Below are 121,896 nucleotides of genomic sequence, written 5' to 3' on the forward strand. Positions count from 1 at the left end.
TTGTTGCTTTTTATCATTTTATACCTCATTCCTTCGGAAAACCCACCTGCCCAGTGGTAGAATTTAGTCTAACCTAGGGAAATTTTCCCAAAATATATTCTTCAGAAGCATTGTTAAAAGTATTGCTGATTAGACACTTCCCTTGAGGTCCAGTGGTCAGGACTTTTTGCTGCTAATGCAAGTGGTATGGTTTGGATCCCTGGTGGGGAAACTGAGATCCCACATGCCTTGCAGCATGGCCAAAATATTTTTTTTTCAAGTATTGCTGGTTAAAATTTACACACACAACACACACATACATTTGGGGAAAACTGACTTAAAAGTATCTATACACTTTATCATTCATCTTGGATAAATTTTCAGATCTTTTAATATGCTAGTGTGTATTAATAGTTATAGAGCTCACTGCATGTTTTTTTACTAATTTACTCACAAGAAAATTTTTTTTCCTTATAACTCACTTCTGATAAAGACTCTCCAAATCTCTTTCATTTTTTAATCCTAATGTTACATGTCCTTCCTTTGACAATCAGAAGTTGATAAGCTTGGCATCTTTAAGACTTCCTATGATGAACTGTTCTGACTCCACAATCTTTTTTTTTTTTTTTTTTATGTTTCTTTGAGTTTCTGCAAGCTCTTTTTTTTTTAATTTCATTTTATTTTTAAACTTTACATAATTGTATTAGTTTTGCCAAATATCAAAATGAATCCACCACAGGTATACATGTGTTCCCCATCCTGAACCCTCCTCCCTCCTCCCTCCCCATACCCGCCCTCTGGGTCATCCCAGTGCACCAGCCCCAAGCATCCAGTATCGTGCATCGAACCTGGACTGGCAACTCATTTCATACATGATAGTATACATGTTTCAATGCCATTCTCCCAAATCTTCCCACCCTCTCCCTCTCCCACAGAGTCCATAAGACTGTTTTTATTATTAAAAAGACAAGGCTTAACATACTAAGATAGCCAAAGAACTCCAAGGACTCTGAGCCCATTATAACTTGGCCTCCAATGCTGCCACCTCATTTGCTTAGGATGGCCATTTCAAGAGAACATAATAAAGATTGTGAAATAAGTCTTTTGACATTTTATTTGTTTGTAGATAGTATGGCCATAAACCTCATAGAATTTCACTTAATTACAAATTTCACACAATTTCAGGATGGGGAACACATGTATACCTGTGGCGGATTCATTTCAATATTTGGCAAAAGTAATACAATATTGTAAAGTTTAAAAATAAAATAAAATTAAACAAACAAACAAACAAAAAAAAACAGTAGCAAACTTTTAACGGCAGCCCACCAGGCTCCATCTTCCCTGGGATTCTCCAGACAAGAACACTGGAGTGGGTTGCCATTTCCTTTTCCGATGCGTGAAAGTGAAAAGTGAAAGTGAAGTCGCTCAGTCGTGTCTGACTCTTAACGACCCTGTGGACTGTAGCCTACCAGGCTCCTCCATCCATGGGATTTTCCAGGCAAGGGTACTGGAGTGGGGTGCCATTGCCTTCTCCGAACTTTTACATAGTATTTATTATATATGGCAGGGAAGGGCATAACATACATTAAATTATTTAATTTCTACCAACCCTCTTGAGGATATTATTTGTGTTCATATTTTATGGATGATAAAACTGAGGCACTGAGGAATTTGCTGAAGTTCACACTACTTTAATGTAATCACTCTGAAATTTGAACCTGGGAAATAAGTCTATTTTAGATCAATGTTCTTAAAAATCCTAAAATTGAAACTGTAATGAAAACTTCTAGCCTCAATGAACTGACTATGGAAATCAAAAGCAAAACTATTTACAATGACACTGATATTATGTATTTATATAACTGAAGCTAGTTTGAAATACTCCAAGAGATGATCACATGGAGAAAGAATACTCCCATCATTCTAGCTCAGTGGCTTTTGCTCTCTATGGAATTTAGCATCTTGATTCCATTTTTTTTTTTTACCTGAAAAAAAGGAGTAAGATACTGCATAGTGGGTGTAGAAAAAGTAAAGTGGAAGTACATTGATCTTTAACCATATGATCAGACTTCAGATTTCAAATTCCAGTACTGCAGTTTATTGCCTGCATGCCTTTGCATTAGTTACATACTTTGTAAATGTGTAGTTTCTCCATCCATAAAGTTGGGATTAATGGCTCAATTCTTGGACATTTTAAGCATTTAATTTTGGAAAATATAAATGGCTGAAAGAGGATATCTTCTTAAAGTGACCAATGTCTTTCTCCTAGAATAAAACTATATTCTCCCCTTTTACTCTGCAAGTCTGAGAAAGATGTGATACAGGAAGACACTGCCACCTGTTGCTGCTGAGATATGACAGTGCATGCTCAGACACAATAGGAGAACCTTTTGTGAACAGCCTTTTTGTTTGTTTTTAGGTAGATAGGAGTATGAGGAATACTTTCACCACTTTGGTTTTTTTGAATTCAGTAAGAAAGAGGCGAAAAGGAATTGGAGACAACCCAAATAAGAAAGTCTGTCTTAGTAACTTTCTCTACCACCGTATATGCTTGGCCATTACCCAATTCTAGTATTGTAACCTAGAAGAGAGAACATTATTGCCTGCATGGCATTTTCTTTATTGCTCAAGATGATGTCTCTGCTATTCTGTGATCAATACAGCTCTATCAAGAGTCTTCTCCAACACCATAGTTCAAAAAGATCAATTCTTCAGTGCTCAGCTTTCTTTATATTCCAACTCTCACATCCATACATGACTACTGGAAAAACCATAGCTCTGACTAGACAGACCTTTGTCAGCAAAGTAGTGTCTCTGCTTTTTAATATGCTGTCTAGGTTGGCCATAGCTTTCCTTCCAAGGAGAAAGCGTCTTTTAATTGCATGGCTGCAGGTATATGTAGATGATGACAATGGCTTTTCGTGATTACCATTGCTATCATGTATACATATACTTATTAATGTGGGAGAACACATCTTGGTTGTGTCAAGATAATACCTTTATTATAACTCATGTGAACTGCTGACTAATTATAACTAATTACCATGCAATATGCAATCACTATAAATTTGGTTTTCAAATGTTTCAGATTAACACTTTCATGTTTTATGCATTAGATGGATCAAGTCTTTTCATATAAGCTCAGTTTTCATTCTTGCTCAAATATCATGTTTGTTGTCCATTCAGTCTTACATGCAGAGAAGGCATAACTGGCTATTTTTCTCTATTAAAATGCAGAGGGTGACCATGAGTAATGAGAAGGGATAAGACTGTATTCATTTTTCTAATGTTGCTTTGCAAATATCAGAAATGACATCCAGGTATGATGGGAACAATGCATTCATGGGTTCTGAAGTAAAATATGGAACAATTATAAATTCCTGATGGCCCAACTTTAGTATCAAATATTAAAATAGTCTATTATCCTTCATCTCTTTGACAGTGGACACTTTTACCCTATATTTCACTGTTTTGCAGATTTTGCCTTGCAAAAATAAAGAAAATATCTTAAGTTAAATCCATTAAAGTGAGAACATTCCTCTACTATTTGAAGTGCCAATGTGAGACTTAATACATGATTTTATTTAGAACCAGCACAATGACAGATGTCTCACCTATTCCTGTTTCCTCTTTGTTTATTATGCATAGTTTTCTATTTTCTTCAAATCTCTATGCTGACACCTTCAGGCTTACAATACTCTGTTCTGAAGTTTATTATTATTATTGTACTGAAGCTTAAACCCATATGTAGGACACTCTAAAGTGTTGGAGCCTTTATGTGATAATGGAAAACAAGTCAGTAATGCTAATATTCTTGCATTTGAAGAAGTCTATGATTACAAATGCATAAAAACCTGGCACTTAGTGTAAGAGTGAAATAAGGATGAAAGCTTTTCACTGTTGGTTGTCAAAACATTTTTGAAATTCTCAAGCCTGGAAAATTAGCTTACTGTCATCACAGCAGTCTTTTGCCATAAGAGCCATTATTTTAATTTCTTACTGCAATTCCTGTTGAGAAATCAAGTTCTGCAGCCTCTTGTTTTACTTAAACTAAACGTGATTATGGATATGGTATATCTCCATATGACAGCAAGAACTAATGTCAGAAATGGGAAATGAGATAGCATGTTTCTATGGATAATTATCCTGCCCTGTGTCAGAAAACATAAGCAGTATCATTTATTTCTTTCTAATGATTTTATTTTGCTATGCTCTCTTCTATGGATTAGTCTAAGACATAGATGATTGTTTAGAAAAGAAAAAGCATGAGATTGATTTTCAGTGTCTCATCTTGAAGTAGTTCTAAGAATTGGGAAAATCATGTCAGACTTCTGTGCTCACCAACCCACAATGACTCTGCTTTGTGAGTAATTTTACATTAAACCACTATAATATTGTCTTTTAGGTGGTTGATATTTATTAAAAATATTGATATGTGAGGGAAGAAGAAAAATATTCTTTTAAATATGATAAACAGAAAGATGGAAGGAGTAAAATATTAAAACCAAGTCATCCAATCTTACAAGTTTGGAAGCCGTATAGAAACACATTTTTATAGGACACCTTTTGACAAATAACAGCGCTTTCTAAATCCCTGAGTACAAGTATCTTAGTCAATAGTATTGTGATTTAAACTGCTTGCAGTATTTTCTTAGCAGAAAAATTACTCTAATGATGCTTTCAGAGAAGTATTTAGAGAAATATTCAAATGTTGTATAGCTAAAAGAATAGTCTACAATTCCGTGTTAAGTTGAGATCTTTACTTACTTTTTCTGGATTCAAAACCTGCTACAATATTGTAAAGTAATTAACCTCCAATTAAAATAAATAAATTTATATTAAAAACAAAAAACAAAAGCTGCTTCAGCAAACAGTATTGAAACCAGACCAGTGGTCTACATGGACATTTTGTTCAGACATATATGCTGATTTTTGCTTGACACAGCAAGCCAGTGCTTTTTATGTCACTGTTGTTTTACATGACGTATAGGTGAGCGATAGACATGTCTATTCCCTTAAGCTTCCCCATTTTCTTTTTCACTTTGTAAGGAACTCTGGCAGAATATGCATAAGATGCTTTGTTCCTTTAATCAGCATATTCTTGGTCTTTTACTGTGGACAGGAATCAAGTATAGGCCAAAATGTATGTCCATTATAGACCCTAGGTTATGTAGGCCCATACAAACGTAATATTATATTTTAATTCTGAAGCCAAGGTCATTAGGGGTGGTCTTTTAAATGTCCAGTTAATGATTTCCAGTGTTGATAAGAAAATAATAGACTTTGCTAGCCAACTTCTTTTGAACTTGTTTCATACTGACACTGCTGCTTTTGAATAAATAAGTTGCACGCATTCCCTGTTTATCCAGATAAATGAGAGATAAATATTTTCTTTTATTAAGAGGATACGGATTTATGTGATCATGCTCTCTGGCATTCTTAATAATAAATGTCCTTTCTTTCTAATCATCCCTAGAAAGTTTAAAAATCAATTATTCTAAAATAAATTATTTTGGTAAACATTTCTATCTTTTAATTGGCATATAGTTGACAATTACAAACCATAATCATTTTAAATGAACTTGAAAACATTTGGGTTATATAAGCTTATCTAAATAAAAATTTTAAAAACATGTTTCTATTTTTGAAAGAAATATTCACAATCTAATTTGGAAAGTCTAGTGTCTGTTATCCAATTATAACTCTAATTATTTGCCACTATCTTTAAAACAATTCCAAAATCAATTTCCAGTCCTGACTACTTAAGTACTAAATTAGTCAATAGAGGGGTATATTTTAAATATAGTAACTAACATAATTAATGCTTCTCAAGGAAACACTTTCAAATAATTTATATTTTACTATTGGGACATTCTAATCTTTCCAGAAAGACAAAAATAATTACTTCTGTTTTATGAAAGAAGTTGAAAGACTTTGTCAAACTATGTAGTAATTTATAATGGTACCTAAATATCTACTGTGCATCTCAAATTCCAGGTCAGTTCTTACATAATGTTTCTGATATTTTTACCATTGTTCACTGAGTTTTTCCAGTGGGGAAATCAAACTCTCCTGTCTCTTATTTAATATGAACCAAATATGAGTATAGAAACAATATGACAGCAGTGACTGTCAGAAATAAGATTGGGTTTCTTAGACATTTATCCTATTGTATTTCAGAAAGAAAAATATACTTCTTTTTTAAGATTTATTTTTGTGTAGGTTTTTATAAGACACAAATTATTGTTTAAGATAGAACATGGTGATTGTATGATGCTAAGTTCAGTTCAGTTGCTCAGTCGTGTCCGACTCTTTGCAACCCCATGGACTGCAGGACATCAGGCTTCCCTGTCCACCACCAACTCCCAGAGTTTGCTCAAACTTATGTCCATCAAGTCAGTGATAGCATCCAACCATCTCATCCTCTGTTGTCCCCTTCTCCTCCTGCCTTCAATCTTTCCCAGCATCAGGGGCTTTTCAAATGAGTCAGCTCTTCGCATCAGGTGGCCAAAGTACTGGAGTTTCACCTTCAGCATCAATCCTTTCAATGAATATTCAGGACAGATTTCCTTTAGGATGGACTGGTTGGATCTCCTTTCAGTCCAAGAGACTCTCAAGAGTCTTCTTAAACACCACAGTTCAAAAGCATCAATTCTTCAGCAGTCAACTTTCTTTATAGTCCAACTCACACATCCATACATGACTACTGGAAAAACAGTAGCTTTGACAGACCTTTCTTGGTAAAGTAATGTCTCTGCTTTTTAATATGTGGTCTAAATTGGTCATAGCTTTTCTTCCAAGGAGCAAGCATCTTTTAATTTCATGGCTGCAGTCACTGTCCACAGTGATTTTGGAGCCCAAGAAAATAAAGTCTGTCACTGTTTCCATTGTTTCCCCATATATTTGTCATGAAGTGATGGGACCAGATGCCATGATCTTAGTTTTCTGAATGTTGATTTTTTTTTAAATTTTATTTTATTTTTAAACTTTATTGTATTGGTTTTGCCAAATATCGAAATGAATCCACCACAGGTATACATGTGTTCCCCATTCTGAACCCTCCACCCTCTTCCCTCCCCATACCATCCCTCTGGGTCGTCCCAGTGCACCAGCCCCAAGCATCCAGTATCGTGCATCGAACCTGGACTGGCGACTCGTTTCATACATGATAGTATACATGTTTCAATGCCATTCTCCCAAATCTTCCCACCCGCTCCCTCTCCCACAGAGTCCATAAGACTGTTCTATACATCAGTGTCTCTTTTGCTGTCTCATACACAGGGTTATTGTTACCATCTTTCTAAATTCCATATATATGTGTTAGTATACTGTATTGGTGTTTTTCTTTCTGGCTTACTTCACTGTGTATAATAGGTTCCAGTTTCATCCATCTCATTAGAACTGATTCAAATGAATTCTTTTTAATGGCTGAGTAATACTCCATTGTGTATATGTACCACAGCTTTCTTATCCATTCATCTGCTGATGGACATCTAGGTTGCTTCCATGTCCTGGCTATTATAAACAGTGCTGCGATGAACATTGGGGTACTCGTGTCTCTTTCCCTTCTGGTTTCCTCAGTGTGTATGCCCAGCAGTGGGCTTGCTGGATCATAAGGCAGTTCTATTTCCAGTTTTTTAAGGAATCTCCACACTGTTCTCCATAGTGGTTGTACTAGTTTGCATTCCCACCAACAGTGTAAGATTTTGAAGCCAACTTTTTTACTCTCCACTTTCACTTTCATCAAGAGGCTCTTTAGTTCCTCTTCACTTTCTGCCATAAGGGCGGTATCATCTGCGTATCTGAGGTTATTGATATATCTCCCAGAAATCTTGATTCCAGCTTGTGCTTCTTCCAGTCCAGTGTTTCTCATGATGTACTCTGCATATAAGTTAAATAAACATGGTAACAATATACAGCCTTGACATATTCCTTTCCCAATTTGGAACCAGTCTGTTGTTCCATGTCCAGTTCTAACTGGTACTTCTTGACCTGCATACAGATTTTGTATGATATAGCTCTATTTTGTATTCCACTAAAAAAATTTTCTCAATCCAAAGATTCCACTGACTGTAAAATACTACCCTAGTTCAGACTTGTTAACATGTGGGAAAACTTGGCATTTTAAAATCAATGAAATGCAATGTTATAAAGCCTGCTTTATAAAAATTTTGTCATGTATTTCATCTAGTCTTATTCTTAGTGAATGGGTTTGATTCATATGCATATATGAATATATGAGTCTTTGAGCCGTTTTGTGAATATTTTGGTATCCCTATAGCATTGAATTTTTTTTTTGACAGCAGATTCCATAAGCTAACAAAAACAATCAAAAAAGGTTTTTAATGTCTTGTTTCATGGCTTCATTTCTCCAGAAAGTTAAAAGATTTGCTATTACAGATTTGGCTCTGAATGAGTAAAGTACTTCATGAGCATGCTTTTCTAGTTAATTTCAAATGTTCTTAAGTTCTTGCTATTGGAATGAATAATGACTAAACTGTATGTCAATGGAATTTAGACTTTGACTTAGTTTTATAAAACAACCCTCATGTTTTCCAAATTTGGAAAGTGAAAAGCAGAGTCCTGTGAAATAAAGGTACTGAACTCAAAATCTCTACTATATTAGGTGCACAGGCTCACTTTTAGTCAGAAACATGGTTCTGAACTGTCCTTGAATTCCTAAATAAGACAATTGAGCAATTTCTTTTACAGTCTTGTAGCTATTGTCCTTTAGTTTCTGAATGTGTTAGCATATCCTGTCATGTGAAAAAAGAGATCTAAATAATGGACTATTTCATCAATCACTTTTAATTTGAAATATTTTTTCAACATCTTTTAGATTGCATCTTATTTTTGAAACGGAAGATCAGTAACTCACACATTCAAAAAGTATGATTGTTCTGTCCTTGAAGTACTAGTCTGTATTGAGTTATTTTCTCTTGCCTAGTTCACACTTTATGAGGTCAAGCAAAAAACAGCTCCTTTTATTTTTCATCAAAGTTCCGAAGATATTAAACACATTCAGACTTCCTTACCTGATATCCAGGTATAATAAATAGTCTGGGAGCACAGATTAAAACACTTGCATGAATTTTCATTTCTTGTATGTTTTAGCCCCAAATTATTTTGGAGAAGGAAATGGCAACCCACTCCAGTGCTCTTGCTGGAGAATCCCAGGGACAGGGGAGCCTCATGGGCTTCTGTCTATGGGGTCACACAGTCGGACACGACTGAAGCGACTTAGCAGCAGCAGCGGCAGCAGCAGCAAAGTTGTTTTAATACAGAGTAACCTCTGTATCTCTCAAGGGGCACTGTGGGGAGGCAGAATGAGCCCTAAACAGAAATCAGAAAATTTGGTTCTAGTCTTGGAGATTCCATTTATTATTGATGTCCAGAACACAAAAATCACTCAGTAGATATTACTATGGTGCAAAGACTAATTAGTAACTAATAGAACCAACGGGTACCATAAACTCTGCCCTTGTATTGCCTATAGTGTCGTTGAGAAGGTAGACCATTAGGATATAAAGTGATTGGCTCCAAACAGGAAATATGAATGCATTTATCATTGAAGATGTTGCAGAAGATGGAGGGGGAGAGCATTAGAGTATATTGAATGAATCCCAAGAAGCACACAGGTTATAATCACCTTTTGACTAATTAGAAAAAAAGAAGGCATACTGAATAAGCTGCTTTACTCAAAGCTATTCATTTAATATATGTGGAGAATTTAGAATTTGGCTCTGGTAAAATCTGAATTTCAAGCAGTTTAGATGATTAAATTATTAACTTTCCAGTGCCTACTTCTCTAGTGATGGCTTAATTGACCTGGATATTATGTTATGTGCTATTTTGTCCTCTTCAATGTTGCCTACTTACTTTTAGCTAAACAAGTATATTGAGTCATCTAAATTATGATATCTCAGCAATTTTTAAAAACTCATTGATTTCATCATCATTTATCACTCCATTTTTCCAATCCCTCCTGTTGCCTGTCCCACCCACTATTGTTACATGCTATAGTATAATGAAAAGTTATGGCAAAGCTAATGGAATTCAAGATAGCTGTTACTATGTCGAACCTACTTTACAGATTTGGGTTCCATACTATTTCAAGACAGGAAAAAAAAAACTACAAAATACATGTGTTCAGTTCAGTTCAGTCACTTACACTTGTCTGAGTCTTTGAGACCCCATGGACCATAGAACGCCAGGCCTCCCTGTCCATCACCAACTCCCACAGTTTGCCCAAACTCATGTCCAAGGAGTCGGTGATGCCATCCAACCATCTCATCCTCGGCCATCTCCTTCTCCTCCTGCCCTCAATCTTTCCCAGCATCAGGGTCTTTTCAAATGAGTCAGCTCTTCATATCAAGTGGTCAAAGTATTGGAGTTTCTGCTTCAACTTCAGTCCTTCCAATGAACACCCAGGACTGATCTCCTTCAGGATGGACTGGTTGGATCTCCTTGCAGTCCAAGAGACTCTCAAGAGTCTTCTCCAACACCACAGTTCAAAAGCATCAATTCTTTGGTGCTCACCTTTCTTTATAGTCCAAACTCTCACATCCATAGATGCTGCTGCTGCTGCTAAGTCACTTCAGTCATGTCCGACTCTGTGTGACCCCATAGATGGCAGCCCACCAGGTTTCCCCATCCCTGGGATTCTCTAGGCAAAAACGTTGGAGCGGGTTGCCATTTCTTTCTCCAATGCATGAGTGAAAAGTGAAAGTGAAGCCGCTCAGTTATGCCCAACTCTTAGCGACCCTATGGACTGCAACCTACCAGGCTCCTCCATCCATGGGATTTTCCAGGCAAGAGAACGGGAGTGGCGTGCCATTGCCATCTCCACATCCATACATGACTACTGGAAAAAACATAGCTTTGACTAGATGGACCTTTGTTGGGAAAGTAATGTTTCTGCTTTTTAATATGCTGTCTAGGTTGGTCATAAGTTTCCTTCCAAGGAAAGAAAAGTGAAAATGAAGTCGCTCAGTCATGTCCAACTCTTTGTGACCCCATGAACTGTAGCCTATCAGGTTCCTCCATACATGGGATTTTCTAGGCAAGAGTCCTGGAGTGGGTTGCCATTTTCCTCTCCAAGGAACAAGTGTCTTAATTTCATGGCTGCAATCACCATCTGCAGTGGTTTTGGAGCCCCCCAAAATAAAGTCAGACACTATTTCCACTGTTTCCCCATCTATTTCCCATGAAGTGATGGGACCAGATGCCATGATCTTAGTTTTCTGAATATTGAACTTTAAGCCAACTTTGTCACTCTCCTCTTTCACTTTCATCAAGAGGCTCTTTAGTTCTTCTTCACTGTCTGCCATAAGGGTGGTGTCATCTGCATATCTGAGGTTATTGATATTTCTCTCAACAATCTTGATTCCAGCTTGTGCTTCTTCCAGCCCAGCGTTTCTCATGATGTACTCTGCATAGAAGTTAAATAAGCAGTGTGACAATATACAGCCTTGATGTACTCCTTTTTGTATTTGGAACCAGTCTGTTGTTCCATGTCCAATTCTAACTGTAGCTTCCTGCCCTGCATACAGATTTTTCAAGAGGCAGGTCTGGTGGTCTGGCATTCCCATTTATTTTATTAATATGCAGTGTCAAAAATACAGTCATAGCTATTCTTATTTTTGAGGGGTAATTTATACAGTGAAGTTTTCAATAAAATGCACCATTTTTAAAGTAAAATTCAGTGGCTTTTTAATATATTCACAAAATTGTGCAAGTATCACCACTATCTAATTCCAGAACATTTCCATCACTCAAAAAAGAAATGTATTTGTTCACAGCCAAACTTTAGTGAGTATATTCTATGATTAACCTTTGTGCTGAACATTTTATGTATAATTCTTTTTTTAATACTGAAAACAGTCCAAAAAGGGAGGTAAGTAAAAGTTTCTGATTTTATATATGAGGAAAATAAAATTAAGAGAGATTGATTAACTTATACTAAGTATCAGAAATGCTTAAATATTATCCCTATCTTGCAGACTTCTTGAGTTCAGTAACACTCTAGTTCTCTTCCCTTCCTGAAGATGAAGTCGACCTAGAGTCACCATCTTTCATATAGACAGAGAATTATGGGAAGCATATCTTCTTTTCCCCGTCTTTGTGCTTTAACAGTATAAAGCTTGTATTTTCTAGAGGATCTGGACTTCTAAATCTTTTTTCCTATTGTCTGGTCATAAATTAGAGGAAGTGTACTTGAAGTATACATGTATGGAAATATGTGTATCTTATGCATTTTAGAATGACTTCTATTAAAACCATATTCATTTCTTATATCACAGGTGGAAATTCCAATTACTTTTTCCTTTGTAAATTTTGGTGTTAGGTAGAGATGAAATTGCCCTGCTTAGTGCAATGCACTTTGGTAGGTGTAAAGTTCATTTTGTGAATTGTCATGAGGAATTAATCTTATAAAGCACTGTTTCCATGGAAAAAGATGACTGATCAGGACTATAGGCTTATAAATAGTCTTTTATTATTATTATTATTTATTTGTTATTTAATATATTTTAGTTGAATAAGTAAATTAATAAATAGTTTAATATATAAATTATAGTTTAGGAATTGTCTATACTGCCTTAAAGAAATATATCCTAAAGTATTGCAAACATATTTTGACATATTGAAGTATATTTGGTTGTACCTTGTGAAGAATTTATACCTTTGAAAAGAAGTAGATTATATTTGTACTCTTCAAAAGATTACACCTACATGATAAGTTATTACATTTAAGTGCAAATTTATAAACATTTCCACAAAGTTATCCCATGAAGCTTAGCTAAAGCTACCACGATACTTCCTATTTTCCTTCACAGGAAATGCTTGTTTGTTTTTCCTGTGGTGCCAAATGCTTAACTCATAATAGCTGTTGCAAGACTAAGCAGTCATTTTCTACTAGTACATTCAGTTATAAAGCATTAGATCACTTGTTTCTACCTACAAAGCAAGATGAGACTTAATTTCCTCTGGGTGTTTTGTAAAGAGATATTTTGGAAAGCTCTCATGGTACTCTAGATGATCAGTTATAATCTGTCTCTTAGTGTTACTAGATTTCTCTCCAGGCTCTTCCTTGCCCAAGTTTGATAGGAAGCTGTGGGTATAGTGGTATAGTGAATAAACTACACTCTAAAGGTTTAATATTGAGAGCAGTTTGCCATTTCTTCAGCAGCTGCTGTTTAAAAAAATGCATAATTGGAACACCTAGTAATCATACTTGTAAGTTATTACTTTTGTGTAAATTCAAAATTTGAAAGACTGAAAATTCAATCCTAATGCTGTCTTTAAGCCACAGTGTAGATGAACATTTCCATTTGGGAGAAGAAAAAATGAGTGTAACATGTATACATGAGTGTATAAAGTTTAGTTTTTAGAAAGTGTAACATTTAGCTAACTATTATGTATATTGCATTACTTTTAGTTCTAAAAAGAAATAACTTCAAAACATTTTGGGGAGAAAAAACAATGTTCATATTTTGGTGAGTGGTTTGTTTTTTACTTAAAAATATTTCTCCCAGTAACTTAAATAAGCTTTTAGAAGTTTACTTCAATGGTCTGCAAATAATATTGCTGAGGACTTAGTTAAGTTTGAGTCTTTTGAGAGACAGAGGACCAGCATCTTATTCTCCCCTAAAAATGGGAACTGCTTTAAGATTTTTTTGTGTTAATTTAGTTAGTATGTTATTAAGACCCATTTTATAGATGGATAAACTTATGCATAGAAAGGTCATTTAAACTGCAAAGACTCAATTTGAGGTTTGAATCCAGGACCTCTTAGATTGAAATCACATTTTCAAAAGAATGGTTGCCACAGAGTTGGGTGTCTTTGTTTTGTTTATTACAAAATGAAAATATTGTATTTTGTTTGTATCCCAAACAAAACACAACAAGGAACAGGCTAAAAAGTTTTTTGAAGAGCTGTGATCGATCCCTTCAACATCAATATTATAGATGTTGAATATGGGACTTGCATGCTTAATAAACTTAACCTCAATTCTCTAACCAGGAAGAAACTCTTCATGTGCCTAAAATGAAAGCCAAGCTCTGTCCTCAGAAAGGGACAGGGATGTGGAGCCAAGCACAGAACTGTCTGATCTGAAATAGATTTACTTTCCATTTCATAGCACTGAGGCAACCAGTAGTTTAAATTACTACATAAAGATTAAGCTCCAGACTATGGAGTTCCTTACAGTGGCCATCAAAGTGACTGCAAAAGAGAAGAGAGTTGGGTTGTTCTGTTGACAACTTCTAAGATACTATTGGAAACAAGACTGCCATATGGTGTAGAACTGATGGTGGATTGTTATGTGCTGTCTTTAAACAGAATTACCACATATATCTAAAACTGAAAATAAGTCTACAGTAGGTTTTATACAAATTATACCATTAGTCCTTTTAATATTAGACTTCTCATTTGTCATTATGAGATTTAACAATTTTTTCAGCTGTTATTAAGTACTACCAGTGTGTTAAACCCTTTCTGAACTCCTATAAATTTAGAGTTGAATCATTTGTTTTTATCTTTAATTGTTTTCCAGAGATCCTAACAATTGATTTCTATATATTAGGTTGAGTCAAGTTCTCCACACTATTTCAAATTATGACTGTAGTTTAAATCTGTGCATCTTCATGACATTGTCCGGTGTGTTTTTAATCCCAGAAAGCTGAGGCGCTTATTGAGATTTTCTATGCATGTTCAAATTTCTGAGTGCTTAAGCTATTATGTTCTAAGCATGTTTTGTTGAACTAAACAAAGGTGAGCATACTACAGCCTGAGGAACAAATTTTGTTGATAGAGATTTATTTTAACATTGTTGTTGTTCAGTCACTCAGTTGTGTACAACTCTTTGTGACCCCATGGACTACAGCTTGCCAGGTTTCCCTGTCCTTCACCATCTCCTTGAGTTTGCTCAAACTCATGTCCATTGAGTCAGTGATGTCATCCAATGATCTCATGCCACACCCATTTCTTACATGAAAATATCTATGGGTATTTTCACAGTGTAGGGCAGAATTGAGTAGTTGTGACTCATAAAACATGAAATAATTATTATCTAGACATTTCTAGAAAAGTTTGCTGACCTCTGAACTAAATGATCAAGTATTATGTCCAAGTGGTGATACTTGGAGAAAAATTAAAATCAGTATCTAAAAATACCTGTAAATTCAGCCTTGCCATTAATGTAAAATAGTATGTGAATGTGTTATAACTCTGGTTTAGTGATAGACAAATATATGATAAGCAAAATTAAGTTTACTCATGGATTTCAATTTTGCCCTAACATAGATCTATTTACTTTATATATGTCTGTATTTTACTTAGTCCCTCTCACAATATAGAAGAGATACAATTTGGGTTAGCTTATTATTTTATTGAAAATCTATTACGGAATTCCCAGTAGAGTGATTGACATTATAATAGGTACTGTTGAAATAAATATGAAAAGAATGTGTTTTTATACTTCAGAAAGGCTAGCTAGACATGAGAAAAAGCATTGCTGATGTAATCACTGAACTTTTTTTTTGTTTTTTTCTGACCATCATAATATAACACCTAAAATAAAACACTGTAGAGTATTGTGGTTTAGAAGGATTTTACATATGTTGTATCACTTGGTACTTAGGAGATAGTTAAGGAGCCTATTATTATCTATGTTTTAAAAATAGAGAATTAGGGATTTAAGAAACTCATCCAAAGTCACGTGGTCATTAATTGATCAAGTATAATCTTGACCCCACCTTTCTAAAATGACTATAGATTAGTATAGCCCCAGTGTTGACACATTGCTGAGGGCTCCTTGATAACATTGTATGTGTGTGTGTGTGTGTGTGTGCTCAGTGGTGCCTGACTCTTTGCAACCCCATGGACTGACTATAGCCCACCAGGTTCCTCTTTCCATGGTGTTTCCCAGGCAAGAATCTTGGAGTGTGTTACCATTTCCTATTCTTGGGGATCTTCCCAACCTAAGGATCTAACCAGCCTCTCTTGCATCTCCTGTATTGGTAGGCAGATTCTTTACTAGTGCCACCCTTATCTCCCACATTAAATGATTTATATGTATATTTGTATTTTAAGTCCCCATAAAACTTTATGCTTTTATTAGAGTGTGCTATATAAAAATCAATTTCCTGATAAGAATTATCTCCCTAAGCAGTTTGTCTAGGCTTTGAGAAACAAATGTTTCAAAAACATTATATATCCCTCCTTACACAGACCTTATGTACCATAAGAAGTTCTTTTCAAACAGCAATAAGTTGAAAATCTTAAATGTGTCTATGACATTCCTTGTGGACATTGAAGACAGCTAAGAAATATAAGACTGGGCACCTGCCTGTAAGACTTCTAATCCAGTTCAGTTCAGTTCAATTGCTCAGTCGTGTCTGACTCTTTACGACCCCATGGACCGCAGCACACCAGGCCTCCCTGACCAGCACCAACTTCCAGAGTCTACCCAAACCCATCTCCATTGAGTCGGTGATTCCATCCAACCATCTCATCCTCTGTCATCCCCTTCTCCTCCTGCCTTCAATCTTTCCCAGCATCAGGGTGTTTTGCAATGAGTCAGCTCTTCACATCAGGTGGCCAAAGTATTGGAGTTTCATCTTCAACATCAGTCTTTCCAGTGAACACCCAGGACTGATATCCTTTAGGATGGACTAGTTGGATCTCCTTGCCATCCAAGGGACTCTCTAGAGTCTTCTCCAACACCACAGTTCAAAAGCATCAATTCTTCAGTGCTCAGCTTTCTTTATATTCCAACTCTCACATCCATAAATGACTACTGGAAAAACCATAGCCTTGACTAGACGGAACTTTGTTGGCAAAGTAATGTCTCTGCTTTTTAATATGCTTTCTAGGTTGGTCATAACTTTCCTTCCAAGGAGTAAGCATATTTTAATTTCATGACTGCAGTCACCATCTTCAGTAATTTTGGAACCCCCAAAAGTAAATTCAGCCACTGTTTCCACTGTTTCCCCATCTATTTACCATGGAATGAAGGGACCAGATGCCATGATCTTAGTTTTCTGAATGTTGAGCTTTAAGCCAACTTTGTCACTCTCCTTTTTCACTTTCTTCAAGAGGCTCTTTAGTTCTTCTTCACTTTTTGCCATAAGGGTGATGTCATCTGCATATCTGAGGTTATTGATATTTCTCCCAGCAATCTTGATTCCAGCTTGTGCTTCCTCCAGCCCAGCGTTTCTCATGATGTAGTCTGCATATAAGTTAAATAAGCAGGAGCAATATACAACCTTGACATACTCCTTTTCCTATTTGGAACCAGTCTGTTGTTCCATGTCCAGTCCTAACTGTTGCTTCCTGACCTGTATACAGATTTCTCAAAAGGCAGATAAAGACCAAGTTTTATCTGATGTAAAAAGTCAAACTATTATTATAAGATGAGATATATGAGTGGGTTAGATGAAAAGTTATTATTATAAGGAATCAGAAGAGAACACTTTCTGGGGACTAAGAAGTTCAGGGGAAACTTTAAGGGTAGTATAGCATTTACATGATGCAAAGATTGTCATGCTAAGTCACTTCAGTCGTTTCTGACTCTGTGCGACCCCATAGATGGCAGCCCACCAGGCTCCCCTGTCCCTGGGATTCTCCAGGCAAGAACACTGGAGTGGGCTGCCATTTCCTTCTCCAATGTATGAAAGTGAAAAGTGAAAGTGAAGTCACTTAGTCGTGTCCGACTCTTAGCGGCCCCATGGATTGCAGCCTAACAGGCTCCTCCATCCATGGGATTTTCCAAGCAAGAGGTACTGGAGTGGGGTGCCATTGCCTTCTCCGAAAGATTGTCATAGGAAAAAGGCAAAAAAATGAGGGAAAATATATTTTAGATATGAAATATGTTTGTATAGGTTCAAAGTTTTAAAAGAGAAAGACAAATGGGGAAGAGCAAATGATTTCTAATGTTTAAATCCAAGAGTCTTCATATGTTGTTGTTTTCCATATAGAGGGGAATTAAATTAGTTTAATTTTGAGTAATCACTTATATGACCAAATATTGAAAATTGTATCACCAACAATCCAACAGCAGTGGTGTGTGTGTGTGTATGTGTTTGCAACAGGAAGAGATGGGGTTCAGTTCAGTCACTCAGTGGTGTCCGACTCTTTGTGACCCCATGAATCGCGGCACGCCAGGCCTCCCTGTCCATCACCAACTCCTGGAGTTCACCCAAACCCACGTCCATCGAGTCAGAGATGTCATCTAGCCATCTCATCCTCTGTCATCCCCTTTTCCTCCTGCCCCCAATCCCTCCCAGCATCAGAGTCTTAACTTCCTACTACAGATCCCTTGCTTTAATTTAGCAAACTCTGTCATAATTAAATAATCATATTCTATCAAAAAATGGTTTGTCTGCTGTATTTAAGCACTTTAAATTATGTTCATTGCCAAGGCTCAGGCATTATCATTGAAACACTTTTGACCTTATGAATACTCAAATGGTCAAACTCAACATGCATATGAACATTCTATTGAACATCATCTCTCTTTCTTTATAATTTGAAATCCATGGAATTTGATGGAAAAACTGACAGTAAACTTCCAGTTGATGGAATTATTTGCTGACAAGTCCTTGGAACCACAGAAAATAAATAAATAAAATCACCAGACCCCTACTCTATATCATAGTTAGTACATGCACCTTGCCAACTTGAAAGCAGCAATGTTTGCAAAAGAGCATAGTTCATATTAAAAGTTTACATCCAGGCTACCTTGTGATGTTCATAAGTTATGGGTCAAACATGTACATTTGAAAAGTGTGAAGAAGATGCTGAGAAGCGCTTCTAAATCTGTATCAACTGATCAATCGAATGCAATGTTTGCATCCTTTCACAGATATTTTTCTGACTTATGCAAGTAATTAATTCTAGGAAAGTAGATTGGTGAAAATATATAAGAAGATCAATGCTGTCATTAAATACTGGATAATAACAAAGATGTTTATTTTGTGTGGAGTCAATGCATTTGTAGTTGCCAAACCAAGTCAGCAATATGGATTTATTGTTAGTATTTCAAGGAGATAATAATTCTTATATTTGGCCCAGTTAAGTTTAAATGTTAAAATTTCCTTTTCTCTAAATCTCTCCTATGACCAAAGTTTTTCAAGTTATTACAAAACACTGCTTTTGATTCCATTATATCCTAATGGTTGTTTGAGGTGTTTAATTAATAAGTACACAGCTATATTTGTGACTAAAGAAAAGATGGCATAAAAATGGCTGAGCTAGAGATCCCATACAAAATTTTTTAAAAACAAAACCACTAATCATATGGGATTTCCATAATGTATTTAGCAACTAAAAATAAAAGTCAGAGTCACTAACATCTCCTTATAGCAAAAATACTCTAAAACTTTCATTTTACTTTATAATTGGTATGAATTTTAAGGAAAACCATCAATATTTAGGGAGCAATTTATTAACTGATGTGTATTGGAATCCTGAACAAGTGAAGTATAGTAGTGGTAGTATTTAAATAGCTATTTACTTTGTAATATTTAATACGTTTTACAAAAAATTAAGAATATTTCTTTTAAAGGAATATCTAGAAGCATGCTTACTTATATATACTCTTACCTTATCTGGAAAAGGGAGTTATTAATAGCAGTTAAATAAACAAATAAAGTAAAAGTTTTTAGTGGATATTTCATACATTATTTGGATATTCTAATTTAGGAAATATTGTAATTTACTTGACTGATATAACTATATTTTCTTAAGAGACAGTGGTTCCTAGTTTAAAAACATATATATATATTGTTAAAAATTAATTAATTAAATATAGTGTTATGATTTTTAAATTATTAGCACATCCATTTTTGCTATATATTTGCATTTTTTAGAATATTCACACTAATAACAGTATGTGTAACTCAACAGGAAATTAATATTCAAGATAATAGTCTCATAATTACCTAGAGTATAAATGGTAAATTTATCTTGTATTTTTATCTCTATTGGAATTAGGGGAAATTCTGCCCCAATTCCTCACCCCAATGCTTCTTGAATTTTTTTGGTTATTAAATTAATACAAAATTGATTAAGAGGAGAAAGAACAACAACACAGATTTAATTTGAATGTATGGAGCTCTCATAGAAACAAGACCTAAAATATAGCCAAAGCAGGCAGCTTTTATACTTTTTAGACAGAAAAACAATAAATTTGTAATGAACTGACAAGACAAATTGGAGAAGGCAATGGCACCCCACTCCAGTACTCTTGCCTGGAAAATCCCATGGACGGAGGAGCCTAGTGGGCTGTGGTCCATGGGGTCGCTAGGAGTCAGACATGACTGAGTGACTTCACTTTCACTTTTCACTTTCATGCATTGGAGAATGCAATGGCAACCCACTCCAGTGTTCTTGCCTGGAAAATCCCAGGGACGGGGGAGCCTGTTGGGCTGCTGTCTATGGGGTTGCACAGAGTCGGACACAACTGAAGTGACTTAGCAATAGTAGACAAGACAAATTAAGCTTGGTTGCATAATTAGTACAGAATCCAAACAGAGTTTGGGTTTGGGGTAATAAATCAGTAAAGATATAACAAGATTTCTTTTTACAACCTTCTCTGCCCTGAATTCCTTATCTCTAGTAACAAGAATGTCTCTAGACCTCTTGATACAGGCAGGGTGTGTTTTCAATTAGAGATTTATTTCCTGCTTTCAGAGAGACAGAGAGGAGGGTCAGAACATCCTTCTTGCACCAGCTGTTTCTCAAGTAACTTTAATTCAAAATAATCAATATGCCAGTTTGACAAATTTGGGGGCAGCCTGCCCTAAGTCCTGACACATGACTAATTAAGAAATAAAAGCCTCCGTAAATAAATAGTGTTATGAATAGTTCACTTTTAGAAACTGTCTATAATGTGTGGGATAGTAGATTTCATCTATCATTATGTACTGAGATAGGCAAAGCCCTTTACTATAGCTAGTCTATTATTTATATGTAAAACGTGTTTCCTCAGTGGTTTCAGACAGATGAATGTAAGTCTTTTGCAAGGGGAAGGCTAGGAGTATAAGCAGTTTAAGCTTGTCACCCTTTCCATTCCCAATTCTTCGTGTTTTTTCTAATACATCCCTAATTTCTCCATTCTTCTCCTTTGTGTCATGATCAAATGAAAGAGTGGCGTTGACAAGAGGTTTGAATACCAATGCCTCACTATTGCATCTAACACTGCAGAAACAGTGTTAACATTCTAGTTTAGTCTAGTAAAAGAGATGTAGCATTTTGTCCTCTGGTAAAACTGTCATTATTTCTATTTCTAGTTTGGGTTTTCCTGCTCCTGCCTCATTTCCCTTTACTGGGAACTGTTTTGCACCTCTGTGCTACCAGCTCTAATGGTGATGATTTGCAACTAATTTCCTTTAGAGGATATGCTGCCAGGCAGTGGCAGAAAGCTTCCTTAACTTACCATTTAAGCGTATGCTGTTTCCTTTGCTTTTTGGTTTTACTTAGATCATTAACGGTGTTTTCTCCTTCTCTATTTGTGTTTGGTGTCTCCACAGTACTGCTCTCTTCTGTCACACAATTCCTTGTTTGTTCTGCCCACACCTTTGGCAGTGTCATCTGTCAGAATGGAGTTGTGCACACCAAGCAAGAGAAGAAACTGGGGATTGAATTACCTTGCATGCTCTGAAATTTATTCATATACTCCCCGAGAGTTATTCATAGCAAATGACTGTGTGTGTGCTATCCATCTCCTTTAGGGGTCAGTGTAAACATGGCCTTTTAGCAGTTGGTTTCAGAATGACTGCATTTGCCAAGTACACATCCTGAAAGTGAGAAAAACCAATGTTAAGTCACAAAATGATTAAGACAGACACAGAGATTTACAACTAGAAAGACCTTTGCATTTCACAGATAATGCAGTTGAGGCAAGGGAGAGATTGGTTGGTGGCAGGGCACTGTATTTAATCCAAATCGGATAATTACTAGCAAGACCAGAATTAAAATTCTAATCTTCAGTCTCAATGTATACACTCAAGCATGTGGCAATGTTGTGGCATTGTAGAAAAGAGTAATTCTGGAGTGCCTCCCACCTCTATGCTCTGAAAAAAAGAGAAAGAAAAAGCCCCAGAGGGTGGCCTCAGGGTTTCATTCCTGCCAAGGCACATTTGGATTCCAGAGAAGTATTACCATGTATTACCATTTCTTTTAGGGCAGTCCCTCTGTACCAGGCCAAGAGTGAATTCGCCATCTGGATGAGTAAAGCCATCAGAGGAGCTGCAATGGCATGTCTACTTAGATAAGATCAATCCATATCAGATAGTCAGACACAGCCTTAAGCTAGAAACCAGCAGAAGCTTGCCAGCACCATTTTTCCTTTCCAGAACTGGCACTGGAAATTGGCTTGGAGGGAAGGATAACAGTAAAATATGATGGCCCCTTAAGAGAACATTTTAAGCCTTAAAATACGGGTAAGCCCAGAAGCAAAGGACAAAGATCTGAAAATTATCTGCACACAGTTATCTATATTTCAACAACAACAACAAAAATCTCCACTCACATTGGTGATTGGAAATACATTTAAGCTGGATAATATTCAAACAGAACAAGTTTAGAAAAAAGCAGCCAGATGGCAAGGAGTCTGGAAATCATGTCTTATATTTAATGTTGTTCAAAGGAGAAGTATAGAAGAAAATACTGAAACTATCTCTAAAATATTTATAGATGTATCAACTGGAAAAGGGTATTTTATAGGAAAAAAAAAACAAAAAAAGAAAATGGATTAAAAATTCCTAAGAAACAAATATTAATAAAGTAACTGGAAGCAAATTATAGAAATTAGAGCTGTTACACAGATTATTTCATGAAGTAGTTAAATAATGATTAACTCATAATCTAAAAAGTTAATTAGAACATAAATGATGAATCTCTTGATCAGGACTTTTAATGATGACAGCAATAAGTAGAAGACTGGATAGTGTAACATGGAGAGATTCTTTCTAAATCTAAATTTCTATGACTTTACATAATGATCACTATATGATTGTATTTAGACTGATTCTTCATGTTTATTACTCTGGAGTCATTCAGTAAGGGGTTTCCTGATATTCTTCAGGGTTCATTGAATTTTCCATCCCAAGGTATTTCTCTGTGGATAATTCATTCCCATAAAAAATCGAGAACTCAAAGTATGTCAAGTACTGGGTGTAAGGGATAGAGGAGTTACAAAATGTATGAGATTTTGATGCTCTCCACAAGTTTCTTGGAGTCTATATTGATTCTCAGATTGTAATGCATTTTACTTTCAGGTACAGACATTGAGATTAGATTTGTAGAAGAAAGGGAAAGAAAGTTGTTGTCTGGTTAGATGTAGTATGCGCCAGGCTGTATGGCTAGACGATGAGAGAACTGCTGATGCTGCAACACCTATCCTACAAATTGGCCCGCGATCTTATCTTTCAAATTGGCCTTTTTAGGGCGCAACTGACTGGAACCTGTACCAGATTTATGTAACTTCCAGGAAGAAATGGAAAGAGAATCTATAGGCCTAACTTCATTCCATAAGTTTCCTCAGAGTTCTTACCACTGTCCAGGCTCTGCTGTCCAAACCCCACAAGAGGGAGGTTGGTTGAAAGGGTTGAGTCCACATGAGCGGGTGCAGCCACCTTGACACGGGCAAGGCTCATAAATGACCACCTCTGAGAGTCGAGGATGGGCCAACTCAAGGGCCAAGCTTTTTAACAACGAACATCACACAGGAAAGACAAGCCTTGTATTTCCCAGCAGGTTTTTGTACAACTTTTGTCTCATAGATCCCCAGGATCTATATGTTCTTTCAGAGTCCTCCCAGTAGAGATGTAGTTTGCCAATTAGTAAACAATGACTGAATCTACTAACACTGTTCCCTGCCAATGCATTTTCAAATAAACAGAGCTGAAGAGATTACACCTAAAAACATCTTCCCGTGGAGAAAATGTGTAGCCTGCTGTTAATCCTTTCTCCCCAGGTGGCCTGTGGGCAGAAGAGGGTTATGATGAGTACTGTGGTTCAAGAAATCAGCTTGTCACAGGTGCATGGGGATGTAGTGGCTGTGAAACTGGCGGTGGAAAAGACAGACGTGGGGCAGTGCATGGCGTATAATAGACACTTAGATATGCACTCGAGAAAGGAGAGGGCCACTTATATTGGTTTAAGTGAAAAATAATGAGTATACGATGAAGATGCTGACAAAGAAAATGGGAAGAGATTATAGATCAGAGAACTCTTATGGAGGCCAGAACTGAACCCTTTGTCAGGAGCCAGTAATAGATTACCACATAGTCTGACCCCAAGAGATAGTATGAGTAGACCGTGAAGGTGAACTTCTTTCCTATTTCACAGGAAGAAAAAAACATAAATAATATGAAGATTTTAAAGTACTTACACATAAGATAATCAGTTAACAAGGTACAGGTTATAAAAGATGATATCTTTGGTAGATGATTCTAGAAATGACAAGACCCCAAATTATTGGTCATTTCCCACTTGTTAGGTAAGTGTAATTAAGTTTAATACAGACTCCAAAACTTTAATTGTACAAAAACCCTAAAAACAGTATGTGTGTAATATCTCACCTTTATCATAAACACAACCACCCATAATTGAAATATACATGAAAGAAATAATTTATTCATTGAGCAAATACTTATTGGATGATTTCTAAGCATGAAGCAGTGTTTAGGCAGGTATGAATATCAGTGAACAAAACTGGTAAAAATCCACTTTAAGCATAATGATAAATATTAAATTTATATGGTATAATGTCGTGAGTGCTCTGGAAAATGTGTGAGTGCTGTTACATGAGTAAGCATGTAACAGAGACCAAAAGTTTTAATAAGTTCTCATCATGAGTTAACATTCATTTTTAGTCATTTTTTAATATATTTTTCTAGAGATTATTAAAAATGAGAAAAATACATATTTCAAATTACTGGATTTTTAGTTTTATAGTTAGAAACTATATCTAACTTCAGGGATGCTCTTCTTCAACAAATACATTTTCAGTAATAAAAATACATGTAAGGTATTGCAATTACTCAGAAAAGAAGCAAATCTTGTTCTGCTGTGTTTTTTCCCTTGGTAGAAATGAAAGTATATTATTAATACACTAGAAATATTAATTTTATTTCCATATCAATATTTGCATCAATGGCTTATTGCTTCATTAAATCCACTGAGTATATATCTAGAGAATGAATTTACACACTTGGGATTTATTCAGTTTTTTTTTTTTCTCTCTTCTTATTTATGGAAAGGAATGAAAGTGAAACTTGAATTGTTTGACTACATAAAGTTGATCCAAAAGTCCTGGGAAAAAAGTGCTCTCATGTTTTTGGAGGTCTTAAATGGCAGATATATTGCAACATTTCAGATGGATTCAGATTGATGCTATATATGCCATGTGCATTTTAGCACAGCTCATCAAATCCCTCGTGCTACTCTTTTCAGAAACATTCACTGGATGCACATGGTATGCAAGGAACCCACAAGAGCCCACTCTTTACTCTAAATCAGATCCAGTACAGAGGGATTTCTGAATAACCCCAAAGATGGACAACCTTACCTTGGCATCCATGGCTTTAGGAATGTCAGAGAAACCAACATGGAAGTCAAAGTATAGTGTGATTGTCCATTCTTTTTGTTTCTGAAAAGACCATCCAAAGCATTCATCAGAGTCTCAAAAGTTCCCACAATTTTAAAAAGCTTAAAAATTATATTCCTCTGTCATTTTTAGAAGTTCCAGATATCCAAACTGAGCCAATAACATACTGAGGAGACAGGTACATAAAGAGAGTCTGTAATTGAGCCACATTCTTTGATTTTCTGTCTTTTTTCTGGATGTAGCACTGGCTTTGGGCTTGGACTGAAAAACTTCAAGGTATTTTGCATTGCTGTGAGTATTGTTATCTACACATTCTCAGGCCGCCATAGGAACTCGTAGGGACGAGAAAGAAGCCAACTGGCCCATGTTATCAAGTGCTGTATAATCAGGCTAGTGGGAGGAGCCAAATACTCTCTGACACCATAATTCAGTCCAGTGAACTTAGAGCAGAGTCAGCCATTTGAATAACTGCAGTTGTGGTAGATATCTGAAACACCTATGCTAGACTCCTGACTGTAAGATCTGACACAATCTGTGACAACTTATTCTAGGTAAACATTTTGTAGAATATTTATTTGAGTCTTATAAAAAAGGTTATGAATATCACAATATTTTATGTATATATTACTCTTTAATAAGAATAATAAATTTCTTTTATTCCATTTTCTAGCTATGCTGCTTTTAAAAGCTTTTAGTCCTTCAAAATTACAAAGGTATTAATGTATATTTTAATAAAATCAGCACTTGAAAAACCTTTCATAAGGCACCTAGATGCAATAGAATGTTTCACACCTACTTTATCATAAAACCACCACAAAAATGAGTGAGTGGAATGTAAAGTAAATAGAATCTAGTTGAAAAAGTCTGGCTCTTGCCAATAGGAAACCTTTTAGTTCCTTGACCATTATCAATTGTCAATGATGTGGAAATCTGAGGCCATGGGATACAGAGTGATGTGGCCTCTTCTCTTGTAGTATTAATAAAAAGAGTTCCGGACTCAAAGTCAGAGGATTTTTTTTTTTTTTTTTTTACTTTATTTAAGAAGTCAGAGGAATTGATCTCCAGCCAGTGTATGCCTCGAGGTTTGTGTGTGTGTGTGTGTATGTGTTTGTTTGTTTGTTTGTTTAATTAGCTAAAGTGCATACTTTTACAGGTGACCCACCCAGTATTATTTCCTGGAGAATCTCATGCACAGAGGAGCCTGGCGGGCTATGGTCCATACGGCTGCAAAAAGTCGGACATGACCGAAGCGACTTAACACACACATAGGCTCTCTTGGCTGTAACCCTTCTTCAGACTTTATTTTTGATGACCTTTACAGTTTTGAGGAATAGTAGTCACATGTCTTGTTAAAGGTCCCTCAGTTGGTGTTTGTCTAATGCTTTTCTCATGTCAGACTAGCTTCATGAGATTGGGGAGAAAGTAAAGCGCCATTTCTTCACATCATATCAAGAGCACATTCTATCAATATCAGTTATAACTGTTGGCGTTCATCTTCATCACCTGGCTGAAGTAGTGTTTGTCAAATTTCTCCATGAAATGAAAATCATTTCATTTTCCCTTTCTACTGTACTCTTTGTAAGGATGTATCACCCCAACTTAACAAGTGGAAATCTATCTTCTATAACCTCAAGAGTAGAATATATGAGCAAATTTCTTGACTTTCTTGTGCATGAATAATTTGTCTCTTTTCCTTTATTTATTTATTTAATCATTTACTCATATTAGTGTGAATACATGGATGTTTATGTTGTGGCTCAGATTATGTCAGCTGTGAAAGTTTTTTTCAGTTGGCTTCTGTGTCCCTTTGATATATTCCCATCATTGTGGATCTTTTTGAACACTTTCTTCCTCTCTGGCACTAAAGCATGCTCTTGGATCATCTTTTATATTTCCTTGCTCAGTCTTACAATTAGTAATTTCTCTAAGCAATCCTGGTTCCTTTTACTGGAAAATGACATTTGAAACCAAGATTTGGGTGCTAAATGTTGTTAAACATTTATATACCGACTTAATGGACATGGGTTTGGGTAGACTCCGGGAGTTGGTGATGGACAGGGAGGCCTGGCATGCTGCGATTCATGGGGTTGCAAAGAATTGGACACGACTGAGTGACTGAACTGAACTGAACTGATATATATATACACACACATACACATATACATACATACACACACACACACACACACACACACACACACACACACACATTTTCCCCCCTGAATCTTTCTTTGTTAAGCTAACATGAATTCACACAGATACCTCAACTTCTAATACATTACCACACAGATCATTTTGCATAGACTCTTGCCCTTCCTTATCTACAAAGTTCTACCCCAACAGTGAGTGATGTGGCTGCCACTATTCTCCATCTAGTTAATTGCTCAGTTCTATTAAACAGTATTGTAGTTTCTAAATTTCTAACCCATACTCCTATAGAAACCAAAATTATAATATATTGTTTATGTGCAGTTTATTTTTCTGCCTTTAGTCTAATAGACTACATTTATTTCCAAAATTCATTTCCAAAGTTACTTCAGTAAACTTCTCTTGTCCCCCCCTCCCTCTAACAATGTTGTTTCATAATTTGTAAGGCAGATTCTTTTGTCAATCCGTACTCCTTTCTGGTGTCCTATGACCACCTAAATATATATTGTCTGTAGATGATTTATGATAAGTGACATCTTAGCAATATTGGGTCTTCCAATCCATAAATGTGGAAAAATCTCTTTAGTTATTTAAATTTTATTTGCTTTATTTCATCAGTTTTATAATTTTCCATGTACAGATTTTATACACCTTTTGTTGTATTTATGGCTATGTATTTTGTGTTTTGTGCTATGTAAATAGTATTTTTTTTTTTTTTACATTTGACATTCCAATTGTTTATTGCTGGTTTGTAGGGAAGCATCAGATTTTTACATATTGACCTTATATCCTATGACTCACTCATTAGTTCTAGGATTTTTTTTTTAATAGATTCTTGACTTTTTTTCCTGATCCACAAAATAAGAGTAATTACAATTCTTGCCTGTTAGTTCAGCTTAAAAATCAGCTACAGTATCATATATGGCAGTGAGTAACACAGAACCTCATAAGTAGTAAGAATTTACTACATAGTAACTAAAAATTTAATTTCAACAAGAAACTTTGACATAGAAACTGTCTTCATAATTTGTTTGAAAACATCCTAAGTATTTTTTTTCTTTTCCTAACTACTTCTGTTATTAATGAAAAAGTAATCAAGGAAGTATGTAGCAGTGTGATTTTATGCTCTCTGTAACTGATTGTCTTTTTCTTTTTTGAGACAAAGATAATATTGTTAATACATGTGTTTTTTTTTAATTTTCTTGGTATTTCTGTCACAGAATTTCTTATGTAAAAAAATGAAAATCTTTCATACATATCTGTACTATTATACTAGATTTTATCTATAATACTACAGAGATGCTGAGTCCAACTCAAATATATTGCAGTCTTTAATTTTATTAAATGAGAAGTACACATAAAGTTTTTAAAAAGTTACATTTCTTTCTTTGACCTTTTATTTGTTTGAATCACAACTTAAATAATGTATTCAGCAATGAGGGAATAGAAGCGTTTTAAAACTGTATTGAGACAAAAATGATACAATAGAGAAAACTGTTGAATGAAGAGATAGAATGATAAAGAGTCAGTATGATGTCTGAGCCAGAAGGATAAATGCACAAGCTCTTCTCTGGACTCAACTGGCCTGTATATTACTCCTGTAATAGCAATTTCCATTTTTATTGAGCAAAATAATCACTTTTTTGTTTTATTAATATTTCATATTCCCAAACTTGACACTGGAAATTTTCATTCAATATATCTTGATTTCCATCCAGCAGTCTGAATTTGAACAATAATCTAAGTATCTTTAAAACATATTTTGAGAAAGTTTCTGTTACGAACTGAATTGTGTTCCCTTCAAATTCATATGTTAACCCTAACACCCAGTGTAGCTATCATCAGAGTTAGGCCTTTAAAAAGATGTGTGCCAGGCTTCCCTGGTGGCTCAGATGATAAAGAAACCACCTGCAATGCAGGAGACCTAGGTTCAATCCCAGGGTTGGAAAGATCCCCTGGAGGAGGGCATGGCAACCCACTCCAGTATTCTTACCCGAAGAACCCCCATGGAGGTTGGCAGGTTGACACTTAGCATGCATGCACCAAGTCTAGGGGTATTTTGTTATGGCTGTCCTAGTAAACTAATACAATATGCTAGAGATCTAGTTATACTAAGTGTCTGTTATATATGAGGTATTTTTGATATGTGTGCTGAGCACTAAATATACAGGATTCCTTCCTGTAATAACACATAATTTAGTGGACATTATTTTTCAAAACTAGGAGAAAAGTTTAAGCCAACAAGGTAAAGAAACATCTCAGCTTGTTCATTTCACAAGAGATGCCATAATTTTCATGGTGTATGTTTTCTGATTTTTTATTATATTATCCCTTATTTTTCCCCTGAAATAATGAACAGGAGTCATTATCTCTTTGGACATATCCCAATTTAAAAATTAATTAGGTAATTGGGATCTTCTTTTATGAGGTCAAAAGCAAAGTCCCAGTGGATGATTAGTTTGAGTGCTAAGCCAGGCACCTAATCAAACATTTGCCAGACTTCTACAGTCTTAGTATGGTAACTGCTTCTGGTTTTGTGAGACAGAGGAAAACATTCTCTCAAGAGAAATCCTAGAAGCATTCACTAGAATTAATCACAACTAACAATGGTCAAGGAGCTTGGAGTTGGTGTGTGGAAGAAAAAATCCAACTTCGCTAGGGAGCCAAGCATAATATTGCATCAGAATTCAGAAAGGGGCTAATTTTCATGGCATGATTTTTGCACATGTTCACAACCTTAGAATTGCACTTGAGTATCAGAGAGGGAATGTTTTGCTCACACTATACTGGTGACAAGGCTCACTGACCTTGTTCCTTTCTCATTGTCTGGGGTTCTTCCCGTTGGGTTACTATATCCAGCCTGCCCATGTTCAGAAGTTCAGGGCAGGTATCTTGTCTCCCTTCTGGGACAGATAGGTGAAACTTGTACAGTGTGCATAGGGCTAGGCAATGAAAACCATTTTATAAAAAGATGAAGGGTCTAAACTTGGGGCAAATAGAACAGAACCAAGCTGCCAAATCCAAATGACTGAATGGGAACTGGCAGCCAAAACGAGATAAACACACACACACATACACACAGACAAACACCAACTTTGCTAATGAGTAATGATTATACAATAAACAAACTGATTAAAAAGTAGAAATAAACCTAACTTGAAAGAAGTCTGAAGGCAGAGTATAAAGGCATAGAATGCCTTTGATTTCACTTTCCCCTTCATTATGGATAAGCTGGATATATTTAAAAGAACCAAAAATATAAGAACAGCATGTACGTTAAAGAAAAGCACAAATCAAAAGGGGGAGAGAATGTCTTATGCTCATTCTTCTTGGTATTTCATGCTATTTCCATTGTTAGTACACTTCTCTCCTACTCCAACTTGGTTATAGAATTGCATGTTTCACCATAGTACATTTAATAAGCACTATGTTAGAATGTGCATTAACAGCTTTTGTTAATTATTACATTATTTTTCAAGGATTGACTTAGAGGAGCTGATAAAAGTGAAGGTATTTGTCTTGCAAACATTCACTTCTATTTTATTCTTTGGTTCTATAGAATTTGTATTGTTTCTGATATGCTATAATTTTTATGTAGATGGAATCGCTGATAATGTGAAAAGAAATGGGGTGTGTGGCAGACTAACTTAAAGGAATAAAGAAAAGCATTGATATAAATTATACTCTATACCTTTATCACATTATTTGTAAAATACTTAAAATGAGTTATCTTTCATGTTACTCACCTTGAAGGCAACTAAGATAGGGCTTACTATTTCCCTTTCCATGATGATAAAACCAAGGCTTAGAAAGGCAGTTGCTTTCTATTACCTTCCCCACATTCAGTCAACTAAGTGGCAGGTTTAGAACTTAATCTGAGTATCAGGTATTCTCAGTTCTTGTCTCATGTGCTTTCTCCTATATCTGAATGTCTTTCTTATAAAGCAGAACCAGCTCTGAAATTGGTAGTGTTCATAAACATGTTACTAAGTTTAGTGGGCCAGTTGAATTCATTCCTGGTTACCAGAGCTGGAAGACCTAGGGCAGAGGGACCCAAGACTATATCTGAAATATGAAAGGACGCAGTTTGAACTGAGGTCCATTTTGTGCTGGAGTCCGCCGATACAAAATCCCAAGAGCCAGTTGATAGCATCTCTTCCCAACTCCATGTTCAATAGCTTAGAACTGGTCTTAGTGGGGGGTTTGCAGCAGGGAAATTAGAAAATGCTATATTCAGTCAGGACTTTTTCATCTGGAAAGATAGTTAAATAGTTTTTATTAGCACATTGGGGTAGGAGGTGGTGTATGGGTAGAAAAAATATGATCTTTGGAATAAAATGGTCTTTGGTTTGAATTCTTGCTCTGCTATTAGACAGTTGAGTGACTTTGGCCAAATTATTTATCCTCTCTGAATTCACATTCCCTCTTAAGTATAAGCAGCTAATAACCTCCTTGCAAAGCTTTAGGATTAATGATCATGTATGTAAGTGTTGACAAAAGACAGTCAATTTTAGTTTTTATTATCAGCGTTATTAGAAACCTCACTGCTCTTCCTTTTGTGACACGTTTCCACAAGAGTAAAGTTAAAATCACGTTAGTGCTCTGTGGAAAATGTATTAAGTTGAAGAAAAGATGTTTAAAAATGGATAAAAATGACAAAATCCATTAGGCTCTTTAGAAACAGGTACTATTATAATTCTAGCTATTTACTGTTACCACACAATACAACAGAATACACAATACAGCTAAGAGCAAGCTACTTTTGCCAAATTGAAGTAACAGGAGGTAAATGGTACTGCTCTCCTCCAAAGGATCTGTGGATTTATAAATTGGTTGTAAGCATAGGGTTTTGGTTATTTTGTTTCATATGATTCATTTCATATGATTAGCGCCAAGCTCTGCAGTCCTAATTTTATCCTGGGGCATCCATTCAATACTTGCTTGGAGAGAATAGTGCCACCAACCGCGTCCTCATAAGCACTGCCAAACATACAAGTTTCTTTTTCCTGTTTGGAGAGGAATATACTCTCCAAATCTATGAGGCCTGAGCTATTTTTTTGTTTTGTTTTGTTTTTTCCCAGGATGACAGCCCAACTCTTCTATCAAAGTGAGAGTTTTAGATGAGGAGTGAGATTTCCATACGAAGCATTTTACACCAAATATTCAGGGACTCGAGGAACATAAGACAGTACAAATACTATGAAATCATCAAGAATATACGAGGCAGTAGCATAGTAGTGGTGGAACAAGCAGTACTCCAGAAGCAAAAACACACACACAACAGCAGAACAATGAAAACTTGGCTTTGTTTAGTCAAAGTGCCAAGAAATGCAACTGCCCTGGATGTCACAGACATAGAGAAATCTGATGGGCCTTCAGGCAGATTGCATTGAAGGGGTTTAAAGGAAACTGCAGTGCATGCTAATGCCATACAGAACAAGCCACTAAGTGGAGAGTCTTCCCAGGGCGGTATGATTTCCTATGGAAAATAACAGCTTTTCAAGTCTTGCATTTTCAGTTTATTCCATGAAAAGAGCTATTAAATATCAAGCAAATCAAAGTGAGTCTTATAGGTGATTACATGTATATTTTTTGAAACCTGGTAATAAAAATATAATGAATGACTTTGATTAATGAAATTGATACAGGGTATCTCCCCAAAAGAAAATGAGATATAGAAACATGATTGTGCACCAGAAAGCCATTGGAATGATTGTTAAATTTGCTATTTCTTCTTTGTATGCAAATAGAGAAACATTTTCCCAAGACAGAGGTTTAGGTTCTGAAATGTGAGGTTATACTGGTTAACAAGATATGCTGTGTTGTCACTTTTTCAAAGAATTGTATCCAGGATATTGAGTACAGTTCCCTTTGTTACACAGTAGGACCTTTTTGTTTACCCATTCTGAATGTAATATTTAGCATCTATCAATCCCACAATGGAAAACAATTATGAAAAAGGATGTGTGTACACATATACCTGAGTCACTTTTCTATACAGCAGAGATTGACACAACATTGTAAATCAGGTCTACTTCAATTAAAAAAAAACAAAAAAACAACAAAAAACAGAGTTGTACCCAAATTGTTGGCTGGTGTTCAGAAGGAAAAGTATCTTCCAGAACTGGCATAAAGACCAACAGTCATTTAGACCATTCACATTACTGGGAACAACTATTTCAATTTACATTCCAAGGGAAGTGACATTTTGCTAGGAGATGTTAGCATAAGGAAACTTAAATAATTTTGAAGAAAATGTTGTTACATGTATGCAGTCTCCAAAATAATGCCTTATGTAAATTTTGCATTTGTTTCATTTGCTTTGTGATACCAATTACTTCAAAAGACTACTAATAAATAACAAATTAATCTGAAATAGAGACCAGTCTTCCCAACTCCCCACATAGAATTGGTCTTGATAGATTGCTCTTAATCTCGTCATCACTGACAAATACTTTCTTTCCAAAATTTCAAGGAAAAACACCTCCTTATTCATTGCTTTGTACCTTGATTGGATTTTGAAATCCTCCATCCCTGGTAGATATTTGAGATTTGCCTTGAGGACAATAATCTGTAAATTCTTTAAAAGACTGTTTCCTCTCAGGCCGTGGGAAACACAAATGTATCAGACCAAAAATTTGATTTTATTTGTGGTGAAAATCCTAGAGTACTACAACAAAAATCAAATGGTCTAGTGATGCAAGCAAACAGCATAGGCCTTCTCCCACAGGGAAAAAAAAACCTAATGGAGTTCTTGCTTCAAGCATGAAAAGTAAAGTCATCTGACCGTGATAAAGCTGCATGGTATTTTGTTTTTTTCGTCAAAGATCAAACTTTTATAGGACTGGTGGCCAAGGACAGAAAGCAGCCATGGGTCCATTGACTAATGCTATGCAACTCTGCACCAGTTACCTTGGATTAGAGTTGTGTTCTCAGGCAAAAAATATGTGCAAACTGGAAATAATGATTTTCTGGATCCCTGCAAAGCAAAAATCCAAATCATCACAGAATATAGGCAGAGGAATTCTTTTGAAAATTTACAGAGACACTGCAGCATTCTAGGGATGGCACATTATTGTATATATTTAGGAACATCATTTTATACCTAATTGGATTTCTCTGGTTCTTAATTAAATGTTACTATTCAAGTCAGCTATTGACTACATAAACTCTAAGTAATTGTGGAGCTATAATTTCAGTTTTAGTATTCTGTTTTAATATGTAGGACATTGGCCTAGACCATGAAAAAGCAGATCAAGCTTTTTGTCTCGTGTTTTTTGTGAACTAAATGCTTAATGTATTTGAAGCTCATTTCTTATAAGACAGAGGATGTTCTAGGAAATAATGAAACCAGACCTATTCTGAGCTTCTTGGAGAAAGTCAGGCTTATAGAATTCCTGATGATGGGATTTTTTTTTTTATTATTATCATTAACCACAACCCTATGACTAAAATGAGTTTGAATTCGCTGGGGGAAAAAAGTACAGATATAAAAGATAAGTACATTGTATTCCCTCTTAAGAAACAAGAGAGAACGGGAAGGTCATATATGAAGGTATATATGTACACACACACACACACACACACACACACATGCATACATTATATGCTTTAATCGCAGTTCCAGTTCACTTCTGAAGTCAGCTGGGCTTTGGACTATCTAATATTCAAATTCAGCAAGAATTTATTTTACAATTAATTATGGTTCAAGTATGCTGCTGGGCACAGAAGTGATAACTTAATACAGTGTGATCCTGCCTCCTGGAAGGCTCACAATAGTCAGCAATAAATATTTAAATAGCTCACTGTTCTACAAGGCAGATTTAAATAAAAACCACTTGAAATATAAGGAATTTTTAAGAAACAAAAAGAAAGGACTAATTCTGATAAAGATGAGCAGTAGACAAAGAAAACTTCAAAAAAGTAATGTCTTTTAAGTTATACATTGAAGTCTGAAAAAGATCTTACTAAGTGAAAAGTAAAGGAAAGACATTCACTACCAGCTGAAAAAAATCCCAAGAGAAATATCCAAAAACCTTATGAAGTTTTAGGGAATAGATGTGGTGTGTTTTTATTATCATTGCTATTAACAGAAAGCATGTTTTAATCATAAGACTGGCTAATGGTGGATCTTTTTGAACTTTTCAAGTTGAGGACTATTCAATGGAAGGTAGAGATTCTGAGCTTTTGAAGTACTGTTGTCTGTGATAGATATTATTGGCAGTCTGATTTTCTCTCAACTAGACGGTACTGATAGGTTGCAAGAAATATAGGTTAGTTTCCATCCACCTTCACACATCAGATTCAATATCTGAAAATTATGGCACTTTGTTGATACACACAACAAAAAGAAGATTGCAAATGAGACATGAGTTTGTTTGGGTTCTTATTATTGCAATTCTAAAGACATAAATGGTAAAAATGAAAGAGTGTTGCAGGGAGGAGAAAGAGTCAGGGGCTGATAAAAGCAAAAGCTAGCTTCAAGTTTGTTAAAGTTGCCTGGTGAGAATGTGATTCACTCTGATTCAAATCAGGAAATATTTATGCTTAAGGAATTACGTGTTATTTTCAGGTAGTGGTCCAATAAGTACCTCGAGTTTCTGGCAGATATCTAGATGTCTTTGTTAGGACACAGTAGTGGTCAAGAGGTCAGATTACATCTAGCCTGAAACCTGAATAAGCCATACTTCCTCAGGGGCTTCCTGGTTCCAATTTAGAGAGCTCTGTTAGCAACACTGACTCCATTTTTATTTTTCTACCACATCTATCAGACCACAATTTGTCAAGTGTTAAATATTTATAATCGAGTGTGATGGGATTTGGAAGCACCTTGGCATATGAAATATTTTTAACAAAAGAAATGTCATAAATGGCAAATGAAGAAAGACAGTGGCCTCCCACTCTGCCCCTAAAGCAGGCCATAGGAACCGCTTGTGAGAGATGGGCTCCCTATAACCTGGAGGAAAGGAGAATCTTTATCTCCAAAGACAGAGATAGGCCAGTAGGAATCCAAATGAAAAGGCCTTGCTAAGTTTCTGCCAGTTTACTATCCTTAGCTCCTACTCTTTTATCCTATCACATTTTTTTCTGTGACTTTCCATTCTTCACTAAACCTAATATAAAAGAGTTAAGGTCAAACTGTTTCTTTAGGTCTTCATTTCCTTATGAAGGCTGCAGTGTCCTAAAAATGTCTATTAAACAAATGTGTATGCATTTCTCTTGTTAACTAGCTCAGTTTATAGGACCTTAGCTAGAGAACATAGTAGGGTAGTAGGAAAACTAAACTTTTCCTCTCCTACACGTGCATATGATGTTCACTTGTTTGACATTAGAATTAATCATTTTTTTGAAGTATGCAGTATTCCGCCATATGATAAAGGTCTTCTCAATTCAAAGACATGAGAACTAAGACCGAAACACCAAAATATTTGTCAGAGTTCACTCAACTAGTTAGTGAAAGATCTAGATTTGGATCTAAATCCCCCAAATCCCTGCCTTTTTTTTTTTTTTGCTACTTACTGTTCAGGAAGAAAAAAATTGTCCCTCTATTCTTCTGAATTCTTGGCTGAGACTCTCTATAATAAAATATTAACAGGAGAAAAACAAGTAGAAGTTTAATGACAGATATACCTTCTGTATACATGGGAGATACCCAGGAAAACTAACTTCTGAGAGGTCCAAGCTACCACCTTAACTATCATCTCAAGCTAGAGATAACAGAAAATGTTATGGGATAGAGGAGCCAATTGGGGGAGGTTTTCGGGCAAAGCACAATAAAAAAAAAGGGTAAGATTGTTATGGAACCTTGAGTTTTGTTCTGCCTTTTTCTTGTTTTGTTTTGCAGATTTTAGTTTTGCTTTCTCCACTGGTAAGAGCTTCTAGAGAATTAGTCATCCTCCACTTCATGGTACAGAGGAGGAGACTTCTCTTTTCATTGTAAATATCTCTTACAAAAGGATAATTTCTGCTTGGTTTTCAAAGCTTATCCTTGGATGTTTTTAAAAATAACCAGCCTGAAATAATCCTTATGCCAGAGACATACTTTTGAGTGGCAAACTCTGCTTCCAGCACTATTGTATTGTACTAGTCTTTTCTCTTCACTAGATGCTTTGAAGACAATTGAACCCAGTTTGGTATTGGTGACTATTAAATGGAATCCATTTCTTAAGAGAAATGATGATATATACATTTTTCTGCTGTTGACAAATTCAGTTTTATAACTTGAGTACTTTTGTCAGTATGAATTGGTTAAAACTTTGACAGAAGTGGAGCAGTTGAAATTTGTTGAATTTACACAATTCTTTTTAGACCTTGACCTTATTATGTACAACAATATACTAGGGTACTCACTTTGTTACAATTGTCTTTGCATGGTATATTCCTGCTGTTCATTTAGCAGAATTTCTCTGCCCTTCAGAAAGCCTGCCAGTCATATTCATTTAGTTCTACACTAAAATTTCAAGATACTGCTTGGAATTACAGGTGGCACAGTAAACAGCCTGCTTGCCAATGCAGGAGACACATCCCTGGGTTGGGAATATCATCCAGAGGAGGAAATGACAACCCACTCCAGTATTCATACCTGGTGAATCCCATAGGTAGAAGAGCCTGGCGGGTTTTAGTCCATAGGCTTGCAAAGTATTGGACACGACTAAAGAGACTTAGCATGCATACACTATTTACAGTTTTTTCTTGACATAGTTGTTCTTAAGACAATATAATGTTTAAATGGTGCCTACAAAAAAGATACATTATTTCATTGTTTTCATTCCCATATTCTCTAATAATTAACTTATTAAATGAGGTATATTAAAACAGATTTGTGGCTAGGATTTGAGGCATAAAAATGGGCATTTTGAAATGAGCTGACTCAGAAATCCCAAGATTAAATATATTTAACCATACTTAACTTTAAGAGAGCTTAAGTGGACTAAATGTCAGGGGAATATATATAAATATATATATTTATGTATGTATGTATATACACATACATATAAAGACTTTGATATGAGCAAAAGGAAAAATACCATCTTGAGTAGGGTAACTTTCCCTAAGTGATTGTGGCTAATTTATATCATAGTGTAGAAAATTGGCAATGAGAAACCAAAAATAATACAAATGATTCATAGAAGACCAAACGGATCGTGCCTGGTAGCGGAATACAGTTGATTATTGACCAGTGGATAGAGTGTTCATACATCTTTTGTATATTTATCTTATCATTTGTTATTTCTTAGGTATGTGTAGCAATTTGAATTCTTTTTTGAACTGGTTATAACATTTTACCTCTCATTATGAGTTGCTGCTGCTGCTGCTAAGTTGCTTCAGTTGTGTCCGACTCTGTGCGACCCCGTAGACAGCAGCCCACCAGGCTCCCCCGTCCCGGGGATTCTCTAGGCAAGAACACTGGAGTGGGTTGCCATTTCCTTCTCCAATGCATGAAAGTGAAAATTCAAAGTGAAGTCGCTCAGTTGTGTCTGACTCTTAGCGACCCCATGGACTTCAGCCTACCAGGCTCCCCCGTCCATGGGATTTTCCAGGCAAGAGTACTGGAGTGGGATGCCATTGCCTTCTCCACATTATGAGTTAAGTAAATGACATATGATTATTTAAACTTATATGATATGAGTCCTCATTTTACCTTTTTTTTTTTTTTTCCAAAAACTATTTTACACTATAAGTCAGTGGTTCCAAATTCTGGTGTGCTTTACAATCTCCTAGAGGGCTTGTTAAGACTAAGATCCCTGAGATTCATTTTTAGAATTTCTGAGTCAGTATTCCTGGGTGGGGCCTGATGTTTTGCATTTCTGGCAAGTGCAGGTGATATTGATGCCACTTTGGCCCAGAAGCTATACTGTCACTGGTATAAAACATAGTCACCAAGATGATGATTACAATTCCCTGAAACATTTATTTTATCTAACAGAAAGATATTCATTCTAAAACCTAATCTGCAGCCCTAAACTATTTTCAGCTCCCTATGTGAAAAGAATGTTCCTAGTCCTTTCATTTTTTTTCACCTTATGGCTGGATAAATCAGCCTCTTAAATCTCCTGATTTAGGCATTAGGAATAGTGGCAGCTTCTATTAAATGATGTGATGGGGGATAGGAAGGCATCTTGGAAGACAATATAAGATTCACTCTAGACCAATTATGTAGTTAATTACTCTAGCGTGTGAACTTAGCCTTCAGAGCAATCTCATTTGGGCTGAGGAAAAAAGCTACTACAGACAATTATGGGATGTGTATGATGTTAGAAAGGGGAAGACAGAGCTATTGTTGGAGGAAGAGTATAAATGCTAAGCAGTGTAATCTGAAATAAACATAAGTGGAATTGTGTTTTCCCTAAGCTGTAGTCTTCGTTGCATAATAAGTTCTTTTCATTCTAATTTTTATGATTCATTTGCTCCTTGGGACAAGTTATCTATTTTTCTTTTTTTCCCTTTCCTGTTGCAGGATATGCATTATCCTTCCCTATTGTGACTATAGAATTCAATATGCATTTTCATTGTCAGACAGGAGGGTAGCAAAGGAGAGTAATTTTAATGAGCAAACATCTTTTTTCCCATTTAAATCAAAAGGAAAGCCTGATACCCATGGGTGAACACCATATACTTGACCTAGTTGTGGCTGTTGTTTTCCTTTTTATGTTCTCACAGTCCGTTAAAAAAGAAAAAGAGTAAAAGTAAGCCTTGTCATTGGTATGCTGATAATAGGAAAAATACAAGCAGAATTTTCAAATACTTGGAGGTGGCTTTTTAAAAAGGCTGTTGTGAACCTATAAAACATAAGGTAAATTAAATCTAATTTGCATGCAATTTGTCATTTATTGAGAGGTTGGTGGCAATTAAGAAAGTGCAATTTGTTCTTTAAAACTATTTCTCTTTTATGTACATTAAAAAAAAATACATCAACACATTTCTGTTAGTCATGAGATTACAATGGTGCACTCTAGTGGACAAACTGAACACTTGAAATTATGCATTAAATTTTGGTAAGGTTTTCATAATTTTATAGACATAAGCTGACCTGTATTTAATTCAAGTAGGAACTCAGTAATGGCACTAGGACTAGGTAGAAGAGAATACATCATTTCAGGCAAAGAGAATTTGTGGATGGGACAATGTCTTAGAGTCAATTTCAGTGTTAGAAAGGAGGTTTCTTTTCCCTTTGTCCTTTCTTTCCTCCTGCTACCTCCTCCTTTTATTTTCTTTTAACCAATAAATCCTCAGTTCAACATTATAAAGAAAATATAAAATTGGGACTTGAAACCTGAGTCCTCATCTTTAACTGGTTGATACTCAACACTAATATTATAAGGAGTAAAAATATTTATGCACTAATGTGAATGTAATGGTATTTTGAAATTAAGATTTTTACCTCTGTTATCCTAAAATTATCTAGAAATGATGCTTGCCTTTATGTGAATTTTCTAAAGCAATTTTTATATTATCTATAATCTTTAAAAATATCCACAAGTGAAGTTTAGTGTTTGTTTTTTTTTTTTTAATTTCTAAACTACTCTCCTAGAGTGTTGTAACAGATAAGGTGTTTTTTATGTTTATAATACTTATAAATTATACATAATTTGAGAAACAACAATTTATTTATCCAATGTTATATACATGACTACAATTTTAGTAAAGAAATAGAGGAGAAAGACAAGACAAAGGTATAGTCTGGTTAAATACTATACAGTCCACAGAATTCTCCAGGCCAGAATACTGGAGTGGGTAGCCTTTCCTTTCTCCAGGGGATCTTCCCAACCCAGGAATTGAACCCAGGTCTCCCACATTGCAGGGGGATTCTATCCCAACTAAGTTATCAGAGAAACCCTAAATACTAAGCACCTAAATTCTAATTCAAAGTGAGGCCATACTTCGATGAATAAAACTTTTTTCTCTTGAACGTTTATCAGTTAGGGGAGTTATCTAGTAAGAGGTTGTCAATTAAGAGGTCATCCAAGAAACAAACTGCACCCTAAGTGACTCTGCAAATTATTTTAAGGGCTGGTTAGCACTAGCACCTGCCTTGTTATAATGAAACAGCCCAATAACTGGCTGCAATTGTAACTGTGTCTCCAGGAGTGCAAGGAGTGTTTCTCTCAAATGTCCTGGAGGTTTGTCTGCAATTCCTTGAGGAGACGCCCCATGAACATTCTTCAACATGGAAATTGTAAATGTGGGCAGGCTGCTGAACATAAGTGTGTGAAGAACATTTCTAATCCAATTCCCTATTCCAGTCTGGCTGACTCATGAGACTCTAATCCAATTCCCTATTCCAGTCTGACTCACTCATGAGACTCAACTGGCCCTAAAATAACCTTAAATTTGAACTTATTGCTTCATAACAGTACATATGCAAGATAAATGAGGCTAGAGGAGTTACCACTACTCCTTGGCTCTCATTCACTTAAAGAATTGTGTTAAATTCAACTAAGCAAGTACAAACCTGTTCAAAGTAAATGAATTTTATTCTATTTTATTTTACTTTATTTGTATTAATTTTTGCTTTTAAAACTGTCCTGTAAGAAGAAGAAACTTCATCCTACTGTGATACAGGGAACCAGATACTGTGCTAGGTACTGTGTCAAAGTTCTTTAATTTCAAATAACAGGAAAAAAGAAAAGCAACAGAAACTTAGTATATGTAGAACCAAAAGGAGGTGGATACCGGAACAGCTCACAAAACTAAAGAAAGAGGTACATAACCAGTGTCTGGGAAATACAAGTGTTTTGAGTATGCAGGAAGTATCAGTATTATAATACTGATAACCTGTGGACCTTGTTTTTGAATGTTCCATTGGAGAACTCAGCATAAGAAGATTTGGTGTCTGGAAAAGTTTTAAATTCCCCAAAGGAAGAATCACATCAGTCCGTATTTGGTCAGACACTGGTGGCTCAGAGGTTAAAGCGTCTGCCTCCAATGCGGCAGACCCGGGTTTAATCCCTGGGTCGGGAAGATCCCCTGGAGAAGGAAATGGTAACCCACTCCAGTATTCTTGTCTGGAGAATCCCTTGGATGGAGAAGCCTGGTAGACTACAGTGCACGGGGTAGCAAAGAGTTGGACACGACTTCACTTTTCACTTTCACTTTCACTAACCCCTTTAGTCAAGTCTCTATGACTCAGGTGACAACAGGATCTATGATGTTCAGCTTCATGGGAATCACTTAAAAGAATGAACAGGGATACTGTCTGCAGGAGAGAAAGATGATGAGTAGCCAAAACAACTGAATGGTCATTACATTCCAACTCCTGTCTTCTTAAGTGCTACTGAATTTCCAGAGAAGTCTCTTTTTAAAAATGCAATGATCTTATGCATTACGCAAAACAAATACAACCTTTCCAAAGGAAAAATAAACTGAAGTCATTCTTATTTTGCATCCTGATCACTGGCATGGAGCAGAGGTAAACTTTTTTTTTTAATTTAAATTTATTTATTTTAATTAGAGGCTAATTACTTTACAATATTGTATTGGTTCTGCCACACATCAACATGAATCCGCCACAGGCATACACTTGTTCCCCATCCTGAACCCCCCTCCCACCTCCCTCCCCATACCATCCCTCCAGGTCATCCCAGTGCCCCAAGTATCCTGTACCGAACCTGGACTGGCACTTCATTTCTTATATTATGTTATACATGTTTCCATGACATTCCCCCAAATCATCCCAACCTCTCCCTCTCCCACAGAGTCCAAAAGACTGTTTTATACATCTATGTCTCTTTTGCTGTCTCGCATATAGGGTTACTGAACTGATCTGCTACAGGGTTATCGTTACCGTCTTTCTAAATTCCATATATATGGGTTAGTATACTGTATTGGTGTTTTTCTTTCTTGCTTATTCACTCTGTATAATAGGCTCCAGTTTCATCCACCTCATTAGAACTGATTCAAATGTATTCTTTTTAATGGCTGAATATTACTCCATTGTGCATATGTACCACAGCTTTCTTATCCATTTGTCTGCTGATGGACATCTAGGTTGCTTCCATGCCCGGGCTATTATAAACAGTGCTGCGATGAACATTGGGGTACATGTGTCTCTTTCAATTCTGGTTTCCTCAGTGTGTGTGCCCAGCAGTGGGATTGCTGGGTTGTATGGCAGTTCTATTTCCAGTTTTTTAAGGAATCTCCACACTGTTCTTCATAGTGGCTGTACTAGTTTGCATTCCCACCAACAGTGTAAGAGGGTGTCCTTTTCTCCACACCCTCTCCAGCCTTTACTGCTTGTAGACTTTTTGATAGCAGCCATTCTGACTGGCGTGAAATGGTACCTCATTGTGGTTTTGATTTGCATTTCTCTGATAATGAGTGATGTTAAGCATCCTTTCATGTGTTTGTTAGTCATCTGTATGTCTTCTTTGGAGAAATGTCTGTTTAATTCTTTGGCCCATTTTTTGATTGGGTCGTTTATTTTTCTGGAATTGAGCTGCAGGAGTTGCTTGTATATTTTTGAGATTAATTCTTTGTCAGTTCCTTCATTTGCTATTATTTTCTCCCATTCTGAAGGCTGTCTTTTCACCTTGCTTATAGTTCCCTTTGTTGTGCAGAAGCTTTTAATTTTAATTAGGTTCCACTTGTTTATTTTTGCTTTTACTTCCAATATTCTGGGAGGTGGGTCATAGAGAATTCTGCTGTGATGTATGTTGAAGAGTGTTTTGCCTATGTTCTCCTCTAGGAGTTTTATAGTTTCTGGTCTTACATTTAGATCTTTAATCCATTTTGAGTTTATTTTTGTGTATGGTGTTAGAAGTTTCATTCTAGTTTCATTCTTTTACAAGTGGTTTACCAGTTTTCCCAGCACCACTTGTTAAAGAGATTGTCTTTTCTCCATTGTATATTCTTGCCTCCTTTGTCAAAGATAAGGTGTCCATATGTGCGTGGATTTATCTCTGGGCTTTCTATTTCAAAACTTCTTTGGGTCCTGAATTATTCTTCTACTAGTATTAGAATTTCTTATAGCTATTCTGCAACTTACAAATACAACTCTAAATATTTAGGGACTAATTGGTATGAGAATTAATTCTTAAATAGCATTGTCTTGTCCATAGTCCCATAATTATTGTGCAACTCTACTATGGAGTATGTATTAGGAGTGTATTATTTTTCCAAAATAACTTTTGGAGACTTTCCTGACAATCCAGTGGTTAAGACACTGCACTTTTCCTGCAGGGGCATAGGTTCAATTCCTTTCGAGGAAATTAGATCCTGGATGTCACACATTGTGGCAAAAAAATAGGAAAAAAGTATCCTTTGGTTAATATTTTCTTTTTTGTTACTCCATGTGGTGCTCTGCCCTCATCCCAGAGTTGAAGGTGAGAACAGCAATGGAATATGTAACTTTGCAGAAGTTTTTGATCCTAGATGAAGACAGTGCTGCTGCCGCTGCTGCTAAGTCGCTTCAGTCGTGTTCGACTCTGTGCGACCCCATAGATGGTAGCCCACCAGGCTCCCCCGTCCCTGGGATTCTCCAGGCAAGAACACTGGAGTGGGTTGCCATTTCCTTCTCCAATGCAGGAAAGTGAGAAGTGAAAGTGAAGTCGCTCAGTTGTGTCTGACTCTTAGCGACCCCATGGAATGCAGCCCACTAGGCTCCTCCGTCCATGGGATTTTCCAGGCAAGAGTACTGGAGTGGGGTGCCATTGCCTTCTCCGACAAACAGGGACAAATGAAGTTACCTATGTTGAGGAGGAAAGATAATTTTTCCTCTGCTCTTCTAGGTTCTTGACTGAGACCCCCTATGATAAAAGAAAGATTATCAGGAGAAAAACAAACATAAATTTAATAACCTGTATACCTCCTGTATACATGGAGGATATCCAAGAAAACTGAGTAATTCCTTGAAATGGCCCAAACTACCACCTTAAATGCCGTCTCCAGCTAAATATAAAAGAAGGTGTAGGGGGTTGGGGAAGCCAGTTATGGAAGGTTATCAGGAAAGACATTTTAAACCAAGGTATGATTATTACACAGATTTAAGTCTTGCCTTCACCACTGATGAGAGTTCCTAGAGATTTAGTCAGTCATCCTCTTCTTCTTGGTAAAGAAGGGGAAAGTGAAGTCACTCAGTTGTGGCCCATGGACTGTAGCCTACCAGGCTTCTCTGTCCATGGGATTTTCCAGGCAAGAGTACTGGAGTGGGTTGCCATTTCCTTCTCCAATAAAGAAAGGGAAACTCTTACAAATGAAGATTTTCCTTGTCAGTGTACATGCCCCTTACAAAAGGGTCACTGTTACTTAGTTTTAGAACTTCTCCTGCGCATGCTGTTTCTTAAAAAATAGTTCAAGACAATCCTTACACCAAAGCATCATATTTGAGGATGGCAAATTTTATTTCCCTTCACCTGCAACAATGCCTATTCTCCTAATAAAACTGGATAACGTTAACTTTGATTTACTGTGGATGGAAATTTGAGCACTCAACCAGAGTTAGCAAAAGTTCATATTATTAACCCCTGGCATAGTTTCTGTGTTAATTATGGGACTCAAAACCCAGACTTGTATAAAATGCATGTGGTGTCTTTGAAAAACAGAAAATGCAAAGGTAAAGGTAAGGCACTGCTATGAATTGAATTATGTTCTCCAAAGAAGAAAAGTTAAAGTTCTAAGTCCAAGTACCTCAAAATGTGATGGTTTTTGGAAATTGGGTCTTCACAGAGATAATCAATTAAAATAAAATTATTAGTGTGTATTCATATCCACTATGATTTTTATCATATAAAAGGGGAAATTTTGACACAGAGACAAACACACAGAGACATAAATAGACACAGAGAGAAGACAAGCATCTGTCTACAAGCCAAGAAACACCTGAAGCCACCTACGCAAATCTAAAAGTAAGGCCTGAGACAGCAAATCAGAGGCAGTGTGGGCCTGCCTATGTGTGACTTGGGTTCTGACCTACAGAAGAGTGAGACAATAAGCTTCTATTTTTTTTTAACTATCTATGTATGGTTTCACTATGGCAACCCTAGAAAACCAATACCGGTAGAATCTGTGTGTCTTATGATCAAGATTCTGGTACCATTACCCTACAACGCTTTTGTTTCTGTCTCCTTTGGTATATCAGCTTTGATATTAGGCTAGCTCTATCATGTTCACAGAACGATATTAGCAAGGTTTCAGCTTTGTGTGTGTGTGTCCTCAGAAAGGCAAGAAGAGAGAAAACTTCAATTATGGAAAACCAGTCGCTTGGTTTTATAATAGAGCACAGCCATTCACAGCCCTTAGCACCAAGCTGTTGGTGCTTGCCCTTACCCCACCCCACCCGGTTACCAGGCAACAGTTACTGCAGGGCCTTTAATGGTTCTGCTCAATCACTGGTTGGTGCCACAGTGGGCCCCTCCCACAAGCGACCACTCTTAAGGAGTGACCTTGGTGATGCTATTTGACCAACAGTCAGCAGAATGGTGGTCCTCAAGTGCAGAGTAAGGTAAGAGGAGGATCCCGGCCTTCTCCCCAGGGGCCCTCCAGCTGACCCAGCTTCAGGCCAGTCAAGAAGAGAGGGGCCCAGGGAATAGGCTGGGGCTGTGTCCTGCAGGGCTCCTGAGTCTTTGCCAAGGCTGCCCACTGGCTAGACCCAGGCCTTGAGGCAGCGGTGAACCTATCCCTGCCCCTACAACCTAATGGCAGCAGCCATCTGCCTGGGAAGCCATCTGTGAGAACAGCCCCACCATTTGGGTGGCCTAAGGAGCCTGAGAGCCAATTGCTTCCTGGGTGTCTGGCTCCCTCAGCAATGACAGCTGGACAGGTTCTGGGGACCTGGCCCTGAGAAAGCCACTAGCTAAGGTCTGCCTCTTCAGCCAGGACCTGGACCTCGGAGGGGGAAAGTTGAGCCTTGGGATCTTTCCCTTTCTTATCAGAATAAAGAATAATGTTTATTTCATACAGATTTATAGAAACATGGTTACCTGACCATAGACTGCCATGCAAAGGTGCTTCAGTTGTGTCTGACTATGTGTGACCCTATGGATTGTAGCCTGCCAGGTTCCTCTGTCCATGTAATGCTCCAGGAAATAATACTGGAGTGGATTGCCATTCCCTTCGGCAGGGGATCTTCCAGACCCAGGTATTGAACTGGCATGTTTTATGTCTAAACTGCATTGGCAGATGGGTTCTTTACCACTAGTGCCACCTGGGAAGCCCAACCTGACTATAACCTGATCTCAAGAACATAGGCTCTGACACCAAGAAGTGTGCAACAAATAACCATGCCCCTCCCCCACCTTTAATAGAAAAGGGCTTAGCTGAGAGCTTTTGAGGAGTTTGGGGTTTTTAAGGCATGGGCGACCCACTCCTTGCATCTCTGTTTCAAACTCTGACATTTTGCTATTGTTTGGCCTCACTATGCATCTGGCACTAGACTTGTATTTTGGTAACAATTTTTCATGTGCTACTTTTCGGCCAATAACAATGGCTGGGATTCCCTTGTGGCTCAACTGGTAAAGAATCCACCTGCAAAAAAAAAAAAAAAAAAAGAATCCACCTGCAATGCAGATGACTTGGGTTCAATCCATGGGTTGGGAAGATCCCCTGGAGAAGGGAAAGGCTACCCACTCCAGTATTCTGGCCTGGAGAATTCCATGGACTATATAGTCCATGGGATAGCAAAAAGTCGAACATGACTGAGTGACTTTCATTTTCACTTTCTTTTTTTTTTAAGATAAATTTATTTATTTTAATTGGAAGCTAATTACTTTACAATATTGTATTGGTTTTGCCATACATCAACATGAATCCGCCACGGGTGTACACGTGTTCCCCATCCTGACCCTCACTCCCACCTTCCTCCCCATACCATCCCTCTGGGTCATCCCAGTGCACCAGCCCCAAGCATCCTGTATCATGCATCAAACCTGGACTGGCGGCTTGTTTCACATGATAGTATACATGTTTCAATGTCATTCTCCCAAATCATCCCAACCTCTCCCTCTCCCACAGAGTCCAAAAGAGTGTTCTATACATCTGTGTCTCTTTTGCTGTCTCGCATACAGGGTTATCGTTCCCATCTTTCTAAATTCCATATATATGTGTTAGTATACTGTATTGGTGTTTTTCTCTCTGGCTTACTTCACTCTGTATAATAGGCTCCAGTTTCATCCACCTCACTAGAACTGATTCAAATGTATTCTTTTTAATGGCTGAGTAATACTCCATTGTGTATATGTACCACCGCTTTCTTATCCATTCATCTGCTGATGGACATCTAGGTTGCTTCCATGTCCTGGCTATTATAAACAGTGCTGCGATGAACATTGGGGTACACGTGTCTCTTTCCCTTCTGGTTTCCTCAGTGTGTATGCCCAGCAGTGGGATTGCTGGGTCATAAGGCAGTTCTATTTCCAGTTTTTTAAGGAATCTCCACACTGTTCTCCATAGTGGCTGTACTAGTTTGCATTCCCATCAACAGTGTAAGAGGGTTCCTTTTTCTCCACACCCTCTCCAGCATTTATTGCTTGTTGACTTTTGGATCGCAGCCATTCTGACTGGCGTGAAATGGTACCTCATAGTGGTTTTGATTTGCATTTCTCTGATAATGAGTGATGTTGAGCATCTATTCATGTGTTTGTTAGCCATCTGTATGTCTTCTTTGGAGAAATGTCTGTTTAATTCTTTGGCCCATTTTTTGATTGGGTCATTTACTTTTATGGAACTGAGCTGCAGGAGTTGCTTGTATATTTTTGAGATTAATTCTTTGTCAGTTGTTTTATTTGCTATTATTTTCTCCCATTCTGAAGGCTGTCTTTTCACCTTGCTTTAGTTTCCTTTGTTGTGCAGAAGTTTTTAATTTTAATTAGGTGCCATTTGTTTATTTTTGCTTTTATTTCCAATATTCTGGGAGATGGGTCATAGAGGATCCTGCTGGTCTTATGTTTAGATCTTTAATCCATTTTGAGTTTATTTTTGTGTATGGTGTTAGAAGGTGTTCTAGTTTCATTCTTTTACAAGTGGTTGACCAGTTTTCCCAGCACCACTTTTTAAAGAGATTGTCTTTTCTGCATTGTATATTCTTGAATTAAGCTTCAGTTCCTATACCAGTAACTGTCAAATGGAGTGGACATGGAGGCATCACTATGCATATCTAGTCTAATCAGAATCTGCTTCTGCAGTTGGAAGCAACATCTTCAATTCCATGAGTTTTATGGGATGTGAGATCTACCGGAAAAAATCCAGTTTCTTCTGAAACAGAATGATTTCATGGTACTCATTGGATCCTCTTTTTTTAACCATGGTAAGCACTGAAATAGCTGGAGGCCAAGACTAAAGGCCTCTTCTAATGTGGAGGTCTTTTGGTGACTTCTCAGTTGTGGCTGTTGTTTAGTTGCTAAAGTGCAAGAAAGAGAAAGTTGCTCAGTTGTGTCTGACTCTTTGCAACCCCATGGACTATACAGTCTATGGAATTCTCCAGGCCAGAATACTGGAGTGTGTAGCCTTTCCCTTCTCCAGGGGATCTCCCCAACCCATGGATCAAACCCAGGTCTCCCACATTGCAGGGTGATTCTTTACCAGCTGAGCCAAAAGGGATGTCCAAGAATACTGGAGTTGGTAGCCTATCCCTTCTCCAGTAGATTTTCCCAACCCAGGAATCGAACCAGGGTCTCCTGCATTGTGGGCAAATTACTTACCAACTGAGCTATCAGGGAAGCTCTTAGTCACTAAGTTGTGTTCAATTCTTTGTGACCCCATGAACTGTAACCCTCTAGGCTCCTCTGTCCATGGGATTTCCCAGGCAAGATACTGGAGTGGGTTGCCTTTTCCTTCTCAAGGGATTCTTCCTGACCCCAGGATTGAACTCCAGTCTCCTGCATGGGCAGGATGAAATGGTTGATGGCATGATGAGATGAGGATGAGATGGTTGGATGGCGCTACCAACTCAATGGACATGAGTTTGAGTAAACTCCCAGAGTTGGTGATAGACAGGGAGTTGGACACAACTGAGTGACTGAACTGAACTGCATGGGCAGGCAGATTCTTTACCACTGAGCCACCAGGCAAATCATTCCTAGGATGTCTTATGGTGTTTCACAGGAGATGCAGGTTTGATCCCTGGGTCAAGAAGACCTCCTGGAGGAGGGCATGACAATCCATTCTAGTATTCTTACCTGGAGAATCCCACGAACAAAGGAGCCTGGCAGGCTACAGTCGATAGAATGGCAGAGTCAGACATGACTGAAGTGACTTAGCATGTAGGATGTCTTATAAAAGGTTCTGTTGGTTTTTTATTATATACTTTTTCTGCCAATCCTACAATCTTGTCTTCTAAAAGTTCCTGTACCAAATCTTTGTCATTACCCAGGAGTCAATGTAGATCCTAAGCTCAGATCATGTCTCATTCCGAGTAAATGGAACATAAGATATATTTCTGCAAATGTTGTCCTTTGGGAGGTCCATGGGACTCCACAAGAGAGACTTTGATTGTTTGAAAGTTCACTTGAGCTGACATAAAATAGCTAATGCTGTTGCTAAGGCTTTGCTTTATTTCCACTCTTTGGTTGGCTTTTCACCTCTTCAACCTCTTGGTAACTATTTTCTGCATCACATGTCCTCTATAGAACTGTCTGTCATACCCCATGTATTCCTGAGTGACCCCAGCCTGATATAGTATTGTAGCAGTTATTGATCACTTCTGTAGGCAACATTTGATATTAGTGTAAATATACATTTTTTAAATAAACAGTGTACAATCCTCTTGATCTTCCAGATCTGATTTATAAACAGAACATCTAGGAAATAAAGAGACTAAATTCAAGAAAATTTAAGAGATTCCCCAAGGAAATATATTTGGAGATAGAAAAGGAGCTAGGAACTTCCTCTGTTGACTTCCTGTTTAGAGTCTTTTTATTTCTATATTACCTTATATTTTGTAAATGTTATATTTCTGCTTATTCTTACAATTTTCCATGTAATACAGATGCACCTATTTTTATAACCAGAAATAATAATCCTAAAGTGAATACCGAGGCAAATTTTTCAAGGTTCAACAATTTATAAATGTTAAGACAGACTGTAAGGTGCTGCTTCAGTGCACTACATAATACTCACGTGGCTTGAAAGAGTTAATTCAGCCTTCAAAAGAGCTTAATTTATTCCCAGGACATTGCCCATACAGAGGGAGAATATGGCTCATTAAATCCTTTTCAAAGACTCCCAGTAGAGAAGTGTGTTTTAGGATCAATATTATGTTCCTGTGGACTTGACAAAATCACAACTACTCTTGGGAGGAGGCTAGGTTTTCCTTCTGGATGTGGAAGTTTTTGCTAAGATGGGTGTTAAAGCTACAGTTATTCATAGTTCTGTTTAAAAAGCAAACTGACTTAGTATTTTGGAAAAAATGACTAAGAATTAGGTAATTCTTTATTCAATAGTTTCTTTTTCCAGCAGCTTATAAAAGAGGTTTCCTTTCTGTAGGTGTTTTGTTGACATTCTGTATCTGCAACCTTGAGCTAGTCTTGTCCTCTAAGGAGAACAGTCTTGTCCTCCTGAACAGTGTACTTCAGGACATATTCACAAGAAGTACTTCTCAGAGGTCACAAACAGCAGCATAAGAGTAATTGTGCTTCATTAGTTGTTTCTTTCCCAAAGGATATATACATGCTATGGCATCCAATAAATATTGATGACACACTCTATGATTTTGGACAATCAGATACAATCCCAGAAGTTCCTGCATTTAAATCCTGCTCCACCACTTACTAGATTTGTAGCCTCAGAAATGTTACTTAAAGTCTCCAAGTCCCAGTTTTATCATCTATATACTGGGGTAAAAATAGTACCTCTCTCTTTAGAACATAAATAAGAAGACTAATTAAATGAAAGAGTACATGTGAAAGGTCTGATTTAGTAAGCATTCAATTAATATTAGCTATAATTATTGTATCATTATTTATAAACACCTCCAATATTTTAAAATAAGCAAGTATAAGTTTATTAGTATAGTTTGAAAATATCAATATGGAATTCTTGCATATCTTATAGATCTCAAAATCCACATGAGCAGAGACATGAAGACACATGAGATCTCTCTGCTGGCTTCTGATAAATATCTTTTCAAGTTATAGAGATTATAGTTATAGATATTATCTATAGATTATTAAATACAGCATCATTTGTATGGTTACTATACATCTATCAAATATTTTCCTCCCAGAGATAGCTATTGTAGATTTTCTGTTATAGTTCTCATAAATAGTTTCAAATGGAGTAGGCCAGGGACAGAATTTAGTAAACCAAGGACATAATCACATTTAAGTTATTTTTAGCTGGATGAAATTTGTCCAAGAAGAGTATGAAGGCAGAAATAAGAATACAGCATTCTACCATGTGTTCTGAACATTCCATTAAGTTCATAAAATAGAATGGTAAAATATGTAAATCAGCCTATGGAAACTAAAAGATATGAGCTACTTAAAAACCTTAATGAAAAATACTAAAAAATAATCATAATAAGCAGAAGGAAATAAAAAGTTGCCACTGCTCAATTGCTGTTCACGTAAAGGGTAATTGTTTTTAGATAGAATCAATGATCTATACAAATATAGATACACACAAACATATGGATACTCACCGTCTGAAAACATCCATATTCATATCCTCCTTTAATTACAATATACTATGTCCACCAAGAAACATTCAAGCATCTGACCAAATGTCTCATGATTCCCCCCTCACTTCTGAAAATCACCATGAGAAATGAAGGGCAAACAACTAAGGGCTAAACAAAAGATGATGACAGAAATAAAATAGTGGGTTGCCTTGATTTCTCACTTGTACAGTTAAAACATGACATGTCAAACACCTTTTAAGTCTTTTTATATATTTGAAAATTGACTCAGCTCTTTTTATTAACACATCATTGTTCTTAAGCATACATAGGTCAATCAAGTTTCATATAATTTCTTTACATTTTGCTTACATAATCATCTGAAGAATCATATGATGTCAGTTTTATCTGTTTTCCTCAGGAGAAAATATGTTGATATACTATGTACTTTCGCTCATTAAGCACATTATGCACATGTTTCCTTGGTGTGAAATTTAGATAGTTATGTAGAAGTTATCCATAAAATATTGTTAAAATATAAAGTAAAGTATACTCTTCATGGTGAGTGCCATAATTTACAATTTTTGTTTCCCCACATAGTAATTGGTACATAGTAAAAGCTAAATATATTTGTTAGAGGAAGGGAAGGAAGGGGAGTGAGGTAAAAGGGAGAGGAAGGATAAGTAGATGGATGGATTTGGAAGAAAGAAAAAATTTGAAGGTACAAAGGAAATTTGTGGTATTTGAGTGGGGAAAAATACAGACTTGAGTGAGAAATATTTGTGTTTCAGCTTGGATCTTCTTTTCTGTGACCTTAACTTTAGTTTTCACACCTGTGGGGGGAAAAATGGGGATGATAATAACCATTTCATTTTGTTTTGAGAATTAAATCCAAAAATGTGTGGAAAATGCCCACTTTCACAATACCTGAAATATTATAGGCATTCCATAAATGTCAGTTTCTTCTCTTTTGCATAGCTTGGCCTGATTTTACCTTCCAGGCAGGTTTCTCAGTATTTTCAACTTACAGTTGAACAGATGATTTGAAGGTGGGAAATGATACCATTCCAACTCTTAGCACATCTCCCTCCTGTGCTGCTTCTTTTGGGAGTTTGCTGCTAAGCAGGCGCCTTTTTTAACCTCACTCTGAGTGAGCTCATTTTTAAAGAAACTTTGCTCCTTGTATGTACTTTAATCCTTATAGAGGAACTATTGATTTGTATGGCCAAGTAGAGCAGCCTCTGAGGCCTGTGAAAATGCTATTGGAAGATGCATTGCAATGGAAATCATCAGAAGGAAGCCTAAGGAATTAACCAAGGAAAATAGGTGATAACAGTGGTATAACTTTAAGTTATATATGAATTAGAAAATTAAAATATTGTTAACATTCCTTATTTGAATACAAAGATAATTAATACACAATTAGGTTTCAAAGGAGAATAGGATAGCTGGCAATGAAAAGGCAAAGCAGTGCTCCTTGATATAGGAAAAGAAAGATGATAAGGTCACTGACAATATAGAGAAAAATGTCACATCATGACTAAAAACAGGAAAATATGGATTAAAATGTTCTAGCTGGGAGAGGGCTCACAGTGGGAGATGAATAAGTACTGGTTAATGTGTCTAATACTTTCAGGGAATAGTAGAGAACAATAATTACCAAATTATAACTAAGCTATGTTTACCTAAAAGAGAATTTTCTTCATGAAAATTATGAAGATTCTTCTCTTTTTCTTCTCTTACATACAAAATGAACTCTGTGCTTAAAAATAAAAATGACTTCATTCTATACTTATGGAGAATAAAATACTAGGTACACAGTTTTCAGTGGCTTCTGCATATTTTTTCTTTTTTATGTGGGTGTCAAATCTGCTGTGAGAATATAAAAACTTTTATTATGCCTACGATACATTTATCATAGCATGAGATAATTGATGATTTTCATCAATTAAAAAATTTTTAATATTTATGAAAAATAGGCTTTACATATGCAGTATACCCTGGTCCACTGGAGGAGTAAATGACAACCCACTCGAATATCCTTGCCTCAAGAAACTCATGAAGAGCATAAAAAGGCAAAAAGATATGACACTGGAAGATGAAACCCTCTTCCAGTTGGAAGGTTTCCAATATACTACTAGAGAAGAGCGGAGGGCAGTTACTAATAGCTCCAGAAAGAATGAAATGGTTGGACCGTAGCAGAAGTAACACTCAGTCTTGGATGTGTCTGGTGGTGAAAGTAAAGTCTGATGCTGTAAACAACACTATTGCGTAGGAACCTAGACTGTTAGGTCCATGAATCAAGGTACATTGGATGGGGTTAAGCAGGTGATGGCCAGATTGAACACTGACATCTTAGGAATCTGTCAACGAAAATGGATGAGAATGGGCAAATTTAATTTGGATGACCATTATATCTACTATTGTGGACAAGAATCCCTTAGAAGAACTGGCATAACCCTCATAGTCAAAAAGAGTCCCAAACGCAGTACTTGGGTGCAGCCTCAAAAATGAAAGAATGACCTTGGTCCATTTCCAAGGCAACCATTCAACATCACAGTAATCCAACTCTATGCCCCAACCACTAATGACAAAGAAGCTGAAGTTGAACAGTACTATGCAGACCTACAAAACCTTCTAGAACTAACACCAAAAAAAAAAAAAAAAGATGTCCTTTTCATCAATAGGAAACTGGAATGCAAAATCAGGAAGTCAAGAGATACCTGGAGTAACAGGCAAGTTTGGCCTTGGAGGATAAAATGAAGCAGGACAAAGGATAACAGAATTTTGCCAAGAGAAAATACTGTCATAGCAAATAACCTCTTGCAACAATACAACAGATGACTCTACATGTGGACATCACCTGACAGTTAATACTGAAATCAAATTGATTATATTCTTTGTAGCCCAATATGAAGCTGTATACAGTTAGCAGAAACAAGACCTGGAGCTGACGGTGGCTCAGATCATGAGTTTCTTATTGGAAAATTCAGGTTTAAATTGAAGAAAGTAGGGAAAAGCACTAGGCCATTCATATATGACCTAAATCAAATCCCTTATGATTATACAGTGTAAGTGACAAATAGATTCAAGGGATTAAATCTGATAGAGTGCCCGAAGAACTATGGACAGAAGTTGGTAATACTGTATAGGAGGCAGTGACTAAAACCATCCCTAAGAAAAAGAAATGCAAAAAGGCAAAATGGTTGTCTGAGAATGCCTTACAAATAGCTGAGACAAGAAAAGTGAAAGGCAAAGAAGAAAGGAAAAGATATACACAACTGAATGCAAAGTTCCAGAGAATACCAAGGAGAGATAAGAGGGCCTTCTCAAGTTAACAATGTAAATAAATTGAGAAAAAAAGAGAAAAGAATGGGAAAGACTAGAGATCTCTTCAAGAAAATTAGAAATACCAAAGGGATATTTCTTGAAACGACTGGCACAATAAAGGACAGAAATGATAAGGACCTAACAGAAGTAGAAGATATTAAGAATACATGGCAAGAATACACAGAAAAACTATACAAAAAAAGGTCTTAATTACCCAGATAACAACAATGGTGTGGTCATTCACCAAGAGCTGGACATCCTGGAGTATGAAGTCAAGGGTGCCTTAGGAAGCATTATTACAAACAAAGCCTAGTGGAGATGACAGAATTCCAGGCAAGCTACATAAGATCTTAAAAGATGATGCCATTAAAGCACTGAACTCAATATGTCAACAAATATGGAAAACTCAGCAATGGCCATAGGACTGGAAAAGATCAGTTTTCATTCCAATTCCAAAGAAAGGCAATGCCAAAAATGTTCCAACTACTGTACAATTGTGTTCATTCCACAGGTTAGTAAAGTTATGCTCAAAATCCTTCAAGCTAGGCTTCAACAGTATGTGAACCAAGATTTTCCAGAGGCACAAGCTGAGTTTAGAAAAGGCAGAGGAATCAGCGATCAAATTGCCAATTTCATTGGATCATAGAGAAAGCAAGAAAGTTCCATAAAAAGTATCTACTTCTGCTTCACTGACTACACTAAAATCTTTGACTCTGTGGATCACAACAAACTGTGGAAAATTCTTAAAGAAATGGGAACACCAGATCATCTCACCTGCCTCCTGAGAATCCTGTATTCAAGTCAAGAAGCAACAATTAGAACCTGACTGGTTCAAAATTGGGAAAGGAGTACGACGAGGCTATATATTGTCACCCTGTTTATTTAACTTAAATTCTGAGTACATCATGAAAACTTCTTAGCTGGATGAATCACAAGCTGGAATAAAAATTGCGAGGAGAAATGTCTAACAACATCAGATATGCAGATGATACCACTCTAATGGCAGAATGTGAAGAGGAACTAAAGAGCCTCTTGATGAGAATGAGAGAGGACAGTGAAAAAACTGGCTTAAAACTCAACATTCAAAAACTAAGATCATGGCATCCAGTCCCATCATTTTATGGCAAATAGAAGGGGGAAAAGTGGAAGCAGTGACAGATTTTATTTTCTTGAGCTCCAAACTCATTGTGCATGGTGACTGCAGCCATGAGATTAAAAGATGGTTACTCCTTGAAAGGAAAGCTATGACAAACCTAGACAGCATATTAAAAAGCAGAGACATCACTTGGCCAACCAAAGTCCATATAGTCAGTCTGTGGATTTTCCAGTAGTCATGTACAGATGTGAGAGCTGGACCATACAGAAGGCTGAACACCAAAGAATTGATGCTTTCAAATTGTGGTGCTGGAGAAGATTCTTGAGATTCCCTTGGACTATGAGGAGAATGCACTAGTCAATTCCAAAGGAAATCAACCTTGGGTATTCATTGAAAGGACTGTTGCTGAAGCTGAAACTTCAATACGCTGGACACCTGATGGAAAGAGCCAACTCACTGGAGAAGTACCTGATACTGGGAAACATTGAAGGCAAAAAGAGAAGAGGGTGGCAGAGGATGAGATAATTAGATAGCATCACTGACCCAATGGACATGAATTTGAGCAAACTCAGGGAGACAGTCAAGGACAGAAGAGCCTGGTATGCTGCTGTCTATGGGATCACAGAGTTGGACAGGACTAGCTACTGAGCAACAGCAATGCTTACCCTTTTCATAAAGTTGCAACAGGAAAGTGATTCAACATTTGGCTTTATGTACATTTCTAACAAATCATTGTTAATTAGAGTATAATGAACCACAACTCCTAAAATATCAGGCAGGATATTTTAATGTTAAGACTGAAAAACATAGTTTACTAATAATGTGAGGATATGCATTTGAGAGAATTCTGTAGAAATTTTAAAATGGTGGTTTTGTTAGGTAACAATTTTTTGAAGACATAATTTTACTTATTCCAAAGAGTTCTGCAAGGTTTTCCAGGTTTATTGTACCAAACCAACTTCATTTTTACATTGACATTAATGAGTTCTAATTCAGTGGGCATTTACTTAGAGCCTGTTATTCCAGGTTCCTGAAATACGGAGTGAACTAAACAGATAAAGTCTTGGTTTTCACAGAACATACATCCTGATGTAAATAAATACATGAAAAAGAGTTTATAAGTGCTATAATAAGATTATGAGAAGCATAAAAAATTTACTTGATTTTGAGATAGATCATGTTACCTTAAGATGAATCTTGAGTAATTGGTTCACTCAGAAGAAGTGTTTGTCGGGACTTGTCTGGTGGTCCAGTGGTTAAAACTTTGCTTTCCAAAGCAGGGGATGGGAGTTCAATACCTGGTTAGATCCCACAAGTCTCATGGCTAAAAAACCAGAACGAAAAACAGAAACAATATTGTAACAAATTCAAGAAGGTCTTAAAAATGCCCCCCCCCCACATACCTACACACACAAATTAAAAAAAAAAAAAAAAAAAAAAAAAAAAAAAAAAAAAAGGTCTTTGTCAGGTGTAAGCATTTTGCTACTTTACATACTAAGTAAGAGTTGGCCTACAAGCCTTTCTACTCCTCTATAGTGGAGCTGGTACTTGGGTGTTTACAAGTACTACTGCTATGAACACTATGTAAAACATATTTAAAATAAAACACCCTACTTAATATATACTGTTCTTCCGTATTAAGAGTATTTGAGATTCATGTGTAATTGCTGAAAATTACTGTAGGAAAATTCTGAGTATCCCTCACATGGTGTAGAGTAACTTCACTTTCTCTTCAGAAGATTTCCTTCATAACTCTTGACTATGAGCACTGACCCAAAAGCTTTGGCAGCCTTGCGTCACTTGGTATAAAAAAAGGGAACCTGACTTAAAGTGGAAAAAGGAACAGATGGCAGTGTGTTCTATACACACACAAAATTTTTTTTTCCAGAGAAGCTGCTGCTTTTAATCCAGTTCAGTATGTTCTAAGAGAGCTGCTATTTCTGAAACCATTGAACACGTGGGGCCAAAGTTTCTAAGTATGGACCCACAGTGGCAGGAAGGAAACGATGTGTATGTTAAAAGTACTGCAAAAATGAGGAGGCTGCAGTAGATGGCTGCACAGATGCATTCCAGCTCCCACTCCCTTTGCCTCTGTCTTCCTCAGAGGCCACATGGAAGAGGTACCAGAACCTGTGACAGCTTGAAAGTGACATCATTGCTTTTTCTTCTAAGGCTTTGCTTTTCCCTTTTTACTTTTGCCACTTACATCTGATACATTTGAACCTTCTTTCCAACAACCTCCTCAGTGTCCCATTCAAGGGTTGCAGCTGTCTCCTGCTCTTGAACTAATCTAATGTCAGACCTCCTCCCTACTGACTCAGATGGCTTCCAGTTCTAGTATAATTCAAGACATCCTAACCCTAAGTAATCATCGCACAACCACCTTTTTATTGTTGTTCTTTCTGCTTATTGAACTTCACTCTTAAAAATTAGATTCATTTTGATATTTGGCAAAACTAATACAATTATGTAAAGTTTAAAAATAAAATAAAATTAAAAAAAAATTAGATATATTTTGGAGGCTTACCATTTAAGTTACACGTGGTTAGCATTTTAATGTAAGAAACAGCTGGAAATAATACTTTTGGGGGTTGGAGGAATTAACTGTCACTATTTGTTTCCTTGGTGCCAAGGAGCTGTGAGCTAAGAGGGTTAAATATAAGAATCAAAGTTTATGGGAAACTCTTGCTTTCATAAATGCTAATAGTTTTATATCCTACCTTTCCATAGATTTTTTTTTCTCCTCTAGTTTCAGAGTAGTTATAAATAAGAAGAGTTTTTATTAAATTAGAATATAAAAGATGAGACTCAATCAATGGTGAAGTCAGTGTTCAAGATATGCAATGAAACTGGAAGCCAAAATGAAGCAATGGATGTACAGACAAAAAGATAGCTGGAATCAATCCAAATGTCTGGTGTGAGACCAGAAGCACAGTTTGAAGATTATATAAGAAGCCAGAAACCAAAGTATATGTATAAGTAAAAGGCCAAAATCAGGCCATGGATATAAACTAGATTTAAAAAATCAATAAGCAGATCCAAGGTACTGAAGGCTAGAGAATCTTGAGCACTTGTTGACCAAAAGATGAACAGATTGTAACAATTTAAGAAGCCAAGGTCAAGTAAGTACAAAGAACACCGAGCAGGTGAGGGCTGAGGTTAAGGAAAACAGCACAACACAGCAGAAGGTCAAGAACGTAGGAGACACCAGCTGTTAGAAAACATGGCAATGGAAATGTGGCAAACACCTGTCTCAACTAGGAAACCTTTTATGGGTTTCCTACTTGCAGCAAGAAATTGACAGATGCGGTCAAGAGCAGAGCAAACATGCAAACTGTAGGCAACCAATGCTTTGTGTTAGGAAGTCTATTCAGTTGTAATAGGAACTACTTGAAATGGGGATTACTTGGCAATTCTGTTGGGAAGAGGTGCAAAAATAAATAAGATTCGATAAGTAGTGAGAAGGAGCTAATAGTACTGATTTAGGAGTTTTACCTTGATTGCTTGCAACAATTTTGAGAAATTGGATAGTAATCTTTTTTTTTGTTTTTAATTGCAGTCTAATAGCTTTACAGTGCTTCATTAGTTTCTGCAACAAGTGAATCAGCTGTATGTATACATCTATTGAACTCACTGGAAAAGACGCTGATGCTGGGAAAGGTTGAAGGCAAAAGGAGAAGAGGGTGGCCGAGGATGAGATGGTTAGGTAGCATCCCTGAGTCAATGCACATGAATTTGAGCAAACTCGGGGGATATTGAAGAACAATAAGCCTGGTGTATTGCAGTCCATGGCGTCACAAAGAGTCAGAAATGACTTAGCAACTGAACAACAACAGCATACCTACATACATCCCCTCTCTCTTAGACCTCTTTCCCACACCCCCTATCCCACCCATGTAGGTCAACACAGAGCACCTAACTGAGCTACCTGTGCTATAAAGCACATACACAGTAATCCTTGAGAGGTGAAATAACTATTTCCTTATAAAATTAAATGAATAGCCTATGACCAACCAACTGATTGATCAAGTATTCACAACCAAATACAAGTTGACTATGTAGGAATAAAACCCAAATTTTCAGTGTTATCCTAATTTGCATATGGTGGTGTGACACATGAAAAGTGAAATTCCAATGTTTTCATACTTATGGAGTCAAAACAAGATTTTGGCAGGGCTATAAATGTGGGAGCCTCAATGGTGGAAAAAAATTACGTGGGTAGTGTTAAAAGTCCAGAGATGCCGAATTACACAAATAAGAAGCATATTTTCTTTGGCTGCAATTTATACACCTGGTTTGCTCTGAAGAATTTTATCTCTCCAAATTATTAAACTAATAATAGTAATGAATATCTAACAATCAATACATGAAATTAATAAACTAATGAATAATAGTACTGAATATACAACAATCACTGCATGTGTAGTAAATGGTGAAAGTGAAAATCGCTCAGTCATGTCTGACTCTTTGTGACCCCGTGGACTATAGAGTCCATGGAATTCTTCAGGCCAGAATACTCGAGTGGGTAGCCTTTCCCTTCTGCAGGGTTTCTTCCCAACCCAGGGATTGAACCCAGGTCTCCCATATTGCACGTGGATTCTTTACCAGCTGAGCCGCAAGGGAAGCCCCATATACTGAAATCTTTACAGGAATAATCTTGGGTGCACATGTGTGTGCTCAGTTAATAATTCATGTCCCATCCTTTGTGACCCTGTGGACTGTAAGCTGCCAGGTTCCTCTGTCAAATGGATTTTCCCAGCAAGAATACTGGAGTGGGTTGCAATTTCTTTCTCCAGGGGATCTTCCCTACCCAGGGATCAAACACACATCTCCTGTGTCTCTGGCACTGGCAGGTGAATTCTTTATCACTGAACCAGCTGGGAAGCCAAGCAATCTTTTTTTTCTTCTTATACACACATATATATGCTGCTGCTGCTAAGTCACGTCAGTCGTGTCCGAGTCTTTGCGACTCCATAGACGGCAGCCCACCAGGCTCCTCTGTCCCTGGGATTCTCCAGGCAAGAATACTGGAGTGGGTTGCCATTTCCTTCTCCCATATGTGTATACACACACACACACACACACACACACACACACATACAGATACACATGTAAATATATACATATAAAAACATATATGCATATACATATGTGTCTATATATACAGTATTCATGAGAAACTTGTAAGATAATTATTATTATTATCCTCATTTTATAGATGAGGAAACAGAGATCCAAAGAGGTTATGACACAAACCCAAGACCACATATTTATTGAAGGGCTGGAATAAGATTCACCCATGAGTGTTAGTCCTTCACATTTATAGTCTTCAGACATTGTAATTTTATGACTACAAGATAATATATTTAACTTACATGCATTATAGGTGGCAATATTCATACTATAGGTGGCAATATTCATACTATAGGTGAGTTGCCATAATGTTATCCTTCCTAAAAATTAAATATTCTTTGTTATACAACATGTCAAAAGATGTTTGAGTACTAAAATATCCATGGCAGCAAAATATCAATGGCATTGAAATTGAATGGCCAATTGTCATGTATGTTTGATCTGTTTATTACCTTTAATAAAATACAACCGTTTGGATGTGTATAGTTGTTTTTCACTGAGTGCGCAAAACAGATTTTTTATATGACAGGTATAGTAGTGTTTTGAGACTAGAACAGTTTTTGCAGAATTTTCATTTTTAAACAAGATGACTGTTTAGTTCGACTGTCTTGTTTTTACTGTAGAATTGTCCAGAATAACAACATATACTTCTTCATCTTCATAAACTGAGTGGAGGATATTAATTTTTCCAAATGTAATCCTGCATAATATCTTTGCAGATAAATGGTTCATGTTTGACTGAGCATATTTTTCTCTGAAATACAGCATTGTGAAGTTGCAAGTAAATATCTATATTTAAATACACATTTTTCTGAAAAATGTTGAAGCACCCTAAGACAACCTCTAATACACTTAGAAATATTCTTATTTTCAGCCTGTCATGTACTTAAGAAAAACAAACTCCAAAAATAATTAAGGGCATTTGAAACAATATTTTGCATGGGTGAAGATTTTAAAATATTACTTTTAGTTTAAAATGTCCATTTTTCCAAATCCTGAAATAATTTTAAGTGTTGAGGCTTTAACAGTTCCTCAAGTTTGTCAGAGGAGAAGGCAATGGCACCCCACTCCAGTACTCTTGCCTGGAAAATCCCATGGACAGAGGAGCCTGGTGGGCTGCAGTCCATGGGGTCACTAGAGTCCGACACGACTGAGTGATTTCACTTTCACTTTTCACTTTCATGTGCTGGAGAAGGAAATGGCAACCCACTCCAGTGTTCTTGCCTGGAGAATCCCAGGGATGGGGAAGCCTGGTGGGCTGCCAGTCTATGGGGTCTCACAGAGTCGGACACGACTGAAGCGACTTGGCAGCAGCAGCAGCAGCAAGTTTATCAGTGAAGTATAAGACACTCATAGATGAAGGTCCAAAGATATAATTGTGTTTTAACTGACAAATCTAAAAATGTTTATGGATAACTGAGAAAGAAGTTATACAATTTGAAACTTAATATAAAAATTATCACTAATATATGTGTTTTACCATATTTATTTAAAATCACTAATGAGACCATCTATAGAAGCTATTTATGGTGGTTTCTTACTAATATGTACAGGCAAATTATTTGATCATTATCTGCATCCAGCTGCTAGAACATTTTTGCATAATGTATCAAATTAAAGGAAGCCATTATTCTGTAGCTTAACATACTTCATATTTCACAAATTAGCAAAATTTTATAGTATTAAATATGCCATTTTTTTAATTTAGAAGAAAAGGGGAACCATTCAAGACTTTATATTAATATTTCCCCAAATTGACTTGGCATGTAATATTTTATAGAAAATTGTAAATATAAACCTGAGATCTGATAGTTGTGATTCTTAATATAGAATAAATGGAGCTAGTTCATTTTAGAAATACTTTGATGAAAATGAATATTTCTTATACAACAGCGCAGACTAGTGGCCATACCATTACAGCATATGTTTGTCTTTTTCTAGGGCATGTTTTCTGAGGTAGTCATCTGTACATTTTATGAAATAGTATCAAACAAATTACATATATTTAAATAGTAGTTATTATAGTACAACATAGTTTATGGAGCTTAATAGTACATTGGTCAAATTTATTTTATTCATTCTATTTTGCATTCACTCCAAATTGCCTAGACATTGTTCTGAAAATGATAGGTGAAAAAATATACACATAAATTATATCACAGGTAGTGAATTTAAAGATATCTAGTATTAAGATTTCTATGATATGTATTTTTTAAGCTTACCCTATATCTAGTTCTCTATAAGCAAGGATATAGAGTGACAGATTAATAATACCATAGTCATTTTTATAGATGCCCACTCAGTTGTTGGAAGGACTGATGTTGAAGCTGAAACTCCAAAACTTTGGCCACCTGATGCGAAGAGCTGAATCATTTGAAAAGACCCTAATGCTGGGAAAGATTGAGGGCAGGAGGAGAAGGGGACGACAGAGGATGAGATGGTTGGATGGCATCACCGACTCAATGGACATGAGTTTGAGTGAACTCTGGGAGCTGGTGATGGACAGGGAGGCCTGGTGTGCCGCAGTCCATGGGGTCGCAAAGAGTTGGACACAACTGAGCAACTGAACTGAACTGAACTCAGTTGTTGCCAGATTCTCAATTTTTATGAAGTTCTTCCAATATTTAAGCCCTCTTTCTCTCCTCTTCATTTTAAGCATTTTTTCAACTATGAAAATGTTTTCACAAATTATACTTCTATTGAGAAAGTTCTTAACAACTGTTTATAGGGAAATAAAAGGATGATAATTAAGCTGAATAAAAGTTACAGGTGTTTTCTAAATTATCTCCTTATAATATGACTAGGAGAAAGGGATGGACAAACTATTTCAAAGACTTTATTTTGATCTGTAAATCTTGAATGGATTTTCTTTCCCAAAATAGGCCATCAGATATTCCTGTATCCACCACGTGGAATGATAGGTAGAAAGAGAAGTTATCATAATGAGAAATGTAGGAAATTTTGGAAACATAATTATTAGTTGACTGTTAATGACATGACTTATTGACTGGAAGCACAAGGGAGGTTGAATGTTGAAAAGCCCCAAATAATCAGTTGGTTAGATGATAAGCTTGTGATTTAAAATTGTGTCTATTTCCATGAAGGCACAAAGTCTGCCCTATTAACTTCTGAAAGGTTTGCACTGGTCCCAGCTCTATTACTTGCCAGCTCTGCATACTTAAGAAAATTTGCTAGTCTCTCTGAGCTTCAGTTCCCAAATTATACATTGAGTTTAATATTAATAATCTAACAGATAAATGGCCAAATGAGATACCCTTTGTGAACATTGAGAAAGGCAAATGAAAACAAATTATTTGATTAGACCAATGACTAGGTTTTCAGTCTATGTTTGTGGCTATTTTTGTTCATGTCTTTGTTTATACAACAATAATTTTAACATCAGGTTTGAATCTCTTTTTATGGGGAAAGGTTGTATAAACCAAGTCTGATTCCATTTTTACATCTGAAAATTCCTTCTGGATGTGGTGCCTTAGATCAAAGATTTTATTGTTATATTTTTTAATATAAAGGAAAATTTAGTATCATTAATTATATCTTTTGAAATTTAATTATAATCTATACTGTCTTCAGTATTATTTCATCACAAAGAATTATTCAAAGGAAAAACTCTTAGACACTATTATTTTGTTCCTGTTAAAATACAAACACAATTAGGCTTCCCAGGTGGCTCAGTGGTAAAGAATCTGCCTGCCAATGCAGGATACATGGGTTCGAGCCCTAGGTCAGGAAGATCCCCTGGAGTAGGAAATGGCAACCCACTTCAATATTCTTGCCTGAGAAATCCCATGGACAAAGGAGCCTGAAGGGCTACAGTCCACAGTGTTGCAAAAGAGTCAGACATGACTTGCGTGTGTGTGTGTGTGTGTGTGTGTGTTAGTCCCTCAGTCATGTCCGACTCTTTGAGACCCCATGGACTGTTACCTGCCAGGCACTTCTGTCTCTGGAGCTCTTCAGGCAAGAATACTGGAGTAGGTGGCCCTTCCTTTCTCCAAGGGATCTTCCCGATCCAGGGATCAAACTCAGGTCTCATGCATTGCAGGCAGATGCTTTACAGTCTGAGCCACCAGGGAAGCCCATTTAGTGACTAAACAGCAACAGTTCTGATGCATTACAGATGTTTTCAACAGTAGATGGCAGCATGCAAAAGAGGAAAAAGTGTTCCCTAGTGCTATGACTTACCGCAAACTGACCTCCTCTCTTTCATTTTAAGGACTCTAAGAAAGGAAGATGTAGGCTTAAATATTTGTTGCAAATTCAAAATTTGTGTTGCTGTGTAAAAAAAAACATAGAAAATAACCAGTAATCAAATTGAGAGCGTTAAGTCATAGCTGTCACAATTTATGATCAAAATATCTGTTTTGGAATTTTAATTGTTTATGCACACTCACTCATGTGGATATTTATTTACCCTGCTAGAGGCAGATCAGTCTTTGGGATTTTGCAGATATGGGTTCAATTCAGTTCAGTAGCTCAGTCGTGTGTGACTCTGTGACCCCGTGAACCGCAACACACCAGGCCTCCATGTCCATCACAAACTCCCGGAGTCCACCCAAACCCATGCCCATTGAGTCGGTGATGCCATCCCAACATCTCATCCTCTGTCATCCCCTTCACTTCCTGCCCTCAATCTTTCCCGACATCACGGTCTTTTCCAATGAGTCAGCTCTTCGCATCAGGTGGCCAAAGTATTGGAGTTTCATCTTCAACATCAGTCCTTCCAGTGAACACCCAGGACTCATCTTTTTTAGGATGGACTGGTTGGATGTCCTCGCAGTCCAAGGGACTCTCAAGAGTCTTCTCCAACACCACAGTTCAAAAGCATCAATTCTTCGGCTCTCAGCTTTCTTTATAGTCCAACTCTCACATCCATATGTGACCACTGAAAAAACCATAGCCTTGACTAGACGGACCTTTGTTGGCATAGTAATGTCTCTGCTGTCTAGACTGATCATAACTTTCCTTCCAAGGAGTAAGCGTCTTTTAATTTCATGGCTATAATGACCATCTGCAGTGATTTTGGAGACCAGAAAAATAAAGTCAGCCACAGTTTCCACTGTTTCCTCATCTATTTGCCATGAAGTGGTAGGACCGGATGTCATGATCTTAGTTTTCTGAATGTTGAGATTTAAGCCAACTATTTCACTCCCCTTTTACTTTCATCAAGAGGTTCTTTAGTTCTTCTCCACTTTCTGCCATAAGGGTGGTGTCATCTGAATATCTGAATTTATTGATATTTCTCCCAGCAATCTTGATTCCAGCTTATGCTTCCTCCAGCCCAGCGTTTCCCATGATGTACTCTGCATACAAGTTAAATAAGCAGGGTGACAATATAAAGCCTTGATGTACTCCTTTTCATATTTGGAACCAGTCTTTTGTTCCATGTCCAGTTCTAACAGTTGCTTCCTGACCTGCATACAAATTTCTCAGGAGGCAGCTCAGGTGGTCTGGTATTCCCATCTATTTCAGAATTTTCCAGTTTATTGTGATCCACACAGTCAAAGGCTTAGGCATAGTCAATAAAGCAGAAATAGATGTTTTTCTGGAACTCTCTTGCTTTTTCCATGATCCAGCAGATGTTGGCAATTTGATCTCTGGTTCCTCTGCCTTTTCTAAAACCAGCTTGAACATCTGGAAGTTCACAGTTCATGTATTGCTGAAGCCTGGCTTGGAGAATTTTAAGCATTACTTTACTAGCGTGTGAGATGAGTGCAATTGCGCGGTAGTTTGAGCATTCTTTGGCATTGCGTTTCTTTGGGATTGGAATGAAAACTGACCTTTTCTAGTCCTGTGGCCACTGCTGAGTTTTCCAAATTTGCTGGCATATTGAGTATAGCCCTTTCACAGCATCATCTTTCAGGATTTGAAACAGCTCAACTGGAATTCCATAACCTCCACTAGCTTTGTTCGTAGTGATGCTTACCAAGGCTCACTTGACTTCACATTCCAGGATATCTGGTGAGGATAACTAGTTGAGTGATCACACCATTGTGATTATCTGGGTCGTGAAGATTTTTTTGTATAGTTCTTCTGCGTATTCTTGCCTCCTCTTCTTAATATCTTCTGCTTTTGTTAGGTCCCTACCATATCTGTCCTTTATTGAGCCCATCTTTGCATGAAATGTTCCCTTGGTATCTCTAATTTTCTTGAAGAGATCTCTAGTCTTTCCCATTCTGTTTTTTCCCTATCTTTCTTTGCATTGATCGCTGAGGAAGGCTTTCTTATCTCTCCTTGCTATTCTTTGGAACTCTCCATTCAAATGGGTATATCTCTCCTTTTCTCCTTTGCTTTTCGCTTCTCTTCTTTTCACAGCTATTTGTAAGGCCTCCTCAGACAGCCATTTTGCTTCTTTGCATTCCTTTTCCATGGGGATGGTCTTGATTCCTGTCTCCTGTACAATGTCACGAACCTCCTTCCATAGTTCATCAGGCATTCTGTCTATCAAATCAAGTCCTTAAATCTATTTCTCACTTCCACTGTACAGTCATAAGGGATTTGATTTAGGTCATACCTGAATGGTCTAATGGTTTTCTCCACTGAAATTGAATGTCTTCAATTTCAGTCTGAATTTGGCAATAAGGAGCTCATGATCTGAGCCACAATCTGCTCCCAGTCTTGTTTTTCCTAACTGTATAGAGCTTCTCCATCTTTGGCTGCAAAGAATATAACCAAAATGGTTTCGGTGACCAGATCCAATTTTTTGATGACCAGATCCAATTTTTTTTTTTTTTTTAAATCTTGAATGTCGTTCCAGAAGCATCACATTTTGTCTTGTCTGTTTCTGTCATGTTGCCCTTTGATGAGAACTACCTCTTCTCTTTTGTATCCTAAACCACTTTGAGTTGCAGATCTAAGCTATGAAACATCTCAGAGAAATGCACACATTCACCTCACATAAAATTTTATAAACTTTTTAGAAGGCACATAGGAACCCCAAAGTTAACCTGTGCATCCCAGAGTTCATTGAGAGGATTTACAATCCAAGTCCCACTTGGTGATTTCCAACTAAATATTTTCTGCAGGACTTTCCATGGATAAATGAGCACTTTGAAAGGTAATTTTGTGATTGGAATATTACAATTGCTGTCTCACCCAAAAGTAATTGTGATATCTAAATAATGCAAAGGATGTGCTATCCTTTGAACCCAAATGGTTTGAATCACTTTGTGACTAGTATACATTAGTTTTATATATACATGTCATAAGCAGAAATAATCTGATGTCCAATCCTTGCCAAAGGCAGAAGCAAAATTCATATTTTCTTTAATTCCTATCCAGAAAATATTTAATTTTGAACAGTCTAGTGTTTTTTAGAGCTCTGTGATATCTTAGAGGTGATAAGTCTCTCTTGCCCTCTTTTGTATAAAAGAGAAACTAAATGAAATCCATAAAAGTTCAATAAATGCCCATGTTTAGTGTGTGCCAAAAGTGAGATTAAAATTCAAGTATTCTCATTTTAAACTGTATGCTTTCTTTCTAGACTCTTAAATTCTTCAGGTGTTCACATTATGGGGAAATGACAATTTTTATTTTCAGAAATATATTCTTACTAGGTAAAGAAATGAAAATAAAATATTCTCGAGTTTTTTAAAAGTTCTGGGTGGTAATTGTCATTTTAATACATGCCTGCTCAGTCATGTCTGACTCTTCTGTGACTCCATGAACTGTAGCCCGACAGGCTGTCCATGGGATTTCCCGAAGGGTTGCTGTTTCCTTCTCCAGAGGATCTTCCAACCCAGGGATCAAACTCGAGTCTCCTGCATTCCAGGGAGATTCTTTACCACTAGTGTGAAAATGAGGCAGGGTAGGGAGAGGACAGTATACTTCAAGGTTGGGGCCAAAATAAGCATACTGAGACTACCCTCAATCTTGCTGTTTTGGAAATCTCTCTCATCTGGGTTGTTCTCTGCTGGTGCTCAGTTCCCTGTATTTTACCTTCTGCAAATGGCACTATCTCTGTCAGCTCCTTCATAGATATAAATGTGTTCTCCATCCTACTAATTGCCATCTTGTTCCCCTTCCTAAGGGTAACTGTGTCTTAATAAGAATGCCAGCAGAAGGTAGCAGGTAAAATTTCTGAGAGCAGAATTCTACACCCGAAAGAGCAGCTTTCTGAGTTCTCAGGAAACCATCTAGATGAGTAGATTTTCTTTTCAACAGCTTTGTTTGGCTACACTTAACTAAGTTGGCCATCTATGGTGTTTTAATAGGCTATATCTAATAGCTTAATCTACTTTCAAAATTGATCTCTGAGTCTTCGGTCTCCCCATGCCTCTTTATGCTGAGTCTTCAAAATGCACAATAATAGAGCCAGAAATGGAATCAACTTTAAATTACACATAGAGAATGACCCTTGTGGCAACTGAGCAGAGGAAAAGAGGGTTAAATTCACTCTTATCTTTTACATGCCTACAGGGCCATATTTGCTGGTGTGTAAGTCTCTGGGAAAACGCATTCAGAAGTTTAAGTATTTTGCTACCTCTGCTACTGCATTCCCAGGGGGCCAGTGCCCTATTTCTTACCATTATTCATTGTCGTTCTGCTTCTAAATAGCAATACTTCTGAGGCTGATTGTGCAGCTCTGCAGATGCTGCTTTACTTGAGCTAGAATGACATTCCAGAAATGCTGTCACTGAGGATGTACTTCTAAGAAGGATGGTATTTTGCTGTGAGCAAATGAGATCATATATTATATTTAGGTTTCACAGGGAAGGCACTGCTAATGGGTGACAGCCTGTATCTGAACTTTATGGTTTATTTTAGTTGCCTTAACAGCAGCTTTTCTTTTTCCTAGGTAATAAACATTCTTAATATACTTAATCATTTCATGCATTTGATCATGCAAAAAAAGTTATAATGTTTGATAAGATTAAACCAGCTAGTAGCATTTTCATATTTGTGATACCCAGATTGCTGAGATTTTTTAAGTTGGATTTATTGCTCATAGTGTATCTTTTAGTGAGTCTTGTAGGGGCTTAAAGCAATTGAGGATGGTTTTGCTCATTCCCCATCACTCAGTTTTAGACACCAATTAATAACAGGCTTCAAATAGATGATCCAAAATATAGTATGCTTGTTTTCATAGGCTTATTTTATTTTAGATCTCAAAAACAGTAACTTACCATCTGAGAAAATTATTTTCTGTGATTAAGATCTAGATATCTAGTTCTTTAAGTTTGACTTTCCCAGAATTCAATTCTATTGAATTTCATATTTCTGCTTATTCTGTTTCTAGCACATTTAAAATTAAAACTGGAAACTCTTCAGTGATACAGTCTTAGTCTTTCACGTAATTTCAAACTATCTCAAGGTACAACTATATATTTCTCAAAGCAGAATTTTGTGTGTGGGGGCATAAAAAAATAAAATATCATTTACAATTGTTACTTTTAAAAGTTATTTTCTTTCACTAGTGGCATAATGTGTTTTTGTGAGTTGTTTAAATGTATTTTTCTTCTAGAGAAAGCATGTCTTTTTATGGAGCTACTGTATATTTTTACATTCTTAATTTTTCAAAAACATTGAAATGCATTTACTTTAAGAACATGAAAAACATTTTAAAAGTATCATTCTCTTCAAAACAACAAAAAGAAATAGTGAAAGAAAAAATATCTTACCCCACATTACAGTAAATTTGGTTAGCGAGAAGGTGGAGTTTTACAGTAATAGCTTTTAAGCAGCTTATCTAATTTTAAAATAGGGAATATTGTACTTTGTGTGAAACTGAGAAGGAAGGATGCATTTCAATTTGTTTAAATGGCTTTGACAGTGAGGTTTATCAGTACTCAATTTAATTTTGAATTTAATACCTTTTTTGCTAGATTCTCCTATTTTTTTTTTCTTTATCATTTTGATTGTTTTAGAATCTCATTTTTTAAAAGAACTTTTCCTTGTTAGGGAAGGAAATGTTTAAGATATCCACTGGTTTGGAAAAAAGTTAACTAAGTAAGCCCCATAAACAAGCCAGAACAAACCAATTTGTAGCCTCTGGTTGCTAAGGAGTTTGCTGCTCATCCTCCCAACAGTCCTGGGCAGTCTGCTAAATTGAAAGGATCACTAATGCTTCTTTGAGAAAAATAAGGGTGCATAAGCAGTGATCACATCCCACGTTCAGGATAGTGGCAATTAGGTTGTAGTGATGTGGTTGCTTGTATAATTGGAATTTTCAGTATGTGGTTTGGGCAGAAGTCTGCTCTAAGGACTCCCTATTAGATGTATCTAAAGTGTTTTGAGCAATGGTCAAATGTGCTGGATGTCTATTTATTCAAAGCTACATCCTGCTTGCATAAAAACTATGTGAGGGTTCTTAATTCAATGACATCAGACTTGAAACAAAATGGAAACACTTTTGAGTTCTCTGGTTGGGAACATTACATCAGCACATTCATTTTTATTGATCTTTTAAACCAAAAATGCTTGTTCATCTCACCACTTCCTCTAGTTCAAGCTTACTTTTTTCGGAACAGAGTTTTACCAAACTCTGAGGTTGCTGCTGTCATTCACTTTTTCTGTTCCAATTATATCCTTACTCTGAAAGACAGACATTTGTTACTGAAAACAACGCACATGTCTTTGTGATTCTGATGGAGTACACATTAACTGAAGGTAATTTAGGGGAGTGGTGTTAAAGTTTCTGTGTTGTTTTCATTGGAAATGAAAACAATTCAAATTATGAAGCTCAAACTGTGAATCATAAATTTCTTACATTCTTTGTTCTCTAAACCAGCAAAACAGTTTGCTGATTTGATGATGATACCAAAGAAATTTTATTCAACTTGAAAAATCCACCTAAATTGGAAGAGTAGAGCAGAAAAAGATCTTAGAATTCATCTACTAACCTCTACTCTCTAGGTAAGGAGTCATAGAAGCTTAGTGACTTTTCTTAGGACACAGAAATGTTTTTAGTTTTAGTTTATGTGTTTTCTATGTGGGGAAAAGCTCTTTCAAGTAGAAACTGAAATACAATATTCTTGAATTCACATCATAATCTGACGTAAGTAACTCTTCACAATCTTTAATGCAACTTCCATTTCATTTCTGTATGAACATACTCAGATACTAGAGACTAGCAAAATTTAATTTTGACAGACAAAACTCATAAGACCCCTTTTTCTCATAACTTTGTTTTAGCATATCATGATCATAACTGCCTGTGGGGACATAGACAGTTTGCATGCCTTGGACATTCCAGGAGAGAAAAACCATGGTCTTTGTATTATTTTATATATGTGAATGAGAACTTTAAGTTGTCAAAGTATAGATAGAATGGTGACTTTTTATAGATTCTCAGTTTTTCGACAATTCAGTCATATTTTTGATGGTTAGAAATTCTGTCCTAGGAAATTGTGCTGTGGGAGGTGCTAAGAGTTCTGTGCCCATCAAATCTATGTATGTGCCTTTTTTATATGGTCAATTGGAAATGAAGGTGCTATTTAGATCAACTTTTTTCATTGTCATATGTCTTTTTCCCAGTTATATAGACTGATCTTGAACAGCAACAGAATAAAGTGTTTGGACTCAAGACCAGAGATTAAAGTTTATTGTCTGTATAAGGGCTAGTAAGAAGAGTCATTATTATTCAAATAATCAAGATGAGAAGTGACGATCTAAACTAAAGTTGAAGCCATAGAGGTGGAGAGGAAGAAACGGATACAATAAATATTTTATACCCGTAATCTAGAAATTGAATGATGACAGCTTTCTAAGGTAATAAAAGTGAAATCTCAGTTGATTCCAAAGAGTCTAATTTGTGCAAGTGGGCCAGTATCTTTCAACATGTAGTGGTTAAGTATGTAGGCAGTTCAGATCCGATACTTATTAGTTATGTGAACTGAGGTGGGTAACTTGACCTTTTGTGCATCAGTTTCTTCATTTCAGTGTGGTGATAATATTAATATCTCCCTTATGAGATTGTAGAATGAGAAAGATATTACAAGTGTCAAGTGCAGAATAAATGTGGAAAAATGTTATATATTATTATTGTTCACAGAAATAAAGATTGCAAGAACAGATTAATAGAAGCAAGATGATCCAACACTTTTATAAGTTGAATGGGAAACCTCTTTGGACATTCAGACATAAATGTCCAATAGTAAATTTTGATTTATAGGTTTGGGAGAAATTCATGTGGAATTTATTAGTAATATTTTTTAAACTATGGCTTTGTATGAAGCCATCATGAAAGACAGTATGTAATGAGAAGGACAAAGTGTCAAAGATAAAGTGCTGAGGAAAAAATATTGTGAGGTACACATGAACGATTAGAAAGGAATAACCAGAGTGATAGGAAGAAAACTAAAGGGACACCGTGTCGTGGGATTTAGGAGAGAAGTTTTAAGATAATGACAGTAGTCAGCAGAACCAAATGTTAAATAAAAAGTAAAATAACAGAGGTCTGTAGTGGAATTGTCAATATGGAGGCCATTGGCAGCTTCAGTTGTAGCAGTGTCCATGCCTAGATCTCTGAGAAAGTGCATAAGCCCTGAAGAGATGTGAAAATAGTAAAGGCAAACTACTTTCTAAGAGGGGATGATGAGAAGCAGAAAATAGAGAAAAATGATAGATGTACAGAATGCAAAGTTTAGAAGGGTTTAGTTTGCCTTATTTTCCCTTTTCTTTTAAAATACTTAATTTGAGCTGTCTTTCGAGTTCCTGTCCATGGAATCATTTTCTAGATCCTACAGTGGCAACAAAGCAAAACATCTTCATGTATGTAAGATACCTGACATGATTTCCAACAGATGATTTTTGCCCTCTCAAGTATTAGAAGTCTATTCCCATGGGAAACTTGTCTTAATTAAACCATTCACTGAGTGTAAAATAAATGTATTTGTTTCCTGTTTCAAAAGAATATTTATATAGTTCGTGGAAACCTGATCAAATTTCTTAAACATATATAAGTGGTCTTCTGCTACTGTTTGATATCTGACTAGTCAACTCACATTATGTGGTGGAGTGTCATCTGATGCGACTCTTGAATTCTGACAAGCTCTCTGGTGGCTCAGATGGTAAAGAATCCCCTGTAATGCAGGAGACCCAGGTTTGATCCCTGAGTCAGGTAGATTCCCTAGAGAAGGGAATGGGTACCCACTCCAATATTCTTGTCTGGAAAATTCCATGGACACAGAAGCCTGGCGTGCTACAGTCCATGGGGTCACAAAGAGTCCACACGACTGAGTGACTAACACTTTCACTTTCACAAAAATCAGTCTTAGAATGTTTAGCTAGACCCATCTTTCCAAAAATATCAGTGAATTAAGCATGATGTGTAACACTTCAGTCATCATCTAGCTGGAAACAGGCTACCAGTTGTGTGTCCGAGATCCCAAGATGTCATGGCAAAAGGGATGGACACAGATCTTAGAAAGCAGAGATGCTGCAACTGTATGTACACTGTCCACTCTAACCTGCTCTGGTTCTTATCAAAAGCATTAATAAATTAATATGAGTTTTTGAAATATCTAATACTGAATTTATTTGAAAGATATGCAATATTAGTGGCAGTTGGTATGCTCTCAGCTGCCTATGAATATCTAAGAGTGGACCTTATTTTAGACCTACAGGCTAGCAGGAATCTGCAATGATCATTTATGAAACATATTCCACCCCATGATTTAGATGGGTACATATATACTCCTATCTTTTAAACACAGACAGATGAAGATATAAGCTTTCTGGTTCTTGGACAGTGCTCTATAATTAATCATCAGAAGCATGTTGCCTTGCTTCTTTTTATACACTTCTCTTTATTTGCAACACATTTTTAAATTTTTTTACAATATAAACTATTATTAATTTGAAAAGCCATTAATTAAGCGTTTCATTGATATGAGAATCAAGTTGTCAGAGCTGGGCAATATAAAATTTGGATTGGAGGAAGTGGACTGTCAGGTGGATCTAGCGTTTTCAGTTAGCAGGGACAGAGGTGATAAAGGTTTTGCTTTGAGGGCATATGAAGAGGTTAATTTGAGATTAACCTGGGTAGGGCAGTAAGAAGACTGAGAAAGCTGAGACAGACTAGGAGAAGAGACAAAGGCAGGGACAGATATTTATGATTTAAGGGAAGATTAGAAATTAAATAGGAGATTATTATAGGAAAAATCAAATTTCAGTGTGATACAGAGTTAATTTTAACTTTATGAATTGAGGCCAATTGGTTGCATGATTATATTTTATGACCTTTTTATGAAAGCATTGTACTATATGTATATTTTCATTATATGTATCTTTTATCAGATAAGGTATGTTAACTATCTGTATCCTTTATTACAAGGGGCTAAAGAATTTTCAAAATGAGTGCACATACTTTTTTAAAACATTTTACTTACTTTATTGTATATTTTTATAACCCTCAGAAATTCCTTCTTTTATATAATTTATTTCATTATAGATCAGAAGGCATACTTAATAAATTTTACCTTTTCCCCAATATTGTATGTCTTCTTAACTGTTGGTATTTGTTACCTATTCATAGTCAGTTTTAGTGTTCTAAGAATTCAAATCAGTGACCATGAGATAAAATTTAATTTGTAACACTGATGTTCATTAATTTTTTTAAAGAATAATTAGTGTGTATGAAGATTAGTGATGACCTTCTAAATTTTTAATGGCATATCTTATGTAAGTAAGGACCTTATATAGCATTCACACACCCACACCCACATCCACACATTGTTCTTGTTTGTCTGTGCATGTTCTGGATAAAAGTCTATTATTCACTTTTTCTGTGAAAACTAAAAGCAAAATAAGAAGTGCCAGAGAATGATAATAGTGTAGCACAAAAGAAATAAAGCAAAAAGAAATAACAGGATACCCAGCTTCAAAAAACAGAAGAAAAACCCAAGGTTTTTTTGTTTGTTTGTTTGTTTGTTTTTTAATTTGGCCATGTCATGCAGCATGTGGGACCTCGTTTCCCTGACCAGGGTTTGAACTTGAGCCCCCTACATTTAGAAGCACAGAGCCTTAACCACAGAACCACCAAGGAAGCCCCCACAAGTTCTTCTAAGAACAACTTGAGTAAAACTGAGCAATGGATTCAATGTGCTTGAGACTCATTTTTTCCTAAATTTTAAAAGGGGAGAATGTTATTGGCAATAATCTCAAAGTTAAATGCATACTATAGTTTTTTTTTTTTTTTTTTTTTTTAAGTGGTTTTTTTAAGACTCACTGGAACTTCCCTGGCAGTAGAGTGGTTAAGACTCTGAACTTCCACTACACCAATTCAACCTCTGATCAGGGAAGTAAGATCATGTGTGCTGTGAGGTGTGGCTAAAAAAAGAAAAAGACGTAACAGCTTGTAAATCAGCTCCTAGAAACAAAAGGTAGCAGTATTCCCATGAATAAGTTTTGAACCCCACCATCTTTAAATATTGCTTTAGTATCTGAAACATGCACAGTTTATGGAACAGTGTTGGCTTAGGGAAATGTGAAATTCATAGCACTAAAAGCTCAAAATTACGCTGTTGTTACAGACGCTGTGTTTGTTAATATAAAAATGCTTAAGATGTTCAAGAGCAGAGAGGTAAAGATCAAATTTAAAAGCTGTTTTAAATCTTACCTAAAGTTAAATTCCATAATAAAATTCTAAAGTAAGATAAAAATGTTTGATAATGTTGAATGCCTATGTTAATATCTAGAAATAAAGTTTTTTTTTCTTTTTAAACTCCCAAATGTAATTCTATATCTAGATAGTGTTTTTATAACATTTTACTTGTTTCAGTTGGAGAAGGCAATGGCACCCCACTCCAGTAATTTTGCCTAGAAAATCCCATGGACGGAGGAGCCTGGTAGGCTGCGGTCCATGGGGTCGCTGGAGTCGGACACGACTGAGCGACTTCAGTTTCACTTTTCACTTTCATGCAATGGAGAAGGAAATGGCAACCCACTCCAGGGTTCTTGCCTGGAGAATCCCAGGGAAGGGGAAGCCTGGTGGGCTGCCGTCTATGGGATCGCACAGAGTTGGACACGACTGAAGTGACGCAGCAGCACTTGTTTCCATTCAGTTCAGTCGCTCAGTCCTGTCCGACTCTTTGCGACCCCATGAATCGCAGCACGCCAGGCCTCCCTGTCCAACAGGGAGTTCACTCAGACTCACGTCCATCGAGTCAGTGATGCCATCCAGCCATCTCATCCTCTGTCGTCCCCTTCTCCTCCTGCCCCCAATCCCTCCCAGCATCAGAGTCTTTTCCAATGAGTCAACTCTTCACATGAGGTGGCCAAAGTACTGGAGTTTCAGCTTTAGCATCATTCCCTCCAAAGAAATCCCAGGGCTGATCTTCAGAAAGGACTGGTTGGATCTCCTTGCAGTCCAAGGGACTCTCAAGAGTCTTCTCCAACACCACAGTTCAAAAGCATCGCTTCTTCGGCACTCAGCCTTCTTCACAGTCCAACTCTTACATCCATACATGACCACAGGAAAAACCATAGCCTTGACTAGACGGACCTTTGTTGGTAAAGTAATATCTCTGCTTTTGAATATGCTATCTAGGTTGGTCATAACTTTCCTTCCAAGGAGTAAGTGTCTTTTAATTTCATGGCTGCAGTCACCATCTGCAGTGATTTTGGAGCCCCCAAAAATAAAGTCTGACACTGTTTTACTTGTTTACATGGGTTCTAAAACTGCCTTTAGTATATCGGGGAAGGGATGTGATCAGGAAATTCTTTAGGAACTGCTGCTGGCTTTAAAAAAAAAGAAGAAGAAGAAGTCAGTTTCACATTTCATCAGTGTGTAAAACAGTTTTCTTATTCCTTCCTTCTGGAATTCCCTTCCCCCTTTAACTAGAATATGTGACTTGTAGACACAGGTAGCATGTAATTGTAGTTAGAATAAAAGGCTCTGAGTCAGACTTCCTGCATTTAAATTCCAACTCTACCATTTTTGATTAGGAGGCTGTTGGAAAGTAACTCAAAAATCTCTTTCCTTCAGGTTTCTCACCTGAAAGGAAGAGAAATCAATGAATTCTACTTCATTAGTTTGCATTAATCATGAAAAAAAAAAAGATCAACAATATACAAAAGACATCTGGCACATAGTAATTACTCAATACACGTTATTTTGCTTAGGTTCTGTAGAACTTAAGTTCTTTGTAAGTTCGGCAGGAGGTTCTAGAAATGACTTGTTAGATTTTAACAGTATTCACTAAAGGCATGTAGAATAAATTAGTTTCAATGTAATATTCTGTTAGTCCTGAGCGAGAACTGTTTGTCAAATTAGACAGAAGAGCAGCCCCTTCCTTTCAAAACCAGAAGTTGTTTCTTAGTCAAAAGAGATTTTGACATTGATCATTTTAGATGTAGCGTATAGTATCAAGACTTTTCCATCAACTAAGTAATATATATCTCTCTACCTATCTATACACAAATGTACTATATTTATATAAATATAATTTTCCCTGCTTAATCCAGTCTACTCAATTCTGAATTTCTGAATATACACAATTAATAGAACTTTATTGTTGTTCCAATAAACTAAAGATGTAATTGAAAAAAGGTACATATGTGAAAATGCACGATGGAGTATGTGTTAATATTAAAACAAGTCTATGAATGCAAAGAAGATTATGGCTCCATACATTAGGTGAGTTCAGAGTTTGGTTTAGAAAGAATGAATAACATTTGGACAGGCAGCAAAGGAACATTTTAGGAAGAAAGAAACATAGAAAGCCTGGTTGTCTGAGGGAAGGATATTTGGGTCAGACATAAGTGATCATGATGAACCCTAAATGCTTAGTTCTTTGTGTTTAGTAAATGGTAGAAATTTTGCCATTTGTGATTTATTTTTGGAACTTAGGAGCACATGACCAATCAATCATTAAACAGTTGATGGGACCACCTGATCTTTGTCATCCAGTTCAATTTTCTGCTGTTAGATGTGTGATTTTAAGTTAAATATTTAATTGTCTATGATTTTTCTTTGAGTTGGGCACTTCTGGTGACTTCATCAGTTAACTTGTTTATCCTGTAAGCTGACTCACTTAAGGTTTTTGGTGTACATGGTTTTTTATACTTATGGCCTCATTATTTTGTGTTTAGTGTTGTGTTGTAAATTTGAAAGTCATTATGATCCTAGAATACAGCAGTCACTTGGGTATGCGGCAAGAGTTCCATAGATTATAAACATACTTTGATAAACAACACTTTTTTAATCTATAAGAAAACATATATAATTAGTAGTATATCAATAAAAATGGTGAATAGTTAAGTTTATTATGTAACACAGAACAAAAACAGATGTAACATCTTATATATAAAATATTTTTTAAGTAACTTCTAATTTAAGAAAAGAACATGGTGTTTGTGGTTAATTAATGAGTAGTTTCTTATAGCATGAACTTTTATGTCAGAAAAAATTAAGGATTATATTTGCTCTTTAAATATTTTCTTTAAAAAGAATTTTTAAATTAAAAAAAATGGATTATAATACTTTCCATCAAGGAAATAATATAAACACCTTTTTGATGTTTTTTTCCCCAAAATATTAGTCAATTCCATTAATCTATAAAGTGTCAATTATTATTGTGCTCCTTTTTCATCCCATCAATTGATTTAGATTTGACATCCTATAACTGCCAAAAAATGTAAATTAAAAATATGTTTCCTATTTTTTTCCTTTCAGGGAAATCTTGAGGAGTTGGACACTTTTCTTCCTCCAGCATTAATTATTTTGTGGAGGAGGCTGTACATTGGTAAGTCTCACTCATTCTAATGGCTTTTTCTAAAATTTAGCTAATAAAGTTATGACTTGATGGTAATATAGAATAGGTAGGATTAAAGACATATCAATATCATTGCTTGACTAATCAAAGAATGACTTTTCAAACAAAAAAAATTAATCATTTTTTGATTTTTGTTTTTTATTTATTTATTTATTTATTTTTATTTTTTAACTTTACAATATTGTATTGGTTTTGCCATATATCAACATGAATCCGCCATGAGTATACACGTGTTCCCCATCCTGAACCCTCCTCCCTCCTCCCTCCCTGTACCATCCCTCTTGTTTTTCGTTTTGGCTGCACTGAGTCTTTGTTGCTGCATGTGGGATTTCTCTAGTTAACGCAAGCAGGGGCTACTGCCTATTTGTGATATGCAAACTTCTCACTGAAGTAGCTTCTTTTGTGGAGTATGGGCTCTGGGCTTGTGGGCTTTAGTAATTATGGCATGAGGGCTCAGTAGTTGTTGGCTTGTGGGCCCTAGAGTGCAAGTTTAGTAGCTGTGGAGCACGGGTTTAGTTGCTCTCAGCATGTGGGATCTTCCTGGATCAGGGATTGAACCTTTGTCCCCTGCATTGGCAGGTGGACTCTTTAACCACTGGACCATCTGTAATTGTTCAGTAGCTAAGTCATGTCTGACTGTTACCCCATGGACTGAAGCATGCCAAGCTTCCCTGTCCTTTACCCTCTCCAGAAGTTTGCTCAAACTCAATTCCATTGAGTTGGTGATGCCATCCAATCATCTCATCCTTTGTCATCCTGATCTCCTCTTGCCCTCAGTCTTTCCCAGCATCAGGGTCTTTTCCAGTGAGTCCGCTCTTCACAGCAGGTGTCTGAAGTATTGAAGCTTCAGCTTTAGCATCAGTCCTTCCATTGAATATTTAGGGTTCATTTCCTTTAAGATTGACCTTCCAAGAAGTCCTCAAACAAAATGTATAACATTGGGATTTCATTTTGGTTTTTAATTAATCTAGTAATAGGAATACCTATAGATGTAAAATTAAAATTATGTGTAGAAGGAAACTAGTAAATTTTTTTAAGTATAAAACTCTGGTGGTACTCCTTATAGGTAATTTTTCAGCTATCTTATTCTTTGATATAGAGTCCTACAGTGGTAATTGAATGAGCGTGCATGATGAGGTCTGAGGCTGCAGTCAAATAAAAGCTAATAAGTGCTGTCAGTTTTCTCAACACATGGTAGTCATTTTGCATATTTAAATTCATCTTAAAGTTAAATGATTCTTATGTACTTTTATGCCATAAAACCAAATGCATGTCTTTTTGCCTCAACTCATTTTTTCTTCTGTTATCTATAAATATTATTAACATATTTTGGTATCATGTTTCTGAACAACCTTTCCGCCAACCATCCAATTAATTCTCACTCACACCCACACTCACAGACACATACACACACATACATTTACTTGTTTTATAAATAGTGTCTGTTATACTAACCATTAGTTAATTTTGAACTTTTAATCTATAGTTTTTGAGGCACATTTCACCACTTATGTACTTTAGAGCTATCTCCATGTTTCTGATGAAACATTTCATCAGTTAAAATTGTTAAATATGTACTCAAATATATGTACATTTTTTATGAGTTACATAAATTTGCCATTATCTTTATATACTATTTTATATACAAGTAGTAAAAATATAGAACTCACACTTTAGAAAATTTTAAAGATAAAATGAATATGTATGTACATATGTGTATGTGCGTCTGACTCTTTGTGACTCTATGGACTGTGTAGCCTGTCAGTCTCCTCTGTCCATGGAATTCTCCAGGCAAGAATACTGGAGTGGGTAGCCATTCCCTTCTCCAGGGCATCTTCCTGACCCAGGGTTGGAACCCAGGTCTCTTGAATTGCAGGCAAATTCTTTTCTGTTGAGCCACCAGGGAAGCTCACAATGGACATGAGTTTGAGCAAACTCCAGGAGACAGTAAGGGACAGGGAAGCCTGCTATGCTGTAGTCTGTGGACCATGGGGTCAAAGGAGTCACACACGACTTAGCAACTGAACAATAGCTATCTATCTATCTATCTATCTATCTATCTATCTCGGAGAAGGCAATGGCAACCCACTCCAGTATTCTTGCCTGGAAAATCCCATGGACGGAGGAGCCTGGTGGGCTGCAGTCCATGGGGTCGCTAGGAGGCGGGCATGACAGAACAACTTCACTTTCACTTTTCACTTTCATGCATTGGAGAAGGAAATGGCAACCCACTCCAGTGTTCTTGCCTGGAGAATCCCAGGGACAGGGGAGCCTGATGGGCTGCCATATCTGGGGTCGCACAGAGTCGGACACGACTGAAGCAACTTAGCAGTATATATATATATATATATATATATATATATATATATGTATATATATGTTATATATATTAGGCACCTCTGTCCAAGGTGATTCTCCAGGCAAGAATACTGGAGTGGGTTGCTATACTTTCCTCCAGGAGATCTTCCCAACCCAGGGATCAAACCCATGTCTCCCACATTGCAGGCAGATTTTTTACTGTCTAAGCCACCAGGGAAGTCCATGGACTGAAGTCTGCCAGGCTCCTCTGTGCATGGAATTCTCTAGGCCAGAATACTGGAGTGGGTAGCCATTCCCTTCTCCAGGGAATCTTTCCAACCCAGGGATTGAAGGTCTCCCACATTGCAGGCGAATCCTTAACATCTGAGCCACCAGGGAAGCACACCAGTCTAGTCAACTCTATCAGTTTTTTTAAAAATGAAATAAATGAAGCTTGTGTGACACAACCCAGTGAATCCTAAGTGATTCTCATTAATTATGGCTTTCTTCACAGGCCAGGCACCTGATAGAATAATTCACTTAGACTCAAGAATTCTGGGAGATCAAGTTCTACCTGACCAAGTCATAGCACACAAAATCTAGCTTGTCTTGTGTGTGTGTGTGTGTGTGTGTGTGTGTACCCACTCTTACCGATACTACTTCTATTCCTGGGTCCCAGAATTTTCAATGATTTTGCTCTCAAGAAAGAGAATGAGCAGAGTAATCAGTTTTTCTGTTTCATCTTGGATTGAGTTTTTCCTGTTCTGAGTTGCCAGCCACTTCATAAAAGTGTCTGAATTGTCTCTTGACGGAATTTAAAAAAAGGGCGGGAGGGGACAGTTACTTTCCTCCCAGAACACAGATGAAAATTTTAAAAAATTTGTACTCAGATTTGCTGGTGAAAAATCACAAACCATGGAATTCAAGAGTTAAGATGAAGTGACATGTGTTGTAACAAGTTGGCTAGTTTGTCTGTTTACTGAATAAACAGTGTGTGGTATTCAAGACACAAGGGACCATTGCTCAAATTTTCAAGATTTTCCTAAACTGAAATTTCTCTAATTAGGTAAATTTCTCATGGGGCTTCCCTCAGTTTTGTTATGGACCACCCCCCCACCTCCAGGTCATTAAAACATCTGACCCTTTTCTATGTTTCCCTTTTTGCCACATATTCCCTCTCAAGACTTTATATTAACCCAATAACTTCTTACGTTTCTTCTTTTTGTCATTCTATAACTTTTATGGTTTTGTGGTTGAACTCATCTACTCTTGTAGCTTCAAGGATAATGTACATATAATGATCACATATTGTGATACTCAAATCAGTATGTCGTCTTAGGATCTCATTCCTGAGAGTCAAATCAACATATCTATTTGATAGTGTATACATTTTTCAACTTCTAATATATTAAAATTGAACTCAAAATATCTTCCTGTAAACATCGTTTTGTCTTTCTCACTCCTGTAAATAGAAGTACCATCTACCCAGTTTTCCAAAAAGAAACCTGGCAAGTATCTTGGATTCCTTTCTCAACTCTCTTATTATAAAACACACAGAGTCATGTCAGTGCTTCATCTGGACAGATGAAAAATGCTTCCAGAAGTAAGAAAAATGTAATTTGTATTTTTAAACAAGTTTGAAATGTGTTGCTGAAAACTAAATCTATTGAGAGAAGTAAATGATCACTGTAGTCCAAAACAAGGACAAAAATAAAATTCATCCCCAAGTAGGAGCTAATGCTGAAAAATCTTATCGTTAGCCTATTGTGTTTTTACTATAAACTCTAATCTTTTGAATTTTATTTCATTTATACATTAGCATTTCCAACCTACAAATATATATGCATTTATCTTTGGAGAACCATTGTGTCTTTTCCCAATAACTGTGTCGAGTTATTAATCATTTTTTTTTTATTTTGTGAAATATCAGTGGAAATAAAAATTCTCTTCTAAATAGTCGTATAATGCATGTTTCTCATATGTAGTGATCAAACACATATATTCATTTTTAATACTGTTAAATTGATTAGAATATTTGACATATATTTGACTGGGCAATAACCATATTCCAGTTATTTTCTACACAAAATTAGCATGACTAAAATTATTGTTTGAAAAATGCAGGTGTACATTTCTGCATGTTACTGAGCTATATTTGTGAACTGGGGAATCAATGTTGTCTGAACAAGGTGGAGAAGGTCACATCCCATTCATTTATTTTTACCCCAAAATGTAATGCTTATGCTTTCATCTCTACTATTTTGTACATCATAATGAAAGTTTTCATCCATTTACTTGGTATTTCCCTTTTATTACTGGAGGAGAAAATTTCATTTACCCTTAGGTTATGATATAATAAACTTGATAATTCATATTGTATTCTCACTTCTATTTAGTTAGTGGAGGACCTCTCCACACCTCCACTTCAGTGTGTGAAATTTTCAGGAATCTGATTCAATATTCCTATCAATTGCCAGAGTGAATTGAATTAATAGAAGGAATTACCCCCTTTCACTTATTCTACCAAGACTGAGTCTCCAGAGGAATGCTTCAGTGTTGCAGACAGTACATCCCCTGGTTTGCTGGCTGTCCTTAATGGGATGTTAAAATCGATTGGAGTAATTTCTCTGTCACCTGAGAAGCCCTGTAGGTTTTGTGGCATGTTCCAATTTCATATCCTTCTCATTTCTTTTTAAAAATTGTACATCATTAACCAAGTGTCTTCCTCACTTATGAGACCACGACTTCCTTTTTCTGAGGAAACAGTTCTTGTAAATGTGTAATATACCTGGAATCCAGGCCAATACACCACAGTGTTTGTGTCAAAGCCATGGCAGATGATATTGCAAATGACGTAAGGCTAAGAGTGCATATTTGCAGTAACAGTGCTCCTGTACTGAGGAAACACTGCCCCCTTGTGAAGGCCACTTTATCCTTGTGAATACTTTGAAAATTTAAGCACAGACTATGACATAAAATACACAAAAGCAACTTTATTTTTGTCTATGAGTATCTACTATATTCACTCTCAGCATGATTATTTCCCTGCCCCTTGAGAAACTCAAGCAGGCATCTTGACATTTCTGCCACTTTACGATGGTAAAAATGGCCGTGATCAATTCATAATCTTAAAGCATAGTGTCAACTCATGTCATTTGTCTGGCTTAATGCTGAGACCTCTCAATGTCATACTGAGCCATTAGCAGACTAGTAATTTAGGAAGGATGAAGCTATAAGCTTTTTCCTCTTTCTCTGTTCAAACCTTATATGATTCATCCTCCTCCAACTTGCCAGTATCTTTAGTTTGGGGGCTTGGTGAGCGAGAAGAGGTACAGGGATTAGCATAGAGTAGGTATGAATACCTACCAGATAGGTAGGTATTTAAAGCTGTTTTTTTTTTAATCAATACATCTGTGCTTCCTTCAAAGACCCCACCAATCTCTACAGATGGTACATCAGCATCTTCTTTGCAAGTAGCAAACTTTTCTGAGATTCATTGTTTGAACCTTTTTCAGCACTTAGACAACAGGTCTTATCTCTAGCTTTTCCTCCTTGAGCTCTATTCACGATACTGCCCTCCTTTCAGACAGAATCCTTATTTCATTCTATTTCTCAAGTGGGAAGGTTAAATGCCCCCCAGTTTGTAGCACAGTTATCCAATGCACTGAATGGTCTCCTTAGAGTCACACTCTCTTAATTTAGGATTGGGAGATTATACCCAAATTCCTGAAAAGTCAGTGGGAGAAGATTATAGCACAGCTCTCTCCAAGGAAATACTTTTCAAATGTTATTCAATTCCTTATTTTGATGTGAGTGAGGGATTTTAAATTTACCTAAATTTTAAGTTATCTAAAATTCATCTGAATTTTGCATCTGTTTGGATTGTGGTCAGCCAAAATGCCCATTCTAATTCCTTCTTAGATACACAAAGACAGCCTGAAAGAAATATGCATTTTCCCAAGATCAGTGTTGACTAGAGAAAATCTATTAAGAAAGTCAGTTCAAATCTGGCTGTCAAATAATTTGTGTTATGGTTATATTCAAATATATGTGTTGTCACATCATTCTCAGGTGAAATTGCTTAATAATCATAAAGTGTCAAAATTTCTATAAGGAGTTCGGAAAAGTTGCAAATGATTATATCAGAGGTGAAACACTTAGAATGAGCATATTGGTACATCTGCAGTGCTGAATATAATACAGCATTTATTATTTCTTTCAAGTACGACATTATGAGTTAATTGTGCAATTACTATGAAAGGGTTTTGAATTTGTAGTCCATAAAAGGTTGACATTTCTAAGGCATGTTATTTTCTCAAGGTACTAGACATTCACATTGATCAGTAAGATTTAACAAATAACAAATAGAATTTCTTTTCAGAAGGAAAACTACCTTCCAGGTTCAGAAGCAGTTAGACTATAGAAACTTCTATTTATAAAATCTTGTGTGAACTTTCTCTGGAATGAATTTTAAAAGCATTATTTAAATATACATATTAATACTTTTAATATGATGACAAGATTTAATTACATATTTCTAAAATATTTGTTGTCTTTCATGAAATGTATCTCATAACAGTGACAATGCAAATATTACTTAAACAAAACATTTGGAAATACATTTTAAAATGACTGGACATATGAGTCTTGTCCATATAAAGACAAGGATGTATAATATGACTGAGAGTAAGTAATGCACTTTTTTAGTGTTGACATGAAACAACAGTCCATCAGATATTTCCCAGAAAAGATACATTTATTTGGCAACAGCAGAAAATTGCAGTTTTTTGGTCTGCAACCACAGGGAGCCAAGTCTAAGTTCCCCAGGGCAAAAGAAGAAGAAGCTTTTACAGAGAAGAAAAGGAAGTTGGAATGGCTATAGTAAGTATGTGGCTTTTCATGGGCTACATCTTTGCAAGGAAAGGAGTCTTTCTTCTTTGTGTTGGGCTCTGCTATTGTTACAGTTCATGAGAGCTCCCTCTTTTGGTCTCACAACTCTGTGTAATTAAGGTTTTTGTTATTCAGTTCAGTTCAGTCGCTCAGTCATGTCCGACTCTGCAACCCCAAGAACCGCAGCACGCCAGGCCTCCCGGTCCATCACCAACTCCCGGAGTTTACCCAAACTCATGTCCATTGAGTCACTGATGCCATCCAGCCATCTCATCCTCTGTCATCCCCTTCTCCTCCTGCCCTCAATCTTTCCCAGCATGAGGGTCTTTTCCAATGAGTCAGCTCTTCGCATCAGGTGGCCAAAGTATTGGAGTTTCAGATTCAACATCAGTCCTTCCAATGAACATCCAGGACTGATCTCATTTAGGACTGACTGGTTGGATCTCCTTGCAGTCCAAGGGACTCTCAAGAGTCTTTTCCAATACCACAGTTCAAAGGCATCAATTCTTCAGCGCTCAGCTTTCTTTATAGTCCAACTCTCACATCCATCCATGACCACTGGAAAAAACCATAGCCTTGACTAGACGACCTGTGTTGGCAAAGTAATGTCTCTGCTTTTTAATATACTGTCTAGCTTGGTCATAACTTTCCTTTCAAGGAGTAAACATCTTTTAATTTCATTGCTGCAATAACCATCTGCAGTGATTTCAGAGCCCAAAAATATAAAGTCAGCACTGTTTCCACTGTTTCCCCATCTATTTGCCATGAAGTGATGGGACCGGATGCCATGATCCTAGTTTTCTGAATGTTGAGCTTTAAGCCAACTTTTTCACTCTCCTCTTTCACTTTCATCAAGAGGCTCTTTAGTTCTTTTTCATTTTCTGCCGTAAGGGTGGTGTCATCTGCATATCTGAGGTTATTGATATTTCTTCCAGCAATTTTGATTCCAGCTTGTGCTTCTTCCAGCCCAGCATTTCTCATGATGTACTCTGCATATAAGTCAAATAAGAAGGGTGACAATATACAGCCTTGATATACTCCTTTTCCTATTTGGAACCAGTCTGTTGTTCCATGTCCAGTTCTAACTGTTGCTTCCTGACCTGCATACAGGTTTCTCAAGAGGAAGGTCAGGTGGTCTGGTATTCCTATCTCTTTCAGAATTTTCCACAGTTTATTGTGATCCACATAGTCAAAGGCTTTGGCATAGTCAATAAAGTAGAAATTAAGTTCTTATTAATATATTAGTTAAAGTGAAAATACCTAGAGCATACAAATTAAAGCTCTTATTATGAACAAATGTATATTTGAAACAATTACCAACTATTGTTTTGAAACATTAAACATTAAGATAGTATTTTGCTGAAGAATGGACATTGGTACATTTATCATGAATGCAAATAATTTCTTACTTTTCTTAAATGGACATTTTTTCTTTTCTTTTTTAAGACTTAAATGCATCTTAAGCATTTTTACTTAGGCTCTAACATGTGATGTATTATAGTAATTGATTGGTAGTAGCCAATAAAATAATGTTAGTAGTTAACTACTAAGACTAGAGCTTTTAGATAATTCTATACTTTATGAAAAACATTTGTTCAGTTTGAGGTGTGACAATAAAATACATGAGAATTTTGCATGGAGATAATACAAGAAAGATCAATAAACATGAAGTTTGATGAAATATGTGAAGATAAAAACATAAAAGTTAGATTTATTTAGAGAAAAGAGGTAAAGCTTTTCTGTTTTCAAGTATATGGTAGAAATTATGTGCAGAATTATTTTCATTGCCACCAAACATAAACAAGAGTCTTTGCTTTTAAATATAAATATATGAGATGGTTAGACAGCATCAATGACTCAATGGACATGAATTTGAGGAAACTCCTGGAAATAGTTACATTGTCCATGGGATTACAAAGAACTGGACACGACTTAGTGACTGAACAACCACAACAGCCCCACTACACAGACATGTGTGTTTATGGCACGACTGGGGGATCCCAGTCTCCTTTCCCAATGAAAGCCCTGATGTCCTGTTTACTAGATAAGTTTGTGGAAAGACTGGAATGTAGCCTAGGTATGGATTTTGTTTTATATGGAAATCCAGAGATGAGATTTTTGAGAATCTTTTTTAATGGAACTAGAATATAGAGTATTGACATTTATAGATATTCAAAATTTTTCAGGTAAAGAACTATTAAAACATCATAGTCTGATGTCTAAAGGGAAAAAAATGAAACTGTGTCGGTTATACATGTGAAATTATCAGTCCTAATTAGATTAGTCATAACAGTGATATATATATATATATATGTGTGTGTGTGTGGTGTGTGTGTGTGTGTGTGTGTGTGTGCGTGTGTGATTTTCAAAAATATGATTGGGTTTATTTGTTTCTTGATTAATGTCAAAAAACATTAATGTAGGGATTCCCTGCCTACATCAACGGGTGAAAAATACCTTTTTATTTTATTTCACATCTTCCCTGGTGGCTCAGATGGTAAAGAATCTGCCTGCAATGGAGTAGACCCTAGTTTGATCCCTGGCTCTGGAATATCCCCTGGAGAAAAGACTTGCTACCCACTCTGGGGTATTCCATGGACAGAGGATCCTGGTGGGCTACAGTCCATGGAGTCACAAAGAATAACTTGAATTTTGGACAAACTTCCAGTACAAGATAGTTTTCTGAGATTTAAAAAAAAAAAAAATGCCATCCAAGGACAGCTTTATATAAAGCTGTTATCAGATTTCTTTTTTTTTTCTTTTGAGGCATAAGAAATACTGAAACATAAAACATGTTAAAGAAACAGCCTAATTACAACCATATAATTCAATAGGCTTTCTGCTCTATAATAGTGAATTATTGAGAACAGGAAAGCAATTAATGGAAGAAATCATTTTTAAAATGGGTATTCAGCATTTGGTTCTAGTTTATGGCATTTTATTCATTCTAGTGGCTAAAATAAAACATAGTAAATGTAAATCTTCTGCTGTACAATCTACGTAAACTGTAATAAATTAGTTTAATGATTTTACCTTTAGTTTAAAATGAAAGACCCAGTGTGTAAACTTGTATAGGGCGATTTTAATTTGTGCGGTACAAGGGCCTGTGGCATCATTTCCCTTCCTGTTATTTCCTGTTGTAGGTACCAATATTCTTGTCAGACAACATGCAGATATAAAAGGGGAAGTGATTCTCTGTTGCTTTCACTTAGCAAACATTTATTCATTGTCTACTGCACATGCTAATAAATTATAAAGCTATCTATGAAGTATGAGAGCAGTGTATCAAAACCAAGTAAGAGGCATGAGACCAAAATTGCCTTTAAAATAGGGATTTATCATCAGACACAGATGCAAGGAGGTGCACATTTCTAGGTTGGTTTAATTCTGTGACACACATGTCATGGAAGATTCTGAAAAATTCCTTCCTGAAGCTCTGCTTTCCTTAGTCAGTGGTCTTTCATTCTTAAGTTTATTCCCTCATGGTCACAGGATGACTTATCTGCCAATATCTAATTTTCTAATACCAGACACTGTCTTTTGAAACCTCCCCGCAGACTCTCTCAAGTGCCACTGACCACATTTGGAAAGCACATTTAGAGAGATTAAGCATCTCACATTTTCATATTCTGTAATGGAAGATGGATTTATCAGAATACAAGTGTGTGTGGAGAGCCAATGGCAGTAAGATAAGAAAACAGCAATATTTGATACAAGAGGCAATACAGATTGCTATGCTTTCCAGAGTTTAGAACTGTATTAATGTCTATACATGTAGTAAAACTTCATTAAGGGGATAATACTTGTAAGAGAGAGCATGAATGACAGTTTTCAGATAAAACAAGGGATTCGTAAGTAGCTGGAGTTATTAAAAAATAAGATTCTCCATTCATATGTATACTAAGTGACTAGTATCTATTTCTCAGAATATTCTTGTGGCATAATAAATGTGCCACTCACATATATTTTTGTTTGTTAAATAATAACAGACAATATAGATATGCTTCTTATGGGTATTGCATTGTGTTGGGCCAAAATTGTTGGTTCGTTTTAAGCAGGAAAAAAAAAAAAAAAACACAGAACAAAAAACATGACCCAATAAAATAGAAGCACACTTTTTACTATTTGATTAAAAATGGTTCCTCTTTCAAAGTAGGAAGTATTTATTCTTTAAAATAATGAATCTCTAACTTTTCCAAATGACAAAATTGGGATGATTATAACTTCAATCTCTATATTCAAGATCTGAGGCAGAATTCAATATAACAAAGTTAAAATTACTGTGTCAAGTATCATTAACACATTATATGCATTCATCTTTTTAAACATTAACTCACAATGATAATAAGAAGAAGGTACCAGTGTTTTTCCCATTTTACAAATTCAAAATTTGAAGTAGGAATCAGTCAGAAATTTGGCATATTCAGTTTTTCAGTTCCTCAATCTCTTAGTTTCCTGTCTCACTTCATCTAGTCTAGATGGTTTAAACTTAGACCTGAAAGAAAGCTTCAAAATTTTCTGAAGAAAATAAAAAATATCTCTGCATTATTGAGATATGTAGGATCTAAAACAAGATTTTGAAAAATAAACTACAATTGATGTAGGGAAAGATTCATATTTTTATAGCAATAAAATTAGAAACATGTTTTTAAAAAGTCTTCTTGCTCCATAAAGAAAATAAAAAAGTGAACCCCAGACTTTATTCAAGACATAGAACTAACAAACAGCATGACCTATAAAAACTTTTGGAAGTGATAAGGAAAAGGACAAGCCAACGGCAACAAAAAATAGACCAGCTTATGAGCAGGAATTTCACAAATGAATGGTTTATACTTATATGAAAATATGCTTTAAATATCTCTATGTCTACCACATTGATAAACCTAAAAAATCTGGCAACATTACTAATTGTTAGTGAAGATGTATAACAATGGAAATGTTTTATATACCTTGCTTGGAGGAATGTAGACTGAGACAATCAGTCTAAAAACCATTTTGGCATTTTCTAAAGGGGCTAAAGATATGTTTAACCCATGATAAGAAATTTTCATTCCTAGGAGCATATCCTAAAGCGGTGCTTAAAAATGTGCAACAGAGACTATTTCTGATAATGGTCCTAGCAGCATTATTTGCACTATAAACAGACAAATCCAGAAATGGTCTACAGGTTTGTTCACTTTAAACTTTCAGAGTGAATAAGTGTCTTATAGAGAGATTCTCTGAGATTGTATAAATATCCTGTTCTTTCTCAAACTTCGATCCACTGCTTGTAGCCTCCATTCATGATTTTAGAACTCCATTATTTCCTCTGGATTTATTACTTTGCATTCTGTTATATGCCTTCTGGGTTTCCCTAGTAGCTCAGTTGGTAAAGAATCTGCCTGCAATGTTGAAGACCGGGGTTCTATCCCTGGGTTGGGAAGATCCCCTGGTGTAGGGATAGGCTACCCACTCCAGTATTCCAGATAATTTGGTCAGGATGAAAACATAAAGAAAGTTTCCACACTTGCTTAAGAACCTTAAAATTTGGGGGGCTTCCTTGGTGGCTCAGTGGGTAAAGCGTCCGCCTGCAATGCAGGAGACCTGAGTACAATCCCTGAGTTGGGAAGATCCCCTGGAGAAGGAAATGACACCCGACTCTGATACTCTTGTCTGGAAAATCCCATGGACGGAGAAGCCTGGTAGGCTACAGTCCATGGGGTCGCAAAGAGTCTTCACTTTCACTTTCATTCTGTTATAATGAAGAAACTTCCTATCACTCTCTCTGTCATCTATTTAGACACACTGATTTATTTTTCATTCAAACAGTTATAACCCATTATTCTGAATAGACTGTGTGTGCTGTCTCTTCAGTTCTGTCTGACTCTTTGTGACCTTGTGGACCATAGCCCACCAGGCTCCTCTGTCCATGGGATTTTCCTTGAAAGCATACTAAGGTGGGTTGCCATGCCCTCTTTCAGAAGGTCTTCCCAACCAGGGATTGAGCCTGGGTATCCTGCATTACAGGTGGATTCTCTACTACTGAGGTACCTGGGAAGCCCATTCTAAATAGATTAAGTAAATATGTTTCAAAAGAAATTTTAATGTCACTAACAGCAGAAAAGCATAATCCTAAAACTTGTTAAAATTTCCAACTACAAACCATCCCAAATTACATCCATATTGTTGGAGATGCTCTCAAATGGTTTCACAGGAATCAGTTCAGTTCAGTCGCTCAGTCATGACTGACTCTTTGCCACCCCAAGGACTGCAGCATGCCAGGTCTCCCTGTCCATCACCAACTCCTAGAGTTTACTCAAACTCATGTCCATTGAATCAGTGATGCATCCAACCATCTCATCCTCTGTTATCCCCTTCTCCTCCCACCTTCAATCTTTCCCAGCATGAGGGTCTTTTCAAATGAGTCAATTCTTCCCATCAGGTGGCCAAAGTATTGGAGTTGCAGCTTCAACATCAGTCCTTCAAAAGAATATTCAGGACTGATTTCCTTTAGGATGGACTGGTTGGATCTCCTTGTAGTCCGAGGGACTCTCAAGTGTCTTCTCCAACACCACAGTTCAAAAGCATCAATTCTTTGGAACTCAGCTTTCCTTATAGTCCAAGTCTCACATCCACATCTCACATTCACAGGACTAAAACAATCAAAAATAGCTTGGCAAGGTAGTCTTTACTTCTACCGAAGGGTGTGCTACAGGCAAAGATCTGGGAATAAGCACACAGAGTGGGAAATCCTCTCGATTTTTATCCCTGAGAAGCAGGTTCCCCACCCTGGCTCTTCATAGATTGAGGACCACAGAGTAACAATATTTCCCAGATGTTGCCTAAGTCTTTATTGGATGATTGATAACTATTTTCCCCACCCTTTTAGTTCTTTGTGCATGTCTAGGATAAAGCCCACAAATGTAGCCCACCAAAATGTTCTTAGGAGGAAAAAGCATGAAGAAGTGAAAAGAACAAAGGATTGGTAACTAGCTACCATTTTAGGAATCTTATTCACAAGCCAGCTATATACTTTTCTGTTCAACTGTTCTAAGAATGAATCACTTCTTCATTTCTTATAACTTCTCCTTTGATAGAAAAGACTGTAACTTTCTTACAGATCTTGCCTAATTATATAAAGCCCTTATCAGCTACATATACTTTAATTCAGATTGCTAGCAAGCATGTAACAAAGTTCTGAGGGACAAGGGCTGACACAAGGTGGAGGTGACTATAGCCTACTGCCTTTTTCAGAAAAGGTAGATCCAACTGATTGCCATGTAAAGGGTGCAGTAACAGTCTACAGGCAAATTAGAGAAAGGCATATGAGACACATTTAGTATGAAATTTAGGATTTCTAATTTTGCCTAGGAGTAACCCAGAAATAAAATGTTTCAAAAGAACCTCATAACATTTTACATTTTGAAAACTGTTCAGTGCCTAAATCTCAACAGAGGAGACACATTCTGTAAAATTCTATGAGGATGGCAGCTGCCACCAGCTGCTCTTGCACCGCCCCATCCCCTTCTCAACCTCCTCTTCCTCCTTGTCTTCCACTTCTTTTTCTTCTATTATTCCTACTAGTTAATAATTTTAGCAGATGCCTCATATAACTGACTCAAGTTTTCAGATATGGTATTTTTTATTTATTTATATGTGCTTTTTATTATTTTGTTTAATGTTCAAAATAAGTATTTGAGATTCATATTATTTTCACTCCTGTACAGATGAGGGGCATTGAAAATTTTAAACAAGTTAAATAACTATTGAAATCTGAATACAAAGTTTACCTTCCATTAACTTATATGCTTAATGATAACTGGGAAAAGAGGGATCTCTTTTCCCAGAAATCTGTCTTCTCCAAGTCAAAGCTAACATGTTGTGCCTAGCTTTTCAAAGCATTTTAATCCACTGAATTTACTTTATCTCTACAGTTTTATCTTCTACACCTCCGTACAAATTTTCCAAATGCAGCCTCTTCAAACTCTCAGAAGCATGATAGGATTAGTCCTTCCTCCAAACTTTTTATCACCATGTACTCTTCCTTATCTAAAATGCTCTTCATTTCCTCATCTGTTTTTCCAGTTCATCTTTGCTTAAGTCAAGCATTTTACTGCTTCCTCTGTGGCGATATTCCTCTTCCAGAAAGTTCCATCTTCAAAAAGTGTATAGTACTTAACATTGATGTCTTCCCAGATGGCGCAGTGGTAAAGAATCCGTCTGCCAAGCAGGAGACCCAGGGTTGATCCCTGGCTCAGGAAAATGCCCTGGTATAGGAAATGACAACCCACTCCAATATCCTTGCCTGGAAAATTCCATGGACAAAGGAGCCTGGTGGGCAACAGTCCATAGGGTTGAAGAGTTGGACATGACTGAGTGACTAAGCCTTTAACATTGATAGAAATTAAAAGAGAAATAAAACTCTTGAAATGATGGAGTATCTGTTAGTTCTAGTGTGGAATGTGATTAAGATAGTTGTCTCCATAATCAGGTACCTGAGGGAAAACAAAGGAAACTTTTACTCTACTATTTACTAACAGTGTGAACTTAAGCAGTAAGCTTTCCCTGCCTCAGTTTCTCATCTATAAAATACACTCACATCTATGCAATAGTAGCATGTACTTCATAGCATTTTGCCATTTAAAAAATGTAATATATGTTAAGTAACTGGTAATGCCAAAATTCTGCCTCTCTACACAGGTACTAAATTAAGTCTTGCATACAGAGTTTTGGGTGAAGTAGAAAAGAATAGCTTTATTGCTAGCTAGCCAGGCAAAAGGCCACAGGAGGCTAATGACCTCAAAAATGTGTGTCCTGACCTGAAGAGGGTAGTGAGGAGTCTTTTCTAATGGTTCAAAGAGGAGGATGTGATCAGCTCAGGGATAATCTTCGGATTGGTTGGTGGTGAGGTAATTGAGAGTCATCATCATCAAACTTCTGGTTCCAACCAGTCTGGGTCTGCGTGCTTGTGGGCAGCATATAGTTAACTTATTTCATTTGGTGGGAGCTTTAGTATCTGTGCCGATTCATTCTGAGCTGCATTGATGGCAGGGGATGAGGGGAGGAGGGCTGCTTCCAACTCTGGCACCACCTGGGTGGTCGCCACGACCAAGTGATTCCCTTAACAGCCATTCTTCTCCTCGACTCTATAAAGGCCGTTTTGCACAGAAGACCCTGAAGTAGTCTTATTTTGACATTGATCTTGCAGGGGTACAGTGACTAGTTTATATTGATCTGTATATAGACTATGAGATATTTTTAGGGTAAAGTGTGTTACTCAGTTGGATCACTTCAGACCCTAGTACAGGGCCTAGTAAATAAATAGTAGCTGTGCCTTCAGTCATGTTGAAGGAACCATCTTTTTAACTGAGGCTTACCTAACATTTTATCAGATACACTTAAAATGTTATATACAGCTTTCCTAGAAGAGAAAGAAGACAAGAACGAAAGGGAGTGTGGGGGTGGTGGGGAATCCCAGAATAATTTCAGATCCATTGAAAAAAACAGGTTAGATTTGCATCTTCAGAACTAAACCAAACAGATCCTGCACATCTAAATGATATCACAGAAGCGCTCAAACCATCATTAAACACCTCAAGTTCATATTGTTTTCCAGGCTAACAGTGCCAACCTTTCTTAATATGTAATGTTCTCCAACTTTGCATTGTTTTTTTTTTTTTTTTTTTCTGACCCACATTCAAGCTCTACATAAATGCTGAGTTGAGAACACAAGACTTAGCTGGATAGAGATTGTTCAAATCTGGAAAATGGCAACCTATTTTTTTTCCAGTGAGAGAGCTTTTATGCTATTTAAAGAAAAGTCAAGAGTTCACATAAGTAGATTATTAATAGCTTTTTAGAAAACATGGTGGCTGTATAGAGGCAGTGTGCAGGGTATGCCAGGGAATTAATAAACACAGTATACCCTCCTCTGGAGAAGGCAATGGCACCCCACTCCAGTACTCTTGCCTGGAAAATCCCATGGACAGAAGAGCCTGGAAGGCTACAGTCCATGGGGTCGCTGAGGATTGGACAGGACTGAGTGACTTCACTTTAGTATCTGCAAAACAGCTCAAAGATATTGTTGTATATATCCCTTGAGGGGGAACCAGGACTCTGCCCCAAGGCTGCACTATTGTTTCTTGACTTCTCCTCCCTTGTCTCCATATTCCCTCCCTTTCCTGATTAGCAACTTTTGGAACCTGCCCTTTGGAACTCAGGGAAAGTCTTGGAAGCTGAAAGTGAAGTCACTCAGTCGTGTCCAACTCTTTGGAACCCCATGGACAGTAGCCTACCAGGCTCTGCCATCCATGGGATTTTCCAAGCAAGAATACTGGAGTGGGCTGCCATTTCCTTCTCCAGGGGATCTTCCCAACCCAGGGATCAAACCCGGGTCTCCTGTATTGCAGACAGACGCTTTACTGTCTGAGCCACCTGAAGCTTAAAAAGCAAAAAAAAGCTACAAGCAAAAAAAAAAAAAAAAAAAAACCGGGATGCAGAAAAGCTTTTGTGCCCAGGAGCCCCACAGGGTCCTGATCAGTTTTACTGGCATTGTTTTAACTGCTTTGTATGTACAGAAATTAAATCTCATAGAGATGCTCACTTTAGAGTTGAGGATAGCATTGATTTCTACTTCTTTAGTATCTGTATAAAAAATTGAATTGCCTTTATATTTCACCTATGTTCTATGCAGCGTCAGTGCTCATTGACAGTTGATTACAATTTCCTTTTTAATAGTTCCCAAAGGGTTTCTTACACAAAGAAGCAAGATTAATTTGAGTGTAAAATATTTTCACATAGATACATTAACTCGGTGTTACTGTGGATGACTTTGTCCTACTGCCATGGTTTTGTTAACTACTTAAATATTTATCTGGCATAATAACAAAAATAATAAAATGTAAGTCAGCAGCTGTCAGTGCACATAATTTTGTGGCTGAAAAATTCAAGTAGAAGCATTGCTAGCTAAACGGATCAAAAAGCAGGTAACTCTGAAAGGTCAATTCTGAATTATTGTTACTCATAATCATTTCCCAAGTCATTAAGCCTATAAAATCCAAATGAAATTGAAAGCCATAAAAGTAAATTATAGAAAAGCTGCCTAAGTAGGTAGTGAGAGTGCCATACATGTGAGCAAGACACATGTCTACAGAAATTAGTTTGACTGGATCATTCAGAATAAGACTGCTCTAGTGAACGTTATGTGGCCATTACCATTTACAGAGCCCATATCTCAAAGACATTCTAATTAATCAACCACAAACAATTCAGTGAGGTGAAGTGTTGAGAGAAGCAGTTTTTAAGTATACCCATAAACTGGGATAATAAGTCTCTAGAATTACAAAGGAAGAAAAGCACAGTTAACTGTATAAATAACTACAATTAATCACATTAGATGTCTTTTGTTACAATAGAGATGTATGAGAAAGATGGTTAGGAAATAAATCTGTATTATATAATTCTAATTGAGGGTTAAAAATGTATTTTCCTTCCAAGTGAAAGTTTTTCTTTTGTCATTATCAACTTATTTCGAGTCTCATTTCTCATTTGTACAGTCAGATTTCTTTTGCCATTTATTGCTTGTTGAGACTATTATACCCTTTTTTCAATGAAATATGCTGAAACAGTGCAGATGAAATATGAATATAATTTAATGTTATAATGCAATATTTTATTTTCAGAGTGAATATTGTTTTCTTACCATGCTCACAAGTCTTTTAAGATACAAAATTCTAAACACATCAATAACTCTTGAAGTCAGAATCTACATAGGATTATTTAGGGCCACTGAATTTGCAATTAATGGTTTGTATAATGAAGTGTGAAAAGTAAATGTAGAATTACATCTTGGAAGACAATACAGAAGTGGAAAGAACGTGGAATTTTCAGCATAACCACCTGAATTAGAAGTGCAGTCTTGGCAAATTACTCAGACTCTTCTAGTCTTAATGTTTTATGTGTGAAGTTGGAACAACGTTCTTTTCATAATGATGAAGGACTCAATTAATGAAGAAAACATGGCAACTATAGAATATATGCACCTAATTTCAGAACTCCAAAATACATAATAAATAAATTACAAAATTGAAGGAAAAATAAACCATTCAATATTAATAATTAAAGATATTTATACCATAATTTTGACAACTAATAAAACAACCAGTAAGAAAATCAGCAAGGATATAGAAGATTTGAATAACAATATAAACCCACTAGACTAATAAATAGGCTTTCCAGGTGGCACTAGTGGTAAATAACCCGTCTGCCAATGCAGGAAATGCAAGATAAGAGGGTTCGATCCCTGGGTCGGAAAGATCCCACAGAGTAGGAATTGGCAAGTCACTCCAGTATTCTTGCTGAGAGAATTCCATGGACGGAGGAGCCTGGTGGATTACAGTCCATGGGGCCACAAAGACTCAGACAAAACTGAGCAACTGAGTGCATACACACACACACACACACACACACACACACATGCACACATACACAGAATAATAAATTTCTATAGAAAAAACATTTAATAATGGCAAAAGAGAGACAAGATAATATTTTCTTTGCATAGAATGACTCACTTAAGTAGCAAAGGTATTGAACTTTGTCCTATATATAAGAAGGACCTTGAAAAATCAAATGGAAACATTAAATTTTAATAACAATTTATAGTTTTTAATTACTGATAGTTGCATTTGGCGCTAGTGGTAAAGAAGCCACCTGGCAATGCAGGAGATATAAGAGACGAGTTCAATCCCTGGATTGGGAAGATCCCCTGGAAGTAAGCATGGCAACCCACTCCAGTATTCTTGCCTGGAGAATCCCATGAACAGAAGAGCCAGGTGGGTTCCAGTCCATAAGGTCACAAACAGTTGGACATGACTAAAGCAACTTAGCACAAAGAGTTGCATCTGATCACTGTAGAAACTTTTAAAGACGCAGAATGGCCCAAAGAACAAAATTAGGTAGCATATGTCATCTAATATTTAGAATCTAATTATGACTCTAATTATGAATCTAATTATTTAGAATCTAATATTAGACTCTATTTTTTTTGATTCATGCTTTTCTAGATATTTTAATCTTTTTCTTTTCTTTAAAAATTTCTGGATTTTGTCATATATACTCTTAGAATAGAATGAGTTCTTTCTTAAAATGTTGTAGACAATATCTCTATCATTAAATATATCTATAGCAAATGTTTCATAATATGTTGTATCCCATCAATAACTCATTCACTGTTTAAGTATTGTTGGATATGTAAGCTGTTTTGACATTTACACAGTAGATTGTCTTTTAATTGACTGAAAAGATTCCATATAATTTTTCAAGGCATCATGAAAGTACTTAATTTTCAGATTTTTAATTAAAATATTACAGAGCAAGACCTGTTAGTTTTTGTTTGGATATAGTATTTTACTTCAGTAAATTTTAATATCATTGAAAAACATAATGATGATAATAATAGCATAAGATTATTGAGGATTAATATATTTTGGAGTATGTATACTTCTCTAGCATATCTTGGAAATTATTAATAATATTGAGGTAGAAATTGATAGGTAGTCAGTGTAGGACTCTGAGACCTCTCAGTCTTGTTTTCAATAAACATGTCACTCCATTAATCTAAAGCTATACCCTTTGTCCCTAATTCCTGAAATGTCTTTGGTCTGATAAATTATCAGCCCTCAGATCCAGGGAAAGGCAGTAATTAACTTCTATTACATATGCCTGAGGGAAAAACAACTGGGTGGTCATTAATCTTTAGCCCATACATCTGGTCCATTGTAAAATGGCCAGGGGGCATGAAAAAGGGTAGTGACTTAATCTGGGATCAAGAGAAGCCATAAAGATATTAAGTTAAACATTTTGACCTTTAAACTGATTGGTTAGAAATGACATGTTTTACGGACAGGAGCCAACCAAAAATGTACAGATTAAACTGGTAAGGACATAAACTGCTGTAAGTCCTGCTTTTGGGGGCTTTTTACTCCCTCTCAGTGTCTATGATGAAAACTTTGTACTTTTCTTCTCTATAATAAATCCTATTTTCTTGCTACCATAAATGTTTGTGTCTCAATGAAGTTCATTCTTTTGCTCCACGAACAAGAACTCAGATTCCTGTTTCAATATTACTATATTTTATTTATCTAGTTATGCTCTTGAAAATTATATGAAGCATTTCCATGTAATAATTTAATGTTTTTGTTCACTGATTTGGGTCCTTTTATTTTTCTCTGTTGTTTGTTACATCTGAGTTTAGATTGTAAGCAGCTATCCTAATACATAAAAAATTAATACCTATCCAGAAAATTTGGTCCTTTGTAATATTAGTATTTTCCTTTTATCTTTGTTTAACAGTTTCCCCAAATATGAGCATTGTGGTGCTCTTATTATAGATCTAAAACCTTATAATGGAATTATCATTTGTAGAAAATAGTTCTGGGCTTGGGAGATGAAATAGTGAGTAAAAGTTAACATTGTGCCTTTGTTAATGAAACTTACAGTCTGGTAGAAAAGAGGAACATTAATAATGTTGTCAAACCCAAGTCTGTGTGTCCATTGCAGAAAGAGGTCAAGCAAACCGAAACACTGGGATCTGGAGCCGAGAAAGTTTTATTGCGGGGCCAAGCAAGGAAAACAAATATGTTCAAAAGACCAAAACTCCCTGATGGTTTTTAGGGAAGAGTTTTTATTGTTTTGTTTTGTTTTGTTTTTTTACTTTACAATGTTGTATTGGTTTTGCCATACATCACCATGCATCTGCCACAGGTATACACGTGTTCCCCATCCTGAACCCCCCTCCCACCTCCCTCCCCATACCATTCCTCTGGGTCATCCCAGTGCACCAGCCCCAAGCTTCCTGTATCCTGCATTGAACCTAGACTGGCGATTTGTTTCTTATATGATATTATACATGTTTTAATGCCATTCTCCCAAATCATCCCCCCCTCCCTCTCCCACAGAGTCCAAAAGACTGTTCTATACATTTGTGTCTCTTTTGCTATCTCGCATACAGTTTTTAAATGTGACATTTTGGTTGAGGGCTTCAGGGAGCATGACATTCTTCTGATTGGTTGATGGTAAGTTAACAGGGCAGTATTCCAGGAATCTCAATCATCAAACTTCTGGTTCAGACCAGTTTGGGTTCTCAGCGTGTAGTTCTGTCCTCCACCATTCTTTAGATATTGTTTAAGTTCCTCAAAATTCTTGCATTAAGTTCCATCTTTATTCCTCTTACAATACTTAAAAAATGATTAGATGAATAAATATTAAAACTAATTTAAAGGAATGATTAAGGATATATATATATACTTATTTTATTTGTAAATTAAATTGTATTGAAATATAGTTGGTTTACAATGTTGTGTTAGTTTCAGGTAGAGAGCAAAGTGAATCAGTTATACATACACATGTATTCACTCTTTTTTAGACTCAATTAGCATATAGGTCATTACAGAGTATTCAGTAGAGTTCCCTGAGCTATGCAGTAGGCCCCTATTAGTTATTTATTTTATATATAGTAATGTGTATATATCAGTCTCCCACTTTATCATTTCCCCTATGCCCCTTTCCATCTTAGTAACCATATGTTTGTTTTCTACATCCAAAATCAGAAAAAGCATGGATGCACAGGTCGAGAAAATGTATTTATTTTAAAATAATCATTCGCCATAGGTCTTCGCGATTATGAACTCAATTTCAGTGGTGTATTTGTGTCTTTTCCACACCATAAACTAATTCCCCAAATGCCAAAAAGGTGTCCTACAATTTAACTCAATTCTGACACTATCTACCTGGAAAGAGCATCAGATTGCACAGGTTAAGGGCCCAGTCCCTAAGGTTGCTATCCACCCCCACCCCCGCAACTCTACACTTCAGACTCCAGTGCCAAGTTCAGGTTGTTCCTGTGATTCTGAGGTTCAGAGTTTCTCATGAACCCCTCTGTGGGCTTGATTAGTATGCTAGTATGGCTCATCCAGGGAAATATTTTACTTTCTAGATTACTACTTTATTATAAAATGCTGTCACCTAGCAAGGGCTTGTAGCCTGATGTGCAAAGAAATTAATCCTATTGTACTGGCCTTTGAGAGGAAAAAAATAATAATAATAAGAGCTTTATTGCCAGGTCCACTGACAAGGAGACAGATGGCAGGGTTCAAATCTGCCTCCTCCACCTGGTATTGGTCAAGCTTTTATGAGTTCGAGAGGACAGACTGATATGCAGAAATGCTGGCAGGGCAGGTTTCAGTTGGAGGGCTTTAAATTTGACCATTTATAAGTTATGGAATGGTGGGTTCAAGTGTGAATCTTCATGGACAATGGACCCATTTAATTACAAATTACAAATGGACCCATTTCTGAAAGGGTTCTGGAATTAAGCCCTCTGTCATGTTCTGGTTTGCTTATTCTGTGACTGGTTTAACTTTAAACATGCCCAGGTTACATGACTTGTGGTTTTGACTCTGTATCTGCAAGACAGGATGTATCTGGATACTATCATGTTATGGACAGAGTTGCAGTTACAGATATAACTCAGGAACAGGTGCATCAGGCAAGGGCATGGAGTTTCCATGTCCTTTCTGAATGTGCCACCCTTCCAATACCTCCAGAGACTCCCAAACACATCCTTTGGGTTTTTATGAATGCTTTATTACATGACATGTTTGATTAATAATTGGCCATTGGTGATAGATTCAACCTCCAGCCCCTTTCCCCTCTCTGGATATCAGGGGTGGGTCGGAAAGTTCCAATCCTCAGTATATGGTTGCTTCTTCTGACAACCAGCCCCATCCTTAGGTGCTTCCCAGGTGGTACAATAGTAAAGAATCCACCTTCCAATGCAGGGCAAACATGTATAGGAGCTTAAGAAAAGTCAATTTTTTAACAAAATCCCAGTTTTGATAGAAAGGGACGTTATGAATAACAAAACACCCATTTCACTTTTATGGCTCTGAAGCAGTTTCAGGACATGAACACAAGAGACCAAATATTTGATAAAAGGTGATCACATTGCTCTTATCAATCAGGAAATCCCAAGGGTTTGGGGAGCTGTGAGCCAGGATCCATGGACAAAGACCAAAAATACGAGAAATATATATTTTGTCATTTATATTTCTTATAAATCAAAATATTACATCAGATTACCTGTCAATATCAATAATTATCATTTAAAAGGAATTGTTTAATGGAACAAAAAGGTAATTGGCTCAAAACAAATGAATTTTGGGCACACACGTAGGGCAAAACTCCTGATCCCTGGTCAAAGCAGAAGGAACTTCAGGAATGGCTGTCCTCCCTCTCTCTCTGTCCTTATCTTCAACTTGGAATACTGATCACTGATTAAATAATATTAGATTTTAGGAGGTGATTGGTGAGGTATAAGAAATGCTTCTGTAAGTTCAAAGTAAAATTTTAATAGAAATCATGTAAGTCAAGAGTACTGCAAGTCTCTGAAATCTTCACACTTAGGATCACAAACTGCTACAATGGTGTATCTTTTTGAGGAATAAGTACACTCCTCCCTAAAAAAACGCAAATGTTATATAAACTAGCCTTATGCTAGGTACTTGTTAGCAATAAGATATTTTGCTTTGATAGTAGCTTAATTATTGTTTGATTTAGTAAATAAAGTGGAGGAATAAATAAAAATAATTTTAAAAATCTACATCTGAGAAACCTGTAAGTGAGAAATTAGAGCAACACTTTTATTTATCTTATTAAATTTCAAGTTTCAAAATGCCAGGACATGCCAGTCTCTTTGATAACTCTTCAGACAACAGACTACTGACTATACCAAAAGAAAATTGGATAGAATTTAATGAAATATAATTCAACTAACCAATGTTTTACAATTAAATGCTTTTCTAATAAATAGAATTTTCATCTTTTAGTATGTGAAATCCAAGTTAACAGCCTGGAACATTGACAAAAATTGTCTAACTCTTCTTCTAATGCAAGAAAAATAGCCTAATCCTTATGATCTATTTCTTCTAAAAATAAGTGACTTCTATAATGAGAAGGATTTGCTTCAGGAATTAAGGAGAATGATTTTTTTCTTATAGTAAATTTTCATTCATTTATTACTTTAAAATAAACAATTTCATAAAATCTGCAGTGCATTCCTTATGCTAACCAGTGACATACACTGAGATGGGTGTGAAACTCATCCCCTCCTTCATTTGCCACCAAAAACAAAACAAAAACAACAGTAAAACAAACAGACCTATGATCCCAGAAACATTAATGCAAACCACACACTGCCATTATTTTAGAGGAAAAGGGTGCATTACATAAACATGACAGAGTAAGCGTAGATACGTCATTTATGTATATAGTGAAGGAAATTACTATGTAAATATGTTGCATTTAAAAGTAATTCAAAATCCATATTGAGTCTCTTTTTCCCTGAGAGGATAGTGTTTCGAGACACATATACCATGGCTCAAAGATGGTCTTTTCCACTTTCCTGTTGGGTCAATATGGGCCACCAAGTTTATCTTCTAAGTTTGTTTTCTCAATTTAAAAGGAAGATAATAATATCAACCCATTAGGGTTGTTCCAAAGATTAAGTATACAGTGGATTTTAAGTATCAAGCAAAGGATTTAATACTCAAGAAGCCCCCAATGCTAATGTAACTGCATTAATTTAGTTTTCTATGGTATTAGATAATTAATCTTAGTAAAGCAGTTTTTTCATTAAATAAATTTAAAATCCTCATGTATATGTTATGGTTAGAAAATAGATTTGATTTGCCACTCAGTAATTAATGGAAAAGCAAAAAAAGGAAATTCAGCAATTCATTGTTTTCCAATAACTATTATTGATTGTTAAGTATTATTTTTATCACTAGTAGTCACTGTATTCCACACTTGTTTTCACTAAGGACAGGAATAATTACTGTGTTTAAGTCTTTCTCGAATCTCTCATACAGAATTACTAGTTAACTAGAAACTAATCTTGTTTCAGATTGGAAATGTCAACCTTCTCCAGACTTTCAATATTGCAATGAACATTTTTTTTCATATTATTGCTAGTTTACTACTGTCTCTATATACTTACTAGAATTTGTAAATCTTAAGATAGAATTAAAAGTATTGAACCATTATTATGAAAGAAAGTAAATATACTTTCCCTTAATATGGCATTAACTAAAACATCAAACAAATTTTGGTAAAAATTTGATGATAAATAAATTTTAATTTTTGTGCACAAATTGTGCACAGAATTTATTTCTAATAGTTTCTGCTGTGTACAGAAGGCTAAGATCTTAAATATAAAATATATGCAAAAATATCAATAATTATATTTAATATTTTAGCCAATACTTTCCTCATATGCATGGCTGTGAAAATGGTTTGCTTAGAAAATCTTTGGCTGAGCCATATTTCTCTTGAAAAAGTGACTTAACCTTGGAAGAGATGAATACTTCTGGAATGGAACCATATTGCCAGGAGAAGTTCCTAAGATCATATGGTTCAGCTCCCTGACATATTCTAATCATATTCATGTATAGCACAAAGCTAGAGATGTGCTATGACATTGGATTCAATAAAATAAAAGCATAATTCAAATATAGCACATTCTAATACTGGAAAATTGTATAGAGTAGAACATAAAAATAAGTAAGAGTTTGGGGAGCTAGAAAGGAAAAGTGAGTTTTAAGGAAGAACGATTAGCATATAGCTTAACATTAAGATCAGTCATAGCATGAATTAAACTGAAAAAGTCCTAATAGTGACACTACAGCAACAATAAGGACCTTGTATCCCATGAAAAGTAGTTGAATTTTTATCCTATAGCTAATGAGAAACTGTAACTAATGAGAAACTAATGCAAATCATTAGAGACAACAATGATCACACTTTCATTATTATTTTCCCCATTTTTTCTTATTTACATCTTTCAACTATTTAATTTAGACCTTTTGAAATCTAAGAATAAAAAGAACCAGTCAATTGTTATATACAATATTCTTTATTACTCCCTTACCTTGTTTTTAATAAAATGTCATTATTACTAAAAAAATAAATGTACAACCTAAAGTTGAGAATTATATTTTATTCATCAGACTTAGTAAGGAATTAAGCCCTTGGATAGCCCTGAGAGACTGTTCTGAAGAGATAAGGGAAGAGGCAGGATATATAGGAGTTTTGCAGAAATAAACCAAGTAGCTGAGCAAAGAGATTTATCTTAAAGAAAAAAAAAATGTATATGAACATGCAAGAATCTGGGCTTAGTGAAATATCCCTTTGATATATACCTTAGGTATCTAGGGCAAATATCATGTTCCTTTCCATCCTGAATCCCCTAAGTATGTACTATTATGGGTGGCTACAGTGGCAGATAACTTAATGGCCTCAACATCCTTTGTTTCCTGAAATAGTGGTCAGCATTCTGTGTCCCGATTATATATTTACATATAGTATATGTGTGTGTGTGTGTTTGTATATATATATAGAGAGAGATAGACATGGTACAGTTATTTATAATTCCATGTCCTGGGGGTGGGATGAGAGGAGGGAGGGAGGCTCAAGAGTGAGGGAGAGAATATATAGATATCTATAGTATATATAAAAAAATATATATATATACATATAATTATGGTTGATTTGCATTTTTGTGTGGCAGAAACCAATGAAACATTGTAAGGCAATTATCCTCCAATTAAAAAATAGTCTATGCCCTGTATTTTTTCTTTATATCATAAGACATTTTTGAAAATTTAGTTTAATTGGCTCTAAGTAGTGCCTCCCTTAGTTATTTAATTTTGCTTTTTACCATTTTTTTCAAATTTTAGTACAATTTTGTATTTTTATAAATAATACTTATGATGAATGCCTTTTTCTTCATTTGGGTACATTTCATATTCTTAGATGAGGATAGAATCTCCCTATGGATAATAGGTCACAGACTATGGTTATTTTAACTATATTGATATATATTATCAAATAACTTTCCAGAAGGTTCTAAAGTGCCATACCAAATAGATTAATGTGAGAGAGAACCTACTTTTGAGTAATGAAAGGCACATACCATCTGCTTGTGCATTTGTACCTCAGATGCTTTGACTATTTCTTTAGTAATAAGTAGGAGGCTATGGGACACAATTTAAATTCTCAACATTCTGATAACCATTTTGTAATTATCTGGAAAAGGATGAGGAGTGGTGGGATGGAGGTAGGAAGGAGGGAGACCCAAGAATGAGGGATAGACACACACACACACACACACACACACACACACACATATGGCTGATCTTCACTGTTGTAAGGCAGAAATGAACACATTATAGAGCAATTATCCTCCAGTTAAAAATTTTTTAAAATAAAAAAAAGAATGTTTTTTAAAATTAATTTGCTTATTTTAATTGGAGGCTAATTACTTTACAATGTTGTAGTGGTTTTGCCATACTTTGACATGAATCAGCCATGGGTGAACATGTATCCCCCATCCGGAACCCCCCCTCCCACCTCCCTTCCCATCCCATCCTTCGGATCATCCCAGTGCACAGGCCCTGAGTGCCCTGTCTCATGCATCAAACCTGGACTGGAGATCTCTTTCACATATGTTAATATACATGTTTCAATGCTATTCTCTCAAATCATCCCACCCTTGCCTTCTCCCACAGTGTCCAAAAGTCTGTTCTTTATATCTGTGTCTCTTTTTTAAAAAAAGAAAGAAAGAAAAAGGAAAAGGATGAATAGGCAAAAAAAAAATCATGACAACCTTTGGATGCTTTGACCAGACTTCCTGGCAAGAAGGGAGGGAGATGGGACCTAGCTAGACAGTAGTCCATAGAAGTGAGCACAAGTCAGACCTATAACTGCTTTTTGTTGTCTGTTGACATTCAATCTGAATTTCTGTCATGATACTACAATAAAGCCTAGTGTCATAATTATCAAGTAATACAACGTTTCAGTATCTCATTTACCTTTAAAGGCTAGTGGTTGAGTGATTTGAAATACCATTGTTAGTCATATGCTTCAGCTGCTGCCCTAGGACATAGAAGGCACAATAATATGAGGGTTGTACTATGAATTTTGTATAGGCTAGGTATAAAAGGAAATCTAAATTCTGTGAGAAATATTTTCCATATTTTACATTTACTTATATATATATATATATATTTTTTTTTTTTTTAAATTTTTGCAAGAGAATATCATCATGCTGCAATATTTTTCCTCCGGTATGAAGTGCGGCAACCTAGCATCACAGTTGACCTACATTTTGAGTTTGTGAATAATTCATTTCTCATAAAAGCAAGCAAATTAACAAACAAGTACTGGCCTACTTTTAAATTCTAGTTACTTTCTACCATTGTCAGCTCTTACTAGTGATTGTATACCAGGAGTTGAAATGTTTGGTCAGAAAATATACGTCTGTTCAACTTTAGTAGATACTGCCAGAGTTTGTTAGTCGCTCTCTGTGTATAAAAGTTCACACTGGTAATTGTATGTAATTGAAATAGGAAAACCAAATTCTGTTCATGGAGCCAAAGAACAAATTCCACAAACTTGCAAAATAAACATTCACACAAGTAAAGTTTATTTTAAGGATAGAAATTCAAAGTTCTCAGCATGGACACTGAGATAGGGTGAAGAGCCCCCAAAAGGCAGGGATTATATCAGTTGTATATCTTTACTATTATTGATCTGCACAATTTTGGTTGGCTTATGACTTTAATATATGTCATTTTTGACCAATAAATTTGCATATTGCAATGTCCAGTTTACCATTGTTATGGCTTTTTTGGATCCCTTAGTTTCTTAGTTTCTCCAGACATTGTGAACCATCCCTCAACCCTTTCTCAAGACCCCAGACCATTATATAGGGGCCAACTGTATGTTTAAGAGCTAATGGTCCTCCTGGAGTTCTTCTCCTTGATAGACTGGACAGCAGTTAATGATTGTCTTGTCCTGGGTTTGGATGTTTTATGACCGTCCAGACCAGGGAGGCATTCCTCTGAATGCCTAGAAACTGGGGCAGCAAATATAGCTTTGGGCTAATGGAGTAAAATGTTTTTGTGAGAGAATTAAAATTGAAATTAGAAAAGGAACCTAGGCTCTAACCCTACACTGACTACCTAACAATTTCTGCCTTATAATTATGATTTTAGTTTATGATGACTGATGTTGCTGGACCACATTATTTTTCTGTTTTATTTGATTTTATTATAACTTTAAAAAATTTATTCCATCTATGTTTTAATAATTTTGTTGAGATATAATTTAAATAAAACTTCACCCATTTAAAACATACAAGTCAACAGTTTTCAATATATTCACAAGTCATATAACCATATATTCACATCATAATATATTTACAAGTCATGCAAGCGTTATCATTATTTGATTTCAAACATTTCATTACCCTTGAAATAAAATCAGCAGTATACCCACCCTTTTCCCCATAGTTCCACCCCTAGAAAATCTTCATTCTATTTTTCTGACTCTATGGATTTGCCTATACTGGACTTTTCATATTAATGCGATCATACCAATTGTCTTTTGTGATCAAATCTTCCATTTAGCATGATGTTTCTGAGGTCCATCATATTTTAGCATGTATTGGTACTTCATTTGTTTTTATCACCGATTATTATTTCATTGTATGGTTATATTATATTTTGTTTCTCAGTGGCCATCTGGATTTCCTTTTATTGTAAAGTGCTGTTGAATTCCCTTTCACATTTGTCTTTTGGCTCGTCTGACTTTTGGTAATGATTAGCAAGTTTCTTCGGAGAAGGCAATGGCATCCCACTTCAGTACTTTGCCTGGAAAATCCCATGGATGGAGGAGCCTGGTAGGCTGCAGTCCATGGGGTTGCTAAGAGTTGGACACAACTGAGCAACTTCCCTTTCACTTTTCACTTTCATGCATAGGAGAAGGAAATGGCAACCCACTCCAGTGTTCTTGCCTGGAGAATCCCAGGGATGGGGGAGCCTGGTGGGCTGCCGTCTATGGGGTCGCACAGAGTCAGTCACGACTGAAGTGACTTAGCAGCAGCAGCAGCAAGTTTCTTATATACTCATATATTCTGAGTGTGTGACACTTGTTTGTTGTATACCTTGTATATATCTTTTATGTCTTTATGGCTTGCCCTTTCAGGGTTTTTAAACTTGTAATTTGATGAAGATGATTTCTTAATTTTAATGTTTGGTTTATCAATCTTTTGTTTTGGTTAGTGCTTTTTGTATTCTGTTTAATAAATCTTTCTCAAGTCCAAGTTCATGAAGATATTTGATTATTCATCTTACCTAGAAGATTTTACCATTTGTATTTGTAAAGCTGTTTTGATGCAGAGATAATGTATTTCTCCTGAGGGTCCTCCTCAAGAGGACGACATCTAGTGTGGAGCATGGTATCTAGAATAATATTTTAGTAAGTTTAATGGCAATATTTTTAATGATACTTAATGTAAACAGATGCTCTCTTGCTAAGGGCAAGTTTAAGACAAGCAATTCTAAAGGGATACATTGGTGGGCACTTTACACAAGACACTCATCCAAGCCCTGAACTGAACAATACTCTAAGCATTTGTTGTTAATGTTCAGTCACTAAGTTGTGTCCAACTCTTTGTGACCTCATGAATTGCAGCACACAAGTCTCCTCTGTCCTTCACCATCTCCAAGAGTTTACTCCGACTCAATCCATTGTGGAGAAGGTGATGGCACCCCACTTCAGTACTCTTCCCTGGAAAATCCCATGGATGGAGGAGCCTGGTAGGCTACAGTCCATGGGGTCGCCAAGAGTCGGACACGACTGAGCGACTTCACTTTCACTTTTCTCTTTCATGCATTGGAGAAAGAAATGGCAACCCACTCCAGTGTTCTTGCCTGGAGAATCCCAGGGACAAAGGAGCCTGGTGGGCTGCTGTCTATGGGGTCGTACAGAGTCGGATACTACTGAAGTGACTTAGCAGCAGCAGCAGCATATCCATTGAGTTGATGATGCCATCCAAACATCTCATCCTCTGTCACCCCCTTCTCCTGCCTTCAATCTTTCCCAGCATCAGGTTCTTTTCTAAGGAGTTGGCTCTTAGCATCAGGTGGCCAAAGTACTGGAACTTTAGCTTCAGCATCAGTCCTTCCAGTGAATATTCAGGGTTTATTTCCTTTAGAATTGACTGGCTTGATCTCCTTATAGTCCAAGGGACTCTCAGCAGTCTTCTCCAATACCATGATTCAAAAGCATCAATTCTTTGGTACTCAACCTTCTTTGTTTTCCAACTCTCACATCTATACGTGATTGCTGAAAAAACCATAGCTTTGACTACATGGACCTTTGTCAGCAAAGTGATGCCTCTGCTTTTTAATACATTGTCTAGATTTGTCAAAACTTTCCTCCTAAGAAGCAGTAGTCTTTTAATTTAATGATTGCAGTCACTGTTCACAGTGATTTTGGAGTCCAAGATAATAAAATCTGTCACTGTTTCCACCTTTTCACCTTCTGTTTGCAATGAAGTGATGGAACTGAATGCCATGATCTGAGGTTTTTAAATGTTGATTTTTTTCTTTTTATTGAAGGATAATTGCTTTACAGAATTTTGTTGTTTTCTGTCAAACTTCTACATAAATCAGCCATATGTATACATATATCCCCTCCCTTTTGAACCTCCCTACCATCTTCCTCCCCATCCCATCCCTCTAGATTGATACAGAGCCCCTGTTGAGTTTCCTAAGCCATACAGCAAATTCCCATTGGCTATCTATTTTACATATGTCAATGTAAGTTTCCATGTTACTCTTTCCATATATTTCACCCTCTGCTCCCCTCTCCCCATGTCCATAAGTCTATTTTCTATATCTGTTTATCCACTGCTGACCTTAAATAAATTCTTACTTAGGAAGACTCCAACTGTCAGTTCTTTCAGATTGTCATTATCTTCCAAGGTTTTTTAAGTAATTTTTGAAAGCTAATAAATGATACAAGTGGCTTGGCTAGCTCAGCTTCTGTTATAAAAGAAATCCTATGATATTTAATGATAGGAAACCATTTAGTTAAATGATCTTTAAAAAAAAAAAATCAAAACAATGACCTGAATAGATATAGGTGTTCTGTGCTTAGTCACTTAGTTATGTCTGACTCTTTATGACCCCATGACAATAGCCCACTAGGCTCCTCTGTCCATGGGGATTCTCCAGGCAAGAATACTGGAGTGGGTTGCCATGCCCTCCTCCAGGGAATCTTCCCAACCCAGGGATAAAATCCAGGTCTCCCACATTGCAGGTGGATTCTTTACTGTCTGAACCACCAGGAAAGCCCAAGCATACTGGAGTGGATAGCCTATCCCTTTTCTAGATGATCTTCCACATCCAGGAATTGAACTGGGGTCTCCTGCATTGCAGGCAGGTTCTTTACCAGCTGAGCTATCAGGGAAGCCCTGAATAGACATGGACTCAATTATGAGTCTGTGATTACTATCTAGTAATCTTAATTACTAATTCAGATTAACTTGTTGTGCTGAATTTATCTGTTGCAGAAAATGGAAAATAAATGTCCCAATAAAGATTTCAGCTATAAATCTAATTCTCGTTAATTTTTACAGTCCATTAAAGAAGATGTGTGTCTGTGTAAAAGAGATTTAAGATTTTGGAGTAGGAAATGGCAACACACTCCAGTATTCTTTCCTGGGAAATCCCATGGACAGAGGAGCCCGGTGGGTTACAGTCCCTTGGATTGCAAAGAGTCAGTCTGAGCACTCACTCACACTAAGTTTTGGACCACTTTTCATGTTATCTCACTTAATACTCATGGTACCACATATTGCTACAACCTATCCCACATATTGCTATTTTACCAACTATTTACCCATTTTTATAGGTATAGGAACTGAAACTCTCTGAGGTTAAGTAACTAATCCAAAGTCACCCATTTTGTAGGGCTTGATTCAAACTCTGATCTGACTCCAGAGGTCATGCTCTTTCCAGTAATCCCGGAGGTTGTACTCTGCTGTGTTTTTTATATATGTCACATCTATCTCAATAATAAAATTTCAAATAATATTGCCTGGCACTGAGGCATAATTGCTTCAATTATAGAAAATAAGACCTCTGCTATAATTCCATTCAGAGTGCTCTTTAATTTTCTCTACATTAGTTACATTTTCCATATGCAGAAATATGAGTAAAAATGTAGGATCTGCAAATTGAACTTTCTAATTTTGTCAGAGGACATTGCTGCCAGCTAGAAGAGCTCTTTGGTTGTAACTGTGTGGAGTCATTTATTCCCAGTGAAACCAAAAAGGCAACAACTCTGTATGGTATTTAGGGTGATGTTTACTGAAAGGGGAGTGTCCTGATGTGTGAGAGGAGGGACACAGTGCATTTATGGTACAAGTATTAGTGCAGAAAGTCGTTGCTCTTATTTTGGTTTTCTCTTTATTTCACTAAATGTCAAGTGCAATTTTTCCCTTTTTTCCTTAGTGAAATATGGCAAGATTTTCTTTCCTTATTCATGTTGATATGTGGCAAAACCAATACAATATTGTAAAGTTAAAAAATAAAATACAATAAAAATAAAAGACACCCCTTATATAACTTCTGGCCAAAAACAAGCTTTCTTCTTATATTTGAAAAATAAATCTTTGTATCTTAAAGCATATTAAAAATGCTTTTTAGAGTTTTTATAAGCTGAACTCTAATACTTCTGCATATGTAAACTAACAGTTCTTGTTATTAAAAATCACCCTTGAGGAGGGTTCAGGATGGGGAACACATGTATACCTGTGGCGGATTAATTTTGATATTTGGCAAATCTAATACAGTTATGTAAAGTTTAAAAATAAAATAAAATTAAAAAAAAAAATAAATAAAAATCACCCTTGTGTTTGTTAATAAGAAGGAAAATTGACCTCAGCATATTACATTACTAGAAAGAGGAAAAACAAATGTATTTTAAGAACAGGCACAAAAATAATGTGGTATTTGTGATAGATTCAGATCAGGCACTTTAAGACTTATATTCTGAGTGTTCTTAAAATCTAATCCTAAAAAATACAGATACTTTCATAATATAATTGAACAAAATTGTCATCAGTTGCCATAATGAAATAAGTTTTATTTGCATGTTTGAGGTCAGGAAACTCTAATCTATTTAGTAAAAACTGGCAAGTTGTTTCATAATACACACAGTTGCCAGGTCTTGTTTCTGAAAGAGGAAATGAAAGATTAAATAATACACTAGGAGAAATTGAAAGACAAAATTAACATAATTTCATAAAATACATTTTTTCAGAAATAATCAATAGGTACGGTGTATTCTAAAGCAGTTTTGTTTTGTCACATTGGTGTTCAGTAGATGATTGTATATTTGCTAGGAGAATTTAATCATCATGAATGTGTAATCAATAAAGGCAATTTACTTTTTTTTTTTTTTTTATTTTATTTTATTTTTAAACTTTACATAACTGTATTAGATTTGCCAAATATCAAAATGAATCCGCCACAGGCAATTTACTTTTGAAATTAGGTTAGTGATATATTTAGCTCTAAAATATCCCCCAATAAATATTCGTCTATATTCTGACACCTGTTGTAAAAGCAGATGATTGTCTAGATACCTTATTATTGGCATCTTTTAGAAGAAATGTGTTGAGATGATTATAACGAAACTGCTATTACTACAAATCTGTCAGTTTAATGTTACTCTAGAGCTGCCTTGTAGGATTTTATTACCAATTATGGTAAATAACACTTCTCTTGTGAAAATGTGAAAAATGAGTTTCAGTGGACCAGTTATCTTTTTCTAGTGTGAAGTCAGTGTACTGAAAAAAACAAAAAAAAAACTATGTCAGAGGTAAAGTTTATTCATTAAAATATTCTACTGTTAGTCAAGCTGAATATGAAAAATTTAATATTTCATGAAATTTATGGAATACCAAACCTTAAAGAAACTGTGGATATTACTTTTAGAAATGAATCTTCATCAAAAAATGGTAAGTATAGTTGGTTTAACATTATATATTCTATAAAATTATTAATTTGACTTTAATATCCCAATGCTAGTCATATATTTAAAACGTGGATTGCATGTTAACTCCCCACACTTATGATTTATTTTAATATTTAGCCTACCCAGAGAGAAGTTTGCTAGTTGCAGTTAAGAGTACACAACTGTCTTGGGTTACAGTCTGTCTGCATTTGATTATTGCTAAGTAACTTCTGTCCCAATCACACCATATTATAGCCTATATATTTTTTCTAATTTTTATTCCCTCTTCTTTCCTAGCTACTATCCCAGATTAAAATTCCCCTCCCCAAAACTGATTTCAGCTAGATATCATTCCTGATCAAATAATAGGTGAAAGCTTAATTATTCCAAAATTCCAGGAGATATTTTTATTATGATTTTTAAAAAACATATAACATGACAACAACCTTATTTACAAATTTTTAAGTGTATAATATAGTATTGTTCACCACATGCACATTGTTGCACAGCGGATCTCTAAAACTTTTTTATCTTTCATGACTAAAAGTCTATACCTGCTGCACAGTAAGTCTAGGGAGTATTTTAATCATGAAACATAAATGGAGCTTTTCTAAGTGGTACATTTTAAATGTTAACTCATATGAATGTTTCCTACCTTAATGTAAAATTTGTCTTTTTTATTATAAAACTAATACTTGCTCAATCCAAAAATTTAGATAATATAAATACATATTAGGAAGAAAACAAAAGGCTCCACCAGTAGGAAAAAGCTATTGTTAATCATTTAGAGATTATACTTTGAGTCTTTGTGTTTAATACATGCATAAAGTTTGATCATAGCAATAAGATTACACAATAATACTGGGTTTTATTCTCATACCATATTATGGGCAATTATTCACAACAAAATTACTGTTTTACAATATCAGTTTAATGAACATACAGTATGTCATTATATCAACAGACTATAGTGTATTCAAATTCCTATTGATAGACATTTATTCTATATCCACTTATCACTGTTGGACTAATATTATAAAGCCAAAGCTAATATTTATACCTTTTTACTTGCCCAGTTATTTTTCTGAATGTGGAATTTCTAGTTCATAAAATATGTTGAATTTTAAAGTATTTGATGTTCTTTAAGAGTCCCTGGTGGCTCTGATGGTAAAGAATCAGCCTACAATGCAGGAGACCCAAGTCTGATCCCTGGTCAGAAAGATCCCCTGGAGAACGGAATGGCTACCCACTCCAGTATTTTTGCCTATTGAATTCCATGGACAGAAGAGCCTGAAGGGCTATAGTCCATGGGATTGCAAAGAGTTGGACATGACTGACCAACTAACACTTCACTTCTTCAAGTGTACAAAATTGGTACTGATTTGTATTTCTCAACCTTGGAGAGAGAGGCTGTTTTCCTCAAACCTGGCTAACACTGATATAACTTATTCTTTGTAATTTCTGCCTAATGAATACATTTTTAAGTAGTAAAAAGTTTGAAAGGGGTAATTTTAAACTACCAAATTCCCAGGTTTCTAAGACTCACCCCCCAAAGCAAATTAACTAGTTTTTCAAAGATTAAAATAAAATTTCTATAGTTATTGTGAGAGTTTGTAGTGTTTTCTCTTAAGCTCTGTATATTATTTTTCACATGAGAAAGGCTTGCTCTGCCTCCATCTAGGACTTATGAAAGAAAAATAAAAAATATAAGTTGTATAATATTTTTCTAAACATGATATATCATTAGCTAACAAATAAAATATTGTTTATAAATGTATTTGTCATAATTATAATTATTACAATTAATATGCTGCAAAGTTTATCCAATTATTCTTATATTTATACCATGTGGAAATATTGTTTAGAAACAATAATAGTTCAACTCTTTTCAGTATTTTGGAATGAGAACTCCAATTAACCGTATCAAACATAGCTATCAGAACAAATTGTTGAGACTATATATTCTCATGACTTAGTTTGTTCCCAAGAAATATTTGCTCAGGGAAGATAAAACTATAAAACAATAAATAACAGTATGCTTGCTTCAGAAAACTTACACTAAACAATATTATGAGATAGCTGTTCAAGATTTAATTCAAGATCTTCACTTTGTTCCAGGTACCAATCTGAAAGTATTATGACATAGATTTTGAAGAACTCCAATCAGTCCCCTGAAAGCTCTACCTTGAACTACTTGTGCAAAGACCCTGAGATAATATAAACATCCCACATCTGACATTCACTTTCTTCATCACTGCTAAGATCTTGCTAAAGATGGGGTTTTCCCTTACTACAGTGACCACTAGTGAACTTAGCATTTATTTATTAGCAGGCTGTCCAGTGATACTTTGGGCAGCTGAAAAGGTTAGAGAACTACTGGACAGTTCCACTGAGATCCATTCAAGACTTCCTCACGGCCATAGTTTGAAAGACTTGATTCAGAAATAATGTGCTTTACAGAGATTTGAGCCCCTTATTGCAGGGGTCTTTCCAAACAAGCTGGTGGGATTAGTCTTTGGATCTCAGCAGATTTATTTTCTGTGAGTTTTAAGTGTTGTTTATTTTGCATCCCAGGAATGGATTCTTTTAGGAATCTTTTGGTTTTCTGATCAGATTTGAAATCACTCCTTATTAGTTGAAATTTACCTTGTGACTACAAATGCTGTTTGTCAGTTCTTGCCAATTTACATAGTAAATCTATAAGAAATATGTTATAGAAAGAAAATGAGCATAAGCTCAATAAGTCTGTCTTCAAGACAAATTTTTAAAATCTGCAGGAATGCCTAGGTACATTTTACTTTGGGTTACGTTTTCAAAAACTTATGAGGATTTTCCTCACTTGTCTTTGTAACTAATCTATTCAGCTCTTTCTATGTGGATTTTATAAATTTGTTGACTCTTTTCACCACTTTAAATGTTAAAAATTGTTTGTCGAGTGTGACCAAGTTTGACCAAAAAATAAGTTTTTCTTAGAGGGCACTGAATCCATTAAATAATATGGGGAACATTGGTATTTTTATAATATTAGATATATTTATTATTAATATGTAAACATGGTATATTGCTATATTTATAAATGTCTCTGAACTAGATTTTATAAATTTCTCTTTTTTAGGAGGGGCTTTGAACATGGTTTATTCATTTATCATTAATGCAGAAGACTTGTTTGATGAGCATTCTCAAGCATCAAAATTTAAAAATTTTTTCAGTAAAATAATTGAATATGATGTATCTGTAGAATTTCCTATTCCTCCCCAAATTACTTACAATAAATATTTAAAGCCCCCCTTATTATAAATTAGTTATTTGGATTATGAATAAACTTTTAAATGCCTACTTATAATTTCCACTAGTATCTCTATCAGTGGCACAGTTTATTTAGATATTTGGATACTTTTTGTTACAGTAGCTTTCCCTAAGAAAACTATGGGAAATGACCAGAGTATGCTGTTAATAGAGAGTTTCAAATAGCATATACAGTACATTTGTTGTTTAGTCACTAAATCATGTCTGACTCTTTTGCAACCCCATGCCCGCCAGGCTCCTCTGTCCATGAGATTTCCCAGGCAAGAATACTGGAGTGGGTTGCCACTTCCTTCTCCAGGGGATCTTCCCAACCCAAGGATCAAACCTCCATCTCCTGCATTAGCAGGCAAACTCATTTTACCACTGAGTCACTGGGAAAGCCCTATATAGTAGAGTACAGATAGCTAGTGATCAAAGAATGAAAAATTACATGCAAAAATCCTAACTCTAGTGTATATTGCTACTTATTAAATATTGCCTTTCAGCTCCATATTAACCCTTCAGTTAATATGGAGTTAATATTCAGTTCTGCAATAATGGAATTTCTGTAATTATCCCTTCTTCACAGTGATCACAATCTCAGTAGAGGGTTCTGTGGGATATTAGAGAAGAAAGAGAATCTCCTGTGGTTTCTGGCCACTGCACAGTGGGTCACCAGTGTGGGTGTAAGGACATTGAGTGATGCTCTGAAGGCCATGCATGCAGAACCGTCCCTCTTGACAGGGACACCAAACACTGCAGGTCTCCTCCCTCACCAGGGCCCTGATTCTCTCTGCTCACTCATTTTTATGAGTGTGCATACCTAGCCCAGTTTCATCTCCAAGGTCTTCTGAACACTGTGGCCCTCCCAACAAGCTCTAGTCCTCGTGTTACATCTGTTCTCCCATTCCCTTTGAATGCCCATGTTCCCACCCA

General features: G+C 36.2%; 1 long non-coding RNA gene across 1 annotated transcript; it reads left to right on the plus strand.

The window, feature by feature from the left end:
• Positions 1 to 47,066: 47,066 nt before the first annotated feature.
• On the plus strand, positions 47,067 to 121,009 carry LOC129650014 (uncharacterized). Its single transcript, XR_008713530.1, has 3 exons — positions 47,067 to 47,184; positions 81,483 to 81,552; positions 119,794 to 121,009. It is a non-coding gene; the product is annotated as an uncharacterized LOC129650014 (long non-coding RNA).
• The last annotated feature ends 887 nt before the right edge of the window (positions 121,010 to 121,896 follow it).

The sequence above is a fragment of the Bubalus kerabau genome, chromosome 4, assembly GCF_029407905.1.
Source record: "Bubalus kerabau isolate K-KA32 ecotype Philippines breed swamp buffalo chromosome 4, PCC_UOA_SB_1v2, whole genome shotgun sequence".
Lineage (NCBI taxonomy): Eukaryota > Metazoa > Chordata > Mammalia > Artiodactyla > Bovidae > Bubalus > Bubalus kerabau.